This window comes from Mesoplodon mirus, assembly GCF_964341445.2.
Source record: "Mesoplodon mirus genome assembly, chromosome: 8".
NCBI lineage: Eukaryota > Metazoa > Chordata > Mammalia > Artiodactyla > Ziphiidae > Mesoplodon > Mesoplodon mirus.
Genome location: NC_138984.1, coordinates 34,520,620 through 34,630,381, shown reverse-complemented (window position 1 = coordinate 34,630,381; position 109,762 = coordinate 34,520,620). Strand labels below are relative to the sequence as shown.

Below are 109,762 nucleotides of genomic sequence, written 5' to 3'. Positions count from 1 at the left end.
ATAATTAACTAATGCCTACCATTTCTAGCCAAAATTTTAAATCCTCCATTTTCCTTTCCTTGAATCTGTTTAGGAGGAAAAAAAATTTAACCTGTAACTATCAAAATATGTCTTTTATTCAAAGAAATAATAGTACCATTTCTTTTAAGACCCTTGACCTCAGTTTATTAGGGTCAGAAAGTTAATTTGCTCTTTGTCAGCAAAGGTGCTATAAGTTTATGTTTATTTTAAAGAGAGAGATCTCTAAAACCCCAGTGGGATCTCTGAGGCCGTACAAAGAGGCACAGATTACAATGCAGGCAACTCCCCTCCCCCCAAAAACTAAACCTGGACGTCTTTTAAATTTTTAGTTTGCCCTGTGTCATTTCTTTCGCAATCATAAACCACCTCATAAACATGAATGTCTTTTATTATGAAAACTGCTGTTACATTACAGACAACATTCCAAAACAGTATTTTACTAAACACTTGTCTTGATTATAAAGTAGAGCAGAAACCATGATCCTTTTCCAAAGTCAATTAACATCTGCAGATGTTAACACAAGGCAGGAGGAGGACACTCCGCACGCTCAGCCTGGTGTGTAGGAGAGGAGATGGGCAAGAGCACCTATGTAATCCAGAACAGCTACTAGTGTCACTTGTACAGTGTACACCAAACACTTACAACAGGACATTAAAAAAAAAAAGCAAAATGCTAAAAGGTTGAGGTGTCACAACACTTTTGAGATGGGAGAAGCCAAAGCGAGTTTCCTTTTCCTTCCCCTCTGTGAGTTCAGCGCAAGGTACAGGGAAGAACCACAACACTAGGCCAAGGATGGATGCAGTTTTTTGTTTCTGTATTTTCCAGTCTCTAGTTCTGCTCCAAAACACAGCCTGCGTGCAAAAGCTCTTCAGGCTCTCATTCACAGGCCCTGGAATACAGCGTTTGCACACGGATGAATGAGGTTCTGCAGCAGCTCGGAGTCAGTGTCTGAATTCCAGTGTATTCACTCCGTAGCATTGTAAGGAATCCAAGAACAAAATTCCTATGTTCTTTCTAGTCGGGAGGCAGAAGACTCCTATTTGGATGTGCTCCAGGTCTGGGGTCAGGGTATGGTAGAAGTAACTGCATAGAACCTCTCCCATCATGAATACCCTGGTGGGAAAGCTTAGAAAAAGTTAAAATTTCAGTTTAAAAGTTCCTCTTTCCCCTCCCTCAGCAAAGAAGCATGGTGCACACATGACTGCGAGGAATTTTGGAAGGCATAGTGTGGCTACTATAGTTTCAAGTACAATCTGCTCCTTGCAAAGGGGTCTGGGGTAACTGCAGGCAAACCAGAAACTCAAAAATATTCATCAACCTCTTTAATGTAAGAAGCTATACTGAGAATTTTTTCTTACAGCTTCATGAGCTGGCATACTCTTCACTGTAGGAAGGGATATCCTCTTTTTCCAACAGAAGATGTATGGCATTTGGGGAACTTAACACAGGCCAGGGACTGGTCTAATCTGATTTCTACCTCCTTTTCAATCCTCCCTTTAAACTATACAGTCTTTTATTCTGGGCTCAGAGCTCCGATCATTAGCAAGGCTCAGAAATAACAACCAAAATAATACAACGTCCTAATTTCAACACTGTTCTTTTTTGCCACTACAGGAAGATGCCAGATGGTGCTAAAACACTTTGAATAGATAATCCAGTTGTCAAGCTGTTATGCAGCCTAGTTAAGCTTCTCACGCTGGATCTGGTAGTAACATGCCTGAAAAAAAGTTCAAAACCATTTAAAATTTACTTTAAAAGAAATTACATAAATATAACAATGCACATGGGACTAAGAAAGGAAATCCTTTATTAATGCTGATAGCTCAACTAAATCAGTTGCTTCCATTTTTCCCTGTTTTCTTCCAGTCCCCCTACCCTATCCCATGTCTATTTTGCCAAGTTATAATTAGTAGAAATAAAATTTTGTAAAATCCCTCTGATTCTAAAACAGACAAAAAATTTTTAACAAGCTGTATAATATTCTTCATTAAGCAGAAATACCTTAATTTGTTAAGCCACTACTGACTGGACATGTAGAATACGCTGATGATCAGTATAAGGTACACAAACAACTATAATCAGAATCACCTAGCATGTTTGATAAACATACAGGTTAAGATTAAGCATCATTCCAGACCTAGTGAGTCAGAATTTCCTGGAATGCATTTTTAAGAAGCATCTCCAAGCATCTGAAAGTGTCCAGGTTTGAGAGTTCCACTACAAAGAACACCTCATCCAAATAATATACAGTGTATTCCATTCTTTAATTTCTTGGGATAAATCACTAGGAGTAGGACTACTCAAACTCTAGAAACATTTTTGATGTTGTTGATATAAATGTTAATAACAACTGTTTTCCAAAAGGGTGATTTATTCTTTATCAGCAATGTGGGACTAATTCTGATTTCACTATAACCCCACCAGCCCTGGGTATAATTTTATAATATTTTTGCTAATTTAGCAGGGACAAAATGGCACTTTCTTTAAATCTGCAGTGAGGTTGAGCGTTTTCTTTTATATAAATGTATTAATTCATTTCTTCCTTGGTGATATGTTTAGAGATGACCTTCATATAACATAAGTACTAATAATGTAAGTCATTGGTAGCCAATATTTTCCTCAGTTGTCACCTCCCTTTTCAGTTTATTTACTATAAATGTTAATGATATTTAAGTTGAAACGTTTAGGGCTTCCCTGGTGGCGCAGTGGTTGAGAGTCCGCCTGCCGATGCAGGGGACATGGGTTCGTGCCCCGGTCCGGGAAGATCCCACATGCCGCGGAGCGGCTGGGCCCATGAGCCATGGCTGCTGAGCCTGCGCGTCCGGAGCCTGTGCTCCGCAACGGGAGAGGCCACAGCAGTGAGAGGCCCGCGTACCACAAAAAAAAAAAAAATTTTAAACAATTAGCCCAAGCCAGAAACCTCACATTAAATTCTAGTCTTTTCTCATTTTAATTTGCCTGTCTTTTCTTCTGTCTCCCTTTTTGTATATTTAAACCTTACTAGGCATCTGTAATTCGCTACGTGAGTGATTCTACCCTGATGCCACCCTCCCTCCAAAACTGCTAATAAGCTCTTCCAATACTTTGACCATTTATTATATAATTCTCTTTTCCATTTTTGTTTGATGTTTCCATTTGCATATGTGGAATTTTTATTATAATACTGCCTATATGGGAGCTATCCCTTCCACTAAGGTATTTGTCTATTCCTATGACAGTAACATACTATCTTAATTATTATAATTTCATAACACTTCATTAACTGACACAGTGGGTCTGTTCTGCTCTCTTTTTTTCAGAAGTGTTTGTGCCATTTTCTATTTGTTATTCTTCCAATAAACTTCACAGTGATCGCATCAAATTCCAAGAAAAATCAAGGCAGGGGAACTGAAATGACTTCCAACAATCCCTACAGAGCACCCAGATCAGAGAAGCTCATTTGTAACCTACTGGTTACAATAAATGGGAAAGAAAGAAGATGCGATTCATATTTATTACATACCTACTGCCTTCTGTGTTTTACCTTAATGCCATTAAATAGCTCTAATGTTGAATGTTTTTTTGGACACTAAGAATTCTTTGTTTCCTTTTTAAAGTTACATTTATATAGATGGTCTACATTTATAAGGATTTGTAACGATTTGAATGATCAATTTACAGGGAAGACTGGGTAATGAATAATTTGCTTTAGTATTTTGAGAATGATTCTACTTTAATGTTATCATATTTTAAAATATTAACAGTATGTGCTCTAAAGGCACTTAATGTTTGCATTAAGGTTTTATATAAAAGAAAGGTTAATGACAGATTCATAATATGGTAAATGAAGGAGAGATTTTAACATAAAAAAATATTAAATAATATCTATACTTTACCTTCAAAGTGGTGAACATTATACCCTGTTCCCCATGCTGAAGATATGGGTCCATGAGATCCTCGATGAGGTGTACTTCAGAGCCTAAATTCCTAATCCTGCCCAACAAGAAAAAGATATTGAGTTATTTCCATTTATATGTACGTCCTACTTCTGAATCTATTTGAAAGGAAAAGAAAGAACAGCTCAACAAAAAGGTAACAACGTCGTGAAAAGGGTTAACAGAAATGGATGGTTTTTCCAGTGGGGGAGCATGTTCCTGTCATCAGCTCAGAAAAGCAAGGGGCAGACTTGTTAAAATAATGTCACTGATATTACAGTCAGAAGAGGTTGATCACCTGGCCCGTAGCACCACATATAAGAAAACAGGAAACAAATCATCCATGGACCACAAGAAGTCTTCCTGAAGTGATGCCAGGACACTCTGAGAGATCTCTTCAAACGTCTGCTGGATGACTTTAAGTTTGTCTGATGGGGTAAATGTTGTGCTGTTGGTAAAAAAAAAAATTAAAAAATAAAAATAAATGACGAAAAGATATCTTATGGTTTTCTTAATAGAGCCATTTGATACTAATTGTTTGATATAAATATACCCTCTTAGGGCCCACGTGCCTTAAGTTGGATACATCAGGCAAAAGGAGTCACTGGAGGGGATGATCTCTGTAATCCTATGGTCCTTTGAGGAAAGAAGCCTCCAACTATCAATGGTTCACATGAAAGAATTCACTAAGTCATAGATCATCTCCTTTTACCCATGTGGAATCTTATTTTCCTAATACATGTTCTTCTCTGAGTAAGAAGTTTGGTTAATTTCCATTTGGCTAAGGATACGATTATGTAGATAAATTGCTGGGTAGGTTCTCCACCACTTTTGAAAATGCAAGGGCCTTGTAGAGCAAAAGGTAACCCAAATGTCTCAGAGTCTTTCTGATCTTCAGGCTGAGTATGACACCATCTTGGGGGGTTGGGGGGTTGGGGGGTTGGGTTAGAGCTTAGGTAAAGATAAGATCTCATCAGTATCTTAATAGACTAACCACTCCTTTGATTTATGTAATTTTCAACAAATTAGAGATTACCTGATCTGCTGTAGACATTCCACAGCTGAGGCAAAACAAGCATCTTTTGTGGTTGGCAAAACCTGCAAAAAAAATAATTTATAAAGGTCAAAGAGGAAAGCTGTCTTATGCAGCAACAAGAAACATAAATGATACCAGTGGCAGAATGCAGGTCTTCAGTGAATAACTCATGCTTGGGTATTATATTACCGAAGTAAAATAGAAAGTGTTTTGCTATCTTGAAACCCCCCACACCAAATAAAAGCATATTTGCTGAGGAAACTAAAATCCACTATACCTTTTTACTCTCTCCAAGGATTGACAAGGTCACTGGCCAAAATTTCCTAAAACGAAATCCATACATTGTTAATACAAGTTGTTCCTTATGGTAAATTAGTCCCCATAAAAACAGTTAATGACTAGATTGACTTCCCTGTCCCCATTTAAAGTAAGTATTCCACAGTTCCTTCATTTTTACTATTAAACCATTCCACTGAAAAAATTTACTTTCCAATTAAGGCTCATTCATTTTTTTCTGATAGCACAAATATATAATTATTGAGTGTTGGGGTGATCCGTTTTATCCTAACACTTCTAGAAAGTACAGTCACTTAGTACTTCCTTGGACTAACAAGAAACAATGCCCTACAACAAAAAAGGGCACTTCTAAACTTTTACATGAAAACTGTAGATGGGGAGGGAGGGAAGAGAAGAGAAAAGAAAGGAAAGAAGAACGCCAAAGACTGAATACAATTAACTTTCTGAAAATATGAATATATGTATTTTGCTTTGAAGAACTGCAAAATATCAGGCAGGATAACTCAAATTATTTACTTATATTCAGAAGAATAATCACATTTCAAACTCATGTCTAAAAACTCTCAGAAATAAAGATTTTTAAACATCACTATTTTGCTGAAGACAGATAAGCGATAGGTAAATAAACGGCAAATCATATATACAATTAGATATCAAAGTACCAAATTCCCAATAATGCTGTTTGCACGTTGAGTTAAAACAATTAGGTTCCATTCATAATTACTGTACTGACCTCTGCACCCCGAGGAAGCCCAAAAGAGCAATGTCTGGCTGCTTATTTAGTCGGAGAACACATTCCCAGTAAACATCCTCCTCACGATCATTATCCAGGGCATAGAGCATGAACAGTGGTGGGTAGAGCCGAGGTAGGAGCACAGGAAGCAGTAGCCCAGAACCTGTTACCACGTAACTACAAAATAGTGGAGAGAGAGGGAGGAGCAGTAATCTTAGAATCGAAAACAGAATCAAACATGGAGCTTTAGTTTCTAGAACCTGAAAGTAAAGATGGGAATTTTTGAGTAAGGAAGCAGTTATATTCCTTCTTTTATGTAAGGAGTTAACATGAGACGTCTACCTATGGCCCCAGAGTTTTGTCTTGGGCCAACTGTGAATTCCTATCATAAACTCAAAATCTAATTGAAAGCCCACTCTGTTTCCATTTTAAGGCTGATTTCTCTGTTGTCCTAGGGCAGAATGATTTACTTTGCTCAGCAGCCTTTGTGCCCAGTCATTTGTAGTTACAGTTTCATGGGGTTTGGCTAACCTAAAAGGAACCTCAGAGATCACAAAGTCCAGCCATATCATTTTATTTATTTTTTAAACATTTTTTATATTTTAAATTATTTATTTATTTATTTATTTTTGGCCATGTTGGGTCTTTGTTGCTGCACGCGGGCTTTCTCTAGTTGCAGCGAGCGGGGGCTACTCTTTGTTGCGGTGTGCGGGCTTCTCATTGAGGTAGCTTCTCTTGTTGTGGAGCACGGGCTCTAGGTGTATGGGCTTCAGTAGTTGTGGCGCACAGACTTAATTGCTTTGCGGCATGTGGGATCTTCCCGGACCAGGGCTCGAACCTGTGTCCCCTGCATTGGCAGGCGGATTCTTAATGACTGTACCACCAGGGAAGCCCCCAACCGTATCATTTTAAAAAGAAGGAAACAGATCCAGAGAAAACAACTTTTCCTGGGATTTTTTGCATAAGATCACTTGGTCCCCACCCCCTTTCTCACCATCTCCACCCAGCTCCACTCACCCTGGCTCTGGTGATTCAGATCTGGAATCTGACTTCCCAGTGCAAAAGGATTTTTTTTCAGTTGGCAGAGGAGCAGAGAGAGGAATTGTGGTGCCCTCTTCAGGAAGCTCAGGAAATAAGAACCTAAGGAAGAATAAAGAATATCATTACACAAATACACCTCCAGGGTGGATAAAAAGAGTAAAAACACATTTCCATTATTTAATCTTTTAAGGACCAATAAAACCAAACTTTCTATCAACTAAATAAGTCAGTTTCCTTAGTCTTAACTGATGCTTCTTACAGGATAAAATTAAGAATGTAGCTAATGAATAACACTAGTAAAAAATCTGTTGTTTTTTTCTGTCTAGTTACTAAAGAATGAACAAGTCTGATCTATATTATATATGTTTTTCTTACTGGCAAATCTCATCTGAGGTCAATGTGTATTGACTCTTCAAGCAGAGATCATTGCTTTCAGAATAGAAACAATTAAATGTCCAACATTAAGAAAAAATGAAAACTCAATTCATGCAAAAATTTAAAATTTTTAAAAAAAAGCCAAGCTGTTGAAAAACTTTTCCAAATGATTGAGCTGCTAAATTGTTGAGGATTTTTCCCTAGGCGTTTAATTCCCCCTGGATTTTATTTCCCACCTCTTGTATGCAAATGGTGGATTCTAACCATAAACAAGTTTATTGTCCTCTTTATTTTTACAGACTTAAACCTTAACTCTTTACAGGCAGTTTGCAATCTTCTGTATTTTTGTAGACTTATACCATGCCCCTGCCCCGATTTTATAGTGGAGAAAACTAAAAAGTTCAGGGAACTTATCTTCATTTCACCCATCTAGCTAATGTCAGAGCTGAAACAATCCTAGCCCAGAGATCTTTTTAGTAGATAACACTGCCCCCTCCAAACTGAAACATTTCCAAATGCATTTATCAGGGTTTTTTTTTTTTTTTTTTTTTTTTTGCGGTATGCAGGCCTCTCACTGTTGTGGCCTCTCCCGTTGCGTAGCACAGGCTCCGGATGCGCAGGCTCAGTGGCCCTCACGGGCCCAGCCTCTCCGCGGCATGTGGGATCTTCCCAGACCGGGGCACGAACCCGTGTCCCCTGCATTGGCAGGCGGACTCCCAACCACTGCACCACCAGGGAAGCCCCTATTTATCAGTTTTGAGGCTAAATAATATAAGGAGGTTTTTCTGGGACAAATTCATAAACTTTTATATAACTATCTCAATACAGTATTTACTTGTTGGCTTAAACCCAGTAAAATATCTTGAATTTCATTGCTTGCTGCCTGAAACTCTCCTTCAAAAAGATGATTGCTTGCTTGCTTTCTCACCTTCTTCAAAGTCTCTGCTCAGATATTACCCTATTAGTCATGTCTCCTTGACCTTCCGTTTAAAATAGCAGCATCTCACCTCCAGCTCCATTCTCTTCCCCTCCATCACATGAATCATCATCTCACATATTACATATTCTGTTTACTCTGTCCCCAGTAGAATGGAACCCCATGAGAGTACAGATTTTCTCTCTCTCTCTTTCTTTTGGGGGGTTGGTTTACTGATAAATTCCTCCAAGGGCCAGAATGGTGGCTAACACACAGATGCACTCAAACATTTGTTGAATAAGTGAACAAACAGGCTGTTGTCAAGGAATAGGACATAAATACTCAGGGCTAAAACTTCATATTAGACTTTATCTTCTCTGTGGTTAGGTTTTAGAGACATGATTTTGCCTAGAGATTAAATCCAAATAAGACTACTACATTTCATACCAAAATTGGTATTAAAAATTTTTATTTTAGCCTTCTATTATATCCAATGAGTAAGAAAGACATAAAGGAAGTAAGTTACAATGGCTAACGTCCATCTTTTTTATAGTTATAGCATAAACACAAAGTAAAAACATGTTTTCATTATTTAATCTATTGAAGGATCTGTGGCATAAAAGCATTTTCTTGATGACTTCAGTGAAAAGATCTCTCACCTCACCAGCTGGAAAATTCGCTTCAGGTAGGACGTAATCTCCTTCACAGCCTCCTGCAGCAGCCGGCGGTTGGCTCCCACACCCACATATGTCATTCTATACACTGCAACCAGTGTCTCCACGAGCCTGCCCAGTGGGTGCAGAGGAGTGTCGCAGGCCTGAGCAGCAAGAGAACGGATGCAGCTGGTCAGTGTGCACTAACAGCAGAAACAACTGATCCATCAAAAAGAAACACTTTCATAAATGATGAGCCATTTTCAAACTGTCAAGAGTCTACTTTTGGACCAGGAAAATTTAAATACTTCAACTTTTCTGAAAGTGTTGAGTCTACCCAAATTATATGGAGTAGGAGTCCCTATTCTTAAAGAATCCTTTTAACATTTGGGGAAGATAGCTTTGGATATACTGATAAAGAATATTAAAAGAAAAGTTCTAAGGGAATTCCCTGGAGGTCCAGTGGTTAGGACTCCACTCTTCCACTGCAGGGGGCACGGGTTCGACCCCTGGTTGGGGAACTAGCATCCCAAATGCTACATGGCACGGCCGAAGGGAAAAAAAAAAAAAAGGTTCTAACATACCTTAAACGTCATGAAAAATATATGAAATGTTGCTTTCCAGAAAACTGAATAATGACAGTTGATTATGCTCTGAAACAATCACTGTTCAGTTCCCTTGATTTCTCCTAATACTCCTTCCTGCACCCCCATGTCAACACATGTCATTCTTTAAATTGTGGGCTGATCTCACAGGGTTTGAGAAGGAAGCAAAGATAGCATAACTGTGGGGTGAAGGCAGCATGCTTTATTTATACAATCTCTAGTTTGCTAACGTTACAAACAAAAAGCCATTATAAACTCTGACCCTAGATGTCCAGAACCCCCTTGAACACTTTACAAAACTTACAAAGTTCTATCATAATAGGTCAATCTTTAGGGAGAAATGTGCTTTTAGTAGTCAGAGAACTAACAAAAGACATACCTCGACAGCAAAAACAGGATATGAGTAACAATAAGCTGTGAGTACATTTGAATGATATATCATGTCAGTTGTATCATTAATTCACAAGACTGGTATGGTTTTGACTCTTGTTTACCTTTATTAAATATTTCTTGATGTCATCATATTTCTCCACAGAGAAGGCACCAACATGCTGAGGAATGAATTCCAAACTCTCTAGTGTCTGAGTCTGTGAACGACTTAATATCTCTGGACTATAAAAAGAGAAGAGAAAGCCTATCATATATTTCAAGAAAGCAAGATAATTGTAAGTGGACGTGAAGCACAGTCACCACCTAAGGATGAAATGGAGCATCCAGCACAGTGTTCAGCCCAAATGTGTGCATAATTGGTAACTGACCTGCTGTTAGGTTTATGTAACAGTCATTCAAAGTAGCATTTAATGTTACTCCACACCAACCACAATAAATTAATGAAGATGTTGCACCAATAGAAACCATGGTGTTGGAAAATACTATAACGTTAGCTTGAAGAGAAAACTGGCGATAGACTTGTTAGTGATAATAAAAATGGAATAAAGGGGAGAGGAAGAGCTAAGGACTAAGGAAAATAAATCAAATGGCAAAGGCTGAAATGGAAATGAGCTCAAGAAGTAAGGAGATAATGTGCATGCCACAGCAGTGGTGCGGTAAGCACACAATGGGTAAAAGGGAAGCTCCGGATGAAGAGGCTAAGATAAAACACATACTAGTCATCAACTGAAAGTTTTGGTAATGGCACTCTATTAAGATTACAATCAATGAGAAATTAGAAACAGTGCACAATTATCATTATGATACTGATTTAGATAAACAAATAAGACCTTTGTGGCAGCAATGTGGTTTTATACAAAAGTTCTTTCATTCTTACTTCTTGGAAACACCCAACAAGAGTTAACCAAGGTTAACTGTAGGGCTCAAGTCTCAATGTCTATGCACATGGGCTCTATCAGAGAAGGGTGACCAACTGCATCCCACACAAGGGCAGGTCCACAGCTTTAATCAAGCCTGGGAGTTTCTATTTTTTCTACTGATAGAAAGAGTAGGAGGTAAAAATTATAAACTTCATGAATGAAACACTATAATCAATTCCCATTTATCCCAAATACAGGAAAAAACAAAACAAAACCGTCTTCCTATACGGTAGGGATTAGCAAGTTCTTTAGATATGAATGCTAGTCAATGCCTGCAGAAGTGACTGGCCAAGTTAAATAAGGAAATATGAAGAATGGCAGATGGAGAAAAACAAAAGCAGGAAAAAGGAAAAGGAGAAAAGAGAAGAAAATAAGAAAAAAGTAGAAAAAGAGAAATGAAAAGTACATCTGTAATTTTTCTTTCAGCACTTCAAAATTGTTGTGCGACTTCCTTTTGACCACCAAGGTTTCTGACAAGTGTGCAGCCATTTGAATTGCTGTTTTCGTATACGTAATGCAAAATTTTCCTCTATCTGCTTTCAAGATTTTTTCCTTCCAATTTGAATGTAACGTGTCTGTACATGGATATTTGGTTTTTTCTAGGATGCAGTTTGTTCAGCTTCTTGAATGTGTAGGTTTATGTCTTTCACCAAACTTGGGAACCTTTCAACCACTATTTATTCAAATATTTTTTCAGCCCCCCAGTTTTTCTCCTTTCCTTCTGGGATTCCAAGGACACAAATATTAGACTCTCAGGTCCTTAGAGCTCTATTCACTTTTTTTTCACATTCTGTTGTTCATTTTAAATAATTTCTACCAATCTATTTTCACATTTACTGACTCTTCTGCTGTAATCTCTAATCTGCTATTGAGCCCACCCAGTGATTTTTAAAATTTTGGTTACTGTATTTTTCAATTCAAAAATTTTGATTCAGTTCATCTTTGTATCTTCTATTTCTTTGCTGATACTTTCAATTTTAATGTTTGTTTCAAGGACGTTTGCAGTTGCTCATTTGAGCATTTTTATAATAGCTGCTTTAAAATTCTTGTCAGATAATTCCAAAATCTATGGTAGGGGGTTGTTGATGTCCATTGATTGTCTTTCCCCAAATGAGTTGAGGTTTTCCCGGTTCTTTTATTGCCAGGTAATTTTGGTTTATTTCCTGGACATTTTGAGTATTATGTTACGAGATTTTGGGTCTTGTTTATATCCTAATGGGGAATGTTGCCATCCATAACATAGTAAACATAGTAGAACTGAAACTGTTATCTTTACAAGGACCTGCTTATAAAGTTGGCCCTTGGCTGGTACCTGGGAACTAAGCTTTCTAAAAGTTCCCTATAGTAATATGAAACATTGCCTAACTGATAAGGATATTTTGCTGTCCATAGACTGTACTAACAAAGCGATTTGTGGTGAACATCTGCTTCCTTCTGGGACTATGGAATTTTGGTAGTTGCTAAGCACAGGATACCTATGTGACTAGTCCCCAGTAAAAATCTGGGGCACTGCATCTCTGATGGGCTTCCCTGAGCAGAAACACTGTATATGTGTGGCTGCATTTTACTGCTCTGGGAGAGAGTGTGCTCTGTGTGACCCCTCACAGAAAGGACAGAGCATGGGAAGCTTGCACATGGGTTCCTCCAGACTCTGCCTGTGTCTTCTTCCCTTATGATTGGGCTGTGGAGCCTTACTCTGTTGCTGTAATAACTCTTAGCTGTGAGTACGACTATATGTTGAGTCTTATGAGTCTGTCTAGTGAATCACTGAATGTGTAGGTGATCTTGGGAATCTCTGAAACAGCTGATACTTTTGTTTCAGCCATCTGTGGGCTGTGGTTCCAATGTCAGTTCATTTCTCAAGGGCTTTGCAGTCCTATCTGGGTCTTTCTGTGAGTACCACTGAGGTGTTTGTCTGGGACCTAGAGTTCTTAGTAGCTGAGTTCTCAAAGTGTTTGGCTGATTCGGATCAAATCCACGCATGCAGGTCTGGGGTGAATCCAGGAGTTCATAAACAACTTTACAGGGTTGCTTTCCAGAGCTCCTCTCTTCCCATGACCTCCCCAGCATTTTCTGATTCCCCTTGTAGGTCCTCCAGCCAGAAATTGCCCACTTCCATGAAGTGGTAAGAGGATAGAGAGAGAGGCCAAAGAGCAATGAGGTTTGGCCAGGACTCTTGGACCTGATGATTCATCAAGGGAGAAGAAGGGTCCACTCCTGCAGGAGTGCTGGCTCCTGCACGCATCCTGTTTCATGGCTGCTCCAGCCGCAGCCATCACTGCCCCTGCCACAGAAGTGCCTGCAGGCTGAGGCATGAGAAAGTGGAGAAAGAGGAGAGAGAGAAAACCCAGTGTACCTCCTCCACTCTTTCTGAGCTTTAGCACGTCTCTTTTCTGCATCTTGAGCCAGAAACAGAGGGGTTTTTCTGGATCTCTGTCTGTCTGCACCACAGTGCTTGCTTCTAGTTTCAGGTTATACTGGGTTTAGGATGAGGAATATTGAAGTTAAGAAACCCAGTAAACTCACCACTGGTTGGGTGGTACTCTAAGTTCAGCTGCTCTTCCCCAAAACACCTGCTGATATTTACTTTTCAGAGTTTCAAATAAATGTCCATGCATTCTGCCTAGGTTTTATAGTTGAGTTCAGTAGCAAATACAAGGAGGTGTGTTTTATCCATCCTTACCCAGAAGTACATAATTGACTTTTAAGTTATATTTAAAAACTAAATGTGGGAAGCCTTGACAACTTACTGGTTTAAGTTTCATCTTCCTACCAGGCTCTGCCCTATGCTGGGTAGGCATTCACGCACCTGTCTCTGTGTTGGCGCCGGCTGGTAGTCAGGGCCACGGCAATATTGTCCCATGCTTTCCAAACTTCCCCTTGGCCTGGGTTCTCACAGCCAAGCTGATGCCAACATTCATCAAACACTGCTTTCCACTTCTCATCAGCCGGCACTGCCAGGTTTCCAAGCTTCCTGCTAACAAGGTCACGTCAGCCTCTCATTAATCACTTATTTTGTGCAAAAACCCTGAAGAACAGAAACTTTCTAATATACAACTGCAAATACTTCTGTGACAAAAACTGCCTAAACTGATGGTGGTTCCATTGTTTAAAAACTGAATAAAAATTTAAATGGATGGTTTTTAGCTACTTAGTGTTTATTAGATACTAAAGTATATGAATTAAGTAGGAAGCACATCAGAACTGACTCCTTTGCTTTCTACATTTCCATAGAATTGATGTTGTAAAATTGATCCCTGCTAAAATGAGGACTTCCTGTGCCTTGCACATCTCATACTGAGAATTGTGAAATGCATTACATACTGGGTTCTAAAAATACTAAGAATAAACATGGTATAGAAAGTATATCAAGCTCCCATGAAAACAAAGAATCTGAGATGCTATCAAAATACAAAAACAAAGCTAAAGCTAGAAACAATAAAGAGGAATAAGCATATGCCAAAACCTTGGAGGAAAAACATCATACACTTAAAGACTTTGACTTTTCCCAATATATGCAGCGTATTAGTGTATATATAGGATTGACCTTTACTTTTCAAACTCAAGTTGTGCAGGGCTTCCATTTAAAACCTCTCTTTCAATCAACTTGGATACCTGCGCCATTAACAGTAAGATTATTCCCGCACACAGAACTTTCATCATTTTAAACATTTAAGCTCTACAGCTATAAACTAAGCCAAGAATACAGATTTAGCTATCTATAGCAGTTTCAGTTTACAATTCAAGGTTATACATTATTTAAAGACAAAAAGAATTAAAAAACTTGTCCTGCATTTGAAATATTAACCAGCTTTGATAAAAGCAAGACAACTCAAAACATTCAATAATTAATCCTTAATTAACACTAGTTACTCACAAAACTTTAGGTCTGTCTTTATCACTCTCATACAGACTAGGCTTAAAGTACGTTCCAGTGATTTTTATCCCAGATCCCCATTCTCCACTAAAATAACCTTCAATGTAGTCTCCATTTGGCATAGTTAATGTTCCCTAGGTAAAGTCAGAAAAAATGTGGAATTAGAGGAAATATTTTCAATCTTAAAAATCAAGGAAAAAAAGCACTAAATGGTTAACATTTTCATTTTTAACTAGTCCCTAATTCTTTTTAAAAAGGTGTATGTACATGCATGTACAAAAAGAGTGTATGAAAACAATCTGTGGTTTAAAGAAAAATCACAGGAAAAATTGGTAAAATATTTTTACCTGAATGAAATGAATACACGACTTATCTAAATTGATGCGACGCTACTAAAGCAGTACTTAGAGGCAAATTTAAAGCTGTAAACATTTGTATTATAAAATAAGGACGATCTCAAATCAGTAATCTAAAACTCCACCTCACAAAGTTAGAAAAAGCAAACTAAACCCAAAGCAAGAAGGAGATAATAAAAATTAGAGCAAAAATCAATGAGACAGAAAACAGAGAAAAATGAATGAAGCCAAAAGTTGCTTCTTTGAAAAGATATACAAACTTGACAAACACTTAGTAAGACTGATCAAGAAAAAAAGACACTTAACTAGATCAAGAAAAAAAAGAGAGAAGACATAAAATTACAAAATCAAGGAATGGGACATTACACCAACCTTACAAGAATTAAAAAGGTTAGAAGGGAATACTAAGAGAACAACTTTATGCCAATAAATTAGGTAACTTAGATGAAACAGAAAAATTCCTTAAGAGGAACAAATTACCAAAAGTGCCCCAAGAAGAAATGAAAAGTCTGAATAGACTAATTAGAAGTAAGGAAATTAAATTAGAAATTAAAAACCTTCTCACAAAGTAATGCTCAGGCCAAGATGATTTCACTGGTGAATTCTCTAAGATATTTGAAGAAGCAATAATAACACTAAGACTTTACAAATTCTTTCCGAAAATGGAGAAGGAGGGAACCCTTCCCAACTCATTCTATGAGGCCAGTATTACCTCAGTACCAAAGACAAACATCATGAAAAAAGAAAACTATAAACATAAATATAATAAATACCTCATAAATATAAATGTAAAAATCTTCACCAAAATATTAGCATTAATTCTAGCAATATATGAAAAGGATTATATGCCATGACCAAGTATGATTTATCCCAGGAAAACAAGGTTGCTTTAACATCAGAAAAGCAGCCAATATAATATGCTGTATTAATAGCATAAAGAACAAAAACCACATAATCATCTCAATAGACACAGAAAAAGCCCTCTGACATAATCTAAAACCTGTTCATAATAAAAACTCTCAACAAACTAGGAATAGAAAGGAACTATCTCAATCTGATGAATCTATGAAAAATCTTCAGCTACATTAGACTTGATGGTGGAAGATTTAATGCTTTTCCCCTAAAACAGGGAAAAAGGCAAGGATGTCTACTCTTACCACTTCTATTCAACATCTACTGGAGAGTCTAGCCAGTGCAGTCAGACAAGAAAAAAAAATCCTTCCAGATGGCAAAAGAAGAAGTAAAACTGTCTTTATTTGCAGACAACATGATCCTGTATGCAAGAAATCCTAAGAAATCCATTTAAAAAAATCCTACTAGAACTAATACATAAATTCAGCAAGGTTTCAGGATATAAGAACAAAATACAAAAATCAATTGTATTTTTATATAATAGCAATGAACAATCCAAAAATAAAATTAAGCAAACAATTCTCTCTATAATAGCATCAAAAAGAATGCTTAGGAATAAATTTAACCAAAGATATGCAAGAGATGCACATTGAGAACTACAAAATATTGCTGATAGAAATTTAAAAAGATCTAAATAAATGGAGAGACATTCCACATTCAGGGATTGGAAGATTCAATATTATTAAGATAGTAATTCTTCCCAAATTGATCTGTAGAGTAAAAATAATCCCTATAAAAATCTCAGCAGGCTTTCTGCAGATTTTAACAAGCCAGTCCTAAAATTTATATGGAAAAGCAAAGGATCCAGAATAGCCACAATTATTATTAAAAAGAACAAAGTTGGAAAACTTACACTTCCTGATTTCACAACTTACTAGAAATCTATAGTAGTCAAGACAGCATGGTACTGGCATAAGGAGAGACACGTAGATCAATGGAATATAATTCAGAGTCCAAAAATAAACACATTTTATAGTGAATTAACTTCAACAAAGGTGTCAAGAAAATTCAATGGGAAAACTTGCTGAAGCAATTGGATACCCACATGCAAAAAGATCAATTTAGACTTTTAATTCACATCATACACAAATTACGTCAAAATGAATCACAGACCTAAACATAAGAGCTAAAACTATTTCAAAGAAAACACAGAAGAAAATCTTAGTAACCTTGAGTTAGGCAAATTCATCATAAAGTTTTTTTGATAAACTGGACTTCATTAAAATTAAAAACTTTAGTACTTCAAAAGGCACTATTAAGAAAACAAAAAGACGATTCCAAAAAAAAAAAAAGAAAACAAAAAGACAAGTCACAGACTACAGGAAGATATTTGTGAACCCTGTATCTGATAAAAAACTTGTATCCAGCCTATATAAAGAAATCCTTATAATTCAATAAGACTATAAACAAGCAAATTCTTAAAATATCAAAATATTTGAATATACATTTCATCAAAGAAGACAGATGAATGGCTAGTAAGTACATGAAGATATGCTCTATAATGAGTCTATTAGTCATTTAGGGAAAGTCAATTAAAACCATATCACTTCACACCCACTAGAATGACAAAGAGGAAAAAAAGAAAATAAAAAATACTGGCAAAGATGTGAATAAATTAGAATCCTCATACACTGACAACGGGAATGTAAAATGATGCAGCCACTTTGGAAAACAGTTTGGCAGTTTCTTAATATGTTAAGCAACAATTTTCCATACAACCCAGCAACTGCACTCCTAGGTATCCACCCAAGAGAAATGAAAACACATGTTCACACAAGAAGTTTTAAATGTAAATGGAACAGAAACAGACTCACACATACAGAAAACAAACTTGTGGTTACCAAAGGGGAGTGGATGGTATAAGGACAAATTAGGGGTATGGGATTAACAGATACAAACAACTATATATGAAATAGATAAGCAATAAGGATATACTGTATAGCACAAGAAATTATACCCATTACCTTGTAATAACCTATAATGTAGTATAATCTACAAAAATACTGAGTCATTATGCTGTACACCTGAAACTAACACAATATTGTAAATCAACCATATTTCAACTAAAAAAAGAAGTTGCAGTCAACTTCAGTACACATAGTAGCCCAAAGTTGGAAACAGTCTAAAGTTGGAAATAATCCAATGCCCATCAACTGGTGAAGGGATAAACAAAACGTGGTTTTTATTCAGTAATAGAAAGGAATAAAGTACTGCACATGCCACAATATAGAAAAACCTCAAAAATATACTAAATGTGAGAAGCCACAGGGAAGAGAATACTTGTTGTATGATTCCAATTATATGAAAGGACCTGAAAGGGCAAATCTTTGGTTATAAAGTCCATCAGAGGCTGTCTGGGACTGGAGGTGGAACCAGGGAGTGACTGCAAATGGGCAGGAGATGGTGAAGGAAATCTTTTTGGGTGATGGAAATGATCTCAAACTGGATGGTGGTAATGGTTGCAAAACTCTGTGTATTTACTAAACATCATTGAAATGTACACTTAAAACAGGTGAATTTTATTATAGGTTAGCTTTTTTAAAGGTCAGGAAAAAATCAGTAAAAGATTATCAGAGAAAGAAAGAAGTTTCCAACCTTTCCACTCAGGGTCCAATCATCTGAAAATTCTCCCTCATAGATAGTATCATCTTCAGAAAGTAAAACTCCATTTCCCTATGTGAAGAAACAAAACAAAAATCACAACACATAAAACACACAGTAACTTAGGATACCCACAGTCACATCCCCCAGAGCCTTACATAATCTTAAGACAAGAAAAATAGTACTAGGAAAGGTAGAACACTAATAAAAAGATGAGTTAAAAAGTTAAGGACATAGGAGTTTCAAAAAGTCAACAGTAACTATATGTAAAATATTCCACTCACCATCATTTTATTAAGGTGGAAGTTGCCTTCATAGTATAATCCAAACTGGGTAACTACCACACCATTCCCTTGACATACATCATCTTGCCACATTCCCATGTACTTCTCCCCTCTGCAAATAGGAGAAAAAAAAGAAATGAAATAAAAAATCAATGATGATAAAGATGAGGTGGGGAAAAAATAATTATCACATGGGAGGTACCAAGCCTCACCCCTAGGTTGGTATCTGTTCCATTTCTCTAGTCAAAGTGGTCAACTCTGTCTCCTCAAACATGGGACAATGTGATTGTAAAATATATCCTACTCAGAGCAATGTTCTCTCAGGAATTTAACGTTATAGTCTACCAGACATAGATCTGTATATACTTCCAGTACTTCCTTGATAACTTTAAAATATTTAATTAATGCCAAGAATTCAACTCTAAATAATGTCATCAAAATGAGTCACTCAAAAGGTAGGCTCAAACCTGTGCACAATATTTTCTCACCCAAAAGTTTACTAACTTAAAAGAAATGGGATTTATCATAAAAGAAGGTTCATTCTTCACCTACTCAAATGTCGAGAAATCTTACTAATCTCCACTAAAAAAATTAAAATTAGTACAAACTACCTGTTAAATAATCATGGATTTTAGTGATAGCAGCAAAAATTTTTTAATCACACATTATGACAATAATATGAGAGGAAGAGTATATATTTAGTCCAAAAGCAAATCAGGCCAAATCAAATACAGAGGCAAAAGAACTATATTTCTCCCCAAGGTTTAGTTAACTGAATTTAACCAAGCTTGATTCCTGGGTTGCTGGCATGGTTACAACTCTCTAACCTGATAGGAAGACCTAGGCAGAAAGGTGTTTAGATACTATTCTACGACCCCAAAAGGGAATTTCCATTGATCCTCCTAAACTTTTACTCCTGTTACCTACTGACTGCATTAAAGGTTTCTCTCTGTATAACAGTCAAAGATTTGGTAGCCTCTTTGAGACACTAAAAGCTTTTTATGTGTGAAGCTTTAAGGAAAATGGTACCAATGTTAATTCTGAATGATCTTGATCTTGTAAAGAAGTAACCTGTTGTTTGGTTCACAAACAAATGCATAAAATGACATCTGACAACTCTGTCTTATTAAAAATGTTCGAAATACTGTCATATTAAGGTGCTCGGCCTTCATAAAATCATCAGTTTTGGGAGAAGTATTGGAACCTTATCCTCTCACGCTAAACTGTGAGATTAGAAGGATACTGTACCTAGTGATATCATCAAAGACACCATATCCTGCTTTCTTATCCATTACCCACTGGCCAATGAACATACTGGGAGAAGATGAAGTCAACTTTCCACTTCGTAGGAGACCATGACCATGACGCATGTTATCTTGAAAACAGCCTTCAAAAACTTCACCAGAGGCATAACTGTGGTTAGAAAGAATGAATAAAGATCACAAGCACACTGAGTTCTGATGCTGATTTTTACAAAGTTTAGGAAATTCAAAATTATACTCATGTCTCACTGATAGCTGTAATTATTTTTTATATGACTATTTTTCACCAATCAAAAAATCTCATTTTGGTTTTTTTTCTCATGGCATTTATTTTTTTAAACATCTTTATTGGAGTATAATTGCTTCACAATGGTGTGTTAGTTTCTGCTTTGTAACAAAGTGAATCAACTTTACATATACATCTATCCCAATATTTCCTCCCTCTTGCGTCTCCCTCCCACCCTCCCTATCCCACCCCTCTAGGTGGTCACAAAGCACTGAGCTGATCTCCCTGTGCTATGCAGCTGCTTCCCACTAGCTATCTATTTTATATTTGGTAGTGTATATATATCCATGCCACTCTCTCACTTTGTCCCAGCTTCCCCTTCGCCCTCCCCGTCCATCCTCTACATCTGCATCTTTACTCCTGTCCTGCCCCTAGGTTCTTCAGAACCTTTTTTTTTTTAAGATTCCATATGTATGTGTTAGCATATGGCATTTGTTTTTCTCTTTCTGACTTAGTTTACTCTGTATGACAGACTCTAGGTCCATCCACCTCACTACAAGTAACTCAATTTAATTTCTTTTATGGCTGAGTAATATTCCATTGTATATATGTGCCACATCTTCTTTATCCATTCATCTGTCGATGGGCATTTAAGTTGCTTCCATGTCCTGGCTATTGTAAATAGAGCTGCAGTGAACATTTTGGTGCATGACTCTTTTTGAATTATAGTTTTCTCAGGGTATATGCCCAGTAGTGGGATTGCTGGGTCAAAGGGTAGTTCTATTTTTAGTTTTTTGAGGAACCTCCATACTGTTCTCCACAGTGGCTGTTATCAATTTACATTCCCACCAGCAGTGCAAGAGGGTTCCCTTTTCTCCACACCCTCTCCAGCATTTATTGTTTGTAGATTTTTTGATGATGGCTATTCTGACCGGTGTGAGGTGATACCTCATTGTAGTTTTGATTTGCATTTCTCTAATGACCAGTGAGGTTGAGCATCCTTTCATGTGTTTGTTGGCAATCTGTATATCTTCTTTGGAGGAATATCTATTTAGGTCTTCTGCCCATTTTTGGATTGGGTTGTTTGTTTTTTTTGAGCTGCATGAGCTGCTTGTAGATTTTGGAGATTAATCCTTTGTCAGTTGCTTCATTTGCAAATATTTTCTCCCATTCTGAGGGTTGTCTTTTTGTCTTGTTTATAGTTTCCTTTGCTTTGCAAAAGCTTTTACGTTTCATTAGGTCCCGTTTGTTTATTTTTGTTTTTATTTCCATTACTCTAGGAGGTGGGTCAAAAAGGATCTTGCTGTGATTTATGTCATAGAGTGTTCTGCCTATGTTTTCCTCTAAGAGTTTTATAGTGTCTGGCCTTACATTTAGGTCTTTAATCCATTTTGAGTTTATGTTTGTGTATGGTGCTAGGGAGTGTTCTAATTTCATTCTTTTACATGTAGCTGTCCAGTTTTCCCAGCACCACTTATTGAAGAGGCTGTCTTTTCTCCATTGTATGTTGTTGCCTCCTTTATCATAGATTAGGTGACCATATGTATGTGGGTTTATCTCTGGGCTTTCTATCCTGTACCACTGATCTATATTTGTTTTTGTGCCAGTACCATACTGTCTTGATTACTGTAGCTTTGTAATATCGTCTGAAGTCCAGAAGCCTGATTCCTCCAGCTCCGTTTTTCTTCCTCAAGATGGCTTTGGCTATAAAAATCTCATTTTTGAATGACTGAGTCTAAGGAGTTGAAGATGTTGTGGGCGGTATTTTGTGTTAACATGGGGAAAAATGTGTATTTAGTCCCTTACGGGAAAATGAAATAATGAGTCATCTCTGAAAGAATGACAGGCTTTGTCCATATCAGAGTCATGCAGTAAATATAAGATAAATTTACATGCAAGATATTTAGGAGATTCTATGAGAAAGTTATGGTGTACAAGGTTTACACAGTTTTGTGAAGAACTAAATAATAACCTAATATTTTCATCTTGTGATAGATGAGAGGTTGATCTTTTAAAGAAGACTCTATATAGCTTCAGTCATAAGAAAAATAAATAAAACTTACTGCTTGGAAACTTTGGCTACACAAACATTTAGGTTTAAATGATTCTTTGAACAAGCAACACCAACCAGTCCAGCAACATTTCTAATGCTATTACCTATAGACTCCTTGACCACACATTTTTCCTTCTTTCCAATGGCCCACATAATGGTCTTCTTTGTTCAGTGCTTTGTTTGGGATTCTGTATTCTCCATACCTGCCAAGGGGAATAAAAACATCTTAAGATGCATTATGCCATATTCACCTTTTATGTATATACATTGGCAAATATAACAAGAACAGAGAAAAGATCTGTTGATACCTAGAGGAGGAAAGGGGTAAATGGGGTCTTGGTTTAAGCTGTTATCTATTACCTAAGCTATGTGGCAAGTCTTAGAGGAGTGGGACATCAACACCACTACACAGAGCAATTAGGTGTTTTATCCCAAGTCCAGTGAAAAACAGAAAACGTGTGGTTAGGCCTATTTCTGCCACTAATTAGCTGCATCACCTTGGGTAAATCCAGGTACCCAGTTCCCTCATCTGTGTAATAAGGGGGGTAAATCAGATTATCTCATGTCTCTTCTCATTCTGAAATTCTATTAAATGGAGATTAAAAGACATCATAAAAATTTATATTATCACACACACAAAAAATCACCTACACAATTTATATAATAATCTTTTGATATAGTAAAATATATCAGTTCTCTAACATGATACAAAATACTTCACTGCCATATATTTACAGTGTTAGAAAACATAAGTTTATATAAAAATAGTGTCATTTGAGTACCATTAGGATACCATATCATTTAGAAGATTTCCCCTTCAACAGATCACAGAAGTTAAAGATGAATTAAAACTACTGAAAGGAAAATTTCTCTATGTCCTTTGTGTAAAGGGTGCACTTCTATATCAACAATCTCAACATCAACATTACCCAAGGTCCTCAGTCTTTACAACTAAGAAACGGATAGAAAACACAGTCCCATGTCAACAAATGGAAGCTGTGTAACTTGAGGTAACACAGCTGTCAAGGTAAGTGATTCATTCTAGACAAATCCAGGCTGCACCCTGGATTCCTAGCTCTCTTCATGTTCATACATGTGCATTATAAGCCCTAATCCACTTCCAAAAGCACAAAACAAAATTCTACTAACTGTCTTGAAGATAACTCTAAACACAAAATAACATAATTTAAGTCTGTAGTTGAATTTACACTCATGTTCACGAAGTTCTTACCCATCTTCCAAGCCATTCCTGAACATGCCAGAATATATCTTTCCATCTGGCCACTTCAAAACCCCTCTGGAATGCATAAGTAAAGAATAATACATGTCAATTAATGTCTCTGATAATCAGTACTTTTGCAGTAATTAGACTACCATCCTGACTCCAGGCATAAATCCAACTGTAAACATTCTCACCTGCCATGAGGCTTGCCTGAAAGCCAACGTCCATCATAGGTTGCATCCTTTAGGCGAGGATCCTTGTAGAAAGTATATTTGGCGCTGCGTGAAATGGGTGGTTCCTGCCTCTGAATACTGCTGCCGCTTCCATAAGGTGGAAAATCAGACGTCCCCCTCAAAGCCTGATCTACAGCTTGGCTTATAGCCCGGAGCCACTTTGCCTAGGAGCAAAAAGTAAATTCCAGTAAGCTTAAGGCAACAACTCATCAAGCACTGCTTTAAATCCTGCTAGCTTTCCTTGGTGTGAAAAAACTTCTGACTCCTAATACTCTCCTTATTGAGTAATACTGATTGGCTCTTGAAATGAACTGCTTTATGTTTTAAATTGCTACACTAAAACAACAAAAGAGAAGCAAGAAGAACTAGAATCCTGCAGGCTGTGGAACAAAAACCACATTCACAGAAGGATAGACAAAATGAAAAGGCAGAGGGTTATGTACCAGATGAAGGAACAAGATAAAACCCCAGAAAAACAACTAAATAAAGTGGAGATAGGCAACCTTCAAGAAAAAGAATTCAGAATAATGATAGTGAGGATGATCCAGGACCTTGGAAAAACAATGGAGGCAAAGATCGAGAAGACTGCAAGAAATGTTTAACAAAGACCTAGAAGAATTAAAGAACAAACAAACAGAGATGAACAATACAATAACTGAAATGAAAACTACACTAGAAGGAATCAATAGCAGAATAACTGAGGCAGAAGAACGGATAAGCGACCTGGAAGACAGAATGGTGGAATTCACTGCCACGGAACAGAATAAAGAAAAGAGAATGAAAAGAAATGAAGACAGCCTAAGAGACCTCTGGGACAACATTAAACACACGAACATTTGCATTTTAGGGGTCCCAGAAGGAGGAGAGAGAGAGAAAGGACCCGAGAAAATATTTGAAGAGATTATAGTCAAAAATTTCCCTAACTGGGCTTCCCTGGTGGCTCAGTGGTTGAGAGTCTGCCTGCCAATGCAGGGGACAGGGGTTCGTGCCCCGGTCTGGGAAGATCCCACATGCCGCAGAGCGGCTAGGCCCGTGAGCCATGGCTGCTGAGCCTGCGCGTCCGGAGCCTGTGCTCCGCAATGGGAGAGGCCACAACAGTGAGAGGCCAGTGTACTGAAAAAAAAAAAAAAAATTCCCTAACATGGGAAAGGAAATAGTCACCCAAGTCCAGGAAGCACAGAGAGTCCCAGGCAGGATAAACCGAAGAAGAAACATTCTGAGACACATAGTAATCAAACTGAAAAAAATTAAAGACAAAGAAAAATTATTAAAAGCCACAAGGGAAAAATGACAAACAACATACAAGGGAACTCCCATAAGGTTAACAGCTGATTTCTCAGCAGAAACCCTACAAGCCAGAAGGGAGTGGCACGATATATTTAAAGTGGTGAAAGGGAAGAAACTACAACCAAGATTACTCTACCCAGCAAGGATCTCATTCAGATTCGATGGAGAAATCAAAAGCTTTACAGACAAGCAAAAGCTAAGAGAATTCAGCACCACCAAACCAGCTCTACAACAAATGCTAAAGGAACTTCTCTAAGTGGGAAACACAAGAGAAGAAAAGGACCCACAGGGCTTCCCTGGTGGCGCAGTGGTTAAGAATCAGCCTGACAATGCAGGGGACAGAGGTTCAAGCCCTGGTCCGGGAAGATGCCACATGTCGTGGAGCAACTAAGCCCTTGCGCTACAACTACTGAGCCTGCGCTCTGGAGCCCATGAGCCATAACTACTGAGCCCACGTCCCACAACTACTGAAGCCCATGCACCTAGAGCCCATGCTCTGCAACAAGAGAAGCCACTGCAATGAGAAGCCTGCGCACCACAAGGAAGAGTAGCCCCCGCTCGCCACAATTACAGAAAGCCTCTGGGCAGCAACAAAGACCCAATGCAGCCAAAAATAAATAAATTAAATTAATTAATTTTTTAAAAAAAGGACCTACAAAAACAAACCCAAAACAATTAAGAAAATGGTAATAGGAACATATGTATTGATAAATACCTTAAATGTGAATGGATTAAATGCTCCAACAAAAAGACACAGACTCACTGAATGGATACAAAAACAAGACCCATATATTTGCTGTCTACAAGAGACCCACTTCAGACCTAGGGACACATATAGACTGAAAGTGAGGGGCCGGAAAAAGATACTCCATGCAAATGGAAATCAAAAGAAAGCTGGAGTAGCAATACTCGTATCAGATAAAATAGACTTTAAATCAAAGAATGTTACAAGAGACAAGGAAGGATACTACATAATGGTCAAGGGATCAATCCAAGAGGAAGATATAACAATTATAAATATATATGCACCCAACATAGGAGCACCTCAATACATAAGGCAAATGCAAACAGCTATAAAAGAGGAAATCGACAGTAACACAATAATAGTGGGGGAGTTTTAACACCTCACTTACCCAAATGGACAGATCATCCAGACAGAAAATTAATACGGAAACACAAGCTTTAAATGACAAAATAGACCAGATGGACTTAATTCATATTTATAGGGCATTCCATCCACAAACAGCAGATTACACTTTCTTCTCAAGTGCACACAGCACGTTCTCCAGGATAGATCACATCTTGGGTCACAAATTAAGCCTTAGTAAATTTAAGAAAATTGAAATCATAGCAAGCATCTTTTCTGACCACAATGCTATGAGATTAGAAATAAATTACAGGGGAAAAAACGTAAAAAACACAAACACATGGAGGCTAAACAATACGTTACTAAATAACCAAGAGATCACTGAAGAAATCAAAGAGGAAATCAAAAACTACCTAGAGACATATGACAATGAAAACACGACAATCCAAAACCTACGCGATGCAGCAAAAGCAGTTCTAAAAGAGAAGTTTATAGCATTACAATCCTACCTCAAGAAACAAGAAAAATCTCAAATAAACAATCTAACTGAACAAACTAGTGGTTACCATTGGGGAGAGGGAAGGGGGAAGTGGCAAGGTAAGGGTAGGGGATTAAGAGTTACAAACTACTATGTATAAAATAAACTACAAGTATATGTTGTATAGCACAGGGAATATAACCAATATTTTATAATAACTTTAAATAAAAAATATTTGAATTGCCAAAAAAGAAATCTAACCTTACACCTAAAGGAACTAGATAAACAAGAACAAACAAAACCCAAAGTTAGGTAGAAGGAAAGAAATCATAAAGATCAGAGCACAAATAAATGAAACAGAAACAAAGAAAACAACAGCAAAGATCAATAAAAGTAAAAGCTGGTTCTTTGAGAAGATAAAGTTGATAAACCATTAGCCAGACTCACCAAGAAAAAGAGGGAGAGGACTCAAATCAATAAAATTAGAAATGAAAAAGGAGAAGTTACAACAGACACCACAGAAGTACAAAGCATCCTAAGAGACTACTACAAGCAACTTTATGCCTATAAAATGGACAACATGGAAGAAATGGACAAATTCCTAGAAAGGTATAATCTTCCAAGACAGAACCAGGAAGAAATAGAAAATATGAACAGACCAATCACAAGTAATGAAATTGAAACTGTGATTAAAAATCTTTCAACAAACAGAAGTCCAGGACCAGATGGCTTCACAGGTGAATTCTATCAAACATTTAGAGAAGAGCTAACACCCATCCTTCTCAAGCTCTTCCAAAAAATTGTAGAGGAAGGAACACTCCCAAACTCATTCTACAAGGCCACCATCACCCTGATACCAAAACCAGACAAAGATGTTACAAAAAGAGAAAATTACAGATGAATATCACTGATGAATATAGATGCAAAAATCCTCAACAAAATACTAGCAAACAGAATCCAACAACACATTAAAAGGATCATAAACCATGATCAAGTGGGATTTATCCCAGGGATGCAAGGATTCTTCAATGTATGCAAATCAATCAATGTGATACACCATATTAACATACTGAAGAATAAAAACCATAAGATCATCTCAATAGATTCAGAAAAAGCTTTTGACAAAATTCAACACGCATTTATGATAAAAACTCTCCAGAAAGTGGGCACAGAGGGAACCTACCTCAACATAATAAAGGCCATATACAACAAACCCACAGTAAACATCATTCTCAATGGTGAAAAACTGAAAACATTTCCTCTAAGATCAGGAACAAGACAAGGATGTCTACTCTCACCACTCTTATTCAGCATAGTTTTGGAAGTCCTAGCCACAGCAATCAGAGAAGCAAAAGAAATAAAAGGAATACAAATTGGAAAAAGAAGAAGTAAAACTGTCATGTTTGCAGATGACATGATACCATACATAGAGAATCCTAATGATGCCACCAGAAAACTACCAGAGCTAATCAATGAATCTGGTAAAGTGGTAGGATACAAAATTAAAGCAGAGAAATCTTTTGTATTCCTATACACTAACAACAAAAGATCACAAAGAGAAATTAAGGCAACAATCCCATTCACCACTGCAACAAAAAGAATGAAATACCTAGGAATAAACCTACCTAAGGAGGTAAAAGACCTGTACTCAGAAAACTATAAGACACTGATGGAAGAAATCAAAGATGACACAAACAGATGGAGAGATATACCATGGTCTTGGATTGGAAGAATCAATATTGTGAAAATTACTGTACCACCCAAAGCAATCTACAGATTCAGTGTAATCCCTATCAAATTACCAATGGCATTTTTTACAGAATTAGAACAAAAAATTTTTTAATTTGTATGGAGACCCAAAAGACCTGGAATAGCCAAAGCAATCTTGAGAAAGAAAAATGGAGCTGGAGGAATCAGGCTCCCTGACTTCAAATTATGCTACAAAGCTACAGTAATCAAGACAATATGGTACTTGCACAAAAACAGAAATATAGATCAATGGCACAGGATAGAAAGCCCAGAGATAAACCCACACACCTATGGTCAACTAATCTATGACAAAGGAGGCAACAACATACAATGGAGAAAAGACAGTCTCTTCAATAAGTGGTGCTGGGAAAACTGGACAGCTACATGTAAAGGGATGAACTTAGAACACTCCCTAACACCATACACAAAAATAAACTCAAAATGGATTAGAGACTGAAATGTAAGACCGGACACTATAAAACTCTTAGAGGAAAACATAGGAAGAACACTCTTTAACATAAATCACAGCAAGATCTTTTTTGACCCACCTCCTAGAGTAATGGAAATAAAAACAAAAAGAAACAAATGGGACCTAACGAAACTTAAAAGCTTTTGCACAGCAAAGGAAACTATAAACAAGACGAAAAGACAACCCTCAGAATGGGAGAAAATATTTGCAAATGAATCAATGGACAAAGCATTAATCTCCAAAATAGAAATGCAAATCAAAACTACAGTGAGGTATCACCTCACACCAGTTAGAATGGGCATCATCAGAAAATCTACAAACAAATGCTGGAGAGGGTGTGGAGAAAAGGGAACCCTCCTGCATTGTTGCTGGGAATGTAAATTGATACAGCCACTATGGAGAACAGCATGGAGGTTCCTTACAAAACTAAAAATAGAATTACTGTATATAACCCAGCAATCACACTACTGGGCATATACCCAGAGAAAACCATAATTCAAAAAGACACATGCGGGGCCTCCCTGGTGGCGCAGTGGTTGAGAGTCCGCCTGCCGATGCAGGGGATACGGGTTCGTGCCCCGGTCTGGGAGGATCCCATATGCCGCGGAGCGGCTGGGCCCGTGAGCCATGGCCGCTGAGCCTGTGCGTCCGGAGCCTGTGCTCCGCAACGGGAGAGGCCACAAAAGTGAGAGGCCCGCGTACAGCAAAAAAAAAAAAAAAAAAAAAAAAAAAAAAGACACATGCGGGCTTCCCTGGTGGCGCAGTGGTTGAGAGTCTGCCTGCCAATGCAGGGGACGCGGTTTCGTGCCCCGGTCCGGGAGGATCCCACATGCCGCGGAGTGGCTGGGCCCGTGAGCCATGGCCACTGAGCCTGTGCGTCCGGAGCCTGTGCTCCACAACGGGAGAGGCCACAACAGTGAGAGGCCTGCGTACCGCAAAAAAAAAAAAAAAAAAAAAAGACACATGCACCCCAATGTTCATTGCAGCACTATTTACAATAGCCAGGACATGGAAGCAACTTAAATGCCCATCGACAGATGAATGGATAAAGAAGATGTGGTACATATATACAATGGAATATTACTCAGCCATAAAAAGGAAAGAAATTGGGTCATTTGTAGAGATGCGGATGGACACAGAGGCTGTCATACAGAGTGAAGTAAGTCAGAAAGAGAAAAACAAATATCATATATAAATGCATATATGTGGAATCTAGAAAAATGGTACAGATGAACCGGTTTGCAAGGCAGAAATAGAGACACATATGTAGAGAACAAACATATGGACACCAAGGGGGGAAAGTGGTGGTGGTGGTGTGATGAATTGGGAGACTCAGATTGACATGTATGCACCAATATGTATAAAATAGATAACTAATAAGAACCTGCTGTATAAAAAAATAAAATAAAATAAAGAACAACAACAAAATTCTACAGTCTTGGTTTAATGAAGATTTATCAGACATAATTATGGATCATTAGGCAAGCAAGAACAATTTTTATTTCTTTCTTACCACCATAAGAGACAGAAAGAGCCAGGCCAAAGATGGAAAGAAAATACCATGATGGACTAACCTTTTCCTGGGGTGTTGATGAAATGAGAGTGAACTGCTCCTCGGGTGTAGTTATCTTTAGGCCATTCCTAAATGTTCACAAGGACAAAGATCAGTCAGTATGACAACCTGTCATTACAACATCAATCCTCAAATATGAAAAGCAACTTGTTTATTTCAAAGGGATCCGAAGTCAATTAAATTTAAATATATTCAATGCTCCGGGTGTGGTTCCCATGGTGGGAAAAGGACACAGTTATTTCTCTGGGTTAAACAATGGGGATGAGAACAATGGAGAAGCCCTTCCACCACTTGTCATGATTTGTCATGTTCTTCACAGCAGGGCACTTACTGCCTACGTACTGGGAGGGTAAGCCTTCTTGTGCAGAATGGGGAGGCCTCCTGAGCCTCCCCATTTTATTCATGTCTAAGGAAACAAACTGGGTAAGTAACAGAGGAAGGGAATGAGGTTGGGGGGACACTTACACACCACCAGCTTCTTCAGAAAGTGGCTCTGCCCACAGTGTGGCCAAAGGGAAAACATGGTGTGTGGAGAACTGAAACAAAGAACATGGAGAAACATCTGAGAAAGCCCATGTGGGCCTTGGGGTCGCTGCTGCAGAGCCCCTTTCAAATGGTTAAGTCCACCTCAGCCACACAGTCCCCATAACATAACTAACCCCAATGGTCTCGCCATGTCTGCTGCAAGGACCCCTTCAGATGGCTGACACTCATTTTCAAGTTGGAAACTAAAAAAGCTCCCTGAAATCTGGCCGGTACCACAAAAGCAAGCTAAACAGTCTCTTTTACTCAAGAGTTTCAGTAAAATCACAATAGTCTGTAAAATAAATTGATACTACGATTAATTAAATACTCATAGTACTGCACCTTCCAGGGCCTCTTTTAAGGTTAGGAATCCAGCCTACCTGGGCATGGACTAGGGCATCATTGAAGAGAATGAACCAATTCACAGAAAACCTCCCAGCGTGCTGCAGAGACAGGGCCCGGTTACTGCTCTCACACAGCAGTCGACGCTCTGGCTTCCTCAAGGAATCCTGGGATTAAAAACAAATACAAGGGCTTTCCTGGTGGCGCAGTGGTTGAGAGTCCGCCTGCCGATGCAGGGGACACGGGTTCGTGCCCCGGTCCGGGAAGATCCCACGTGCCGCGGAGCGGCTGGGCCCATGAGTCATGGCCACTGGGCCTGCGCGTCCGGAGCCTGTGCTCCGCAACGGGAGAGGCCACAGCAGTGAGAGGCCCGCGTACCGCAAAAAAAAAAAAAAAAAAAAAAACAAATACAAAATTGAAGTATCAAAATTATTTTCTACAAAGAGAAGATGAAAAAGATACAAATCCCATTTAGGAGAATGTGTTGGTCATAGCTTAGCTTGCTGTTAAACCTAAATTCAGACGGGATCCAAACATTTCACAAAATCAGTGCTCAAAGGAAAATAAAAAGATAGGAACAAACAAAAGAGGGAGAGACATATTCAGAAAGGATTCCTAGCCATGAGAGAAGGTGGTGATATTTAAAGCCCCCACTGCTGTGGTCCTTCGTTGCCCTTAGAAAAGGGGTCATTAAAGCATTATTACCATAAATAAGTGAAAAACTGAGAAAATTATGGCAGCTGTTATGGATAAGCCTGCTGTCTGCTGGGATATCAACAATTGGCACGGTTTACCGTCATTTTTCCAGGAAAGGTCTTCCAGAAACCCAGTGTGTATTCTGCTTCCTTCCTTTTCCTGCCGAGATGGAGAGCAAGAGACTCATAACAAGAACTGGAATCCTGCAGTTTCTGGTATTCTGGAGATGTCTAGAGGCCAATAATTAAGGAGGGAAAAAAGAATATAAAACAATTGTCCAGAATTTGTAGACTCAGTGTGGTTTAGATATGTAGTAATAATTTAGAGAGGGAAGCCAGCCTAAGAACAGATATGGTACACTAAAGGGAGCTGAGGAAAAAGAAGACTGGTTCCAGAAAATCCTACCACATACAGGTACATATGAAATAAGGGAAGAATTCAAGGGGAAAAGAAATACACACTGACAGTTATCAGTGAGGACAGCAGCAGAGAACTCAGGATAGGACAGGAATTCTCAGGGGTTTTGGTCTCGGGATCCCTCTGTTTTGCTTCTGTGGGTTATTATCTCCTGATATTTACCATATCAAAAAATAAAGTTTAAAAAACTTTATATCTTTATTAACTCACTTCAAATACAATAACATTTTTAATGAAAAATAACTAAAATTTCCAAAACAAAAAGATGATTCATGAGAAAGGTAGCATTGTTCTACATCTTTTCCAATCTCTTTATTATCTGACTTAAAAGATGACGGCTGGATTTTCGTATCTGCCACTGTATTTAATCTGTTAAGATTCTTTATTTGAAATAAATGAAGAAAATCTTACTTTTTAAAGATATATAGTCGGAAAAGGGAGGAGGATTTTAATAGCCATTTCATATAATTGTGGATATTCTCCTTTGAAACTATACCAAAACTTGTTAAGTGGTAGTTTCTTAAAGAGTAGCTAAAATGTGGAATCTGAAACTACATCAAACTCTTTGTATCCTGTTACATTAAAATTCACTGGTCTATCCTACACTTTGAATAGATTTTTTTTAAACCTATGCATGATTTTATAACGTGTGAATTGGGACATTTGAAAAATACTGGTTCAGTGAATTATGCAGATCTTCCGAATGTTGATACATTTTATTGTATCAAAAAGCACATTAAATCGTCACCAATCTCATCAGAAAGTCTTTAAATATTGGAAAAATGCCAAGCTTGCAGTGATACACACGTTTTCCACATTTTAATTTTTGCTTAAAAATTCAGCTTTTATCATTGGCAACAAATACTGTCAGTTGTTCTCCTTGAAGTGACAGGCCCATTTAACCCCCTTTTTTGAGAAAGTATCTGTCAAATACCCAAGTCTGAATAACCATAGTTTATCTGTCAATTGTTCTTTCAAGTTAAAAAAAAAAAAAAGTGCTGCTTCAGCAGCACATATACTAAAATTGGAACGATATGCAGAAGATTCGCATGGCCTCTGAGCAAGGATGATGTGCAAATTTGTGAAGCGTTCCACATTTAAAAGAAAAAGGCAGCTTTCAACTCAAACGATCTCAATCTTGTGCTTTTCCTTGAAAAACATTCATACTTTGGGATGCAGCAGAGCTGCTTTCTGTGTACTCCCCATTTCATCATGCAGAGTGTTAAAAAGACGTATTTCTGTGTGCGGTGATAAATGTTAACTAGACTTAACTGTGGTCATTTCATAATATGTACATATATTGAATCACTATGTTGTATACCTGAAACTAATAAAATGTTATATGTCAATTATATCTCTCTCTTTTTTTAATGTATACTCAGTGGTTGATGTTAAAAAGAATTAATAATTTTTACTGCTTTACCAAGAATGTTTTTTAAGTGAAACTGGCAATTTTTTGCTTGTTTATTTTGTTTTTTAACTGCAAGTACATGCCAGCAAAGAACACAATGACTGAGTATAGTTTGGTGCCACTGCCTTGATTCATGCTAAGGAGCCAGCAGTTTGACCCATCTTTATCTCTGCACCATGAGTGCAAACAAGAACACAGCGTAATCAGCATATGTCTTAGTACTGTCCTGAAAACAGTTTGATCCTGCCATCTCCTGAAAGGGTCTCTAGAACCCCCAGGTGTCTGTGACCAAGCTTTGCGAATCAACCATGGGATAGGGTATAATTGCGGTGTCTTGTGGAGAGTGAGCAGAAGGTAAGGTGAAAAGATGATTCCTCACATTCGTAATTACTTTACATTCCACAGTTCTCAGTCACTCATATCCATTTTTTCCATTCATTTAAGGAACATTTAATGGTATCTACTACATATGGAATATTCTGTTGAGTGCCAGGGATAAAAAAATAAGTAAGGCACCATCTTTGTCTTCTGGGAGCTTATAACTAGGCAGAGAAGACAGAAAAACATATAACATACCAGAATAATACAGTGGTTTTGTTAATAGGTTATTGGAAAAGACAATATAGTAAAATAGTCAAAGAAAGAGACTCTGGAGCCAGAATGCTCTGATATGAATTCTAGCTCTACCAATTCTCAGCTATGCCTCAATTCTCTCATCTGAAAAAGGGGGATGATAATAATAATATCTATTTCACAGGGTCGATGTGGGGATAAAATGAATATATATAACAGGCTTAGAACAGTACCTGGCACATGGAGTGCATTTAATAAATATTAGGTATTATTTTTATTTAAAGAATTTTATACACATATAATGTCTGAGCTATACCTTACACTTACTAAATAACAATTTGCAGTGATGGAACATAGCCACGTGTTTTGAAAAACACGGACGATTTTGATCCCCAACCCTGGTTGAGGATCACCGACATAATGTGATAAGAAAATAATGGGGACATAAAGTACTAGCAGAACACAGAGAAGGGAATAACTAATTCTTAAGAGATGGGCAGGGAAAGGAGTGGAGTATGGTCAGAGAGGGTTTCATTTTCATGAGAAAAAGATTTTTGACTCAAGCCTTGAAGGTTTCCCATAATGAGGATAGAGGTAGGGTGTTTCAGGAAGGAAATATAAAGCATATGAGAACTATATCCAGGGAATCTGAACTAACATGTAGGACACAGGGTAGACTATAAGGCTAGAAACAAAAGAGAGTCTCAGACTGTGAAGGGCCTTTAATTCCAAACTAAAAGAGCGTGGATTTTTTACACAGAATTAGGACTCTTCAAACTGGAAGTAGTACAGTATCAGACTCTGAACAATTTGTGCAGCTCAAACCTTCATAGCTGAAATTAGATCAGTTTGGGGTAACACTGAAACCAGACAAAAGAACAGACCCACAAGACCACAGTAGGATCAAACGTAGAAAGGCCACATCAATTCCTAGATCACTCTGGAGACAATATCTGTCCAGAGAAGGAGATAGATTCCAAGATTTGAAAAATCCTGAACTATAAGAAACCCTAGAATCATTATGGTTTCTCTAGAGCCCTTCAGAATGGAAACAAAATAAAACAACACATTTCAGTACAATTTCAAAGGTGACTGCCTTAGGACCAGCTTTAACATACACCCATATCCTACAGCAGTGCTAATTTTCTAGGACTCCACCTAACTAATTTAATACAGAAAGTGAACTCGTTAACATTTGAGAAAATCCTGTAACACTGTGATTTCTCATAGCATATGCCAAGGTGACCCAAATACCTGGCATAAGTTTATCATGAGTCCAGGCTAGGTGCTAATGCCACTGCCGTACAAGTGTGTGTCATTATATAGGAAGCCAGGGTTTTAAACAGCTCTGTGTAATTGTACTCAATATGTACTCAAACTTGGACAACTATTGAATGAGTAGCACAACTGGGTCTCAACTTTAGACTTTCATAAAATGAATAAAATTAATCTTGTTAAGGTCCTGAGAGGAAACTGAATCTACAGCAAAGAACACTAGATATACCTACAGTCATATTTTCTTCTTTCATTTCCCTGAAGAAAAATAAATTTAGACACGTTATAAATATAAAATTAGTGTAGTTCCAGATCTTGGGGTAGCATTATTCAAACAAACAAACAATGATCCTTGACTTCCCAAGTGTCCAAAGGAGGTATACATGAGAGCTTACCACTTCAAAACAAGTAGCAAGCTTTAGCAAAACCTTGGCATAATTATGAAGTCGTCTGATTGGCAAGAAAAACAGGGTATTCAATATTTCCATCAATTGGGTGTTTTCACCATTCACTTCTGATAAATCTTGCAATAGTTCCTGGTTTTTATTTAGGAAATCACTGAAGGTAGAGAAAAAAAGGGATTCAGTTAATCATTTTGGTACTGACGACATGCATGATATTGAGTAGAAATATTTCACTTGATACTACCTTTTTCAAAATGTACATTTTTAGGTGCTATGAAAGAAAGTACCAGAAGATTAATACAATGAAATAAACCGGATGTAATTAAAAGAAATTCCCTGCCTATAAAATGGGATTTGGGGGTACAAAAAGTAGCAAATGGTAGCAATAGTAACTCTGTAATAGAGATGGTTAATCACAGGCTTGCGCCTGAAGTTCTAGGAAATGAATCATACATCCCACAGTTTCAGGGAATAATTGGAGACCAGCTGACACATTTCCCTGTTAATTTCCAGGCCAAAAGTTACAGCAATAAATGGCAAGACTAACTGCTCTAGTCAGTTGTGCTACACAGAAATACTGGAGGAAAAACAAAGCTCTTTGCTCTAACAGAATTGGCGTGGAATATTAAAATACTTCTAATTTCTTATTTTTTTTCAATTGTTTATCATCTAATAAGAGTTTATTACAGGACAGTAATAAAAAGCTGTAGATACCAGTACTACAATTAACAGGAAACAGTAAAGCAAATTACATGTGCAGATTTCAATGCTGAGATCGTCAAAAGCATTTCAAACTGAAGCCAACATTTAGTTTTTATATTCAATTATATATAAGTTCATAATTAAAATTTTACTGCACATTTTAAGGCTGATCAGTAACCCATTGAGACTATGCTCGCCAGACTAAAACACTAAAAAGATCTGTAAAGTAGTAAGAGTTGGTGGAACAGAGTAATAATCATTATCTGCCACTTAATGAACAATAATTATGTGCCAGGTACTAACCTGACTGCTTTACAAGCACTATACTACAATTCTCAGCTACAAGGCTTCAAACAAAACAATGTCACACAAGACTATAAAGCAAAAATGAATAATTTTATAATCCCTTAGAGAACTATGGAATAAAGAGATGTTTAACTCAGAAATTATAAAAATATTATCTTAGAAAGATGGAAACATATGTAATAATTTCCAGGAAACCATAAGTTCAATGGCACAAAGTGGACTGTGGAATAGAGAACTATGGAATAAAGAGATGTTTAACTCAGAAATTATAAAATTTATCTTAGAAAGATGGAAAAATATGTAATAATTTCCTGGAACCCATAAGTTCAATGACACAAAGTGGACTGTTTAATAATGCAATTAAGAGAGCGTGCCCCGAGGAACATGGCCCAGATTTTGTTTATATTGACTTGTTGGATGTTCCTACTTCCTCCACCACATTCTATTGCTGAGAGCTGCTGGGGAAACTTATTTAACCCCACAGAAGTATTCTGCTTTGACCTGCTCCTGAGAGATGGAGGTGGTAAATGGTGAACACATACTCCCTCTGACCACATTTCTTCTGGATGCCCAGTACTAGACCAGAAATGTTCCAACACTTGTAAATCCCTATTACCTTTCTGGACTCACTCAAGTCCTTGCCTATAGACTTTCCCAAAAGGGGCCCTAGTATACTCTCAGAAAACCTGAACTACTCTGTTAAGCTTATCTTCTCTTGGGAGTTTTGAATCCAATAGTGGCAATATTGCTCTTTCCTTATATGGCTAGGTTTGCACTTGTTACTCAAAAAATAAATATATTAAAGGTAAAAACAACCCAAGTGTCCATTGACAGATGAATGGATAGTCAAAATGTGGTATATACATACAATGGAATATTATTCAGACATATAATGAAATGAAATTTTGTTATATGCTACCACATGGATGGACCTTGAAAACATTATACTTAGGGAAATAAGCCAGACACGGAAGGACAACTACTATGATTCCACTTATATGGTACCTAGAGCAGGCAAATTCATAGAAACAGGGAGTAGAGGTTACCAGGGGCTCGGGTGGGGGGAGTCTCTGTTTAATGGGTACAGAATTTTTGTTGGGGATGATAAAAAGTTTTGTGTAGAGACAGTGGTTTACACAACATCTGAATGTGCTTGATGCCACAGAACCATACACTTAGGAATGGTTAAAATGATAAATGCTACGTATATTTTACCACAATATTAAAAAAATGTATATCTGATGATCAAACCACCAGGCTAGCCTGAGGTGAATGGCTAAGTGATAAACCAGCTAAGTGATGAAAGCTTAGGCAGATTCACTAATTGCCCATGGGCTCACTAGCTATACTCTAGAGATTCTCAACGTGTTCTCTTTTTAAATGAATACCTTAAAGTAACTTAAATTACTGATTTTGTAAATAGAAGTTAAAAAATGTTATTACTGCCTTTAACTATGTAAAACCCTGGGGTTCATGAACCACTGTTTAGGAAATGCTGCCCAAATCCAAACTTAATATCTGCTTCCATAGCTCAGAGTCACCCAGAGTTCATTAACTGCTTTCCACTTGTCCAGGCTCTCGCAAGAGGCTTTCACTTATGTCATTTGCTTTAGCTGCTCTAACAAGGAATCAGGTCAACCCTTGAGAACTCGACTCTGAAATACTAGAGAAAGGTTACATTACAGAAGGGCTAAAAAGTAAAAGAACAGAAAGCGGTGTCATAATATTAATATTAAACAAAATAGCAAGATCAAGGATTTAAAAATTACTACATAAGTTTAAAATATAACATCCTTTAACCTGTCATTTAAAAAATGAAGGCCAAACCCCTATATTTTGGAAATGAATGAGCACGTGACATGAGTCAAATCATGATGGAAATCAGAGAAATATTTAGAACTGAATGACTACAAAAACAAAATGGATCAAAACTTTTTACATACAGCTAAAGCAACACTTAGAGGGAAATTTATAGCCTTAGATGAGAACTTTAGAAAAATTAAAAGATAGAAAAATTAATGAACTAAATGCTAAACTCATGACTCATGAAGTTGGAAGACATGAACAGGTGAACATGAAGAAAGTAGAAGGAAATAAAAAAGAAATTAGTGAAACAGAAAACAAAGAAAGGAAAGGATTAATTACAGCTTAATCTTTGAAAAGAGTAACAAAAAAGGGTAAACTGCTGATAAGACTGACCAAGATAAAAAGATAAAAGGCTCAGATAAATAATAATAGGGATGAAAAATAGGAGCTACAACAAATTATAGAGGTGAACACATCTTAAGACAATGATAAAAATATTATGCCAATAAATTTGAAACAATTTTCCAGAAAAGTATAAACAATTAAAGCTGAAAGAAGAAATAAAGACTTGAACAGACCTATTCATTAAAAAAACCAAATAGTAGCTTAAAAACTCCCTACAGTAAATGCTCCCATGAAGGCCATGCTTTTTAACAGATGATTTCTACCAAATCTTCAAGGTACAGATAATCCTGATCTGTATTTTGATAGAAAAAGAGAGGAAGCTCTCTAACTCATTTTATAATTACTACTACAATCCTCTTACCAAAACTGGGCAAGTTCAGAAGAGAAGGAAAACATCATATTCATATAAATGCAAACATCTTAAATATTAGCAAATTGAATCCAGAAATGTATTAAAAAACTAATACATAAAGAGCACTGAATTTACCTTGGGAATGCAAGGATATTTAACATTTTTAAAAAATCAATTGCTCTTCAAGTTTTAGAAGGGAGCTGTTTAACCCTATAAATAATATTTACCAAAAACCTAAGGCAATCATGTTGAATGGTGAAATATTAAAAGCATTCCCTTTAAAACTAGAAATGAGACACAGTCATTACTATTCTTTCTATTAGGATATAAGATCAAAAGCAAACATGGTAAAACACTGACATCTGGGTTTAAACTTCAATCTTGGTTGTGAGTATATATTTGAAATGTTTACTATTAAAATATAACTGATTTTTTAAACCTGTCTTTCTTGCTAGGTCAACACTTGTTGAGAAACTACACAGTTCAGAATGACTGGCTCATGCAAGGGGCTTTTATATTTATTACTTATCCAGAGACTAAATGCAAAAACTTTGCATTTGTGTAACACTCTGCACTTTTCTCTGTACCATCACATAAATATTTGTTCCTCACAACTGGGGAGAGAACATTCCCATTTTTCAGAGAAAAAAAGTTAGGCTCAATTTGGTGAGGAGAGCTGTCCAAAGTCTTGGGGATAATCAGTGGTAGCAGTAAAGAAGGACACAGATCTTGTGGCTTTTTCAATACCATGCTACTTCCAATGATAATAAGGAGCTAATAAAACCTATCTTTCATAAGATTTAGTGAAAGTCTACATTTTGATTTGTTTGGCAAAAGGACCAAGTCAAAGCTTTTCCTGGGCACTCAAAAACACAGAATGCTATAAAACATGATCTTTGGTTGTTAGAATAATAACTGTAAAGTATGTATTTGCTTACATGGCGGGTTTAGCAAGAAGCTGGAATCCTCCCATAACCAGGAAATTTGTAATAGATGTGCAATACCTTGAGCAAAAAAGAAAACACATGCATATTAGTGTTAAAAAGTAAATTTGCTCTTCAGAGTTTTTGAACATGCATCTGGAATAGATACTTCTTGGAATCTCATCAGCGAGTTTCAGAACTTTTGTGATGCTAACATTCATGAACTATAAAGGACTGAAGAGAAGGGCAAGTTACATGATCACAACAGTCAGGAGAAAAAGGCCATTTCAGTAAAGATGTTAATAGGAATTTTTTTTAAAACACCTAAAGTTATGCAGAAGATGCTAGAATTTACTTGGTAGATTTTACTTTGGTAACTTAACAAACATGAGAAAAGATGACTAAAATTGTTGGATTTTTAATAAAAATTTTCTCTAATCTTCTCTTTAGGTTTCCCAATTAAGTCTTCAGAAATAAACAATAGAGAAGGTAAGAAAATATGTTAAAGGAGCTTAAGTGAAAAGGGGTTAGAAAATGTTGGTTAAGTACTGATGTACAGTTAAAGAATAAGTCTTGAAATACTGCTTTGCACCGTGTACATTTCTTTCACACTCCCGGGCCGGCAAATGGAATCAACTGACTTTGAGAGAGAAGGCAAATTCCTACTAAGACCAGCCCAAGATACTGAACACTTAAAAATGGTTACAGTGGTAAATTTTATGTTATGTGTATTTTACCACAATTAAAAATAGTTTTAAAAATTCATAAACAAATCAAGATTTTTTTACTTGCCTGATCTATATGAATACATTATTACATTTTTTTAAAAAGCCCAAGGTATCAAAATAAAAGCATTTCCAAGCATAAGTCCTGACGTATCAGAGCAGAAAAAGAAGAAATACATTATGAGATCTGTACAAGTCAAAAAAGAAAAATTAATACTAGTCAAAGCTGAACTTTCACACACACAAAAATCTAGTTTAAAAAAGTAGATTCGTATCACATTATTCTACTTTCTTTATATCTGAAATATGATGACTTAAAAGACTCTAATCAGGGTATTTCCTCCCAGACCATAGCTTCAAATATATTCAATTTTGCTTAGAACTAAAATCACATACATCTATCTGCACATATATGCGTTAAGTTTGAAAGGAGATACACTAAGATTATTAACAATTGTTATTTCTGGTGGTAGGATTATGGGTGACTTTAAAATCTACACTTCAGAACAACAGCAGGACCTAATATACATTAAAATAACACTTAAATTATGCCTCACGTAAGAAAAAGTGAGAAATACTTAAAATTTCAAATACAGTTGGGATATTTTACTTGAAAAACATGAAAAGAACCTTGGATCACTATCTTAGGTTTTATTACAAAAATATCATTATTCTAAAGATAGTTTGGTCTTTAAACTCTCCATGTACACAACAGTGAAAAGCAGGCACTGGAAGAGCTCCATATTTACAATCAACAGTTGGTCTTAAAATAACTGCTTAGTTACCTATTTCCTCAAATTTTAGTATAATTTACTTCAGGAAACAAAATTGTTCTCTAAAGAACCATATTTATTATAATACTTTTTTGTAAACTAAGTACACTGTCAATCATTCTGCTAGAATACAGAAGGAAATTTGAGAATGCATTATACTGAAATCTTTTTTCCCCTTAGAGCAAACTAAAATTTTAGCGATGCAGAACTATAGTTGTCTTAAGATTAAAACGCTGCTTTGCAATTTCTATTACCTTATAGCACTCTCCCTAATCTAGTCTCTTCTGATTAAGGAGCTGTTCTCCTTGGCAGAATAACCCTGCAGAGACTGAACATGACACAGGACTGGATACTTGCTCTGTATAACTATCCAAGAAGAGACTTGCATGCTTCAGGATGACCAAACTCCTGGCTTCCTTTATCCCCTGAAGGAAGCTGCTCAGTGAGGTTCCATGTTGACCAATTAGGTAACACAGCTTGCTGAACCGGCTTGCCACCTCCTGCAACAGCTGGACTGTACTTGCAGTGCCCAAATTTTCTGGAACAAAATGATGATGATGATGATAACATAACCTAAAGATTCATTATCTGAATACTTTTTTATGACCAAGATTACGAACTTCCCTCTTCTAAAAATACTTAACGTGTTGAGATGTACTCTCAACTATGGAACTTAAATAATCAGTGTTAAAAAAAAAAAAAGCAAATTCAGAGATCACAGTATCCAGTCATTTGAGGAACCTGTTAAAAACATTCACAGGACCCTACAGATTCTGACTCAGTAGGCCAGAGTTAAGATCCCCCGATGGATTTTTTAAGTGCCTTCCAGTAATTCTGAAGACCAGCCAAATTTGAGAACCACTGTGCTAATCCAATTCTCCTCTCATTTTGAAGATAAGTCATCTAAGGCCAAGAGAAAGGAAGTGAATTATCTAATTTCACACAACTGGTTAGTGACAGCCAGGAATTAAACTCACTTCTATACCTATATCTTGGTTAACATTTTCAACTTTTGCACTGACTTCTGTTCTACTTGTCCCTTGGACAAGCCCAACCCTTCACTGCAGACAAAGCAATCAAAAAATCAGACTGCCTTGGTCACTCTTAACTTTATAGAGGGCATCAGGAGATTATTGCTTTTTCCCAGTCCAAAGTTCCCAATTTGTAGGACTTTTCTCCAAGCAGTGAGGTTGATGAGCAGACCAGCTAAAACCAACAAAGAAATCAGGAATCAGAACAGGAAAACGGCAAGTTTCACTTTCCTTTCAGAGCAATCCAGGAAGCTTCCAGCTTGGATTGCTTCCATATCCCTTGCCAATGTCCTGGGGTGTTGAGCCCACCCACTGGAGGGGAATTTATAGAACAGGAACTCTACAACATTTAAAAAAGCAAAACATATTAAAAACAAAAACAAGCAGATAGTCCCCAACTTACAAAGGGATTGAATTTGGAAAGACTATAAGTTAGGTGTTTGAAAAATAGAAAAGCAACTATACTCCAATTAAAAAATAAATAAATACAAGCAACTATACTCCAATTAAAAAATAAATAAATAAGTAAAAGCAACTATATTCCAATAAAAAATTTAAAAAAAGAAAAGTAGACGTTTTCCCATTAAAAATAATGGGCTGATCTACACAAGCCAACGTCACCTTAAAGTGGAAGAATGATGTATAAACAAGGCAGAATTTAAGTACTACAGTATTGGTCTGAATTCTGTGTCCACACAGTGGGTCAAGGAGTTCAGGAGGAAGAAAGAGAAAAAAAAAAATCCTGTCCATCTTCTGAGTGTAAGGCCAAATCCTGAAAAATTTTTGAACTATGGGAAATTAACCTTTAACAGCCCACCCTCATCTCCGTTTTGCATTCCTTTCTAACCTCGATACCCCAAGTGGGGTCTATATGCTATGCCCTAGTATATCTGGACAGTAGCACCCTATCTAGGACTATTGTAATCTATTTTCCCCATATTATCTCCTTACCTTCAATCTCTCTTGTAACTGATTACAGCTAAGAAAAGGGATCAGATTTAATCAATTCCTGCTAATGTTGGGTAAGACACTTAGCACTCGTACAGTTATTCACATTTTTAGAGACTATTTGTAACTCCAAATGAAGTTCTACTTGATAAAATGCTAAGAACCAGAACAAAGAAACTGAAAAATTTGGGTAGCATATAACGTAAGGTATCTCAGGACTAGCGGGGCTAGAAGTGTTGTTTAGAAGTCTGACTCCTAGGATCAACTCTCCCAAAGTTGTTCTGCTTCTCTGCCATGAATCTTCTGAAAGCTCCAGTTTTCTACTTCCGCAAGTGAAAGGAGCTCTGGGGGTGGAAGGATAGGGGCAGCTGGGCTATTGGCGAAGTGGAAATAGTTCGTAAGTTGTGGACTACCTGTGCACAAAAGAAGAGACTGGAAAGAAAGGAGAAGAGTACAACTCAAACAAAAAGTTTTCTTTATTTGTGATATAGAAAAAACAGATAAAACAAGAGTCCTGATAATTGAGTGGGTGGAAAGAGGGGAGGGGGGAGGTTCTACTTACCTAAACTGAGAAGAGGCCTCAGAACCTGAGACTTGATATCACTTAGTTTTGAATAGAACTGTCTTTCTGTAGTAGCCAACTCATGGAGACTGGCAATATATCCCATAATGTTTTTGTCCACCAAGGCTAGATAGCTGTCTTTTCCTGCTGTCACTCTGCTTATATATCCAAGCTAAAACAGGAAAAGAAAAAGATTAAAGATAAAATATAATTTATTAGTAGCAATTTGGGCACTGAAGTTGGCTCATTTCAGCTGGTGAGAGCCAATGCAGGAATTCTGCAGCAAGTTGCTTATTAAATCGTTAGTAGTTTAAAAGTGGCAATAGGGAAATTACCAGAAAAAATTGGAAAACACTATAAATCAGAGCTTTTGGTTTTACTTTGATTTTTAGGGCTGGTTTACCAGTACATTGTTGTTATATATCTATAGCATGATCTATATATAACTATATACATCTATACTATTATTTATTGCCACAATACCTTTTATTTCATTTTACATGTGGTTAGAACCACAGACCCTCTAAATATACAAAGATCCAAATGATACAGACACATGCCTCAGGACCCCTTTTTGCATGAAATAGATGAGAGCAGAGAGGATCTCTATGCTGTATGTCAAAATATCAACGATCTAGGAGCTATCTTTTAAAAGTACAACAGAAAGGGGTTTTCTTTAAAAGGGGATTTTGTCATTTATTCATGACACCACTGAATAAAAACTTTTGATGCCTTTGTCACATATCCCTATTAAACTAGGCAACCAAGCTGCAGGCCAATAGACTATTAATAGCCCATGGTAACTAAAGACACATATTGAGTCTCATCCCTTTCATCAGCCTATTTCATCCTTTATCTGGACTGTGGAATCTTTAATGAGGAATGTGGAGTCAGGATCAAGAACTACAGAGAGTCAATTAGTATGTCTGGAATAACAGTCTAATATAGGTCAAGAACCAAATCTTGGCCAGTGTTACCTTTAGCAAGGAAGATCTCACCCCTATATACATTCAGAGCTTACATATTTAGCCAGAAAAATAAACACAAAGGACAAAAAACAATCCATAGGATATATTCGTCAGTAAGAATAAAAAATCCAGAAGGTACTAGCTTTGAGGGTTAATTTCCTTGCATTGTATCACTTTGAGGGTGTGAGTTACTGAAGTGGGGAAAAAGAAAACCAGAAACAGACCAATGGTTTTATGTTTATGAAAAAGAGGTAAGAAGTAGGAAAGCAAAGAAATTCAGATCAATGAAGGAAAAATGAGTAAACAGTAGTAAACAGAATGAAAAGCTAAGAAAAGAGGAGAAGTGATGGGAAACAGAGCACTGTTTGTGGCCTGTCAGGTCTGCCACGAGCCCACCTCAGGCCCCTGCAATTTTTACTTCCCACTTACAGTTAAAAATTCATCTATTCAATTTCTATTCTGATTCACCTCCGAGGACTCCATGAACACAGTCAGAAGACTTTGCTGTGAAATATGTATTTTAATATCCCTATGTGAGGGTGTTAATTCAACAAATATTTATAGAAATATTTACTATGAGGATCCAACAGTAAATGAGAGAGCCTAAACTCCTTCCTCTTATGAATCTTACAGTAAGGGAAGACAGACAACAGACAAAATAAGTGAACTATATAGTGTGTGAGATGATGATATGCACTGTGGAGAGAAATAAGGCAGGAAAAGGAGATAAGGAGAGAAGGGGGTGGCAAGTTGGTTTGCAATTTTAAATACATTAGTCAGAGACACTTAATAATAGGCATACCATACAAAAGCAACAGAAACGAAAGACTTCTCATGTGTTATAGAATGTGGGCCTTAGGATCCAATTCCTGTTCACCTTACTACAGGAGAGAAGTATTGGAGTCTTAGTACCACTGTGATTCTCTGGAAGGTTGTCACCTTCTGTCGGGTCCTGCCGGCCACTGTAACATAATCCAGGCTGGAAGTCTTCGGTATCCACTAAAAACAGGGAATAATCCTGGCCTGCAGCTACACTCCAGACTCCATTTTCACTGTTCACCTGCAACGACAGGAGGACATTGTCTGTCCGAGATGAAGGAATCTGATGGAACTCCAAATCCACGGGAAATGGAATGTTAAGTTACTTGAACAGGTGGAGTACAAAGTCAGCCACATCTCAAGATGGCAAAACTCACCCAGCAATGTACCCGATTAACTGCAGAACAGATGCAGGAGTGAGAAGGAACCCTTGTTCAGCCTGTAAATTTAGAACTGGATTGTTTCATAAAAAACTGAGAAATGGAAATTTAAAAAGATAAAACCATAGACTTGATTTTTTCATTGTTATTTTTGGAAGTTGCCACAGACTCAGCTTGTATTACAAAGGCCCAGAAACTTCTAGAGCCCTATTCTGACAGCTAGGACACATCTTTGTCCATACATATTCTGCTATGTGCACAAAAATCAAGGTGAAAAGAAAATCTAACAAGGCTAAATTCCATCCTGGCCAACTAAACCCGTGGGTGCTAAAGTTGTTTTCCCACTTGGAACTCACTACCTCTCTGATGTGACTTCACTGTGTCCCAGGATGTTGAAACAGGCAGGACCCCTTAGAAGCCCATCTACATGGATCCCCTAGACCAGTGGTGCTCAACGAGTAGTCTTTGCAGCAGCAGCAGCAGCAATCATCGAGGAACATGTGAGAAATGCACACTCAGGCCACATTGCTACTGGGGGGTCCGACCGGGCAACCTGCTTTGACAAGCTCTCCAGGTGATTCTGATGTATGCAAAAGTTTGAAAACCACTGCCTTAAATCAATGGTTTTCAAACCTTAGGATTCCACACAGTGATTCAGAAGCCACCATGGAAAGGCAGGTACCAGGGTTTTGCCCCCAACCCACCTCCATCCTTCAACTAAAATAGTTCCACGGTTACCTGTTTTATGTAGGGGATTCTGCATAAGGTTTCATTTGAAGGAAGTGTTCTGCTAATGAAAACTACTGCCCCAACCTGCAGACCCAGCTTCAGCCATGACTCATATAACAATAAGCAAAAAACTTCTAATCTGTTAGATTCTCTGTGTCTAGATAGGGTTCAAATCCTAGGTGATTAGGTGAATGTGTGTGTGTGTGAGCTTGCACACACACGTCTCCACTACTTTATAGTTATCCTCTTCCAGCATGACATTATCTTCTCAAATTCAGGCTATCCAAATAACTGACTTCCTGTTGGTTTTGCAAAGAATGAATTAAAATTTTTGGAGGAGGAAAGAGTCGTCTTCTTAATCTCTAATCAAAACTAATTCAGATCTCACTCTGCCTTGACTTTAATTCACATATTAATTAAAATGACTTCAAAATGTTTTTCTCACCCTTCCCCCAAATAAAAACCAAAATAATGATGTTGTATTTTCATACACACAGTTAAAGAGTAATGAAACTAAAACCTTATAACAAATTCTATTCTCTCTTGTCTGACTCTAAAATTTTAAATAAAAATTGTATTTCCAGCGTCTCCATGCTATATTACAAGTTTCCTTAGTATGAATAGATGCATATTCTACTTTATTCAAATAACAGAAAACAAGGAACAGTGAGTTACCATATTTTTATTTGTGATAAAATATCAGAAATTGAATAGCTTACTACTAAAATGTTTTATGCTGAAAATATTTAAGATTGGAGCTAGAATTAACAACTGTTCCCTAATGTTTTATTTAAGTCTTTTCTTCCCAGTAAAATTAAGTTCACTGGAAGGAAAGGCAGCATGTAAAGGTCTTATATAGTGATGGATGCATAGTGTACACTGAATACATGGATCAGCAGAATATGTATTAACTACAGCTTAGTGAATGATGTTCCTGAAACTGAAGTAACTATACTTTTTTAGTCTCTATTACTCTCAGTGGAGAGAGCATGTGTTGGGATAGGGGAGATATCAGAATCAAACTATGAATACATGAGCTCCACATTCCATTCTGTTAGCCTACCAGGCTAGCAGCATGCCTACTCCCTGTCAACAACATCCCCCAAAACAAACAAATCTTATATAAGGAGTCAATACTATTGATGAATTTTGTATTTCTGCAGGACGTTGTGGCAGAAAAAAAGGTTGAGAAACAGTCCTCTAAAACTGCACCAAAGGGACTAGAAGTTACCAATCTCTGAATAGCATTACATAAACTAAAACCAATTCACACAGCAGTGAGGAAATTATCTATGCTTTTAGCTTCCCTATAGAAAATTAAAAGGGTTACAAAAAGGTTTTACTACTATGTATGTAAAAACAAAACAAACAAAACTAAACAAACCATCAAATAATGTTATATAAAAGTCACACTTAAAATAAAAGTCAAACTTAGGCGAGAAGTCAAAGAGTAGGCATTATTTGGTAGTATAAAGCTCAAAAGTCAACATCACAGTGCTAGAAACATTTGCTTTAAAAGAATGAACTTGTTCATTTTTACTTAAAAAAAAAAAACTATGAATGCTCAATGAAGCCAAGAAGAAAAGAAATATAAACTAACACATCAAAAAAAAAGGAAACATTTAGCCTGAAAACAAGTGGCTTCACTTTTTTTTTTTAATTTTAATGTACATCATAACAAACTTAGGTTACAAGTATACAATTCTCCTAATTTTATAAAACAAAAAATGGAGAAATATAAAGTGTTCTAACTTAGAATTCTGGAATAAGTTGCTATAAAAGTTATCAAATTCACTAAAGTACCTTTACAAGACGAGGAACTGTTGTTGGAAAATCGGAATGCCCAAGTTGACCAAAGGTATTGCTACCCCATGAGTAAACCTATTAGAAAACAACAGGAAAGTAGGTAAGAGATGTGACTCTGAGTTTCCATGTCAATTCTGAACTTTTATAATAACATATATATACCAACAGTTACACACAAATTACTTATACTAGTCTTTCCACTCTTTAGAATTAAAAATATTAAGAAAATTCACTTTAAAACAAGACTGAGATAATGGGGAGATAGAGTACATAGTTAAGACACACTCCAAGGACTAATAATAACAGTAACTAATATTTTGGGGGGGTTATTACCTGCCAGGCGTTGTTCTGAATATACTTTCTGTGTATTAATTAATGTTTCATTATCACAAGAACCCTTTTTTTAATAAGGAAATTGGCCCAGGGAGGTCACAAATTTGTAAGCAGCAGGGCCAGGATTTAATGCCAGGAACTATCCTATACTGCCTCTTACAAAGAAAGCGATTTTTTTTTTAAAAAGGTAAGTACCATGAAGAAAAAGTAATCATGATTCTTTACTCTGTGGATAGCACTATGGAATGACTAGAGAGCCTTTTTATACACGAAGAGTTGCTGTAGGAGACACACAAATACCTATGCTCCACTACAGACAAAAAACAACCAGATTGCAATGCCTATGTTTAATGAAAATGGTTTTGTTTATTCTGATTATAAAAGCAATTCATGATCACTGTACAAGACTGTGACAGTACGAAGAAATAAAAAGAAAGTGAAAACCACTGATGAATCAACCACTTAGAGATAACTACTGATACCACCTTGTTTTAGGAACATACACATATATCAGTATAATTCCAGAAATTTCAATGTCTACTAGATATAATGAATATACAAAATGGGACTCTACTATCAATGCTGTTTTGTGACCTGATGTTTTTTATGTAATGCTCTGCATTGACATTTTTCTAGGGCAACAAGTATAGAGCTACAATATCATTTATAATAACTACATAAAATTCCACTGTGGGTGTAGTTTAATCAATTACCTAATGAAGTAAGTACATCTGTTAATAATTTCTTTCCAATTATTTAATATAAAAATTACATTAAAAATCCTTGGATAGGGCTTCCCTGGTGGCGCAGTGGTTGAGAGCCCACCTGCCGATGCAGGGGACACAGGTTCATGCCCCGGTCTGGGAGGATCCCACATGCCGCAGAGCGGCTGGGCCCGTGAGCCATGGCCACTGAGCCTGCGTGTCTGGAGCCTGTGCTCCACAACAGGAGAGGCCACAGTGGAGAGAGGCCCGCATACCACACACACACACAAAAAAAAACCCTTGGGTATATATATTAGTGTATATATTTCCTTAAGATAAGTTCCTAGGCAAAGAACTCTGGGTCAATGAACACACACTTTCTGATTTTTGATACATACTGACAAACTGTCTTCCAGCGAAGTCCAGTGTACATTCCATTCCCACCAGCACTGCGTGTACCTTTTCCCCACACTCTCACCAACACTTAGTACTAAATGCAATACTTGCTAACATGATAGGTGAGAAAATTTTGTTTTAATTTAAATTTGCTTACTGAGTAGTTGACCATCTTTTCATTTGTTGCTGGCCATTTCTATTTTTTCTTCTATGAATGAAATACAAATGTCCTTTCACAATTTTTCTTTATGGATCAGGTAATAACACAGTCATATATGTTACAAATTTTTTTTCCCATATGTTATGTATCTTAATTTAGTTTATGGGGTTTTTTTGGTTTGTGTTTTAGTTTTTGCTGTGTGGGACTGCTGAATTATTACGGAGACAAACATATCACCTTCACTTTCTAATTTCTGGTTTTCATGTCATGTCTTTTTCTACTCCTAAGATTACTGGAAAAAAAAATCACCTAACTGTGTTCTTACACCTGTAAGGTTTTATTTCTAAAATCTACATCTTTACTCCATATGGAATTAGAATATGTAAAGTTATCTTAATTTTCTTCTGTAAATAGAAGCCAGTGGTTCTAACAGTACTTACTGAGCACTCAGTCTTGTTTTTTCACCTGATTTGAAATGCCCACTTTTTATCATAGAATAAATTCTCACATACACTTGGGTCTATTTCAATTCTACAGGTATATTTCTGTTATAATAATCTGTTTGTAGTTTTATAATATATTTTATAAGGCTAATTCTTACTCTTCCTTTCTGTTCTTTTTCAGAATTTATGTGGCAACTCCTATGTTTATTCTCCTAGAATAATTTTGGGAATCATTTTATTAGGTTGTAAATATTCTATTGGAATATTTGGGGATTGTACTGAATTTACACTCTACTGATTTAATAATCTAGGAGAAATGGCATTTTTGCAACGTTGATTCTTCTCATCTAAAAATAAGATTTCTTGACTACAATGCTGCAGCCTGTGGAACAAAAACCACATTCACAGAAAGACAGACAAGAGGAAAAGGCAGAGGGCTATGTACCAGATGAAGGAACAAGATAAAACCCCAGAAAAACAACTAAATCAAGTGGAGATAGGCAACCTTCAAGAAAAAGAATTCAGAATAATGATAGTGAAGATGATCCAGGACCTCGGAAAAAGAATGGAAGCAAAGATCAAGAAGATGCAAGAAATGTTTAACAAAGACCTAGAAAAATTAAAGAACAAACAAACAGAGATGAACAAGACAATAATTGAAATGAAAACTACACTAGAAGGAATCAATAGCAGAATAACTCAGGCAGAAGAATGGATAAGTGACCTGGGAGACAGAATGGTGGAATTCACTGCTGCAAACAGAATAAAGAAAAAAGAATGAAAAGAAATGAAGACAGCCAAGAGACCTCTGGGACAACATTAAACGCAACAACATTTGCATTATAGGGGTCCTAGAAGGAGAAGAGAGAGAGAAAGGACCAGAGAAAATATTTGAAGAGAGTATAGTTGAAAACTTCCCTATCATGGGAAAGGAAATAGCCACCCAAGTCCAGGAAGCGCAGAGAGTCCCATACAGGGTAAACCCAAGGAGAAACATGCCAAGACACATAGTAATCAAATTCGCAAAAATTAAAGACAAAGAAAAATTATTAAAAGCAGCAAGGGAAAAACGACAAATAACATACAAGGGAACTCCAATAAGATTAACAGCTGATTTCCCAGCAGCAACTCTACAAGCCAGAAGGGAGTGGCATGATATACTAAAAGTGATGAAAGGGAAGAAGCTACAACCAAGATTACTCTATCCGGCAAGGATCTCATTCAGATTTGATGGAGAAATCAAAAACTATACAGACAAGCAAAAGCTAAGAGAATTCAGCACCACCAAACCAGCTCTACAACAAATGCTAAAGGAACTTCTCTAAGTGGGAAACACAAGAGAAGAAAAGGACCTACAAAAACAAACCCAAAGCAATTAAGAAAATGGTCATAGGAACATACATATCAATAATTACCCTAAACATGAATGGATTAAATGCTCCAACCAAAAGACACAGGCTTGCTGAATGGATACAAAAACAAGACCCATATATATGCTGTCTACAAGAGACCCACTTCAGACCTAGGGACACATTCAGACTGAAAGTGAGGGCATGGAAGAAGATATTCCATGCAAATGCAAATCAAAAGAAAGCTGGAGTAGCAATACTCATATCAGATAAAATAGACTTTAAAATAAAGAATGTTACAAGAGACAAGGAAGGATACTACATAATGATAAGCGGAGCAATCCAAGAAGATATAACAATTATAAATATATATGCACCCAACATAGGCACACCTCAATACATAAGGCAACTGCTAACAGCTATAAAACAGGAAATCGACAGTAACACAGTAATAGTGGGGGACTTTAACACCTCACTTACACCAATGGACAGATCATCCAAAATGAAAATAAATAAGGAAACACAAGCTTTAAATGACACAATAAGCCAGATAGATTTAATTGATATTTATAGGACATTCCATCCAAAAACAGCAGATTACACTTTCTTCTCAAGTGCACACAGAACATTCTCCAGGATAGATCACATCTTGGGTCACAAATCAAGTCTCAGTAAATTTAAGAAAATTGAAATCATATCAAGCATCTTTTCTGACCACAATGTTATGAGATTAGAAATGAATTACAGGGGAAAAAACGTAAAAAACACGAACACATGGAGGCTAAACAATATGTTACTAAATAACCAAGAGATCACTGAAGATATCAAAGAGGAAATCAGAACATACCTAGAGACACATGACAATGAAAACACGACAATCCAAAACCTATGGGATGCAGCAAAAGCAGTTCTAAGAGGGAGGTTTATAGCTATACAAACCTACCTTAAGAAATAAGAAAAATCTCAAATAAACAATCTAAACTTACACCTAAAGGAACTAGAGAAACAAGAACACACAAAACCCAAAGTTAGGAGAAGAAAAGAAATCATAAATATCAGAGCACAAATAAATAAAATAGAAAGAAAGAAAACAATAGCAAAGTTCAATACAACTAAAAGCTGGTTCTTTGAGAAGATAAACAAAATTGATAAACCATTAGCCAGACTCATCAAGAAAAAGAGGGAGAGGACTCAAATCAATAAAATTAGAAATGAAAAAGGAGAAGTTACAAAAGACACCACAGAAATACAAAGCATCCTAAGAGACTATGACAAGCAGCTCTATGCCAATAAAATGGACAACCTGGAAGAAATGGACAAATTCTTAGAAAGGTATAACCTTCCAAGGCTGAACCAGGAAGAAACAGAAGATAGGAACAGACCAATCATAAGTAATGATATTGAAACTGTGATTAAATATCTTCCAACAAACAGAAGTCCCGGACCAGACGGCTTCACAGGTGAATTCTATCAAACATTTAGAGAAGAGCTAACATCCATCCTTCTCAAACTCTCCAAAAAATTGTGGAGGAAGGAACACTCCCAAACTCATTGTATGAGGCCATCATCACCCCGATACCAAAACCAGACAAAGATACTACAAAAACAGAAAATTACAGACCAATATCACTGATGAATATAGATGCAAAAATCCTCAACAAAATACTAGCAAACAGAATCCAACAACACGTTAAAAGGAACATACACCATGATCAAGCAGGATTTATCCCAGGGATGCAAGGATTCTTCAATATATGCAAATCAATCAATGTGATACACCATATTAACAAGTTGAAGAATAAAAACCATATGATCATCTCAATAGATGCAGAAAAAGCTTTTGACAAAATTCAACACCCATCTATGATAAAAACTCTCCAGAAAGTGGGCATAGAGGGAACCTACCTCAACATAATACAGGCCATGTATGACAAACCCACAGCAAACATCATTCTCAATGGTGAAAAACTGAAAGCATTTCCCCTAAGATCAAGAACAAGACAAGGATGTCCACTCTCGCCACTATCATTCAACATAGTTTTGGAAGCCCTAGCCATGGCAATCAGAGAAAAAGAAAGAAATAAAAGGATACAAATAGGAAAAGAAGAAGTAAAACTGTCACTGTTTGCAGATGACATGATACTATATATAGAGAATCCTAAAAATGCCACCAGAAAACTACTAGAGCTAATCAATGAATTTGGTAAAGTTGCAGGATACAAAATTAATGCACAGAAATCTCTTGCATTCCTATACACTAATGATGAAAAATCTGAAAGAGAAATTTAGGAAACACTCCCATTTACCACTGCAACCAAAAGAATAAAATACCTGGGAATAAACCTACCTAGGGAGACAAAAGACCTGTATGCAGAAAACTGTAAGACACTGATGAAAGAAATTAAAGATGATACCAACAGATGGAGAGATATACCATGTTCTTGGATTGGAAGAATCAATATTGTGAAAATGACTATACTACCCAAAGCAATCTACAGATTCAATCCAATCCCTATCAAATTACCAGTGGCATTTTTTACAGAACTAGAACAAATCATCTCAAAAGTTGTACTGAGACACAAAAGACCCCGAATAGCCAAAGCAGTCTTGAGGGAAAAACAGAGCTGGAGGAGTCAGACTCCCTGACTTCAGACTATACTACAAAGCTACAGTAATCAAGACAATATGGTACTAGCACAAGAACAGAAACATAGATCAATGGAACAAGAGAGAAAACCCAGAGATAAACGCGTGCACCTATGGTCAACTAATCTTTGACAAAGGAGGCAAAGATATACAATGGAGAAAAGACAGCCTCTTCAATAAGTGGTGCTGGGAAAACTGGACAGCTACATGTAAAAGAATGAAATTAGAACACTCCCTAACACCATACACAAAAATAAACTCAAAATGGATTTGAGACCTAAATGTAAAACTGGACACTATAAAAGCCTTAGAGGAAAACATAGGAAGAACACTCTTTTTTTTTTGGTGGTACACGGGCCTCTCACTGTTGTGGCCTCTCCCATTGTGGCACACAGGCTCGGGACGCGCAGGCTCAGCAGCCATGGCTCACGGGCCTAGCCGCTCTGTGGCATGTGGGATCTTCCCGGACCAGGGCACCAACCCGTGTCCCCTGCACTGGCAGGCGGACCCTCAACCACTGCACCACCAGGGAAGCCCCGAAGAACACTCTTTGACATAAATCACAGCAAAATCTTTTTTGATCCACCTCCTAGAGTCATGGAAATAAAAAGAAAAATAAAGAAATGGGACCTAATGAAACTTCAAAGCTTTTGCACAGCAAAAGAAACCATAAAAAAGATGAAAAGACAACCCTCAGAATGGGAGAAAAGATTCGCAAACGAATCAACGGACAAAGGATTAATCTCCAAAATATATAAACAGCTCATGCAGCTCAATACTAAAGAAACAAACAAGCCAATCCAAAAATGGCAGAAGACTTAAATAGACATTTCTCCAAAGAAGACATACAGATGGCCAAGAAGCACATGAAAAGCTGCTCAACATCACTAATTATTAGAGAAATGCAAATCAAAACTACAATGAGGTATCACCTCACACCAGTTAGAATGGGCATCAACAGAAAATCTACAAACAACAAATGCTGGAAGGGTTGTGGAGAAAAGGGAACCCTCTTGCACTGTTGGTAGGAATGTAAATTGATACAGACACTATGGAGAACAGTATGGAAGTTCCTTACAAAACTAAAAATAGAGTTACCATATGATCCAGCAATCCCACTACTGGGCATATACCCAGAGAAAACCATAATTCAAAAAGACACATGCACCCCAATGTTCATTGCAGCACTGTTTACAATAGCCAGGTCATGGAAGCAACCTAAATGCCCATCGACAGACGAATGCATAAAGAAGTTGTGGTACATATATACAATGGAATATTACTCAGCCATAAAAAGGAATGAAACTGAGTCATTTGTTGAGATGTGGATGGATCTAGAGACTGTCAGAGTGAAGTAAGTCAGAAAGAGAAAAAGAAATATTGTATATTAACGCATGTATGTGGAACCTAGAAAAATGGTACAGATGAACCAGTTTGCAGGGCAGAAGTTGAGACTCAGATGTAGTGAACAAACGTATGGACACCAAGGAGGGGAAAACCACGGTGGGGTGGGGATGGTGGTGTGCTGAATTGGGCGATTGGGGTTGACACGTATACACTGATATGTATAAAATGGATGACTAATAAGAACTTGCTGTATAAAAAAATAAATAAAATTCAAAAATTCAAAAAAAATAAAAATAATAATAAAAATAAAATTTCTCTTTACTCCTATTTTCTTTTATAACTAGAAGAGTTCTTGAATTTGTGTCATGTGGGCTCTACACTTTTCCTATTAACGATGTTCCTATTTCCTTAATACTTTTGTTGTAATTGTGAACAGCTTCTTTTTCCCCAAGTATGCTTTCTTCACCTTGCTTATTTTGTAACTTGGTACCTTCCTAATTTCTTATTTTTAAGCCTTTTTGATGATTCATCATGTTAATAATAATAAAATTATCCTTTTCTTTCCTAATATTTATATTTATTTATATGAGATATAATAGCTTTTTGGCTATCCTACTATGTGATAGTCAAAATAAATCACTTAAAGGTTTTAGAATCTTTTACTGACTTTTCTTAAAAAGATAAAGGGACTGATGAAGAATCATTATATGAATATATTTAAGAATAAGTTTGAAAAACTACTTTCCTTAGGAGGGTTTATGCATATGCGCATGGTTTTAAATGATTCTGGAGGTCACTTTCAGGTCCCACAATTTTAAGAGAGAAATGCGTTTTGGTTTCTTAGTGTCTTACATATGGATTTTCTTCATCAGAAAACAGAAATTCACCCATACCCTAGAAAACTCAGTTCTATTTTTCCATAAGAGCACGTTATAGAAAGCTTCTTTGTCAAGTAGGCCAATGTTGAATCCAAAGTCTACAGTCACGTGTGTGACTTTAGCCAAGTTACATAATTTCTCTAAACCTCCCTTTCCTCACCTGTAAAATGGAAATAATACAGTGCAATGTAAAACACTGAAAAGATCAAATGAGATACGGGATTGTTGCCTGACACACAGCATATACTCAATAAATGATGGTCCAGTCTCATCAGGTTGGCCCTCCATGAAATGAAGATCAGCTTTTAATAGTTTGCCTCCTACCTGGGATTTCGCAGTAAGTGCAAGAGAATGGTAACCACCTGCCTCCAGATGGATTACTTCTTTACCATCCAGACATTTTACACACAATGGTTGAAGCCTTAAAGAAAAACATACACACACACATAAAATTCAAAGTAAGAAGTATTCTCAGCAAGAATCATGGCCTTTCTCAAATTATGGAGTAAGTGCTTTCAAGTAAAAATTTCAAAAGAAAACATTAAGATAAAAATACTGGATGTATGTTCAATCTACTCCTAAATATAAATACTTTTTAATGGTTTTAACCTAATCTTTTGTCTATTAATCACTAATTAACCACCATAGTTCAGAATCTGTTAAGAATCATAAAACAACTGAATGATTCATATGGCAGAGAATATACTCAGGACAATGAAATATAACCAAAGAGGGGAGTTGTCATTTTTTTAACACATTAGTTGCTCTCACTCTGCTAGGAATAAAAGAGACATTTATATTAACTGGCTGTTTTAGATAATCATTCTATTTACACACTTTCACAAATACCTATTGTTAATATCATAAGAGTTTCTCTTAAACAAAACAGTTTTTCCGTGATGTACATGAATAGACATGGTTTATTACTGTGGTTATACTTATTCTGGCAGCAGCAGATAGACCACTTTCAGGTAAAAAAAAAATTGTTGGTTGTTTTCTATAAGTTAAAAATTTGAACCATTCACGTGTTCCAATGAAATACAATCTTATCCCAAACACCCCTTTCTGTATTCTAAGATGAATATACATCAAAGAAGACATGGAAAGATATACCATAGATACTTAAGTCCTTTATTGCTAGAAACGAATTCAAGACTAAGACTGATTGGGGGTGGGAGGTATTTGTTTTGTTTTTTATCAGAGTTAATGGTGTATAATAATCTAGAGCTAGAAGAAACCAGATTTCCTCTATGAGGAAATGGAGATTTGGAGACCTTCCCAGGAGAGAGGTTGTTTAAGCTAATTTCTAACAGTAAACACTGGCAGCACTCACCTAGGCAGAACATCACCATGCCCCAGCTGTCCTTCCTTCCCTTTCCCCCAGGTCCACACCTCTGTTCTCAGAGAAGGCAGGAGCGCATCCGCTTCTCCACTGTATGTCGGGGTCAGAACCACTGTCCGCGTTTTCACCCGTGCAGCTTTTCTCAAGAGCCTGGGGGAAACTGAAAACAAACCAGAGATATCATGAGGGAGTGGATGGGTAAGGAAAAAGGTACCACTTTAATGAACTGTTGATTTTCAAAGAAATACACTAACATGGTATTTGTGAAGCATATTCTACAGGTTCTCAGCAAAACTGGGGATTAAGTGGTCAAATGAGTTTGGTAAACACTGCCTACTGCATTCTTTCCTCCCCCCTACCTCCCCTGTAGAGATTCACACACACGCATTAGCATGCTAAGGGTGCTGAAAAGCCCTGCAATTAAAAGTCCTGTTTAAATCTGTTTAACCCTGCCCCACTTCCAAACATTTAGCCACAAAATCCTTTTCTGTATAACATTTGTTATACAGAATGTCTACGTGACATCCTATGGAACTGGTATTCTAAAGAATAAGCTTAACAAAATACTACACTAAGGCTAACAAATATTTTTCCCATTTCAAAGCAGAGTTAAAAGTTAAGTCTTTCCAAATTAAGGTCTAAGTTCAAGCATACTATAAATATTGTAACAAAAGATTTATTTTAGACATAAAACTTAAAAGTTTCTACAGTGAGGAAATGGTTATGAATGGGAAGTACTAAAGAGATTTTGTATTTTGCTGCCTACTTTAAATTATTTTATAGAGAACTTAATATTTTTAAAAAAGAATGCTGACATCTTTTAGAGTGTTCAAAATTGTAACAAAGGCATACAACACTGTGTAAATCTTGTACACCGATCTGGTGACAGGATATGTTTTGAAGAAAATCATCAAATGTCACTAGGTACAGACTTAAGTCACTTGGTCATTAAGTTGTGGGCCACAAAGAAAGTGATCATCACCGGCTAAGACCACAATCTTTTCTGGTGAGTGTATCATCCACTTGTACATACAAAGACTCAAATACACCTACTTGAGGTTTCCTCAAAGATGTATTCTAGATCATTTTAAAAGAGAGAGAAAGAGTACATGGAAAATTTTTCTAAAGATACTTTAAGTTTACTAAGTAAAATTTAACCTAAGGAAATAAGTCTGTTAGTAGAATTGCATATTTCGCATGGTCTAATGGCATGACAAAAATCAATATCCCACATTTGTGGTTCAAGGAGATCTCAAATATTATATTTATACTGAAAATGCTAAAGGACATTTCAGAATAAGAACATTTTGGCCCAAGATTATCCTTCAGACTTAGCAGAATTCATGGGACACACACACACACACACACACACACAATCAGGACTAGGGTTTTATTTGCACAGATGAATCTAGTGGCGATGAGAATCAGGAGGCAGGATAGCAAAAGTGCTCAGTGGCACAAGAGCAGTAAGTAGAACAAGGGTAGGGAATAGGGACATAGCAGAAAAGGTAAGTTTTAGTCTAGTCTAGTATTCCTAACTTCCTAACCACTGGTTTATACCATTTTGTGCAAAGCTCTAAACTATAGCCCATCGGTCAAATATAGTCCACCGCCTGTTTTTGTAAATAAAGATTTATTGGAATATAGCTCATTTATTTATGTATTGTCTATGACCGCTTTTAAGAAAAGTCAAGTAGTTGTAACAGAGACTGTATGGCCTACAAATCACAAAATATTTCTCTTTAGCTCTTTACAGAGAAAGTTTGCCAGGAACTCCCTGGCGGTTCAGTAGTTAGGACTCTGCACTTTCACTGCCAAGGGCGCAGGTTCAATCGCTGGTCGGGGCCCCAAAAAAAAAAAAAGAGAAACTTTGCCAACCCCTGGTTGATCTAATCCAATACTTCTTGAACTTTAATGTGCATGTTAATCACCTTGGGATCTTGTTATAATGTATATTCTGATTCATTAAGTTTGGTATGCAGCCTGAAATCCCGCACTTCTAACAAACTCCCTGTTGCTGGTCTGCAGGCCACCTTGAGGAGCAAAAGTCTAGATGACTGAGACTCCTGAACTGAGTGAGAATGCAGAAGCAACAACTGTGCAATATTCTCAAGATGCTAAGAAGCTGATTGCTAAGGGTTTCAGAAAATGAAGCTTTCTCTTACTGAAGCTTAAGATCATCTTCACTTTCAGGGCATAAGTACATTAACTCCTCAGGATCACATCTGCAACTTCATTGATCTGGAGTCCAGGCCCACCCAGGAAATAAGGAGGCTACTGCTACATTCCAGAACAATCAAATAAGACTCAAAACAAGGTTCATCAGCAGAAGCAGGTATTATGAAAAAGTGAGGGTCTAAAGTAGAGAAACATGTAGCTTTTAAAAAGCTATTTATAAATTTTGACATCTGAATATGTTAGGAAAGCGAATTTATTATAAATAGCATGTGATGTCAGGAGCATCCTGGATTCACCAAAAGTCAACTCACAAAAGCTGGTTATTTCCTTACCTTGTGACAACAACCCAGGGAGAGAGAGTCTTCGGCTGCCTCCCTCTGATTCTTCTTCTCTGATATCCACAAGACTTGAACTCTTCTTTCCTTGCATTGACTCCTGTTTAACCTGTTCTTCTCTGCTATCTTTCAGACCTTCTGGGCCTATGGGACTACTGCCTGCCTGAGCTCCAGGTTCACAAGGGGCTGTACTATAAAGGTTCATAACTTTCTTAAGAGACAAGGTCCCAGCTTCATATGTAGCAGCCACTCTCACACCAACAGCAGATGCACAAGAGACCACTAGGCTGTTCAGGGCTGAAGTGCTTGTGGTTGCTGGGCTGTGAAGATTAGGAATCGCTTCTGCTACAAGAGGCTAAAATATACACACGTAAAAAAGTATATAAAAATACAATCCCGTATACAACAAGCGATCAATAAAAAGAAAGTGTAACATCTATCACTATTTGCAAATACAAGAATCTAAAACAATAAGAGGTCTCTTCATCTCCAACCTAAAGGTATCCCTTCTTGATCACAGATTTAACACATAGATGGAAATGAGTGCTTAAAATACAGTTCCTTATCAAAAGTACTTTCTTTTGTTTGAGTGGTGTTTTATCATGGTATTTAAAAATAGGTCCCAGCTGCTTTTATAAAATAAACACAGTAGAAGGGAGAGGGAAGGGAAGGTATGGAAAACATCACCTTCAATAGGAGGTAATAGCCCTGGATAGGAGGTTGGAAAAATGCAAGTTTTATTATTGATCACTACTAGGAAAAATTACACAGATTTTTACTAAGAAATAATGAGAAAAAATTACATTTTAAGAAGAAAAGGCTCTTCCTAAAATGTTTTATGAACACAAATGTATATATGGCATACACAGGCAGAAAAATTAGTTATATCTCTAAACTATCCGCCCCCAAACTATGTTCTGAAATTTCTGTCCTTCTACTGTTTCATCAAGAGTTATTTTCCATGACCCAGGGGCAAGGTAAACTGAAAGATTACCTTTGCTCTCACTACCATCCAGCAATGTGGTAGGTTAATCATTAAACATTTGGATCCAAGGTTCTTAGCGTTATTCACAGCTGTATTAGAAAGCCAACTAAAGTTTTCTGGTATCTAGTGAAAAATCAGTTAACACTTACTCTGAGCTGTCAAGCACCACTGTTTACTAAAAAAGAAAGTCACTAGATATACCTACTAACACATGAAAAGGCTTTTGGCTCATGAGCATAGGTCACAATGAAAATTTTGTTTCCTATGCTACCCAAAGATCCCAAGGGGTGGGAGGGTGTGTGTGTGTGTATCTTAATTTGTCCTGAATTGCAAACCAAACCAAAAATATTTTTTAACACTGGCTTCTGATTTTTCTTAAAGGAAATAATTCCTGTTCCCTGCACAGTGCCTGGCATGTAGTAGGCACTCAATACATTTTGTTCAATTAAATACTAAATTCAACAAAATGTGAGTCTTTAATTAAAATAGCCAACAAAATAAACAAATATACCATATAAAAAAAGATAAATACAAAGCCTATTACTTCCTTGGTGACACAGTTCTCATGATAACTTGTTCAGAAAAACTGGTGTCACTATTTCCAACATCTATTTACAAAAGCTCATAACAGAAGCAGTGATGGTATTTAGGGGTGACTAATTTAGGGAGTTCTTACTGGAGGAAAGTCAAAAAAACTCTACCTTATATAAACTTTAAGCTATTGTTCTAACTGGCTCCTCTACTTAATTATATTTAACAATTCATAAAATAAGTAAATAAATAAAACAAAAACACATGCCCAGCAATTTTGATGGAAGACATAATTTCAGGAGTTCCAATCAACCAATAGCAAAATGCAATAATGAAATATATGCTTCATTGCCAAATACTTTGGTTTATTTCACAAACGTGAGATATTCTTTCAATTACATCTGGCCAGAAGAAAAAAACTTGTCCTAGCCACATAAATTCCTAATGGTTAGCTGTATGATTGAGACACTATTTACAAAGATGGAATTACACTTAGTTAAACACACACTGCCAAAACTAGCATAGGTAACCAAAACTTTAAATGTTTAACCAAACAGGTCCAAAGGAAAGTGCAATTTCAATGATGATAATCTATTATTCAAATAAACAGTATACAATAGACTTTTAACTACAACTTTAATAAATCAGAGAAATGACTTTTGGAAAGTCAAAATCTAGCTTTTTTATAAGCATGTACAAGTCCTGTTCAATTATTACTTTTGCTTTGTTTAGATTTTTCTTTCTCCAAACAGCTTCTTAATAAAAAATTTTAAAAAAAATCAAACATCTACAAGGTTCGGTGAGTAGACTGTGAAATAAAAACTGTTTCTAAAAACACCTCTAAGCAACGTTCCCATTCTGAACCAGTAAACAACAGTGATGAAGAATCCAGAGGCTATGTGGTTTCAAAAACCTGAAAGCAACGCCACAAGGCAGCTCTTTTATGATTATTTTTTTTTTTTTGAGTCTTAACCACTGGACCACCAAGGAAGTCCCTAGGATTATATGTTTTTGTTTAGATTTGTTTTCTTAGAGTTTTGGGAAAGCAAAAGCAAAAGGCTTCCACTAAGAGTAAAAAAACAAGTAACCTTTAGAACAATTTAAGTAGGGAGACACAGCTTACTACATGCCCCTGGTAAATAGCTTTTCTCCACTTACTACAAGTTTTCAAAGTGAAAGTAGTTTAAACGAGATGAAGAGAATATAAAACCCTCCGCCCAGTGATGCCCAGTGAGGACCACTGGTATAACTGAAAAGAATTCAAACAATATGTAATGCCAGTCAGTTTCAAGTCTGCCTATAATCGAGGGATCCGCCACACAGCAACCTTCTCTGATAAAGAAGGAAAGGATTTTTCTCAATAGTATCTGAAGAGTGCTACAAATACAGATAAGAGAATTCTTTGTGAATATATAGTCATGTTAGATTAAACTCTTCAGGGGCCCACCTTAGCCATGGGGGAAAAAGTACTTGGGGAAAAAAAATGGGATTTCTCTACTTACAAAAGAATCCCAGAATAACATCTTTCAACATCATAAATAAAGGGCCAGAATCTGAACATGAAAAGTAATTTTGAATTAATCCAGGGTTTTCCTTATCTAGGCTTGCATGATAAGACAGATTAATAGTCAAACTCAAAAAATAAAAAATGGCACCAACACTTAGGTATTTTAAAGTTTCTCAAGAAAACTCATATGGTTCAACTTTATATTATAAAATTTAGCAGGTACCTGAGATGGCACTGGCTTTTCACCATTCTCTGAGTTCTCTCTTCCTGAATGATCTGACAGTTTCTGCACGTATTCATTTACTGCCTGAGTGTCAGGGTACGATGGTATACTTCTTGCAGAAGAAATTTCAGGTGTTCCCATGACATCTTGTGGGGAGGAAATGGTCTCAACACTTGTGGTCTGAACATTTCCAACATTCAGTTCAGTAGCAGCAGGCAGCTCATTTTGTACGAAGGTGTTCTCAAACACTTCTCCCTGGCCATCAAGGGTTTCAGTGGAGGGGCTGATGGCAGTGCTGGCCTGGTTTTCTGACTGGGATTCTGACAGTGTCACGCCTAATGGACAGCAATGGCTGTCTGATATAATCACATGGTCTTCTTTGTCAGTCATTGTAATTAACAGCTGGCTGCACTGGTTACATCTTTCTGGCACTGGCTTCAGATCCTGGGAAGGGAGGCACTGCACCAGGGCTAAGCTGTGGAACGCACCACAGGCAACTTGTAGCACTACTCGCCCAGCAAGATGTTCCACCTTTTGTGGCTTTGTCACTGGGAAGGTAGTGGTAATGAGACCCAACTGACAACCGGTACCCCATGCCCAAATCTCTCTGCTTAGGGACAACGCCAGAGTGTGCTCCTCGCCACATGCCAGCTGCAAGACCCTGACCGCTAACAAAGGACTGGTCTCGGAATCAGAAATGCTGACAGGGTTTGGTTCCGGAACATACTGCTGGTTAGCTACCGCACACTGGCCAGCAGAGTTCTCCCCCCACATGTACACTACGCCACTTTCTGTCACTGCTCCGCTATGGAAACTCCCTGTTGCCACAGTAATGACATACTGCCCAACCAGCACCTCTTCTAGAATGGGGCTACTCGGACAAATCTCTGCTGGTTCACTTCTCCAGGGGAGAGTCCCAAAGCTGTAGACCTCACCATCTGAAGGTTTAAAAAAAAAAAAAAGGGAGGGAGTTAGTGAATTAACTAGAAATTTTGTCAGCTAACTTTTAGTCCCCTCTAGGTTTAACAAAATAGATTTTTTTCTTTTTTTAATTTTCAAAAGCACAGTTGTAGAAATTTGGTTGAAGCAGATAGCATTCCACACTTATGAATCTTTTAACAAATAACATCTTTTAACATTCTGAAATATAGTGACAATTTCTACAAATTGCAGGAGACTACTTCAGATGAAGGGTATTGTTCCTCTCCTTCAGCCTTATCCTACAAACTCCTAGCATCGATCCGTTACTAATGGCTATCATTGCAGGCTATTACAGAAGCAGATTCCAAGAGTTCAAAGACAAAATAATGATCATGACATGATTAGATAAAATAAGCAGAAGATAAAACAGACACATTCGCTAATATCTACAACATTCACTACTACTGAATAAGTCAGAGCAGCAAAAAATTATGCCATGACATAAAAATATTAGAGATTCACTTTGGCCAAAACTATGAAATTAGCTTTATACCTCCAGGTTGGACTGAGAGCACCAATGTTAACATGCGTTGTGTAGCATACTATGTATAATTTTTAAATGTTATTTATAATATATATTGTGTACTAGATAGCCTTCCTGAGATGTCATTTGTTTAAAAAGCAAATCACAACAAAACAAAGAAAAAAACAAATGAAGCCATGACTAGCTGGCTTTAGAATTAAAAGGGAAGGCACCAGTGAGTTGGGTACATGAATGATGATAACCTATTTGTGTTCACGTGTGCTACCAAGTCATAGTTTTACTGCAGGTGTTGGGGAAATTTGGGGGTATGTGCAAATGATTTATGCTAGCTAAAAACCTCAAATGGAACAAAGACTTGGCCATGGGTTTTTAAAAATATTAAACAAAGCCCACCATCCTTTCTTTCCTATGTGACCAGAGGGTCACCCATTTTCTTTAAATTAATGAAAATAGGTACTATTTTTCCTCCACAAAGCAGCAATTGAGTTGCTGATAAAAAAAGGCATACTTTATCTTTGGCCTATTACACATAGCAGATACATTTATACACTCAAACTCACTACAACATCTATGTAAGGAAAAACACAATAGTGGCTAGAGGGAAGATCAGCTTTTATTAGGGAATTTCTAATTTGTATAGAGTACTGAGAAAATAAGCTCACTGGTTAAGATCTTTTAAACTTTTCTTCCCAAGTGATATAACACACTTGCAACAGTTCGCCAACACTTTCAATTGGTATTATATTCCATTAGAATAACAGTCTCTCCAGAGCAAATTGCAGAGAAGTGAATATTTAGACATCATTTTTTTAGCCTGGAATACCTCAAAAATAGTGAGTCAATGAGGTGCCCTCATTGAATTATGAGCTAATGGTTAAATTGAATAGAGACAAAGCTTGAAAATTTCTAGTATTCAATCAGAACCATTTCCTCACTTAGAAAAGAAAGTACCTGAGATCTTTGTGCCATTTCAAGCTACACATTTGTGTGAGCTGAGATTTTTTGTTACTTTGACACTTAAACCAGAACACTGCTTAAACATGAACATAGGTTATTTACCTTTTTTTTTTAAGTTTTCCCTCAGTTTTCCCAGGCTTTTAGGTTTGATTCTATATGTTTAAAGATATCATGCTCGTGAAGGATTCCTAAATATCTTACTGAGGGGCTAATAAAACGACAGTAACAGAATTCTACTTATATGAGAACTATAGATTTTGAAGCCCATAGGGAAGGTACTGGATATAGTTCACATTTGAAAAATAAGGCTTTCTCCAAATTCTGGCCTAATACAATAATAATAATAGTATTATGTATTATTATAATAAAAGTGACATAATAATAAAGAAATTAGAAAGAAATCCATGTTTGCCCCAAAAAACCACCATGGTCAGATTCATGCTTTGTTTCCTAGAATCTGTCTTCCCTTAGTTCCTACAAGGAAGATACCACAGCATTGTTAAATACTTAATAAATACTTACAGAGTAGAAATTTATAAATTAGTGAAGCTGATGGCAGTCCTGACCCAAATCAAATTTGCCATGACTGTCAGTAAAGTGCCATCAAAATTAAAGGCAGCTCTCTATATAGATTATAGCCTATGTTTCTGATACAGATTTGTAGATTTTATTATATGTTCTTATGAGCTGCTATTTATGCCTGAGAAAAACGGTACTGAGACAGTACAGCCAAGAGATTTAAAAAGCAAATTTTGAAATTAGACTTCTGGGTTCCCACCCTAACTCTGACCCTTTACATAGTCGTGTGTGCTTGGGAAAACAATTTAATCTCCCTGACCTTCAGCTTCCTCATCTGTGAAGTGGGGATAATAACAGCAGCTACCTCATAAGGTGGCTGTGAAGACGCAATGAGATAATACATATAAAGTGCGTAGTGCAGTGCCTGGCACATATAATTGTTTAATAAACATTAGCTATTATTAGCATTATTATTATGATACATTTAATGAACAAAGGTATAGTAAAAGGGTCTCTGAATACGTAATCTTTTAAAAAATCTAATTTTTCATGTACTTATCACTACAAGATTTTTAAACTGTAATTCTCCCTTTTATTCTAGTTATGGTACATCTTAAATATAAGAACTCATCTGATTTCTGATAAAGGGAGTAAGAACATATTTTGAAAACAAAAAAAGCATAAGCTCCAGCAAAGTTCACTCAGAATCCCTCGTACCCAGTAACTCTCAGCTGCTCCTATACGCTCCGACACTGGTCAGAGTCTCAGTTAGTGTTGGCTAAGCCATTCTTTTCAATACCTTCAGTCAGAAGAACTCCATGTTTCACTCCAAGGGCCGCATGAAGAACAGTCTTTCCTCCCCAGCCTGGCAATCTCTCTGGTGTTACAGAACGGGAGCCTGCCTGCCACACATGGACCAGGCCTCTTTCTTTGGATCCTTCAGCTTCTGTTGAGCTACAAACATCAAGAAAAATAGCTTAAAAATAGCTTGTTCCTCCAGTTCAGAACTGTATCTTTTATCCTTCATACCGTCATGAGATTTATACCTTTTACCAGTACATGGGTGACTGAGTCAGATAGTTTAGCACCTATTTTATGCCGTGGTTATGACACAGGAGCAGAGGTAAAATTACTATTTATATAAATGATTTGAGGATAAACCCACAAATTACTTATCTCTATCTAAGAAGCAAACAAAACCTGGGCTACTTTTTGAAGTTTTCTGATTTAAAATTTCAAGATTCTTACTTCTCAGTACATTAACTCCTTGTTTAGATGTTAAAGTTATAACATGTCCCAAGTTGGAGTCTTATTTTAAATTTTCAGTTTTTAATTTGGTATTTAAAAAAAAAGTATTTGATGAGAAAGACAGAAGGAACAGAGATCCATATTTCCCTTTATACCAAGCTTAAGCTCTATAATTCTTATTTAATTTTTTAAGAACCAAATTTATAACGGGTACCAGTAAAATCCTTCATGCTTTACTCACGTTCTAGCCAAAGAATTCTATCCATCTGATAACCCTAGTTCAAAGAACATAAAACACACAGCTGTGTAACAATGACCGTATCCCAAATGCCTCCCTTTCCAAGAAAAGGCCACATTAACATACTCTGGGTTTCCCTTTATATAAAATTTTCCTTTGTGTCACCATAGATGGGGCATTTATTTTCATATTCTTTTTTCTAGAACACTGATGCCAATATTTTAATGAGGCACAGAAACTTTTTTTGATTTTCTTTATTTTATAATACCTAGGATTTTCTCTACTTTTGCTAAATAATATTCCTCTGAACTGTAATTAGGCATAACCATGTTTTTATGAAAGGAAAGCCACAAACCTAACCCTCCTTTCAAAATATCATTCATGGCGCCGAGTTCTCTAAGGATAGAATTACAATTAATAAGGCTACTTTTGAAAACCTGAAATTATGTGTGACAAAAAAAAATGGCTTCAAAAGCTTTAAAATGGTGAAGACATTTTGTGCCTTTTATAAGCGTAAGAAAGGAACTAGCAACAAAGTGTACCACTAACAAGCTTTATTGTAATTATCTTTCTCTCTTTACCAATCAACACAAATGTCACTATTCCTACTTAATAGCCATCAACAAGAAAATTAAACTGAAGAGAAGCTACACATAAGTGGAACTGTCTGTTGTGTTTTCCTAGAAGGGTAGGGGAAAAGGACAAAATGGTTTTACCTTTTCTTCTTTGAGTCCATCGGTCAGTGGCAGCACTCCATCACCAAATCATTCCCTCCTTGCAAAAGGTATATAAAACCCTAAACGGCAAAACACACGTAAGCATGAAGAGCAGTCAAAGAGCACTTTGCTATTTTATCTGTCAGATTTTAAAAAAAGAAGAAAAAAAGGCAGCTCTCCAACAAGTGCACATTCACTGGGCAATAAATACACAGCAAAACTATTTAAACTATTTCACATCCCGCCTGCCAAAGTCAAATCTCTAGACTGAGCCTGCCCACTGAGCTTATAAAAATGCCTGTTGATCGTCAAATGTAATGTCAAAGTGAGAAAAGACTACCCACAACCTAGCTGTTCTTTGTCAGGCAACAGATTTTTTTCATTTGTTTTTTATTATAAATAAGTTCAATCTGAAAACTCAATGTGTTAAGTATTCATTACACACAAATTAAGGCTACTTTTTAAAAGCTGCTGGGACATATGAACACTTAAATACCAATTAAGTAAACAAGAATTTCTTGGGGCTTCCCTGGTGGCACAGTGGTTAAGAATCTGCCTGCCAATGCAGGGGACACGGGTTCGAGCCCTGGTCCCGGAAGATCCCACACGCTGTGGAACAACTAAGCCCGTGCACCACAACTACTGAGCCTGCGCTCTAGAGCCCATGAGCCACAACTATTGAAGCCCACGTGCCTAGAGCCTGTGCTCTGCAACAAGAGATGCCACCGTAACGGGAAGCCTGTGCACCACAATGAAGAGGAATCCCCTCTCACTGCAACTAGAGAAAGCCCGCGTGCAGCAGCAAAGATCCAAGGCAGCCAAAAATAAATAAATAAAATAAATAAATTAAAATTAAAAAAAAAAGAATTTCTGCAATCTCTCCAGTAATGTATCAGATTCAAACAGTTTTAATTTCATTTTCCAGTAATGCACACACACAGAATTACATCATTAAAACAAAGTTTTCCATGTATTGGAACTAGCAGTGTTTTCCCCAAATCAACCTCAATTCAAAACCATAATCCAAAGGGCTGGAAGAAAGAAGTTTGAATTTAAAATATCTATTTTTAAATCTACCATTTAATAGAAGAGAGCTATATGAAAATAACAGTACAAATATCATGACCTATCATTTCAGAAACTCAATGTTTAATAAAGTAAGAGCTAGAAATACTGACAGGCAGAAAGAAACGCTCAATGCATTTCAACTAAGAAATTCACATTTTTAAGGGCACCAAAACTCATGAAAATAAGAGCAACGGGGTTTTAGATGTGTGAATGATAAAAATACTGGGGCCAAATTCATTATTTTTCTGCAAAAGGGTATGGCATCGTCACTGTGCTTTGAAAAGAGCCCACACCGGCAGGAGTGATGTAAGACCATCTGTTTACTCCAGGTTGCCTGTGAATTCTTACAGTTTCCCATCTGTATATCTGGAGGAAATAACTCTCTACCTAATGCTTATTTTAGAAAGATTTTGACTCATTCAAAGTTGGATGAAGGGTACATGTAAATGAAAGATATATCTGAACAGATTTAATAAATGCTATTCATTTAATAAATATGATTACTAAGTGGTACTATGCTTTGTGTGTCATAGTAATTAACTTTTAGTAAAATGTACAGTTCACAGCATACAGAAAAGTTCTGAGGCCAGGTCTAACCTATGCTCATCTATGAGAGATCAGGGAGTAACTGGTCCCTTGATAAAAGTTAAACAATGCCCGGGGGGAAACCAGAGAACTGCTCTGGGAGGGTGTGGGAGTGCACAAGCACACTTCATGCAACTGATTCACTGTTCGTAAACCAAATTGTGTCCTACTGCCTGTCAATCAAAACTGTTGAGAATCGGTAAAATGAATAAAGCAGATGAGCTTTCTTCTCTTTTGGTGTCATATTCTTGAATACAGTGTTTTCTTAAAGTGGATATACTCCTTATGCCACATGATTTCTAACCAACATTCAGTTTTTCAAATCCAAATGGAATTAAAACTCTACAAACAGTCTTGCAACTTTGTTACTTATTATATAATGTAGGAAGGATAATGATTCCCAAGATACCTATGTCCTAATGCCCAGAACCTGTGAATATGTTAGGCTACATGGCAAAGGGGAAATAAAACTGCTAATCAGCTTGTTTTAAGTTGGGGAGATTATCCTAGTTATCCAGATGGACTCAGCATAATCACAGAGTCCTTAAAAGTGGAAGAGACAACAAGCCTCTTAGATAGCCACATGCACCACAGGGCAGACAGCAGAAGCAAGAAGAACTACAATCCTGCAGCCTGTAGAACAGAAACCACATTCACAGAAAGACAGACAAAATGAAAAGGCAGAGGGCTATGTACCAGATGAAGGAACAAGATAAAACCCCAGAAAAACAACTAAATGACGTAGAGATAGGCAATCTTCCAGAAAAAGAATTCAGAATAATGATGGTGAAGATGATCCAGGACCCTGGAAAAAGAATGGAGGCAAGATCAAGAAGATGCAAGAAATGTTTAACAAAGACCTAGAAGAATTAAAGAACAAACATAGATGAACAATACAATAATTGAAATGAAAACTATGCTAGAAGGAATCAATAGCAGAATAACTGAGGCAGAAGAATGGATAAGTGACCTGGAAGACACAATTGTGGAATTCACGGCTGCGGAACAGAATAAAGAAAAAAGAATGAAAAGAAATGAAGACAGCCTAAGAGACCTCTGGGACAACATTAAACACATGAACATTTGCATTATAGGGGTCCCAGAAGGACAAGCGAAAGAGAAAAGACCAGAGAAAATATCTGAAGAGATTATAGTCGAAAACTTCCCTAACATGGGAAAGGAAATAGCCACCCAAGTCCAGGAAGCGCAGAGAGTCCCATACAGGAAAAACCCAGGAGAAACATGCCGAGACACATAGTAATCAAATTCGCAAAAATTAAAGACAAAGAAAAATTATTGAAAGCAGCAAGGGAAAAACGACAAATAACATGCAAGGGAACTCCCATTAGGTTAACAGCTGATTTCTCAGCAGTAACTCTACAAGCCAGAAGGAAGTGGCATGATACACTTAAAGTGATGAAAGGGAAGAAACTACTACCAAGATTACTCTACCCGGCAAGGATCTCATTCAGATTCAATGGAGAAATCAAAAGCTTTACAGACAAGCAAAAGCTAAGAGAATTCAGCACCACCAACCCTAGCTCTACAACAATGCTAAAGGAACTTTTCTAAGTGAGAAACACAAGAGAAGAAAAGGACCTACAAAAACAAACCCAGAGCAATTAAGAAAATGGTCATAGGAACATACATATCGATAATTACCTTAAACATGAATGGATTAAATGCTCCAGCCAAAAGACACAGGCTTGCTGAATGGATACAAAAACAAGACCCATATATATGCTGTCTACAAGAGACCCACTTCAGACCTAGGGACACATTCAGACTGAAAGTGAGGGCATGGAAGAAGATATTCCATGCAAATGCAAATCAAAAGAAAGCTGGAGTAGCAACACTCATATCAGATAAAATGGACTTTAAAATAAAGAATCTTACAAGAGACAAGGAAGGATACTACATAATGATAAGCGGAGCAATCCAAGAAGATATAACAATTATAAATATATATGCACCCAACATAGGAGCACCTCAATACATAAGGCAACTGCTAACAGCTATAAAACAGGAAATCGACAGTAACACAATAATAGTGGGGGACTTTAACACCTCACTTACACCAATGGACAGATCATCCAAAATGAAAATAAATAAGGAAACACAAGCTTTAAATGACACAATAGACCAGATAGATTTAATTGATATTTATAGGACATTCCATCCAAAAACAGCAGATTACACTTTCTTCTCAAGTGCGCACGGAACATTCTCCAGGATAGATCACATCTTGGGTCAAAAATCAAGCCTCAGTAAATTTAAGAAAATTGAAATCATAGCAAGGATCTTTTCCGACCACAATGCTATGAGATTAGAAATAAATTACAGGGGAAAAAAAGTAAAAAACACAAACATGGAGGCTAAACAATACATTACTAAATAACCAAGAGGTAACTGAAGAAATCAAAGAGGAAATCAGAACATACCTAGAGACAAATGACAATGAAAACACGACGATCCAAAACCTATGGGATGCAGCAAAAGCAGTTCCAAGAGGTAAGTTTACAGCTATACAAGCCTACCGCAAGAAACAAGAAAAATCTCAAATAAACAATCTAACCTTACACCTGAAGGAACCAGAGAAAGAAGAACAAACAAAACCCAAAGTTAGCAGAAGGAAAGAAATCATAAAGATCAGAGCAGAAATAAATGAAATAGAAACAAAGAAAACAATAGCAAAGATCAATAAAACAAAAAGCCGGTTCTTTGAGAAGATAAAAAAAATTGCTAAACCATTGGCCAGACTCATCAAGAAAAAGGAGAGGACTCAAATCAATAAAATTAGAAATGAAAAAAGAGAAGTTACAACAGACACCGCAGAAATACAAAGCATCCTAAGAGACTACTACAAGCAACTCTATGCCAATAAAATGGACAACCTGGAAGAAATGGACAAATTCTTAGAATGGTATAACCTTCCAAGACGAAACCACGAAGAAATAGAAACTATGAACAGACCAATCACAAGTAATGAAATTGAAACTGTGATTAAAAATCTTCCAACAAACAGAAGTCCAGGACCAGATGGCTTCACAGGTGAATTCTATCAAACATTTAGAGAAGAGCTAACACCCATCCTTCTCAAACTCCTCCAAAAAATTGTGGAGGAAGGAACACTCCCAAACTCATTGTATGAGGCCACCATCACCCTGATACCAAAAGCAGACAAAGATACTACAAAAACAGAAAATTACAGACCAATATCACTGATGAATATAGTTGCAAATCCTAAACAAAATACTAGCAAACAGAATCCAACAACACGTTAAAAGGATCATACACCATGATCAAGTGGGATTTATCCCAGGGATGCAAGGATTCTTCAATAAACACAAATCAATCAATGTGATACAGCATATTAAGAAACTCAAGAAGAAAAACCACATGATCATCTCAATAGATGCAGAAAAAACTTTTGACAAAATTCAACACCCATTTGTGATAAAAACTCTCCAGAAAGTGGGCATAGAGGGAACCTACCTCAACATAATAGAGGCCATATACGACAAACACACAGCAAAATATCATTCTCAATGGTGAAAAACTGAAAGCATTTCCCTAAGATCAGGAACAAGACAAGGATGTCCAATCTCGCCACTATTGTTCAACATAGTTTTGGAAGTCCTAGCTATGGCAATCAGAGAAGAGAAAGAAATAAAAGGATACAAATTGGAAAAGGAGAGGTAAAACTGTCACTGTTTGCAGATGACATGATACTGTACATAGAGAATCCTAAAAATGCCACCAGAAAACTACTAGAGCTAATCAATGAATTCGGTAAAGCTGCAGGATACAAAATTAATGCACAGAAATCTCTTGCATTCCTATACACTAATGTTGCAAAATCTGAAAGAGAAATTAAGTAAACACTCCCATTTACCATTGCAACAAAAGGAATAAAATATCTGAGAATAAACCTACCTAGGGAGACAAAAGACCTGTATGCAGAAAACTGTAAGACACTGATGAAAGAAATTAAAGATGATACCAACAGATGGAGAGATATACCATGTTCTTGGATTGGAAGAATCAATATTGTGAAAATGACTATACTACCCAAAGCAATCTACAGATTCAATGCAATCCCTATCAAATTACCAATGGCAATTTTTACGGAACTAGAACAAATCATCTCAAATTTGTATGGAGACACAAAAGACCCCGAATAGCCAAAGCAGTCTTGAGGGAAAAAAATGGAGCTGGAGGAATCAGACTCCCTGGCTTCAGACTACATTACAAAGCTACAGTCATCAAGACAATATGGTACTGGCACAAAAACAGAAACATAGATCAATGGAACAAGACAGAAAGCCCAGAGATAAACCCACGCACCTATGGTCAACTAATCTATGACAAAGGAGGCAAGGATATACAATGGAGAAAAGACAGCCTCTTCAGTAAGTGGTGCTGGGAAAACTGGACAGCTACATGTAAAAGAATGAAATAGAACACTCCCTAACACCATACACAAAAATAAACTCAAAATGGATTCGAGACCTAAATGTAAGACCAGACACTATAAAACTCTTAGAGGAAAGCATAGGAAGAACACTCTTTGACATAAATCACAACAAGGTCTTTTTTGATGCACCTCCTAGAATAATGGAAATAAAAACAAAAATAAACAAATGGGACCTAATGAAACTTCAAAGCTTTTGCACAGCAAAGGAAGCTACAACGAAGACGAAAAGACAACCCTCAGTATGGGAGAAAATATTTGCAAACGAATCAACAGAGGATTAATCTCCAAAATATATAAACAGCTCATGCAGCTCAATATTAAAAAAACAAACAACACAATCCAAAAATGGGCAGAAGACCTAAATAGCCATTTCTCCAAAGAAGACATACAGATGGCCAAGAAGCACATGAAAAGCTGCTCAACATCACCAATTATTAGAGAAATGCAAATCAAAACTACAATGAGGTATCACCTCACACCAGCTAGAATGGGCATCATCAGAAAATCTACAAACAACAAATGCTGGAGAGGGTGTGGAGAAAAGGGAACCCTCTTGCACTGTTGGTGGGAATGTAAATTGATACAGCCACTATGGAGAACAGTATGGAGGTTCCTTAGAAAACTAAAAATAGAATTAGCATACGACCCAGCAATCCCACTACTGGGCATATACCCAGAGAAAACCATAATTCAAAAAGACACATGCACCCAATGTTCATTGCAGCACTATTTACAACAGCCAGGACATGGAACCAAACTAAATGCCCATCGACAGACGAATGGATAAAGAAGATGTGGTACATATATACAATGGAATATTACTCAGCCATAAAAAGGAACGAAATTTGGTCACTTGTTGAGACATGGATGGATCTAGAGACTGTCATACAGAGTGAAGTTAAGTCAGAAAGAGAAAAACAAATATTGTATATTAAGGCACATATGTGGAACCTAGAAAAATGGTACAATTGAACTGGTTTGCAGGGCAGAAATAGAGACACAGATGTAGAGAAACAAACGTATGGACACCAAGGGGGGAAGTGTCGGGGCGGGGGGTGGTGATGGTGTGATGAATTGGGAGATTAGGACTGACATGTATACACTGATGTGTATAAAACTGATGACTAATAAGAACCTGCTGTATAAAATAAATAAATAAATAAATAAAGTGGAAGAGAGAGGCAGAGGAGAGCTTGAGAAAGAGAGGTGATGATAACAAGCCGTGTCAGAGAGCTGCTAAATTGCTGGCTTTGAAGATGGGAGGGGGCAGCCATAAGCCAAAGAATGTAGGTGGCCTCTAGAAGCTGGAAGAGGCAAGGAAACGAATTCCCTCCTAGAGCCTCCAGGTAAAAACGCAGCCCTGCTGACACCTTGATTTTAACCCAGCGAGACTTGTGTCCAACTTTTAACCTAAAGAACGCTAAGATAATAAATTTGTGTTATTTTAGGCGCTGAGTTTACAGCAATGCTACAACAAGCAACGGAAAGCTAGTACACTATTTCACACACATCTTTCTTTATCGATGTTTATAGGTCGAATTTTGTTTTAATGGTGTTTAATATACTTGACTTCTCCTAAGAAGACACGTGTGCCTGAAATTCAGATACAGCAATGAGAAAAAAGGAAATGACTGGTAAGGAAACATAACTGAAAAGGAATATTGCACCTAAATGTGGGAAGCTTATATTATAAGGTTTTACCTCACATACTTAAAATATGCAGCATGTACCGAATCCAGTTAATCTAACATTCTTTGTCAATTATGTATCCAAACAGAAAAAGCAAACCAAAAAATTTGTTTTCCTAGTATTTTTATAATCCCCTCTCTGAGAAATCTATAAGACTTGCCTCAACCATTCAAAAAGCATTTAAACTTGCTTACGTTCTTTCACTGCTAACAGTTTTAACTGCTACACAATTGCCTAATCACGGAGCTTCTTCTGGGGATATTTCTCCCCAGATGAGCTTTGGGGGTCAGGATCCCTGCACTCTGCTTCTTTTCTTCTGTTATAGTAACTTTCCCTCATAGCCTTTATTATATTAACTAGCTCTGATACAGAAGCTGTGTGATATTTACAGAGTCAGAAAATGTGGGGTCCTCTTTTACCTCACATGGCCTTTCCAGAGATCAATGGCATCTGTAAAAGGAGCAAACTAGACTACAGCATCCCCTCATTTTAAAGTATACCACTCTACACGTCAAATTATCTCCTTCACAGTGAAATGTAAAGTAATTAAACTCTCAGATGACCCTTTAAAACAAAAAGTTTGGTTCTTAATGAGTTGATTCCACTTTTAGATCCCGGTGGATACACACCCTCCTGCTACATTTAACAGAGAAATAAGCTATCTTGTACATGCAGAGAATATGGTTTTAATTCCATGATCTGGGAGTGCCCTAAAAAAAATATCTGGTCTAGATGTTCTAATTATTGCTAGAAAGAAAAGCTACTACTATGGGTCCATGATACCGTAACCAGAAATCTAAACTCCAAAAAACTCTGAAAACTAAAAGTTTTTTCATTTAAGTCTTTTGGTGGCAAAATCTAATCTGACCTGAACTCATCCAAGAGCAAAACCAACATGAACTAATGTGATGCTATTTAGTTTTTACCCCTTTAGTGTACATCTTCATATATTTTGTCATAGAAATATTAATATGATTGTAGGGTGGTACCAAAGGTCCCACGAGAAGTGTTATATAATATATGGTTTATGCACCTTATTCTAAAGATCAGAAAAACTCTGAATTCCAAAACATGCCTTGCCCCAAGGGTTTCAAGTAAGGGACTGGGAACCTGTATTCTAAAACAACTATCATTTTCGGTAGGGGTCCTCAACTTTTTAATGGCAATGATTTACATCACTTGTTTTTAAAGTTTTAAGTCCATTTTATAGTGAACATACTCACACAGAGTGCCCAAATTAATTCTGTAAGAAATATCCTCCCTGCAAATACTCACTTGGCTCATCTTAGTGGAGGAAGGAAGCCTGGGCTCTTTAATTTCATACAAGACTACCAATTTGGTGGAAAGACGTAAATAATGAGAGAGGTGCTCTGTCCTAGAACAACTAGGACTTAGTGATGTATTAGACATAAGTGGGGGGTAAAGGAGAAGGAGGTATCAAAAATGACCTCTAATTTTTCCCTTGAACAACTGTGTAGTGGTACCACTTACCGAAACGAGGAAGAGTGAGAGGGTAGGATTCTGAAGTGGAAGGTAAGATTCTCGTTAAGGCAAGATTTTTTTATAAGTTCAAGATGTCTGTGAGAAATCCAAGAATACATATCAAGTGAGCAGCTGAATATGTGAGTATGGAGTTCAGAAGAAAGGTCTCAACTATTGATATAAACTTGGGAAGGCATATGGATAATATCTGAAATCAAGGCAATGGATAGTATCACTGAAGTGTGTGTTAAGAGAAAAGGGAGGCACAGAATCAAGCTGTTAAGTTATCTGGATAGGATGAGCAACAAGCAAAGACTGAGGTGAGAAGTGGCCTGAGAGGTAGAACAAACAAGAGTCTGATGTGGGCACACAAAGCAAAGCAGAGAGTGTTTCCAGCAGGAATGACTGGTCAACACGGCTGGGGTCTCAGCTGGGGACTGAAAACCAGATTGCAGCAGGCTGACTATAAATGGCAGGTGAGGACATGAAAATAAAGTTGGTGGAAATGATTCTTTTAAAAAATAGTGAAGTGGCAAACAGAAATGGAGAAGTAGCTTGAGAGAAACATGAAGATCAAGGGTGTAATTTTGGGGGGTGGGGGAAGATGAGAGACAGCTGAACATGTTTGTAGGACAATGACATTGATCCTAGATGCAAGGGAGACAAGGACAGAGGGCAGAACCAAAATCCTGGACAAAAGTGGAAGAGGATAGCGTCCGGAACACGCATGCAGTGGGACTGGTCTTTCACAAGAGGAAGGGTCTACATTTTAAAAAGAAACAAAACAACAGGTACAGATACAGGCAGGATTATAGATTTTGTGGTGGGAGGATAAGAGTCCCACATGATGGCACCTGTAAGTGACCAGGACTTCACAGTATGTGTGCTATGTTTTCTAATCTCACACCTGGTTCCATTCATTCTGTCTCTTTATTTTATTTTGCCACATTTACACATTTCTGTAAACTGCCTTTTAGGAACGAGGCAGAATATAAATAGAAAATTTAAAAATGAAACAGAAATGTGTTAATGGACTATTATCCCAAATGCAAAAAGAAAATTAAATCATGTAGGATTCTATGTATTCACATCTAGTAAACTTTATTCTCTGGACAAAGTCCTTTTGCCTTAATAATTTAGTAAAAGTTAGTATATTAACTTTAATTAAATTTCAACAACTAAAACTACATGTAGTTTTCTTACCTACTATACTCAGGTATGGAACTAATATAAAACTTCCACAGAAGCCAAAAACATCTTATGCTCTATTACATCCCAGCTGCTTCACGTAGTCCTGACATGCAACAAGTACTCAATAAATACCTGTAGACAGACTAGGCCTATATAAATCAACAAGTTCCTACCCTTAAGGAGTTTACATACAAGTACGTTCTATCTTTCTGACTAGAATGATGGCTCTAAGTAGACAGTGCCCTCAAGGCATAAGAAAGCTAACTTAACGCTAGCAAAGCTGGGCCCTTCTACTCTTAGTCTCCTGTCTCATTTATTGGTTTAAAATAAGTGTATTGATTAAAATAGTGAAATAATAGCAATAATTATAGTTACAAGAGTAATGATATTACTGTTTAGAATGACAAGACATTAAGATAGGAAGACAATAAAAATAATGATAAAGGAGCAAACTGTATCATAATGCCTTGAAAAGAATTTGGACATAGAGTGAATCTGACATAAAATTACTACAGATTTCATGCAGTCATTTACACCTTCTCTTTAAAGTTTGAATTAGTTGTGTTTTATTACAATGTAGTAAACCAGAGTTTATATTGTGAATGCAGTAAACAATAATTGAAGACCCTATGGAATTTTACACATGGTAAATGCTTAATAAATATTTGCTTTTAGAGGCTCAGTCTATGTTTACACATGGATTAAGGCAACTTTTGACTCAAACACCTGATTTACAACTAATCTGTACACCAACAACTGCTACTTCCTGGATATCCTGCCACTCTAGCCTTTACCCACCACCGAAGGTTGAGGAACATTCATCTTGCACCTAAGGCTTGACAAACCAACCACCATCAAAGGTGGAGGCCACTTCAAGTCGTAGCCCTCTCAGCCTGAAATGCTGCACTGGAGGCACTGCCTAATACCACTATGGGAGCTGACCAACCCCTTAAATCCTGACCCAGAGTTCAGGAGTTCAGTAAATTAATGCATTAAATAAAGTCAGTAGGCTGGCCTAGAGAGTACTTATTATTTATAATGTTGTTACTAATAGGATAATGCAGTTAAGTCATTGATTCAAAATATATTATAAACTCCTGGAGGTCAGAAACCATGACTTATTCATGGGTACATTCTTGTACCCATGGTAACCACTAGGTATAAGCTGGCTACGCATAAGTGAGTCCTCAGTGGAAGACAACCCTCAATCTTAAGTTCCAGTCCACAGACTTCCAAATGATTAGAAGGTTTCCATGCCTGTTATAAAAGTCAATGTCTGACATGAAAGCAAAGTGTCTTCTCATAATAGAAACTCTCATACATAATTTGCTAATGGTACTTCCTAACAAGGAAGATGCTTTTATTTCATGTCACTTCACAGATATTAGACAACCTAGGAAAGAACAGTCCCTTTCTCCTTAGTACATGGAGACTGTTTCTGGGCAATCAGGGACACTAAGGCTTCACAGTCTCTTTCTCTTTTTACTTATTACTTTTTTTATGGCCTGCTAATTTCACCTTGAAATCTACTAAAACGACACTCTTCTGATTGTTGAGAATCTTCTAAAATGGATATTACTCATGGGAGAGGGGGATAAACATGGTAAAATAAACACCCAGCAAATACCCATTTAGCTCCTTTTTGCACCCACTGCCTACCTCTTTAAAATGCACTTTCTGTAAATACTAAATTCCCATGAAACATTCTGATAAATATTATAATACCAGCAACTGAATTTCAAATTCCCAGGTACTGCAACCATTTATCCCTATTATTACTTGATAGCATATAATTTCTGATATAAATAATTCCTTTAATATTTTGCTACTATTCTTTTACTAAAATGGCCACTTTGTTTAAAAAGGCAATATTACAGAAATACAGTTCAAAGTATGTTGACTTATTTTACCAATCAATAATATCCAGTGCTTAAGGTCAACAAGGGGCCACATAACTGAACAGGGAATACACATGTCAAAATATACTGCTCTGGAGATATAAGTTTCACTTAAGAGTATTTTGAAAGTGCTAATAACAGGTATTCTTGATTAGGAATGAAAATATTGTTTTTAAATGTGTGAGTCATATTAGAGATCAGCTATTAAATTCACTATTTGTTACTCAACCATTTAACGCATTGTCGTCATGTTTACTTAACAGTACCTGTAGAAAGAGCATTATTTTGTTTGAGCAATAACTAGGACACTGGCATTCACAGTATAAAACTCAGGTTTACTACACTGTAATAAAATTTAACCAATGAAAACTTTAAAAAAGTGTTAATGACTACATGATATCTGCAGTAATTTTGGGTTTTTAAAAAATATTTAAATATTTATTTATTTATTTGGCTGTGCAGGGTCTTAGTTGCGGCATGCGGGATCTAGTTTTCTGACCAGAGATCAAACCCGGGCCCCCTGCATTGGGAGTGTGGAGTCTTAACGCTGGACCACCAGGGAAGTCCCTCTGCGGTAATTCTGTATGTGAGTCACTCTGTCAAATTCCTTGCAGGGCTTTATGATACAATGCACTCCCCTATACTTTGAGAGTTCATGATCAGTACACGCCTGCACTTCTCAAGAGTCTCTAGAATTTAAACTCCCCTGCAGCCTTTCAAGAAGGATCATTCCTCATATCCTAAGGCAAGCATCTTCCCAGGAGCACAAGTCAAACAGAAAAGTCCGTCTCCTCTCTTTAGAAAAGCTTTACATAGTGGAGCTGCACTGGCACATTCTTTTCACCGCGGGGAGAGAAGCTACAAAGTAAAAAAAAGAAAGCATATCGGGAGAGAGCCCCGATTATATATAAAAATTCTAAGGTGCTAGTTTCACAAACTATCTTAACCATTCACAAATCTGTAAAAAAATTAATAATAATGTACAAATCCATGTACCCATGATTGAGTTTGAACAAATATTAACATATTTTCATATTTGCTTAAGCTCCCTTTAAAATAGAAGAAAAAGTTATACGTAGATTTGGGACTTCCCTGGTGGTGCAGTGGTTAAGAATCTGCCTGCCAATGCAGGGGACACGGGTTCGAGCCCTGGTCCGGGAAGATCCCACATGCCGCGGAGCAACTAAGCCCATGTGAAACAACTACTGAGCCTGCGCTCTGGAGCCCATGAGCCACAACTACTGAGCCCACGTGCCACAACTACTGAAGCCCGCGTTTCTAGAGCCTGTGCTCTGCAACAAGAGAAGCCACCGCAATGAGAAGCCCACGCACTGCAACGAAGAGTAGCCCCTGCTCGCCGCAACTAGAGAAAGCCTGCGCACAGCAACGAAGACCCAACGCAGCCAAAAATAAATAAATAAAATAAAATAAATTTAAAAAAAAGAAAATTTATATATAGATTTGAAGGAGCTCTACCCAAACCTTCCTTCTCCAGAGTTACCCACTATTCCTAAAGTTAATGTGTCTTATTTCTATGTATATTCTTATACTTTTATGTACTCTCACTAGATACATACATATCAATAAACAGTAATATGCTATACTGTTGCAAAACTCTATATAAATGCATAATACAGTATTCATATATCCTTTGGCAACTTGCTTTTTTTACTCAATATTATGTACTTGAAATGTATCCATGTTATAAACAAAGATCTAGTTTATTCATTTTTACCAAGGGATAGTATTCCATTGCATGAATAAACCATAGTTTATCCATTTCCCTACTAAAGTACAGCTGGATTGTTCTACTTTATCACTATTTTAAGAGCTGCTATAATCATCTTTGTTAGATGTTTGCTTGGGCAATTGCCCCAATTTTAGTTAAGAATTCGGCTCAACAAAAATTTAGGTTGCGGAAGAAAAGAACCCTTAGAATGAAAGTAAATTCACCCAGATTCCATTGACCCAGTCTTTCTTTTCATAGGAGTTGAGAAAACTGTACATTTTTCTTCAAAACCAAACTCTATGAACTGTACAATAAAAGAGTAAGTCTACAAGAGCCCCCAAAAGTACTCAATACATCTCTGATCTGAATATTTGTGCTCTATTCACGTGGATCAATTAATTCACCTACTTCACCAATTGTTCAGCTCTTCTGTCACTTGTGTGATGCTGGCAAACATCAAGACAGAATGTAAAGATGGCACCATTACATCTATAGACGAACGGGAAATGGGAATAGGAAAATAAATGTAATGCTAAAAAGGACCACGTCATAATTGGTTGCTATTTGTGGTTACCACGCATTTTCTTAAGGATTGATATCCTTAAGAAATCTACTTTCTTATAACTGATGACTGAATTAATTGGTCATTTATGAAAAGTTAAAAGAAAAAATATGTTTAAAAAAAACTCTACCAGAAATATCTATATCCCTAATACAGTTAGAGTATGTGGTAGGTTTAATTCCACAAAGTTATTAAAATCCTCACAGCATTCCTCTGAGTGTCGGAGAAAAGGGCTCAACCTCACACTACATCAAAGCAAGGCTTCTTCTACACCAGCTCAAAAATCACCACTCTCTACCTTCCTTCCTAATTTTTTAACTCATACCTTACTTAGTCTCATATTAATAAAGAATTATAAAAGGTTTTTACAACTCAGTCATATTCTTTGGAAATACCTTTAGAATGGACCCAGCAATACTGCATTTAACCCATGTTTTTCATGAAAATGTGTAAGATTGATAGTACTCTTCCCATCTAATCACATGAAAACTAAAATCAGTTCTCAGTGAGGTTGTTACCATACCTTTTGCTTCTTTGACAGTCAAAATGCCCAAAGTAAGTCAATGACAACCTAAATTCTGAAAGGCTGAAATTTGGAGAAAAGAGATTCCAGTTCACATTGTATAAATCAACTTAAAAAATAAGGGGCTCACATAATGCCACTCAAATCACCCCCCAACAAATTACGTGTTTGGTTCTTTATGTTCTGCATCATCTTTTCAAATTTTAATATTGTGAATCAGCTTTTAACATTTCTTGCTATAGCTATGAATCTTAAGTCTGCCAATACTAGTCATAGTTTGGAAACTAAGTAATAAATTCAAACTAGGTATAGATTCCATCAGCATTTTCCACATTAAAAGGTTCTAATGGAACACCAAAGTTGCTACAGACCAACCTGAAATTATATTTTCTCTAAATATACACCTATATCATAAACCTATCTGGAAACTATCCCTTGATTTTAAAAAGTAAACTATAGTTCTTTTCTAAAAAAGTATTCAGTTCTCTTTCACATCATTTAGAAAACAGTGAGTCAGTGGATCATGATGTAGTGGAAAAGGAAATGACTTATAAAAATGGCTAATATGTATTGAATATCTACATACAGTGCCAAGCACTACAAAAAAAAATATGATACATGAACCATTACATGTAAAGGTACCATTATGAGGAAGGTACTTTTATACCCGATTCAGAGTTAAGGAAATGGAGGCAGATAAGTAACTTGCCCAAACTCAAAGATGTAAGTGTATGTGACTCCAGGTATGCTCAGGTCTAAAGCACCTCACCACTATGCTTGTATTATCAAGATTAAAATACTGTAATCTACTGCAAGAGCAAATTTTTCACTCCTTAAATTCTTAATTTTATTCTTTAAAGCCTTTTAAAGAACATTTACAGCCACCAACAAATCCAAAAGGCAACAGACTAAGGATCTGCGTTTGTGTTCAACAGTGATTTCCTTTTCCATTCTAAACCAAAAAGAGAATACTCTACTTGGATAAGCCACTTCAGCCTGTGTGCTTTTGCTCTTCCCTCATCAACAAAGACCTAAGCAGTACAACACTTCGGCGAACCTACACTTGTCTGTCTCCAAAGTAGCGCTATTACACAGAGGACCAACACCACCGTCAGGACCATTTCCTTACGACAGCCCCTATGTTATTCTGTTCCTATCTTCACTTAAAAGAACTTAACCACCCTCTGCTGGATAACTTGACACGACAAAGGACTAAGGCTAAACTACTAATGCTTAATATCAAAGTCATTTTCTTTTTCCACAACCGCCTTTTCAAGCCAGCAAAACCCTCGGTTCACCCTCCACCGCGATCTGCATCTAGGAACAAACCCACCTGGGACACTCACCAAGGTTCGCCGCCAGGGACCCCGGTTTATCTGGTCGGCGCCTAGAGCGGGCATTCAATAAATCCTCCTGAATGAATTGGTGGAAGGCAGCGTGGGGGGAGGCGGGAAGGAGGGCGCGAAGGAATTTCAAGACCCTGAGATCTCTGCAGTGGCGCCCGGTCTGGGGAGGAGGAACCGGGGCGACTGGGAGAACCTGGAGCCGTGGGGTGCTCCTCGACAGGCAGGTCTGTTGGTCGGACGCTGGCTTGGGAAGACGCGGGCGCCGTCTCCGTGGGTCTCCGCAGCGCGCTCCCGGGCCTCGGCCTGCGCCTCCCCCTTTCTCCCGGACCCCGGCCTCCCGCACGCTGGAGGCCCCGGCCGATCAGCCCTCCGAAGCCACGGGTCAACCCAGGACCCGCGCTCGCTCACCTGCCGCTCCCGCTACAGCACCCCGGTCTGCATCCGGCGCGAGCCTGGCAGTCCCGCGGGCCCGTGAGATCAGCTGATTCACGGGGGCGGGGCTTCTGGGCAGGGGCTGGGCGGCGAGCGAGTGTGAAGGCCGATCACTCCCGACGTAGGTGGGGTTAGATGCCAACGGAGTCTGGTAGGGATCAAAATTACTAAGGGGGCGTTAGACACCGCGGGCAACGTTCCCGAGGTACTGCCTTTCCCTTAGGACCAGGCAGAGCCACGACTCCTAAAATGCACTTGGGCAATGACGTAACGTGGCGTCGCCAGGGCCTAACTACCCGAGCGGTTCCATGGTAACAGATGGTGAGGAGAGTGGTTGGGAGCTGCAGTCATTTTGCTGCTACCCCAGACTGCTGTAGTCCGAAGGGTAAGTTCGCTACTCTTGACAGTGAAAGGGCTAAAATGTCTTCAGACTGCTTCTATAGACTGTACCCTAATGGTAGTCACTTCCTCCCCCGAGAATGACGTCATCGCCAGGCGGCTGGGATTGGCGCTAGTATCCGCACTTTTTACTACTTCGTTGCAACCCCGAAGGATGGAGTGTGGTAGGAAGGAATGAGTTGGCCTCTCCTGTGATCCCCGCTGAGCTCTCCCGTATACAATCTGAGTAACGGCAGTTTGTTTACTCAGCACACAGTTTCACGACTGTCTGCTTGTTGCAGTCACAGCCCCACCACGACTCAGCTCGCGCCCCCTAAGTCCCCTCGTGAAGATTTTCCCGAGCCGCCACTCATGACAGTGGGTGCAAACTCTACTGCTGGGCAGTGTGCCATCGCTGGACCTGTAAACCTGTATTCAGACCATCAGCGAAAGATGTGCAGTCAGGGTCTGAAACTCCTGTGCATAAATGGTCTGTTAAGTTCACCAACATCCTCAACTCGATTGCCTCCTTGATCCTCCATCACCTGCAAAACCGTTAGTCTACAACAGTTCAACCAACCTTGTACTCTCTTGCACCACTGCTGGAAAAAACATAACCCTGAGGATTGGTACCACTGCAGACCAAGGGTGTCCAGCTTCAGTCAGGACTACCATGTGGCCAGGCAGTCTTGTTAAGCCCCAAATTGTCCTTAACACATTGCTGTTCAGAATTTCTCCTATCCCTATCCCCTGTTCTTCCCAACCTGTACACTCTCCTAACTTCTTATTGAACTCTACCCACCCACCCTCTTTGGTAAAAATTTTAAAAAATAAACTTTGCCTCCTACATTTCTAAGGAAAATGAGACCCCCCCCCCCAGGGATGAATTTCCTTAACTCCCAGCAGCCGCTATCACAAAGCCTACCTGCAGCCCCAGCCTTCCTTTCCTTCGCCCTCTTTCTCCTTAAAAGTGTTCTGTCCTCTCAAGGTTAATCCCTTCCAATCCACTTAGAGGCTTGCTCCTTTACTTATTGCTTCCCTTTTGTGTATTTTCAACCTCCCTGTCTCTTGTTACTCTTACTGCTAAGGACATGAGCCTGTTCCTGCATTTCCATCTTTAATTTCTTTTTCCTTTGTCCTCCTTTCTTTTACTTTCTGACCTCCCAATCTTCCTCCTCCCAATCTGCAGTCTGTGCTTTTTCAGGTCTACTGAAACCAGTAATCACCTTCTAATTTTGAAAGCTAATGATACATTCTAAGGATGGAACCATTCTATGCAACCATTTAAAAGAAGGAGAATGCTCTGTATGTATTGATGTGGAATGATCTGGAAATTAGGTTAAGAGAAGAAATGCTAGATGCTGAATCATGTGAATTGTATTCTACCAGTTACATGTTATGTATGTCTTTTCACAGGAAGAGAAAGAGAGAGGATATATATCCTTGTCTTTGTATATTCATATCTTGGCTCTGACAGGATGCATTAAAGTGACTAACACTGGGGAGGAAAATTGGGAACAAAGGTAGGAAAAAAACTCACTTTTCACTCTATGCCATATTGCACTATTTGAACTTGTAACTTTACAAATATAGTTTGAATATGCTTTTTTAAACTTATTTTTAAAGCTTTTAAATCTGAAAAAAAGGTACAATTTTCATTCTTATCTTCCTTTCCCTCTTTTCCTCCTTGTTTTCTGGGATGCATTCCTTCTGGGTTTTCTCCTACTTCTCAGACCTTTCCTTTACATTTTCAGACTCTTTCTTTCACTTGTCCCTTATGTACATGGACTAAATAAATATTTATTACACACTTATTATGTGCCAGGCACTGTTCTAAGCACTAGAGAGACACAACAATTAGCAAAACAGATAAGAGTGCCTCCTCTCATGGAACTTGCACTCTGGTGGTGTGGAAGATAGTCTCCAGCGATGGCCACCATCAGTTACCCTTCATGTATAGAAATGCCACTCTTGACATCAAGACATGAAATCTATAGCCTTTTCCCCTGAATATGGGCTAGCCTATGGTCGTTTTCCCAACTAATAAAACGTGACAGAAATGAAGTTCTGATACTTCTGAATCAAGGCCTTAGAAAGAACTGGCAGCTTCCACATCCCCGTCTGAGAAGCCAGCTGCCTGCCATGCTCCAACTATACTATAGATTGATAAAAGACAATATGAAGAGATAGGCCACATGGAAGAGCATTAAGGTGCCAGTCTTCTGGGACCTTCCAAGCCAGCCCAGTTACTGGCTGAATGCAGCTAAGTGAGTGACACCAGCTGACATCAAGGTGAGTGTAACAGCCTAGTTAAGCCCTGCCTGAATTTCTGACCCACATTCTCAAGAAATAGTAACTTGTTGCTTTGAGCCTCTAAGTTTGGGGGATGGTTGGTTATGCAGCAATAACTGAGACAAGTGGGAAGAGTGAGAGGTAAACAAATACGGCAGTGACTAGGGCTACAAAGAAGCAAAATAGTATAGCAGCTAAAAGCACAGCCTGGGTTCAGATCTCAGCTCTAGCACTTACTAGCTTAATGACCTTGGCACAAGTTATTTAACCTCTATGTACTGCTGTTTCTTCATCCATAAAGCAGGGATCGCAAAGTCAGCTACTTTATAGGGTGATATGAGGACTAAATATAAAGTGCTTAGAATGCTACCCGGCATATAAGTGCTATATAAATGTTGTTATTTTGTATGAACAATAAAGAAATGTAAGGGAATAGACAGGGAAGAGTGCAATTTCATGTAAGGTGTGCAGGGCAAGCCCCTTTTCCAAGAAGACATCTGAACAGAGATCTAAAAGGAAGTGAGGGCACAAGCCATGTGACTATCTGACACTCCAGGCAAAGGGAATAAGTAACTGTGAAGCCTAGGGGGGCAGTGTGGCTAGAGCTGAATGAGAAGAGATTGAAAGAGGCTGAATGAGGCTAGAGTTAAATGAGAAGAGGTTGAAAGGTAAGAGATAAGATCAGGTAGACAATGATCTGGTAGTAGGAGCAGATCCTCTGGGCCATGCAAAGGATGGAAAGGACTTTAGGTTTATCTGAATGATAAGAGCAACCATTGGGGCTTTGAGCAGAGGGTGTTGTAATCTGGCTTCTGTTTTAAAGGGATGGTTCTTCTGCTCTGTGGAGAGTGATCGTAGTGTAGGAGTTTAAGAGCGGAAGCAGGGAGAGCTGAAAGAGGCTATTGCAGTACAGTTGTCCCTCAGTACCCATGGGGGATTGGTTGCAGGACCCCTGTGGATACCAAAATCTGCAGACACTCAAGTCCCTTATAGAAAACGGTGTAGTATTTGCATATAACCTATGCACATCCTCCTGTATACTTTAAATCACCTCTAGATTACTTATAATACCTCATACAATATAAACATTATATAAATGGTTGCCTGGAACAGCAAATTCAAGTTTTTCTTCTTGAAACTTTCTGGAATTTTTTTTTCAAATATTTTCGATTTGTTGTTGGTTGAATCGGTGGATGCAGAGCCTGCAGACACAGGAGGGCCAAGGCAAATAGTTACGATGGCTTGGCCTAGGATGGCAGTGGAGGAGAAGGTAAAAAGGAGTTGGATTCCTGATATATTTTGAAAGTGGAGCCTACAGTATTCGCTCATGGATTAGAAATGAGCAACTGAGACAAAAAGAAGAATTAAGGCCTGAGTTATTGGTAAAAATGCACTGTTGTTTACTGAGATGGAAAAGACTGGGGAAAAAAGTATGTCTGGGGATATAGGGAGGAAGTACCAAGTATTCATATTTGAACATGTTATAGATTATATTGCTAGTAAGCATCTGAATGGAAATGCCAAGTAGACAATCGCATATATAAGTCTTGTGTTGAGAAGAAAGATCAGGGCTAGAGATAAAATTTAGGAAGTTGTCCACGGAAAAGATAAGCAGCCTGAGGCCCAAACTCTATTTAGAGATTAAGAAGATAGGGAGGATCTAGCCCAGAATCCTGCTAGGTTCTTTGAGAGGAGAATTTACTTGTGTTTGAGAAATAGAAAGAAGGCAAAAGTATCTAGCACAGAGGGAAGAGTGGTAGAACGTGAAGTTGTAGTGATCATGTGAGGGTTGGTAGGCCAGGATATGAGTTTGCTTTTTATTCTAAATGCAAGGGGAATCATCAGACAGTTTTAAGTGGGGAAGTGACCTGATTATATTTATATTTTTGAAAGTTCATTCTGCCTAGTACTTTATGTATACCTCCAATTTCATTACACAGAATATTAAAAAGAAGTTTACTCAAGGGTTGAGATTTAGTAATATTAATATTTTTAAATTTCATTCTGACTGAATAGTTTACAGGAGAGTAAGAATTGAAGCAGGGAGACCAAGGAGAAGGTATTTCATTAGGCCAAATGAGCGATGATGATGACTTGGACTAGGGTGATAGCAGTACAAATTGAGAATTAGGTAGATTTGAGAGTAGAATTGTCATGATTTAGTGATGGATTAGACATAATTTTGATTCGTATCCTGCCTGGGTTTTTTCTTGAGCAAGTGATTCATGGGCATTCTGTTTTCTAAACTGGAGAAGACTAAGGAGAAGCATTTGGCATGGTTCAAGAGGTCTGTTTTTGGCATATTGACTTTGGGATACATTTTTGGCATCCAAGTGGAAATATCAAGTTGGAAGTTGGGGTTCTAGGGAGAAGTCAGGTCTGGAGATAGAGATTTGAGTCATTTGCACATAGGTGCCATTCAGAGCTAAAGGGACTAGATGAACTTACCTGGGAAGAAAGTGTTGATAGGAAGGTGTAGATAAGGCTGGGACTAAGTACTGGGTTGCCCAAGCTTGGAAGTTGAGCAGAGGAGGAGGAGCCAGGAAGGATGATTGCAAAGGAGTCCCAGAGAGGTAGGGGGGAAAACTAGGAAAGTGCCCACTTCCCAGAAATCAAAGAGACTTTCAGAAAGGATGGCATGATAAACGGTGTTGAATGCTGCTAAATGGTAAAGTAAGATAAGGTATGAGAAGTGATCTGATAAGGTGGAATCTCTGGTGACTTGGTGTGAAGAAAAGAAATGTTGCCTGCCATTCCAATTCTACAGGAATCAAGCCATTAGCCACTGCAGTTGCCCACTGACAGTGCACCCTGAGGGAAATTCAGGATGGAGGAAAACAGGAAACATTCTGGGCCTTGGATATACTGGCCCTTAGATAATTAAGATGCATATCTAAGGAAAATTTTCAAATGACCCCAGATTCTTGCTTATTCCCATACATAGAAAAGCACTAAAATCATTAACTTCAGTTATCTGTTCTTTGTGATTAGCAGTAATCTTTTGATGCTTGACTACACGTTTTTCCCAGTTAAAAAAGTTCGTATGGGGCTTCCCTGGTGGGGCAGTGGTTGAGAGTCTACCTGCTGATGCAGGGGACAGGGGTTCGTGCCCCGGTCCAGGAAGATCCCACATGCCGCGGAGCGGCTGGGCCCGTGAGCCATGGCCGCTGAGCCTGCTCGTCCGGAGCCTGTGCTCCGCAGCGGGAGAGGCCACAGCAGTGAGAGGCCCGCGTACAGGAAAAAAACCAAAAAAAAGTTCATATGTATATCCCGGCTCCTCCCTTACCTTTTCAGAGGAGTTCCTCAGAACTCTCTGAGAGGCTGTCTCCCAGGCTATTGTCCTCAGTAAGTTCCCTGAATAAAACTTAACTCACAACTTTTACGCTGTGTATTTTTCTTTCAGTAGACATTGACAAGAGCAGGTTCCGTGGAGCAATAGACAAAGAGGCTTTACTGGGGGTGAGTTTAAGAAAGAATAGGAGGTGAGGTAGCCGGGACATCTCCTTCAAGAAGTTTTGCTGTGAAGTGGAATAGAAAACTGGGGTAGTAGTTGGAGGGGACTGTGATGTTAAGGTATAGAACGGATACCCAAAACCCAAGCATTTAAAAAAACAGATAGGGGGCTTCCCTGGTGGCGCAGTGGTTGAGAGTCTGCCTGCCAATGCAGGGGACACGGGTTCGAACCCCGGTCTGGGAGGAGCCCACATGCCGCGGAGCAACTAGTCCCGTGAGCCACAATTACTGAGCCTGCGCGTCTGGAGCCTGTGCTCCGCAACGGGAGAGGCCACCATAGTGAGAGGCCCGCGCACCGCGATGAGGAGTGGCCCCCGCTTGACGCAACTAGAGAAAGCCCTCACACAGAAACAAAGAGCCAACGCAGCCATAAATAAATAAAGAGAAAAATTTAAAACAAAAAACAAAAAACAAAAAAAACAGATAGTTGATATGAGAGCAAACCCAGATTTCCCATTGGAAATAAACTGACCTTGCAAGGAAAAAAAGAAAAGATATCCAAACATGTCTTTCTAGATATTGTCATAGACAATACTGTCAGCACACAACCTGAGTTGAATTTAGTTATAAATATAAGCTCTTTTAGCATGGCATGTATTACACTAATTGGCAAACCTATATGTCTCTCTTGTTAGATTCTAAGGTCCCAGACAGTATTTTTCTTATTTTTTAATTCTCTAGAGACTAGCAACAGTGCCTTAAACTTAATAATTATTCAATAAATTGTTTATTGAGATCTAGCAATTTAACAATTTGTTGAAATGCAGTTCATTGAAATAGACATAAGTGCTTGCCTCTTCTGCCAGCTACCCTGACTGACATAGGATCTTGTTCCTATTCTCTGATTGATTGCCCCCTGGGAGGAATTGAGGCATGATTCTCCCACTTTCCTGTCTTTAAAAGTGATGAAATAAAATTCATATTTAATGGCAAGATGAGGAAAATTAAAACATAAAATTTTTCTTTGCCCATTTGGGCCTCCTCACTTCCCTTTAGTGTGTATTTTGCATCTATATTAACCAGACCTCCTTAGGAGATACCATTCCTTCTTAATCTCATCAAGGGTCAGGACTCCTTAGGAGATAACCTTCCTTCTAAATCTTGTAAGGGGCCATGAAGATCCATGACCCACTATTCACTTCGTACATGTAGATCTGTATTGTGTAAACTGTCAACAATATGTCATTTGACATATGTCATTTGACGTATAATATAACCCTTTGTCTCAAAAACTTGTATAGCTGTACTTTGCCCTCTAATGGGTGGAACAGTCCTCAGAGCTTTCTGGAAGACTGTCTCCCAGGTTATAATCCTCAGATTAGCTTGAATAAAATTTTCTATTTCTTTCTTAGATTGGCTGTTGACTAATGTTTCTGTTGGCGAAAGTCCTACAAGAATCCTTCTGGGCTCAAAGGGCAAAAGGATTGAAGGTGATGGTTTACCTGCCCTGAGGCAATCCATGGGTGAGTGTGTGAATGTGTGTGAGGGGTGATTAGTGGTAATGCACTCTCTGAAGGTAATGATAGTTGGACTAATTTTAATAATATTGCAATATAATATATTTTGTAATATACAATTTGCAAAATGCTTCATATGTGTGCTTTATCCTCAGAACAACCCCATGATAGGTAATTATTCCTAAAATACAGATGAAGAAACTGAGGCCCACTGACTTGTCCAAGTTAATCTAACTACTCTTAAGTGGCAGAGGGATTCAAACCCAGGTCTCCAAATCTGGATCTCCAAACTCCAAGTTCTCTGTTTTGTCCCCCACTTCAACTCCAACTGGATCAATGTGTTGAATATAGAGTTCAGGACTAAGATTAAAAAGTAGGGTTCCAAAAGAGGATGACAGAGGATGACAGAAAAGAAGTAACAGAGGCAGTGAAGGCCAGTATTAGAAACTGAGAATAAGACCCATGGGAGGGCAGGGTTCAGGGATATGCCTCAGAGTAGGATCAGAATGAACAATAAGTGAACACTGATTTTAGGCTCCCATCCTCTGTATGAATGTGAATATGTGTAGGGGTGCATTCATACACATATGTACATGCTGTTATTTAATTTAACAGCCATTTAATAGGAATCTGGAAGGAGTATAAGATATAGTTCATTCCCTCAAAGAATGTTTCTCTCAACTTGTTAGGAAAACATTAAAAGTAGTTATTAGAGTGTTCAGACAATCAGTGATCCAGGAGCTCATCCTTGGAAGAGATGGGGGTACAGAGTGGGGAGAATCAAAGAAGCAAGGAAAGGTTTCCAGCAGAGATAGAACCTCAGCCAGGACTTGAAGGATGGATAGGTACAGGGGAGGGAAGAACGTGTCAGTGGAGAGACATGAAGGTTGAGTCAGAACAGCAGGGAAGATGTGTTGGACACTACTGGTGTGACTACAGTGACGAGTAGGAGGATGAGTGGGGAATAGTGGTGGGTGAGGCAGGATAGAGTCAGGTTGTCTGAAGCCAAGCTTCAGGAATTTAGACTTGATTTCATAGGTAACTAAGGGTCTGTGAGGATGTTTAATCAGAAATGATCAAAGAGGAATTTTAAAAGTATACCACAGAAACATCTCCTGGGCTTTCAAAGTAAAGCTGTAGTCTGTGTTTTTTATTCTACTTAACCATTAAAACAGAGGCTGTGTGTATGTGTGTGTGTGTGTGTTACACTTTTTATTCTTACTGAATTAGATTACATTTCTCTCCCAAGTTAAATAGGTAGTTTAAAACAACTTACCCCTGTGTTTTTAAAAAAGGATGCTGAGATTCTAAATGGCTGAGATTTTAGAAAAGGGGTACCCAAATCTCATTGACATCTGGGAGCATTTTACTCTGTGGCTGAACTTCATGTAAGAAGATAATGACCAAGATGAGGAGCAAAGACCTGCTGACGACATATTGTAATTTGGGGGAATGGTTTAAAAAGAAATGCTTTTACTCACCTCATAACAAAAATAGTGGATTAAATGACTGACCACCAGATGTAGGTAAGCAGATGCTAACTTGTTATTTTTTAAATGGAAGCACATAGATGTATGAGATATGTTGAGACATATATCAATAAATCCTATATTATGACACAGAAGTAACCATTAGAGCAAGCATATTTTAATAAAAAAGTAAATATCTATGTTTAAATGAAATAAAACCTTGCCTGAATTTCTTTAAAAACAAATTCTTCTGGATCTGAGTTATTGTTGTGTAATATGTGCCTAATAATGTTACACTTCTCTCTCTTATTCTTTCCTTACCTTAGTTTTTTGAGGAAACCCATTCTACTGGCATAGCTTAGCTTTCTGATCTCAAGCTGGGCATTACAAGTCACTGTTTTTCCTAAAAGTAAAGAGCAGTAGTTTGGGCTAAAGGGCCTCCTTCCTTGGTGTGTATTACACATATAACATGTAAATTGTTATAAATATTTAAAGAAAGCATTTAGCCCCCAGCCTACAGAAAATAGCATCTCAAATATTTATTTGCAGATGAGTTTTTTGAAACTTAGAACATGTTTTCCCATAGTAACAGTGAGGTAAATAATGGATTAGTCCTGGACTAATCTACAAATATTATTTGATTTATGATGTCATTCAAATAATGTGCATTTGCAATTAAAAATATAACTGAGGTGGGACTTCCCTGGTGGCACAGTGGTTAAGAGTCCGCCTGCCAATGCAGAGGACACAGGTTCGAGCCCTGGTCCAGGAGGATCCCACATGCCACAGAGCAACTAAGCCCGTGCGTCACAACTACTGAGCCTGCACTCTAGAGCCACATGCCACAGCTACTGAAGCCCGTGCGCCACAACTACTGGAGCTCGCACACCTAGAGCCTGTGCTCCACAACAAGAGAAGCCACCACAATGAGAAGCCTTCTCGCTGCAACTGGAGAAAACCCACACACAGCAACGAGGATCCAACACAGCCAAAAACAAATTAATTAATTAAAACAAATATATATATATGTATATATATAACTGAGGGACTTCCCTGGTGGTCCAGTGGTTAAGACTCTGTGCTTCCAATGCAGGGGGTGTGGATTGGATCCCTGGTGGGGAACTAAGGTCCCACATGCCATGCCATGGGGCCTATGTATATGTGTATATATATATATACCTGAAATCAATACTTCTGCAATATTTTACAATTTAAAAAACAAGAAGGAAAACACCTTGGTATTGAATGAATAATTTTTCATGAATGCTGGTAGTTAAAGAAAGGCAGGTTTTAAGGGTCAAGGAGAAAAGTTGGATGAAAGTTTTGGATTTCCAGAGTGGGAAGCAGCGCCCCATATTGCAACCCGAGCAACAGGAAAAACCTGCGCCCTTATACCTACATGGATCTAAATATCCTCCCATATTTTTTAATCAATCAGAAAAAGTTAATAAAAACCCTATAATTTGGAAAAACATAGATAGATAGATAGATAATAGATAGATAGGGATAAAATGCCACATTGCCAATCTGCTTGCACACCCCTGTCAATCAGCCCTCATAAACTCACAGCTGGTTGGGGTGTGGGAGGAAGGGCGGGGCTCAGCAGCCACGCTGTAGGGGCCAGTGGTTGATTGGAAATGACTGCTCTGTGTGTGCAGAGATGAGCGGTGGTAAATAAACAAGCAACAGCTTGTCTTTGTTTAAAATGTTAATACTGTATTCTGTTCATCATGGATTTTTTGCATTAATTTTTATTTTAATTAAAAAAATTTTTATATTTAAAAATATTGCATCAAAAATATTGCATCAAGATTATTTATCATTTTCATTTGTTTTGATTACTGAGGGTTGGTTTGTTTGTTCATTTTTGGTGCCCCCCGCTTCTTCCCCAATCGGGCACTGGATGGTGGGAAGCAATGAGAAAGGAAATTGCACGGGGCTTCCTTGGTGGTGCAGTGGTTGAGAGTCTGCTTGCCGATTCAGGGGACACGGGTTTGTGCCCGGGTCTGGGAAGATCCCACATGCCGCGGAGCGGCTGGGCCCGTGAGCCATGGCTGCTGAGCCCGCGCGTCCGGAGCCTGTGCTCCACAATGGGAGAGGCCACAACAGTGAGAGGCCCGCGTACCGCAAAAAAAAGAAACGAAACTGCACAAGGGTCTCCCCAGGTTAAACTTTTCTTCCTTTCTTTCTTTTTCTCTCTCTGTCTCTGTGTCTTCCTCTCCCCCCTTTTTTTGCTTCTTCCCTCTCTCCCTCTCCCCACCACCACCTTTCCCTCCCTCCCTTTCTTTTTAATTTTTTAAAATACTTTTCTTACTCTAGGTCTCCAGCCCATCAGCTTTCCCCTAGCTGTTACTGAAGGCTCTGCCCTGGCCAGGAGCTAACTGGCTTCTGGGGGACTGGGAGCTGGGGAGGGCTCAGTATTTCTGAGAGGAAGAGGCCTAATCGATTTGTACAGGTTTAAAAACACTTAATTTTTTTTTTAATGTGGTTAAATCCTCTAAATTTCAGAGCCTTGGAGCCAAGTTTGGTTTGCCCAGCCCTAGTCACTGCTAGGCTTATGTATATGATAAGGGCAAGTTGGAAGATTAAGAAAAACTTATGAAGTAACTGGGTGAGGAGAAGGAAAAAAAAAAAAAGATTTTTTAAAACGGATACGTGTAAATTGGAGAAAGATTGCCTGAAGTGGAATCACCGTGGCTGTGAGTGGCAACGTCCAAAGAAAATTGAGGTGAGTGTGTGGTGGAGGAGGTTGGGGCATTCTCTTGAGGAAAAAAGACGTTTGGAGGGAGGAAAGGTCGAGTTGGCCAGTTCTCCATCCTGGCCACCTGGTGGTGCTGTCGGTACAAGGCCGGCTGCTTTCCGGAATGAAAGACTAGATGGGGATCAGGCATCCTGAACAGAGATGGGGAGAGGGGGTCTCAGAGTGGGCCACACAGTTTGTGGGTATAAGAAATTTACAAGTCAGGTTTTTGTAAGTTGTGTTTGTTTGTATTTACAGACCCACAATATACACATATTATAAAGTAATAGTAATTGCAGGAGACGGTTTCAAACAGTTCTAAAACTACTGTAATACTTTTAGTACTCTGGAGAGTGCTACGCTTCAGCATGAAAAAGGATGGGTTTTCGGGCTAGACCATTTTACTCTGACAGCAAGAAACCTTAGGACAATGTTAAAGATTATGGGAGCATTTTAGTCCATTTTTCACAGAAATTAACAATGGCAAGTTGTACAGCGGTAGCATTATTTTTAGTCACCGGCCTGAGCACTTCTTTAGTGGACTATGTTCTCACTGTAAACTGACTGCTAGGGGCTACTGGGAAGAGGTGCAGATCGTGCTGAAGACCACAGGAGGAAGACACTTACTTCAGCCTCTGCTTTCAGGGATGCATGTTTCCTGTCAGGAAGTTCTTTCACATGGCTTAGAGTACCATTCTGGGTACCAAGAAACAAAATTCCTGTCCATGTACAAGAGAACACTGTGCTGAGTTAATGGACCCACTGTGTGTCAGGGAAAAGGGTGCTCATAGCACCTGGGTGCTCATTGTGTGGAGACTGGTTAAGAGCACAGATCCTAGAATCAATACCAGTGAGTTTAAATTCTAATTGTGACACTTTATACTCTAAAAAATGTGGGGCAATCCTCAGTTTTCTCATCTAAAATTGGGGGAATAAATATGTCACAGAATTAAATGAGATAATATATATATGAAGTGCTTGGTTAGAACAGATCAAAAAATGGTAGCCATATTAGGTGGCAATGCCTAATGAAAGAACAGAGGACCAAGAACAGGCGTGGTAAGTCTTTGGTATGACATTATCTCCCAACTCTTAATGTATATCAAGAAGGAAAATGGTCAAGTAGGTTTAAGGTATAGACATCAGAGCTTTTCTGCTTTGGTTTAAATCCTGGCTCCACCACTTTTTTCTTGTGTAGCCTTGGGCAAATTGTTTAATGCTTCTGACTACAGAACAGTTATGAGGAAATACAAGTAAACCATGTGTTTGCCTTATTATTATTGTCATTTGTTTTCTACCTTTAGCCAGAAGACTTGGACTAAATATGTGACTAGTTGCCTCACCATGGAACCTGTTTATGCTATAAATACAAATCTATTCTTTATAAAAAGAACGTGAAATCACTCTTCTTAAAAATCGTATTATTTCATAATATATTAAAAATCAAAAATAAAATATAAAATTGGTGTCCCCCATTTTATTGGGCACCAAATCATCACTTCAAGTCATTTCTTGAATTTTCCCTTAATACATTCAGACTCAAGAAATTAAGACAAACAAACAATGATACAAATGCAAATAACAACAGAGAAAACATCTAGTCTGTAGAAGCATAATTTTATTTTTTGCTTATACGGGAAATAGCGTCTTTCCATTTTCCCTGCGTCTACAGATATCCCAAGGATTCCTAAAGTTTTAGACAAAGGGTCCTCTTTAGGTATAGCGTTCAGTGTAATTTTATACTTTCATAGGCTAAGCCATTCTGTCACAGGAACACCTTGCAATTAGATTTCTTTACCTGCTTGTGAAATGTCTTTTTTAACCTGTCATTGCTTTCCAGTGGTTTTAAGATATGGACCTATACATATGGAATCACTCAGCATTCCTCAGCATTCTATCTGTAGTTCACAGTTTTGATTCACAGCACATAAGGCCAGGATGCGAGGAGCCTAGTATCAGAGTCAGGGGCACAGAATTTCAGTCTAGAAAATTGTGACTGGGGCATCTGGCATTTCTGAGCAGAAATTCCCAGGGCTCCAAAATTGTCTTCTTAAATCAACGAGAACTTGTGAAATTTGGAAATATGGCCATCTTGCTCCACATAATTCCTAATTAACTCATCAGTTTTGAATTTTACTCTTTCTTGAAGGCAATAGAAGTAAAATATAACACTAGGATTTACACCATCAGCTTCATTGCGAAAACTGAGTACAAGTAAACAAATAGCACACTAATAGGCAATAATAGTATGATGTAAATAAAGACCACAGATGCATGTAAAGGTGCAAAGGAGACCCGGATGCCATGTGTTTGCAGTTCTGCTTACTGTCAGCAGACAGCACTCTCAGCATATGGAAGTGTCAAGTTAAAGAACTCCAGGAAGAAGGAAGGCATGGGATTTCAGAATCGTACTCTAGCTTGTATTTGGACCGAAGATGATGTCACATGCCTGGTGATTAACAAACTAGAGTCACTTACCTATTACTGACTTATCCTAAATATAATAACTAATTTAAATGTAAGCCTAATAATGAATAAACAATGAGACCAAACAGAGAGATTTTATGCTCTTTATGCAGATACAATTATCAGTATGTCCTCATTAAATAAAATCTGGGGAATTTAGTAGTCTTTGAGCAGCTTTATTATCTTCTACTATCTGCTAGTTTAGTAATCTTGGGAAAGTTACTTAAACTCTCTAAGATTCAGTTCCCTCGTGATTAAGTGGGGATAATAATGATACCTTCTCATGGTCATGGAGTTGGAGGATCAGCATGAAGTCTGGCACAGAGCAGGCACTGACATGGTAGCTGTTGCTGTTACTATTACTACTTGACTTTTATCTAAAGCCTCCCCTGCCCTGCCTTGTTGGAAATAGGCAGGGATATAAGGAAATAAACAAATAATCAAAATACATGGATTTCATGTGAATGTACTTTCAAAACTATTATTCTTATTCTACTTTCTTGTTTAGAAAATTCTTAAACAAAAATGAACCTCCATATAGCCATCACTCAGCTTAACCAATTATCAACAAAAGACCTGTATGCAGAAAATTATAAGACACTGATGAAAGAAATTAAAGATGATACAAATAGATGGAGAGATGTACCATGTTCTTGGATTGGAAGAATCAACATTGTGAAAATGACTCTACTACCCAAAGCAATCTACAGATTCAATGCAATCCCTATCAAACTACCACTGGCATTTTTCACAGAACTAGAACAAAAAATTTCACAATTTGTATGGACACACAAAAGACCCCGAATAGCCAAAGCAATCTTGAGAACGAAAAATGGAGCTGGAGAAATCAGGCTCCCTGACTTCAGACTATACTACAAAGCTACAGTAATCAAGACAGTATGGTACTGGCACAAAAACAGAAAGATAGATCAATGGAACAGGATAGAAAGCCCAGAGTTAAACCCACGGACATATGGTCACCTTATCTTTGATAAAGGAGGCAGGAATGTACAGTGGAGAAAGGACAGTCTCTTCAATAAGTGGTGCTGGGAAAACTGGATAGGGACATGTAAAAGTATGAGATTAGATCACTCCCTAACACCATACACAAAAATAAGCTCAAAATGGATTAAAGACCTAAATGTAAGGCCAGACACTATCAAACTCTTAGAGGAAAACATAGGCAGAACACTCTATGACATAAATCACAGCAAGATCCTTTTTGACCCACCTCCTAGAGAAATGGAAATAAAGACAAAAATAAACACATGGGACCTAATGAAACTTCAAAGCTTTTGCACAGCAAAGGAAACCATAAACAAGACGAAAAGACAACCCTCAGAATGGGAGAAAATATTTGCAAATGAAGCAACTGAAAAAGGATTAATCTCCAAAATTTATAAGCAGCTCATGCAGCTCAATAACGAAAAAACAAACAACCCAATCCAAAAATGGGCAGAAGACCTAAATAGACATTTCTCCACAGAAGATATACAGACTGCCAACAAACACATGAAAGGATGCTCAACATCTTTACTCATTAGAGAAATGCAAATCAAAACTACAATGAGATATCATCTCACACCAGTCAGAATGGCCATCATCAAAAAATCTAGAAACAATAAATGCTGGAGAGGGTGTGGAAAAAAGGGAACACTCTTGCACTGCTGGTGGGAATGTGAATTGGTACAGCCGCTATGGAGAACGGTATGGAGGTTCCTTAAAAAACTACAAATAGAACTACCATATGACCCAGCAATCCCACTACTGGGCATATACCCCGAGAAAACCATAATTCAAAAAGAGACATGTACCAAAATGTTCATAGCAGCCCTATTTACAATAGCCCGGAGATGGAAACAACCTAAGTGTCCATCATCGGATGAATGGATAAAGAAGATGTGGCACATATATACAATGGAATATTACTCAGCCATAAAAAGAAATGAAACTGAGCTATTTGTAATGAGGTGGATAGACCTAGAGTCTGTCATACAGAGTGAAGTAAGTCAGAAAGAGAAAGACAAATACTGTATGCTAACACATATATATGGAATTTAAGAAAAAAAAATGTCATGAAGAACATAGGGGTAAGACAGGAATAAAGACACAGACCTACTTGAGAATGGACTTGAGGATATGGGGAGGGGGAAGGGTAAGCTGTGACAAAATGAAAGAGCGGCATGGACATATATACACTACCAAACGTAAGGTAGATAGCTAGTGGGAAGCAGCCGCATAGCACAGGGAGATCAGCTTGGTGCTTTGCGACCGCCTGGAGGGGTGGGATAGGGATGGTGGGAGGGAGACGCAAAAGGGAGGGGATATGGAAACATATGTATATGTATAACTGATTAAATTTGTTATAAGGCAAAAAATTAAAAAATAAATAAATAAATTTAAAAAATAAAAAAAATAAAAAAAAATTTTGTTTTTTTTATCCCCAGCATTATTTTTCTGGAATATTTTAAAGCAAGGAAATTAAATCATTCCACCTGCAAATACTTTAGCATTCATCTTTTTTTTTTTTTAAGGTAGATTTTTCTTTTTTTAACTCATCCACTTATTTACTTATTTATTTTTGCTGCATTGGGTCTTTGTTGCCACGCCGAGCAGGGACTACTCTTCTTTGCGGTGGTTTCTCTTGTTATGGAGCACGGGCTCTAGGCTCACGGGCTTCAGTAGTTGTGGCTTGTGGGCTCTAGAGCGCAGGCTCAGTAGTTGTGGTGCATGGGCTTAGTTGCTCTGTGGCATGTGGGATCTTCCGGGACCAGGGCTCGAACCCATGTCCTCTGCATTGGCAGGCGGATTCTTAACCACTGCACCACCAGGGAAGCCCCCTAGTATTCATCTTTAACCATAAGATTGTTTTAAAAACATAATCATCGTGCAAAATTGAAAATGAATTCTTAAGGTCATCTAATACAATATTTAAATGTCCATACTTGTCTAAGAAATGTCATTTTACAGTTGTTACCAGGGGTTGTGGAGTGGGAAATGGGGAAATGTTGGTCAGAGGGTACAAAGTTTCAGGTATGCAGGATGAATAAATTCTGGAGCTCTAATGTGCAGCAGGGTGACTATAGTTAACAATATTGTATTGTATACTTGAAATTTGCTGAGTAGATCTTAATTGTTCTCACACACAAAAATTAATTGTGAAGGGACTGATATGTTAATTAGCTTGCTTGTGGTAGACATTTCACAATGTATACATATATCAAAACATCACTATGTACATCTTAATTACATGCAAATTTTTTTGTCAATTATACCTCAGTAAAGCTGGGGGAAAAAAAAGAAACACTGTTTTACAGTCAGTTTATTCAAATCAGGATCCAGACAAGGTCTACATATTGCATTTGTTTGTCATGTCTCTTGACTGTTTCTTTTTTTTTTTTTTTTTTGCCATCAATATTTTAAGAGAAATCAGTTTATTTGTCCTTTCTGATTTAGCTGTTTGCTTCCTTGTGGTATTTAACTTTTCTGTCCTCTGTATTTCTCGTAATTTGGTTTTAGATGTAGATATTTAATTAGATTCGGGCTAAACTTTTTTCCTTAGTCAAAAATACTTCTCAGGTGTAAGTCAGACAGAGAAAGAGAAATATCACATGATATCCCTTATATGCGGAATCTAAAAAGAAATGATATGAATGAACCTATTTACAAAACAGAAACAGACTCCCAGACTTAGAGAACGAACTTACAGTTACAGGGGGAAGGATTGGGGGAAGGGATAGTCAGGGAGCTTGGGATCAACATGTATACACTGCTATATTTAAAATGGATAACCAACAAGGACCTACTGTATAGCACAGGGAACTCTGCTTAATGTCATGTGGCAGCCTGTATAGGAGGGGAGTTTGGGGGAGAATGGATACATGCGTGTGTATGGTTGAGTCCCTTTGCTGTGCACCTGAAACTATCACAACATTGTTAACCGGCTATACTCCAATATAAATTAAAAAGTTAAAAAAAAATACTTCACAGGTGATGCTGTGCAATTTTTGTTGTATCACACCAGGAGGCACATACTGTCTGGATGTCCCAAATTTAGTGAGGCTAAAATTGATTACAGGACTCAGATGGTGTCAACATGACCCTTCATTGCAAAATTCCTTATCAGTCCTTCACCTAATCATTTTAGCATCCATTGATGATTGTTGCTTAGAAGTATTATTGCATTAGGGATTGCATAATAGTGAATTTTCTACTTCTGTCGTTTCTTCTGTACTTATTAGCTGGAATTCTTCCGTGAAGAATTTCCCCCTCATTAACTACTTGATAACCCTGGAAAAATAATTTGTATAGAAAAGACAAAATAAACACTTGATTTTTCCCCTTTATTTATCAATATTCTGAGTAATGAATTGCTGCACTAGAAACCTCCAAGTGGTCATTTTTATTTAGAATCACTATGAAGTTATGGATTTTACATATTTGGTGTGTTTCAATCCATTGCAGTCATTATTCTTTTTGGTGTTCAAATTGTCCCATGTTAAGGCAAATGGGAGTCCTTTCAAGTTGGTTCCTGTGTCCTTTTTTTTTTTTTTTTTGCAGTACGTGGGCCTCTCACTGTTGCGGCCTCTCCCGTTGCAGAGCACAGGCTCCGGACGCACAGGCCCAGCGGCCATGGCTCACGGGCCCAGCCGCTCCGCGGCATGTGGTATCCTCCCGGACCGGGGCACAAACCCACGTCCCCTGCATCGGCAGGCGGACTCTCAACCACTGTGCCACCAGGGAAGCCCCCGTGTCCTTTTTGACGTGACTCCACTGATTTAAGATGAGCCTTGGGGCTTCCCTGGTGGCGCAGTGGTTGTGAGGCCGCCTGCCGATACAGGGGACACGGGCATGAGCTGTTTGTATATTATGGAGATTAATCCTTTTTCAGTTGCTTCATTTGCAAATATTTTCTCCCATTCTGAGTGTTGTCCTTTCATCTTGTTTATGGTTTCCTTTGCTGTGCAAAAGCTTTTAAGTTTCATTAGGTCCCATTTGTTTATTTTTGTTTTTATTTTCATTACTCTAGGAGGTGGGTCAAAAGATCTTGCTGTGATTTGTGTCAGAGTGTTTTTCCTATGTTTTCCTCTAAGAGTTTTACAGTGTCTGGTCATACATTTAGGTCTTTAATCCATTTTGAGTTTATTTTTGTGTATGGTGTTAGGGAGTGCTCTAATTTCATTCTTTTACATGTAGTTGCCCAGTTTTCCCAACACCACTTATTAAAGAGACTGTCTTTTCCCCATTGTATATTCTTGCTTCCTTTATCATAGATTAGGTGACCATATGTGCGTGGGTTTATCCCTGGGCTTTCTATCCTGTACCATTGATTTATATTTCTGTCTTTGTGCCAGTACCATAGTGTCTTGATTATTGTAGCTTTGTAGTATAATTTGAAGTTGAGGAGCCTGATTCCTCCAGCTCCAGGTTTTTTTTTTTTTCTCAAGATTGTTTTTGCTATTCACGGTCTTTTGTGTTTCCATACAAATTGTAAAATTTTTGTTCTAATTCTGTGAAGAATGCCATTGGTAGTTTGATAGGGATTGCATTGAATCTGTAGATTGCTTTGGATAGTATAGTCATTTTCACAATATTGATTCTTCCAATCCAAGACCATGGTATATCTCTCCATCTGTTTGTATCATCTTTGATTCCTCTCATTAGTGTCTTATAGTTTTCTGAGTACAGGTCCTTTACCTCATTAGGTAGGTTTATCCCTAGTATTTTATTCTTTTTCTTGCAATGGTGAATGGGATTGTTTCCTTAATTTCCTTTTCTGATCTTTCAATGTTAATGTATATGAATGCAAGGGATTTCTGTGCATTAATTTTGTGTCCTGCAAATTTACCAAATTCATTGATTAGCTCTAATAGTTTTCTGGTGGCATCTTTAGGATTTTCTATGTATAGTATCATATCATCTGCAAATAGTGACAGTTTTACTTCTTCTCCAGTTTGTATTCCTTTTATTTCTTTTTCTTCTCTGATTGCCATGGCTAGGACTTCCAAAACTATGTTAAGAGTGGCAAGAGTGGACATCCTTGTCTTGTTCCTGATCTTAGAGGAAATGTTTTCAGTTTTTCACCATTGAGAATGATGTTTGCTGTGGGTTTGTCATATATGGCCTTTATTATGTTGAGGTAGGTTCCCTCTGTACCCACTTTCTGGAGAGTTTTTTTATCATAAATGGGTGTTGAATTTTGTCAAAAGCTTTTTCTGCATCTATTGAGATGATCATATTGTTTTATTCTTCAATTTGTTAATATGGTGTATCACATTGATTGGTTTACATATATTGAAGAATCCTTGCATCCCTGGGATAAATCCCACTTGATCATGGTGTATGATCCTCTTAATGTGTTGTTGGATTCTGTTCACTAGAATTTTGTTGAGGATTTTTGTGGCTATGTTCATCAGTGACATTAGTCTGTAACTTTCTTTTTTTGTAATATATTTGTCTGTTTTTCACTTAAAAGTATATATTGATGATCACTGCATGTCATTACATAGAGTTGTTTTTTTTTACAGCTGCACTCCATTGGCTGTAGGTAGATTATTTTTAATGTTTCTGACACAGACTTCACATTATTTCTCATGTTAATATCTGTTGAATGTTTATGATTATCTACATATTCTAGAAAGGTTATAATTAGACCAAAATTCCTAATGATCTGGCTAAATCAAATAAAGACAGAATGCAAGATTAGAAAAAGTGCAAACTCTCAACTAAACATAGCTGTTTGAATACACACCAATTGAGAAAGGAAAAAAGACTCCAAAATTGTAGGGTGGGAGTATCTAGTCTGAAATTATTAATAACCTATAATTTTACTGCTAATTTAAAAAAATGGCTGCCATTTGCCAACACAGATTCCCTGCAAACAGAACCTCAAGCAAAAGCTTACATGCAGGGCTCCCCTGGTGGCGCAGTGGTTAAGAATCCGCCTGCCAGGGCAGGGACATGGGTTCGAGCCCTGGTCCGGGAAGATCCCACATGCCGCAGAGCAACTAAGCCCGTGCACCACAACTACTGAGCCCGTACTCTAGAGCCCGTGAGCCACAACTACTGAGCGCGCATGCCTAGAGACCATGCTCTGCAAGAGAAGCCACCGCAGTGAGAAGCCCACACACACAATGAAGAGCAGCCCCCGCTCGCTGCAACTAGAGAAAAGCCCACACGCAGCAACAAAGACCCAACTCAGCCAAAAATAGATAAAATAAATAAATCTATATTTAAAAAAAGCTTACATGCAAACACTTCATTTTGAGGGGGAGGGGTCATTGCAATCCCAGGGAAGTAGAAATGAGAGAGAAAGGGAAGTAAAGGAGGGAAGAAAGGAGAGCATAAATGGAGCATGTTTCTGAGCTGGCTTCAGCTCCACAACAAACATCTCTAGTTTCATAGTGGAAGTCCTTCCATGGGACTTCCTGCATTCCTCTATTGTGTCACCTGGCCCTTGCAGGTAGTTGCTAGAGAAGCCAGAGCCTCTGTTGGTCCATTCCGACTGGTGGCCAGACACAGGGGTCTCTCCTTGTCAGCTTCTGGTGTGAGCGATCTTTGGTCTATGAGTAAGAGTGGCCATGCTTCAAGACAGCATAGTGGGTTTCTCCTACTAAGAAGCCAACCAGACCCTGAGGCAGGTCCGGCCAATCTGGAGTGACACATAAACTGGGTCTGATTCACAATTCAAAATGAAATCATCAAAGTCTTCTGTCCTTATTCAGAAATCTTTGGTAACAAAAATTGTTTATCACATAGAGCTAGAAAATATCTTGTCATCTAATATTTTTCCTTGACTTTAAACAAGACCATAAGTTATTTTATTTTTGAAAATTCTGAAGGGTATTTCACAATTTCCCTCAGTAGCCCATTCTAGTATCTAAACATACCATTTTAAACTTAAAAAAAATCAAACTATTCTATTTTAGCAACTTGAGACTTAGATCAATTACCCCTAGGCTAATAAAAATGCTAATCTTTTAAAAATTCTGAAACTTACAATAATTAGAGGGTGATAAAGAATAACTGCCTCAAACCTGGTCTGGGGTATAACTTTTCTATAACAAAATTCACAATCTTTTAGGAAGAAATCAGCATTTCTGATAAAATGTATTATAATCAAATTATGTTCAATTCTAATGGAATTAAACATTTTGAGAAACTAGCTTCTCTCACTCTCTGTTGATTATCAGGCAAAAGTTTAATCGTTTAACAAAATATTCTTTTTTTGTATTAGTGTAACTAGTCTGTTGTTGCTGTTGTGTTTACTAAATGTCTCTAATTGGAATGAATCTTTGAATTGACTTGTTTTAGGTCTCTTGTGGCAATTTTGAAATGAAACTTCATACATGCTCATAATTAAATTATCTGAAAGGCTTTTCTTGCAAGGTTCAGATATCAAATATATATAAATATTGTTGTGATAATAGACATGACTTATTTTTTCCTTAATGATTGTGTGTGTGTTTATGTGTGTCTTATTTTCCGTCTCACTCTAATTAGCACATTATAGTGAC

General features: G+C 37.7%; 1 protein-coding gene and 1 long non-coding RNA gene across 10 annotated transcripts; one reads left to right on the top strand and one right to left on the bottom strand.

The window, feature by feature from the left end:
• Nucleotides 1–408: 408 nt before the first annotated feature.
• On the bottom strand, nucleotides 409–86,981 carry ALS2 (alsin Rho guanine nucleotide exchange factor ALS2). 8 transcript variants are annotated; one of them, XM_082630021.1, is made up of 34 exons: nucleotides 86,908–86,981; nucleotides 69,950–70,029; nucleotides 68,547–68,701; nucleotides 64,807–65,744; nucleotides 61,558–61,915; nucleotides 59,039–59,207; nucleotides 58,030–58,126; nucleotides 49,447–49,524; nucleotides 46,593–46,775; nucleotides 44,748–44,919; nucleotides 42,564–42,744; nucleotides 40,724–40,789; nucleotides 36,206–36,368; nucleotides 32,233–32,364; nucleotides 31,477–31,605; nucleotides 31,037–31,107; nucleotides 30,573–30,639; nucleotides 23,890–24,092; nucleotides 23,705–23,770; nucleotides 22,578–22,676; nucleotides 20,181–20,345; nucleotides 18,933–19,044; nucleotides 18,643–18,720; nucleotides 14,780–14,913; nucleotides 13,712–13,879; nucleotides 10,087–10,204; nucleotides 8,994–9,151; nucleotides 7,020–7,142; nucleotides 6,003–6,179; nucleotides 5,250–5,295; nucleotides 4,973–5,034; nucleotides 4,235–4,384; nucleotides 3,898–3,994; nucleotides 409–1,147 (listed from the first exon to the last, which is right to left on the bottom strand). In XM_082630021.1, exons 2-34 carry the CDS (start codon nucleotides 69,967–69,969, stop codon nucleotides 1,037–1,039), a joined length of 5,046 nt encoding a protein of 1,681 aa, XP_082486147.1. In that variant the 5' UTR covers nucleotides 69,970–70,029; nucleotides 86,908–86,981; the 3' UTR covers nucleotides 409–1,036. The 8 variants fall into 8 exon arrangements, 6 of the variants coding, with proteins under 6 accessions (XP_082486147.1, XP_082486149.1, XP_082486146.1 ...); XM_082630023.1 differs by having other exon boundaries at nucleotides 409–1,739; nucleotides 86,500–86,967; XM_082630020.1 differs by having other exon boundaries at nucleotides 86,500–86,967.
• Nucleotides 86,982–87,099: 118 nt separating this feature from the next.
• LOC309809322 lies at nucleotides 87,100–96,207 on the top strand. 2 transcript variants are annotated; one of them, XR_014294847.1, is made up of 4 exons: nucleotides 87,100–87,316; nucleotides 88,726–88,832; nucleotides 94,467–94,544; nucleotides 95,867–96,207. It is a non-coding gene; the product is annotated as an uncharacterized lncRNA (long non-coding RNA). The 2 variants fall into 2 exon arrangements; XR_014294848.1 differs by having other exon boundaries at nucleotides 94,467–94,577.
• The last annotated feature ends 13,555 nt before the right edge of the window (nucleotides 96,208–109,762 follow it).

What these genes read in the sequence shown, in the direction of transcription:
- ALS2 (XM_082630021.1), bottom strand. Translation starts at nt 69,969, where the DNA reads ATGGACTCAAAGAAGAAAAG. An exon ending in CATCAACACCCCAGGAAAAG is followed by an intron (nt 24,093 to 30,572) that starts GTTAGTCCATCA and finishes TTTTGCTCCTAG; the next exon opens with GCAAAGTGGCTCCGGGCTAT. An exon ending in GAATGTCTACAGCAGATCAG is followed by an intron (nt 4,385 to 4,972) that starts GTAATCTCTAAT and finishes TTTTACCAACAG; the next exon opens with CACAACATTTACCCCATCAG.